Genomic DNA, 144,179 nt, shown 5'->3' with positions numbered 1-144,179 from the left:
CGATGCCAACTGGATGTCTACACGGACAAGTACGGAGTACTGTGGGCAAATTTAATGGACTTCATGAGCTTGTACTTACAAAATACAAGGGGCTTTTGATTTGTTTATGTGATGACGTTCCCGCAAAATGAGAGTTTGCAACAAAGAGATTTGCGTGACGTCGACAAGCCGAGGCATGGCTGCTGTAGATTTTGTGATGTGCTTATTATTAGCGCTGGAGGCATGTTGCCCGAGCATGATAAAGTATCAAAAGCAAACGTAAATTTTATCTGTCAACATTTTTGGGATATCCATGTAAAGACTGCGAAGGAACCCTGTTACATCCGTGCTCTTCCTTGATATGGCCGTGTTAGCCCCGTATCGTTTCCGCTGTGGTCCGCGTTCGTTCCTTGTCTGTCCGTGTAGGCACCGTACTTGTCCTTGTAGCCTCCGTACTTGTCCGTGTAGACATCCAGTTGGCATCGTATTCACGCCGGCATTGAGAGGAAAATCGATATTTTGCATGCCGGAACACCACGGATGACGATCCGTGGTCATCCGTGAAGCAATCCGTGAAAGTGTAAAAGGGGCTTTAGGGAAACCACCCTGTCGGACAACTACAACCAGGGAGGTGCCCTGCTATACGGAAGCAACACGGAGTAGACGGTGCCAACAAGGAAGAGTTCGTATTGATTTTCGTCCGTGATGTCCGGGATGAAAAATAAGCAAGCTTATTTTTTTTTCCTCGGACATGCCGGATGATCAAGGATAATGCCGGATGACTGCCCGGAGTCAACACGGTCATGCCGGAAACAGTACGGATGATCACGAATCGATGATCCGTGGTCATCCGTGATGCGATCCGTGAAAGTGTAAAAGGGGCTTAAGGGTCCATTGTCGTAGGGAGTACCAGACCCAGATGGTGCTTCAATCCGGGGTGCAGTTGTCGAAGGGGTACTTTGCTGGGGGGGGGGGGGGGGGGGGGGGGGTGGGGGGATGTCCGGATTTCCTTCAGAATAGCATAACATAACATCAGCAAAGTATGTCCTTTTAATTACTTTTGTCTTAGTTGTCACTGTTAGCATATCAAAGCATCGGCAAGCATTTTATTGGCTTATAATTCATATCATTATTAATCACTGCTTCCGGGTTACTAATTTCAGGACATACTCATCGGCATAACACCACGATATTATTAGTTCTTCATGAAAACAGACCTCCAAATTACTTCAGCTTAAGTTTATTAGTAATAGTTGGTGATATAATCTCGAAAGCCAAAATTGCATGAGTCATCAGGAATTATTACACAGATTGAGATTGGACATGCCAGTAATTAATGGAAAAATAATCAGAAACATGAGATACTTTTACGCCAAATGTGATGTTGGAAAAAAAAAAATGCACAGTAAATATTGTCAATTAGACTTGCCGAATCATTAAAAATTCGAGTAGGCTTCACGAAAAAAAAAAAGAGAGCGGGACAATCTAACAGAGTAAGATTGAAATTACCCAAAGAAAGGTTTCCTTTTTTTTCTTTTATAAAATAATTATGCATAACAATTCAATAAATTCAAAGTGATGGTTGTTCTTTTTTCACCACTTCTTCCGGTAGGGACCTATTATTTCGAGAAAAAAAAAATCAACAACTTGTGATATAACAATGATATCACCAAAAAAAGGTCACAATTAACTATCTCGGTGACATTAAGCCCAACTCCGTTTGTACCATCTTCCATTTTCTTCTACCTATCATTCAATCACACACACACACACAAACATGATAGAGATTACTTTTTTCCTTTTCCTACCTTGAGTTGGACATAACCGGGATTTTAGGGGCTATTTTTTATCCAGTGAAACCTGGTTCATTTCTTTCTAGGTGCAGGGAATATAATTGCATGTCTCCTTTGTTTTGTGCCAAGGAAGGAGGATAATTTTCGTCACTCAAATCACAGACAAAATGACAATTAAAAGGATAATACGGATCGGTGATTATCCTAAAAAGAAAAAAAAAATGTTAGACACATCTTTGAAAATTTGTCGGAATTCCGATTGATGGGATTTCACCATTGCCAAACCTGCGCAATTACGGATAAGTCAGGATTACACTAACCGCACTATAGAATGACGCGGAAGGTTGCTTTGAAATTACTTGCCAACCATGGTCATTACGTTAGAGTGCCCAACACCCCTTCAATTTCAGATGCATTATGCAATCATTCATCTTAGCCTATCAGCTGGTCAAACGTATCATTCCTTAGCTGTGAACTGTGGATTTCCTTGTGTCTTCCAGTAAGATCGACCTAGTAAAAGTTAACTTTCTTTTTTTATGCATTTTCCCCTCAGGGAACTTCTTAAAGATAAACTCTATCGAAATTGCGCAACAAGGAATTGACGCATGACATCCTCATCCTTTCAACCTTTTCCCTTGTTATTTCAGACCTTATTTAGGACTTTCTTCAGCTTTCGTGATAAGCTCCAATAGGTGCAAGTATAATCAATCATAATTATATCCTTGTCAGAGTCGCATGGTGGGTAACTTAATTCTGAAACACACAAACAGTTTGCAACGTATTTTTTTTTTTGGGGGGGGGGGGATGGATGTCGGAGAAAGCGCGTACGAGGTTCTAGTTCTCTCAGCGTGCTCAGTCGCGCACGGATTGCTACAATTTGCTGAGTTGGTGTCACTTTACATGAGTATTTTGTAATTGTTTCCTTGGCGATTGGACGTGAATAAAGAAGCTCTCTGCTTTTTCAAGAAGCACCTGACACAGACAGATTATACTATATTCAACCGAATTAGCACACACTTGATGACACTCCATGACAGGCCTACTGATTTATTGCAAGCGATTTTACCTACAACTCTGTATTTTACCTTTATTATTTTGACGTTCATTACTTTTCCACTGATACCAAACTTCAGTTTGTCTTCTTGCCTTTTCAAGGAACGGGACCGCCGATCACCGTGGGAAGATAATGGAGACCACGCGGTATGGTAGCCGGCTTCTTCTGATTCTGATGCTGCTCACTTGTCTGCTGTTATCGGTACCTGCGCAGCGGAGCATCTGTGACATATGTACATGTCATTCGGGTTTGCACAGTGTGTCGTGCGAAAGTGTATTCAATGTCCCCGAATGTCCGTCTTGTCTTGGAGGTAATTACACTCCTCGCACATTTGCCGATATTGAAATACACGAAGTTTCTCTCGACTTCTATAAAGAGCTTGAATCGACACAATTTCTCGATCTCAGTCAAAATTCTCTGAGAAATGTTCCGACGGATATGTTCATTGCCATGAGGGAGCTCCATACGTTATCGCTTGCCCGGAACCTGTTTACAGAGATTACTTTTTTCAGCAACAATACCTCGCTTAAGACACTTGAATTGTCGAGAAACGCTATATCGGATGTTGGAAAACACCTGAGACAAGATATTCCAAGCCTTGAGTATGTTTACCTTTCTTATAATCGGATCAAACACTTTACGGCAGATCAGTTTCCAATCAGTCTTCGTTCAATAGACTTGAGTACGAATTTGATTGAAAAGATTGACAAATCGTCTTTCAAAGATCTGTTTCAACTGCAATCAATCGCACTTGGTAAAAACAAACTTCAAGGCATAATTTCTGGAACGTTTTCACTACCATTCTTGAGCATTGTGCGTTTACAAGATAATCGTGTATCCTGGGTCGCATCTGATGCCTTCCCAAGCAGCATGACATATCTATCACTTGTGGGAAATAGATTAACTGAACTCTACTCTGTCCATGGGTTTCCTCACTTGCAATCATTATATGTACCAAGCGTTCGATTCTTCTCTCATGTCTTTGGAAGGCTGAATTATCTGTCTGTTGAAGGAACAAACAAAGAATTCAAAATTGCGTCCACTCTGGAAAACGTCGACACTCTGCTCAATTTTGTTGTTGTGCGTAGTGCAGAAAAACATATTACGTTCACCACCCATTTCTTACTAAAGTTTTTTCTCTGTGTTCTCATCCCAGGTAGAAAGCCTGCACAATGTAACAAGCCTACCATCACTGACACTCATTAGGGTAGCGGACAGCAAACTTACCTTTGTACCTTCTGTTGCTGGACTAAAAATGCTCAGAATCATTGATCTGATAGGCAACAAAATCACATCAGTTCAAGCAACGACTTTTGACAACCTCCCCAGTCTCGAGTATATCGGCCTGGAGGAAAACAGAATATCATCTGTCAGTGGGCAATTTCAGACGCAAAATTTGCAAATTATCAATTTTCATGACAACGTGATATCTTCCACCGACACAGAAATACATTTTCCTCATAGGTTGGAGTTTCTTCATCTTTCCCGAAATAAGTTATGGCGTTGGTTCCCACATGCAATCGATACACTACACCTTCGGGGACTATATCTTTCAGAAAATGAACTGACATTTGTCGATTGGGATAGCTTTGGTGCAGTGTATAGTCTTGAGACGCTGTTTTTGAGATACAACCACATTTCAGCAGTATATGGATTTCCAATATCACCTAATCTGGCGTATATAGACCTTAGCAGCAACCCACTTACCTTTATTGACCCTTCGGCGGTTTTGACTACCCCCAACTTAATTGAACTGATTCTTAAGAACACAAGTATTTCAGTATTTGAAATTGGCCTTCCTGTTTTGATGATATTGGATCTGAGTGAGACCAAGCTCCCAAATATCCCTCAAAATCTTGCTCAACTTTATCCAAAACTTCTTTATTTTGATTTATGCGGAGCAGCGAACTTAAGTGTTGATCTAGCTGCTCTAGAAGCACTATCATTAGACTACATCTGTGTTGGGAGCAGCGAAGGGAACCTAATTTCGCCTAAAACCTTTCATTTCCTCGAACAGGCAGGAATTGTACATTTGTTTCTAAAATCATCCGTGGAGCTCACCTGCAGGGATTTCGCTGTCCTAGCCGCAACACCAAGGGAATCAGTCGGCATCACTAAAGGGACTATAGGAGAATTTAACGAGACTCACTGCGTAATACGTCTGTTAAACCGTCTTTCATTGAGAAAAGTTACAGTCGCCGACAGCTTTTTAATTCAACTTCTAGTAAGCGGTAGTGAAATCATCACCTTTGAAAAACTTACTTTGAAGTCAAAACTTTCATTTCCAGACATGAGTCATGATTTACACGCACCTAGCCTCAAAAGACTAGAGTACACATTGAGCAAATTAAAGAATATCCCATCGATCTTTGCACCGATCGCTTATTCTCTTAAACTTGGGGGAAATTTGGTGAAGGCCTTCGACTGCGACCGACTCTTGTACTTATACCCTCGACTTAATTATCTTGACTTATCCTACAATCGTGTTACTTTTCTGTCTAAGTGTTCCAGGATAGACATAATACACCCACTTCAATCCTTAATACTAAAAGGGAATGAAATCGAATTATTAGGAGATAAGGATGGAAATACAGGTACACATCTCAGCATATTTCCGCACCTTACCTATTTGGACTTAACAAGCAACAATTTACGGTATTTGAATGAGGATATCGTTCCTAGGAGTCGTTGGAACATGCCTTTATTTGATCTCACTCTGAATGCAGAAGATAACCCACTCATTTGTGATTGTAACCATCGATGGCTCCTCAGCCTTAATGACCCTTTGACTTTTCAAAATGGTGTCTGTGCTGCCCCAGCGATAAACGAAGGGCGCCGTGTGTCAGACCTTGTTCAAGAATCTTTTCCTTGTCCACCACTTGTTACGGCTTCGCGGGTGTGCGCCTATACCAATGGCAGTTTCATTGTGTCTGTTACGTGTCCGGTGATATCACAACCAGAACCTAACATCACGTGGTTCTCTTCAAGCCCCCTCCATAGTGATGCATTTTCTACTCACTATACAATGAACCCAGTGAGAAAGATCCCATAGAAATCGATTTATATGATCTGGACGGTCAAGAAATTTTCCTGTCATGTAGGGTAGATAGCATCTACCAATCCATTGTAATAGACATCGCTTTATCCGTAAAAATTTCATCTCAACCCAAAGGAACACATACTTTCCGGAACGAGTCCCTAACTTGCAGAGCATGGCAACGGCTAAATGATGTTACAATGCCCAATGATCTTACCAGTCCCCCCTCAATCATCCAAGTGAGTGGCGCAGGAAGGTCTGGATCTAATCAACCTTATTTCGTTGCAGCTGTGTTATTGTCGACCTTTTTCTTTCCTGTAATAACTGCCAACTTTCGCTGGTGTCATAAAAGATACACTATGTAGAGTTTTAGCCGTTTAGAATACAGGAGAGTTGAGCCAAAAGGAGATATGAGCCACAGGAAGAGTTCAGCCTCCCTTCAAACGTGAACTTAAAGTTCAATGGTGCCAAGCGTTTTGTGCCCTCTGTTGGTAGTGCTTATCAATCATTATTCTCACTGAATCGTAGCACAAGCCAACAGAGGTGGTGGATCACAACAAAGACACAGATCACAAAATGACATCTAATGACAGTAAACGGTGTGTGTTTGTTTGTTTTTCCCTCTTTTTTAGTTTGAGGTATCACCCTTTATGATTCTAACATTAAAGCAATTGGTTAGTCAGTGATTCATGTGTTTTCAGTGTAGTCTTCAATTTGGTAAATTTAATGGATGTTTCATTTGGTGAAGTTCATACTTGTACAAGATTTATTAAAGTGGTCCGCATCTTGAGGAGAGTTGAGTCATGCAATCAGAGGATAGTTTAGCAATGGATCACTCTTCTTTGACTGCATAGTACAGTTCTCTTTAAATTGAGGTAATCATACTTGTAATTGTATATTTGTGACCAGCCACAACAGAAATTTACTGACGACAGGGGTGAGATAATAGAGTTTAATTTCGGATCATCAAAATCGGTCAAAACCATCGAATTTATGGTTTTCAGATAACATTGTAGTCTAATGTTTCGCCTATCATCATTCCGCAATACTACGATCGAAAAGAAAAACACAAACATGACCTAACCACATGTATTCCGTGTGTTTATTTTGAAATAAAAAAACACATATAAACAGAAAGGAGAATAATTCAAGGAGCCTAATTGTATTGAAATTCCCATTAAACATCGATAGCTTGACGAGTCAGAGGTAAATATAATACACATAATTTCACATTATATATGATGCAAAAAGGGTACCCACATGTTTGGGAAAATGAATACTTTTCTGCTGCAACGGCATCAGACCAGAAGAACTGATTTATTCTTACAACTGAAGACCTGAATATAAAAACGACCCAAGTCCAATTTTTGGTCAAATTCAGTTTGACATGGGAAACTGTAGCTTATGCATGGGTTCATATTGTGTATAAATGATAAATCCTAATTACCCCCGGAAGTGCCTGAAAGGAATGATTTAAATCTTACATGAATGTAGGAATGAAGGACCTTGGTCATTCTTACAATAACGCGCTCTCTCATCCTTTTCTCATCTCCTATTAAAGGCAGAATATCATGTATATGATTCAAAGCACGACCCAAGTCCATCACACAAAATGGCCTCTCCACGATTAATGTAAATGTAAATTGTAATAATAATATAATATGTTCTAATTTATATATACAATGTTGCCTTCCCATCACAGTTAAATAGAATAGTATTGGACAAATAAAAAAAAAATACTCGAAATGATCTTCCATGGACTTGGGTCGTTCTTATGTTGAGATACTCAATTTTCATGATTTATGTTAAAGGGATAGTACAGTATTGGTGGAGATGAGAATTGGGCTTTTAGATTTTTGCGAGATACCAAGAAAACACTTATGATATAGCACAGAGCATACCATTTTAAAAGGAATTCAAAGTTTATTTGATGAAAATCGGGTTTGGAATAACTGAAACATCCAAAACAAAGTAAAACAAAGCGATCGTTACAAAGTGTGGGTCCCACACTTTATAAAAATCGCTCTTTTTCAGATATCTCAGCCATTTCAAAGCCAATTTTTATCAAATAAACGTTGAATTCCTCATAGAATTACATGCTCTTTCATATTTCATAAGAGTTTCTCATTATCTCATATAAAAATGTTAGAAATCTGAAATTAGGTCTCGACCAGAACTGTACGATCCCTTTAATTACCTCACTTTGCGTTCCTGTAGTTTTTGTTCAAGATTCATGCACATCAATTAGACATAACGTTAAAAGCACAGGCATTATATAAAAATGAAAAGAAATATGTATTTGTTAAATGACCAAAATATCACTAGCCTTAATTCTTTAAATATGCCTCTAAAATGATGGTGTTTTGTTACTGTTTACTTTATTCAATTATGCAAGGGATCATTATCAATATAAGATACGTTAAGATGATAAGTAAACGGAACGGATCCACAATGTTAGATAAAATCAAATATACCTTCATCGTAATAGAGTGATTCTTATAACTGCGTTTTTTTTAGTATCATGAAATGTTCGACACTTCTTTCAGTCCATTGTAGCCCAAACATGGTTGACCGAGGAAATGTGATCATACCTTACTCGAAGCTGCTTTTACGTTATCCTGAATTGAAATTAGGAGAAGGGGACAAACCGTCGAATTATGCTGACGGAGCAGTATATTGCTTTGCAAATAAATTGATTAAAGAAATAATTCACATTGTTAATAAATGCTTTAAAAATACATTTAAACAAAAATTTTCCCCCTACTGTCCGTATGGAAATATTTTTTTCCATTCACTTTGTACAATAAATGTCAATGGAAAAACTATTTTCCAAAATGGAGGCACTTGTCTTGTTAGTTGGTTTCTGTTCTTAGCAAGGGACAGCTCAATTGATTATTTCTTTGAATTAAGAAATGATTCTGGATTGTCTTATGAGGAAATTGGTAACCAGTATTTATATAATGTGAAAAATATTCTTCTTGGCAAAAAAGGAAAGTTCTTAGATTATATTTTGTATGTATGATTCTTAGACATATTTATGTGAGACAATGGAAATTTTCCACCTGGTTTACATTCAGATAAAAGCGGGCCTTATTAACGATTTTATTAGTCAGCAAAAAATATCAAGTACCGAGTAAACGGTATTTATTATGTCGCACTTGTGGGGTCTTCTAGCTGACGTTCTGTGTATTATTCCTGACTACCTGCAAACCTGCTAAGCATTGTATTGTGCAATGCACAGCCATCGTCACAAACTTAATTAGAGCAAACCTTACTCTTCTTACTCCAATGGCTCGCTGGTATTGGATAGGCAAGCTTCCAACAGGCTTGTTTATACTTGAAATTAAAGGAGAATGAAACCCTAGATATGGATTGTGTGAATGGAGTAAAGTTAGTGGAATTTATAACAGTCAGTTGACATTGGAAGAGACAAAAAGATGAGACATTCCGTTCAAAAATAATAGAATGTTTGAAATGTTGGTGATCAGACCCCTGGATCGGAAGACTACTATGGATCATGGTATTATTTTGCACTATAGAAAATATCAACCTATTCTTTTTTTATAACATCATGAAAGGGTTCTATAGGCCCTACTTGTCTCTTTCGGCAAGCAGGTAAAAACAGCAACAATTATCCTTGACATGTATATATCAGTAACACATTTGGTGAATGTGCACTTTTCATATGAAATGATATCTAGTGGAATTTTCTCAATATTTTCCTTATCATTGAGGTTTACAAAATCATGTGATGTTATGATCTGTAGTAGTCTTCTGATCCAGCAAATTCCAGCTGTCTCTTTACAAAATTGAAAAATAACATCATAACGTTTGATTTTCGATTTTCCTGAAACTTTCACTTATTTGTTCAACTAATATTTCTGTACTCACTCGACCCACATGTATATAATTACCTTTTAACAGATGATGAGAAACACTTAGATGGAAATTACATGTTAACTAAAATCCGTGTTTTATATTCCAAGTTGAATAAAGATGAAATATGCACATACACTTTATAGAGCATGCAAACAGCAGCAATATCCACTTTTACTGCAGTGTCCCATTCGCGCGTGCATATAAATGCATGGCACCCGCTGCGGCTGCAATTGTATCATAGATTCAGCGTATTTGTGCGCAACTGGAACATCGCAATTATTAGCAGGTATTTTGTCAAGTGATAACGCTCTATAAGCGCGAAGATGGCTGTATACAGGAGCCAGCTATTATACGCATAACTGCGTGAAAGTGGCTGACACTAAGAAATGCATTCAATAACCTAAAAAGAATGTGTCCTTCAGGATACAAAGTCCTAACTCCGAAATCTTATATTTCATGCGGAACTTTACTCTTCCATAATTATTTTAATTATGGCATAAACTGTATACAGTGTACTGTTAAAAATCATTTTAAAAAAGAGGAATCTCAGAAGACGTGAGAACCAGTAGACGAGACTTCTCGTTGACTTCTCATGGACTGTAAGATTCATAAGATCTAATTGTAATAAGATTTCACAACCTGAAAGCCTAGATATTACAAAAGGGTGGTTGCGATGGAGGTGGCAGATCCTCGCTGCCAATGGGAATGGTTGGGATGTGGCCTTGTTTTTTTTTTTTTTTTTTTTGTTTCGGTTTTTTTTTTTCGACCAAAGGTAGGGTCAGCCGATTAAGCTCCTGAACCCATTATATGTATACATGATTCTTCTGTAGCAACACGCCAGTTTTCCATAATGTACAAACATGATAAACGGTCTTAATTTCGTATGGTTTTACCAATCATGCTTCTCATGAAGCCATGCACTGAAAGCCTCTTAGATTTTCATTGGTGAGATATCGAATGTTTTATATCTGTTGTTTTTTTTCTCATTCTTTTATTTTGGGCTAAGAGTATCAGAAGATAATGGTTTCCTTTTATACCTGGCATATTCGTAATCTAAATTACCATGTACCTAATCATCACCCTTCTTTTGTTCTTTGCAAAAGCGAAGTAGGGAGTAATACACACAGACCCCCCCCCCCCTAAAAAAACAGAATAAGTTCCCAAATAAATAATAGACAAGACGGATGAATTCAACTCCTGTCCGTCTGCACTTTCCATCTGCACTTTGTTGCGCAATTGCGTGAAAAGACCTTCACCTTTCACTTTTTTATATCCCTTACTTTGGGATTTATGCTTTTATAGTCAGTCTTTGTTCATTTATATATTTCTTCTTTTGTTCCTATTTCAATATCATCAATTGTTTTGTTTTAAGGACTTATTTCATCTTCCATTTTCTTCTACTTATCATACTTATTACACACAGACATGATAGAGGTTAGGTTTTTTTTTCTGTCTGAAACAAAATGTTAAGCTGGGATTTTCGTGAGGGTTTTACATCCAAAGACACCTTGAAAATTTCTCAGGTACAGGTAATACCTTTGCATGTCTCCTTTGTTTTGTGCCGAGGGAAGAGAATAAATTATCTTCAGCCAGATCACAGACAAAACTATCAATAAAAAGGACAGTTCTGAATATCCTCAAATGATGTTCAACGTAAGAAGTATCTATGAACATTTGTCGGAATTGCGATTGACGAGATTTCACCATTGCCAAACCTGCGAAACACGAATTAGTCAGGACTACGTATAATCACGCTAGATCGTACTCTGATGACGGGGCGGGCTCCTTTGAAATTACCAGCAAAAAACAAGGCCATCACGTTACAGTGTACCCAAAAGGCCGTCAATCAGCGTGTGAAATGTATCCTTCCTTGGCTGTCAACAATGTATTTCCCTTCACTGGGAACGGAAGCCTTCTGGAACTTTGGAAGTGAGCACTCACGTTAGTTTGATTGCTTAACAAACTCAATAGATAATGTCTTCATATATACGTCTTGAACTCAAGTGGATTTTCTTTATTGTTTAGGTTTGTGCATTAATACATTCTCTTAAATGAACTTCATATGGGAAAACTTATTTTCAAATTGCGTTTCGAGAAGTTGATGTACGATATCCTTTAAACTGTTTTTTTTTTCTTTAATTCTAAATATAGACCTTAATGTAGGACTTTATTCAGTTGTCCTGATAAGCCCAAGTACAGTGTAGGTGCCAGGCTATCAGTCATAATGAATCCTAGCCAGGATTGGTCTGAAATTTAGCTCTGACTCGAACAGACGAAGCGACACTTTATTCATTTGATCAATTTATTAATTCATCAATTTATTCATTTCAAGTATATATCTATCTTATTTTTAATTCGTATTTATCTATATGATTATATAAATGAATGAATAAATAGATAAATAAATAAATGAAGAGGTTGTTTGCAAAGACCGGCAAGTCCATATTTGCCAAATGGAGATATTTGCGATTAAAAGTCAAGAAAACTAAAAAGAATAATAAGAAAGTTTTGCCTCTTTTGACAATAACTTCAAAAATGTGCCTTTATATGTAGTGACCAAGATATCATTTAAATGGTATCATCTTGTATTCTATGACAGAGACAGTACTTCAAAATCTTCAAAAATGGACTTATCGGTTTTTGCGAACAAACTCTTCATATATCTATTCATGTATTTATTTATTGAGAATAGTGAACATTTTGAATAACGAATTGTAACTAGGCAAATGACAATCAAATTTACTATGAATTTGACTCTGACCCATTCATGAGGAGGGGGGAATGAACTAGACAAGAACGAAAAGATATTCGAAAAAGCGTTCGAAGTGTACAGACGAACAAAGAATGCAGCGTGGTTTTTTTAATCTTCCTCGCTCTTCAAAATCACTTGTGTGTGTGTGTGTGTGTGTGGGTATCATAATTATCATGTGTGTTTGTCTTTGATGGATATCATTACTTTTATTCTTCAATCTTCATGATATATTATACGAACTAATCACTAATTTTAAGTATGTTCTTCTGTTCGACACTTTCTCTTCTATGCTGGCTGTACCACCGCCTACCATCTGCGCACCTCAAAAAGAGTGAGACTTCAATGGGAGAAAATTATCACACAGTTAACCTTACTGAATAAGCACACATTCAGAATCAAAAGCTCTTTTCACATATCTGATAAAAGAAATCTTTATTCAAATGAACAACAATACAATGTTATCGAATGATTATTGGCCTTAATATGAGATTCCATCGAATATGAATATCTTCTATTTTTCTTAATTTTTTTCTTTCACCATCTGGCAAAAGAAGTCATTCTGTATCTTTAAATAGTGCAAACGTACAATATCGAATCTTGCACAAATTTGTGATAATGTTGTCATACGTATTTTTTTTTTCAATTTCCCCAAATTCGTAACTTCGTAGATTGTGAAATTTCACATTCGTTTGCTTCAGTTTTTGCCTGAACGTTTCAATAATTTTGAAGTCATACATAATAACTTTCTCTACTCTCCCAACCCAGAGATATGAACGCCAATACTTTGGTTTTCTTCTTGTAATAATAATATGGTAACATTCAATGATGCAGAACATTGCAAAAGCATGAACTTAAACATTTTGATCCAATAACACCATTCAATCTAGGTAATTCGAACTGATAAGTATTTGAACATTCTACGAGTACGTAACTATTGATATAATGCAGGTACCACTCACGACTAAACGCTATAAAAGATTCTTAAACTGAGACGAACCAAGAATGTGTCTCCATAGCTATAGATTGCACAGCAATGCTTAAACTTTGGGAACTATTCTGTGGCTTGTTGCGGCTGCCTGACGACATGCGATTTTCGGCATTCAACTCTTCTCCCAACAACCGGCCGGCATTCGTCACGTCTCGAGGCAATCCAGTCTCTCTTTGGACAGGGGAAAAATAGACAGAGAAAGGCAAGAAAAAGATCAGTACACTGTACTTACTGATGCCACATCTGCTTATCCAACAATCGAAATCTACACCTCGAATTTTGACATTGCTGACCATTCAAGCTGAATAAACGAGGAGCATGTCTTATAGTTGTTCGCAAAAATTGTTGGGTATAAGACTGCACTTACCGATAAGTTCAACTAAACGTTTCCTGTTTGGATTTGGGATCTCTCAAGTAATGTCACAAGTCAAATCGTTCTGAAATATTTACAAGCTCATAAAGTACATCAATTGCTTCAATGTTTCAAAATTTTCAAAACATTTACATTTGAACGAAAGTGATTTCAATTCATGGGGTATACAATACAATCATTTTTCTTTTTCCCTCATACACACACACACACACACTCTCTCTCTCTCTCTCTCTCTCTCTCTCTCTTTGTTGGGAGGCTCTCTTTTGATATAGATAATGCAATTTTTTAAGATGAGGGGAGTCGCAAATGCCAATAAACTTGGTTTTGCAGAGGGATGCAACTTCATACATTGACTGACTTTGATTTTATCCTCATCAATGGACGGATGCAAATTTAAAAGAATAGTGTTGAGGTCAGGGTAACGCTGATTATCAGTGCTGTCTGGAATTCAACATCTTAATTGAGAATCGTTATGATAACAATTTTCAAATGAAGAATAGTATACAAAGTGGGATGTTCTTATGTATATCATTTTACACGAGCGTTCTTCTTTTTTCTGTCTATTGTAGTATTCAGTGAAATTTAATTTCTCCTTACAACACTCCTTAGAGTGTAATTTTCTAGTGAGACAAGTATTTACACCGTAACTATACCTTTTTAAATTCTATACCACTATACATGCGGCAACAAAATTCAATAACATCCAATATTCAAGATTGACGTGTTGTTACGTTTTACTGGTTTGTGACATGTACCCGATAAAGCCACTGAAAAATAAAATAACTTTATCATTTAGTATAGCGTAAAGCAAAAGTGTTTCATTCCTTGACTGTAAATAGATGGTGTCTCTACATGCTCTACGAGAAAACAACTCTTGTTGTAAGGTTAAAATATATCTTAGTGAAGCTGATTTACACTCTTACGAAACAAAAAATATACATGTATATGTGTATCTTTAGTCGGAAGTCACCACCTCCGCCCCTACCCAAGAAAAGAAAAAATAAAAACAGCTATCAGCTTTATACGTCCAACACAACACTTCACAGAGACTCCTCTTTCTGCAGTTGTTTACAATTATAATGAAACCCTTCTAGGTAATAGTTATATTTTTTTTCTACATTGAGAGCAGGTTACGATGCTTTGTTGAATGTGGGCTTTTTAATTATCGTCTAAACACTGCTTACTCGGTAACTTAAGCGCACACAACACCGGCGTCTTCGTGATGTCCACAGTTGTGATCGCCGACGTCATTTTGGGGGCAGTCGACCAGACTTTCCTCATCGCCACTGCATGAGACGTCGTCGAGGAAGATAGGACCTGAACCCCGGCCGAAGTAGGCGCAACACTGCCAGTCCACTGCCTGCTCGAACCCGAGAGACCTGCAGGCCACGGTGGCATCTTGGCTGCCCCAGAAATCGTCGCAGACCGTCCCCCATGTACCGTTGCGGAAGACCTCGACTCGACCTTCTGAGCTAGAGGATCCTCCTCGGAGGCGGATATCTGACGGGGGAACACCGATCGATGACAATTATGCATCAGCTGCGAAATCTATGGATGCCAGGCATGCCTATTAACTTGCAAGCATCACGGCTACTCAATTCCTACACGTAAAAAGTCGGAAGTCCTGTGAGACTTATCATTTGTGCACACGCTTCACAATTAGAGAAAAAAAATGCATCATTGGTAGAATTTTAAGCTTCAGTAAGGAATAGTGTTCTTAAAGTGAATATGCACTTCATTACGCAAGGCTTCTGCAAAGAAAAGAGCACAATAGGGAAAAAGGAACGTCAGTTTATAACGTCACAGCGGCACAGCACATTCCACAAACAGTCATTGGTTATAAAGAGATCATATTTTTCAAATTTACTTACATTATTAAAAATGGGGTAACATTACATTAATAACCTTGCCTTCTGAAAAAGAAGTAAGTCGAATACTCTTTAATTCTGGCATAAAATGTACTTCTCAAGTCAACAGCTGGTACACATTACGCTTTTGAACCACTTTGCGTGCGATTCAGTTCTCTCTATCACTTTTGCGGTACGGCACGGTACTCTAAAGTAGGAACCCGGGGCAAAGTGGACCAAAAAAAATTTCGCCCGGCCAAAACGGGAATTCAAGCAGAGTAAAGCAAGATTTGTGTGTGTGTGTGTGTGTGTGTGTGTGTGTGTGTGTGTGTGTGTTTAATGCTGCCTTAGGACTATTCTAATCAGATGACAGTAAAATTTCTTTTCATATTATCAGTTTTCTCAATTACTGTGAACTTGAAAAAAATGAAATTTCTGGATCATTGACCCAAAGAAGGAAGAATACGAAACGTGACAAAGTGATCACTTCTCCTAGAGGTTGTCTTGTATGTAAACATAAAAACAAAACTAAACTAAAAAAAATACCTCCTGCTAAAGTGCTATAGATTTGAATGTCCTACTTACACAGTTTTCAAAAATGTTTGATTTTTAAAATTGTTTTATAATTAAAGAGTAGGGACAATCTATTACCTGTATAAATGACTTTTTACAAGTGTGGTAAATTTCCACCAGAGAATTTCAAGAGTTTTCTAAAACTGTAATGGAAAATACAATCGTGAAAAATTTTGAGGAATAATCATTGTATGCGATTTTTGTGAACTGTTAAGTCACGTGACCAGCCTCAAAATAGTATGCCTACATTTGGGAAACGGGCACTTTTTGGCACGTTACTGCACGGTACGGTACAATTTTGGAAAGTTTTAATTATTCTCCTACGGTAAGATACGACACGCTTTAGGAGAGCGCTGGAACTCACCCTATAAGGTCATGAGTGTCATGTTCGCTGCATGCCCGATTCAGTCTGCGCGGCATGTCAGCTTACTTAATAATTTTGATGAATCAAACAAACAAACAAACAAACCAAAAACTTCATACCCTAGGAATATTTCCGATAAATCCTGAGCAGATCAAACCCTTTCTAGTTTTGAACTCAGGTAAGGATGATCCAAGCTTCTGCAGCAATGAGAACATTCATGGTGCGCGCTTATACGCTATACTGATAGGTAGCCACAACAAACAGAAGCTACTCTTTGTGTTACGACGAGAGTGTGCTACGCGCATTTTGCTCATACCAACTTTTGCTACGGTAAGTACGCTAGCCTTGTGGACCACTTGGTGTTCGAGCGCTCCTCGGGCTTTGTTTACCTCCCCCCCACCCCCCCCCCCCCCCCCCCATCGAAAAAAAATGACTACATACATAAAGTAAAAAATAATTAAATAAATGAAAATTAATATGTATAAATGTAGTAGAAATTAGCAAAATGAACAAAAATACTCAAACATTTTAACAAAAAAAAAAATCAATAGGGCATGTGTGGCCAAATTAAGAAGTGTGCAACATTCATGGAGGGCATTTTGTTGGTTCACTGATCATTGTTCGTTTCATCTTCTTTTTTAATATTTAACTTTAAAATGTGTCTTTCCGAAAATAGATGTTCAATGACAGAGGTAAGAATACAGGACCAAAAGTAGGAGTGCAGTTGTCTTTTTATACTCCAAAATTCAGCTTTTACCTGGTTTTATGCATTGAACTCCAACGTCTTCACCATGTACGCAGTTGTGTTCACCGTATCCATTGTGCTGGCATTGTGCCAAGTTACTCTCGGTGCCTGAGCAGACGACGTTGTCAAGCAGAATTGGGTCCGATCCCTCGCCATACTCGGCACAGCAAGAATAATCTAGGGCGCCATCGAAACCCAGCATCTGACACACTACGTTGGAGTCTTCAATGCCCCACAAGTCGTCACAGACAGTCCCCCATTGTCCGTTGGCGTAAACTTCAACTCGACCTTCGGTGTTGTCCTCTCCTCCCACAAGTCGTACCTCAATATCACTTACTGTGCGTTCCATGAAAAAAATAATAATTGCCTGATCGAAAACCGTATTCGTTGCGTATCACATTACATATTATTTTCTCACTATACTTATTTGCCTGGAAGTGAAAACTGAGTTTGAAAAAAAAAAATATCGTTCACCATGAAAACATTTAATACGTGGCCAACCATTCGTATGCTTTACAGACAATTGTGTTTGGTTTTTGTTTTGTTGTTGTTGTTGTTTTGGTGACATCCACACCTGGTTCATGTCGCACACATTAATATTTGTCTGTGTTCTGTTTGTTTTGTTCTGTTTCTCTATCATTTCGTATCAAGTCAGGGGGGAATGGGTAGTTCAAAGCTCCCTGCAAAGAATTGTGCAACTGTCATAAAGTGACTCGCCAAAGTCCCCATTGTAGTAAACGTCCACCCTTCCTTGGGAGTCGTTGTCGCCATTTCTATTTACAAGTCGGACTTGAACCCCGGGAGGAGCAGTGGGTCCTGAAAGAAAATATCCGTCTGTATCGCCTTGTGATGCCCAAACGATGGTGGTGATAATAGTGAATACTGTTCCTGTGTTTTCTCTTTTGAGTCTTGATAGAGAGAACTAGCATTTCACTGATGGTATGAACCCAACATTTACGTCTTTATAGTGTCCACAGTTATCTTATCCATATTTTAGTAACAGTGAAAGACTGAGAGGAAAACTGATTTTATCACAAAAATCATAACCTCAATTTTGCACTAAATACATGTTTAGCTATCACGAAACTGCTAAGACCTTGAGCATTATATTGTTACTTTCTTGAATACCATTATCAACGCTATCAGGATAGGATTTACCTGGTCCTATGCATTCCACACCAACATCTTCACCATGGTAGCAGTTGTGTTCTCCGTATCCACCGTGTTGACAATCAGCCAAGCTGTTCTCACTGCCTGTGCACTGGACGTCATCCAGCAGTATCGGGTCAGATCCCTGGCCGTACGCGGCGCAGCAAGAATAACCTGAAGCGCCCTCAAAGCCCAGCATCCGACACACCACGTCGGCGTCGTCTTGGCCAAAGAGGTCGTCACAGACAGTCCCCCATTCGCCATCGTGGTAAACTTCCACTCTACCTTGGGTGTTGTCGTCGCCATCTACAAGTCGGACTTGAAGCCCGGAAGCTGTGGGTTCTAAAAGGAAAATATTCGCTTGATCGCCTTGATGAGCTAAGATTGGTGATGCTTAGTGAATAATGTGACTGTGTTTCCACTTGTGAGTCGACGGTATGATCTCAACATTTACGTCTTCATAGTGTTCACAGTTATTTCATCCATATTCTATGTTTAGTTACAGTGAAAGAGTGATAGGAAAACTGACTCATCACAGAAATCATAACCTCAGTTAAATTGCACAACAACGCATATTTAGCTCTCACGAAACTGCAAAGACCTCGAGTATTTAATTATTGTTATTATCTTTAATAATATCTTCAAGGTTATTAGTGTAGTCGTTACCTGGTCCTATGCATTCCACACCAACATCTTCACTATGTCCGCAGTTGTGTTGTCCATATCCATTGTGTTGACAATCGGCCAAATTACTCTCCGTGCCTGTGCAGTGGACGTCATCCAGCAGGATCGGGTCAGCTCCCTGGCCGTACGCGGCGCAGCAAGAATAACCTGAAGCGCCCTCAAAGCCCAGCATCCGACACACCACGTCGGCATCCGTTTGGTCAAAGTAGTCGTCACAGACAGTACCCCATTCCCCATTGTGGTAAACTTCCACTCTCCCTTGGGAGTCGTCGTCGCCACCTACAAGTCGGACTTGAACCCCGGAAGCTGTGGGTTCTGAAAGGAAAATATTCGCCTTGATCGCCTTGATACGCTAAGGATGCAGCGGCTGGTGCTAATAGTGAATATTGTGACTGTGTTTCCACATATAAGGACTAGTCTAGATAAGAACTAGCATTTGCCTGATGGTATGAAGTCAACACTTACGTTTTCATAGTGTCCACAGTTATTTTATCCATATTTTAGTTACAGTGGAAGAGTGAGAGGAAAACTGACCTATCACAAAAATCATAACCTCAGTTTTACACTACAACGCATATTTAGCACTTACGAAACTGCAAAGACTTTGACTATTATATTGTCATTTTCTTTCATAATATCATCAGGGTTATTAGGGTAGTCCTTACCTGGTTCTATGCATTCCACACCAACATCTTCACTATGTCCGCAGTTGTGTTGTCCATATCCATTGTGTTGACAATCGGCCAAATTACTCTCCATGCCGGTGCACTGGACGTCATCCAGCAGGATCGGGTCAGCTCCCTGGCCGTACCCGGCGCAGCAAGAATAACCTGAAGCGCCCTCAAAGCCCAGCATCCGACACACCACGTCGGCATCCGTTTGGTCAAAGTAGTCGTCACAGACAGTACCCCATTCGCCATTGTGGTAAACCTCCACTCTCCCTTGAGAGTCGTCGTCGCCATCTACAAGTCGGACTTGAACCCCGGAAGCTGTGGGTTCTGGAAAAAAAAAAGATATTCGCCTTGATGCGTTAAGGATGCTGGTGCTAATAGTGAATACTGTGCCTGTGTTTCCACTTTTGAGTCTAGATAAAGACTAGCATTTTCCTGACGGTATGATCTCAACATTTACGTCTTCATAGTGTCCACAGTTATTATATCCATGTGTTAGTAGCAGTGAAAGAGTGAGAGGAAAACTGATTTTATCACAAACATCATAACCTCAGTTTTACACAATGGATATTCAGCTCTCACGAAAGTGCAAAGACCTTGACTATTATATTGTGATTATCATTATAGATATGGGACCGTGAATCACAAGACGAACAAAAAGTCGCACCTCTTGATTATACACGAGGACTCAAAAAAGGTGAAACGAGTCAACTGAGTCAATCTTGAGTTTTTCATATTTTCTGAAAGAGCTATCCTTCTTCTACATTATTCTTTAGTTTGGGGTCATAACCCGAATGGGAAAGTGTGTTTCAGCAGTTTTTTTCTACAACCCTTTTTTCAGGGGAGAATGGAAAGATCAGGTATGTCTTAGAGTCCCCTTTTCATTTCTTGAAATCCTTTACACTCTTAATTCACTTTCAAGTCCAATAACATTTGCAGGGATAAAGCTACTGCTTCGGTTGGCATTAATCATGGCCAGAATGTGTTAATAGAGCATGCTGAATTTCAGCTTAATCTAATAATCCCTTTATTGTAGTTGCCCAAGTGATTTACATCCTGTGTTTTGTCATTTTCATTGCACAACAAGCACGGCTTAGAATTAATGTATCAGAAGTTTTATCGAAATCTAGGCAGCTCTGATCAATAGTCAGCATTTCTAGTCAAAAGTACGCGCTCTACAGCCCCTTTTACACTTTCACGGATTGCTTCACGGATGACAACGGATCGTCATCCGTGGTGTTCCGGTATGCAAAATATCGATTTTCCTCTCAATGCCGGTGTGAATACGATGCCAACTGGATGTCTACACGGACAAGTACGGAGGCTACAATGACAAGTACGGTGCCTACACGGACAGACAAGGAACGAACGCGGACCACAGCGGAAACGATACGGGGCTAACACGGCCATATCAAGGAAGAGCACGGATGTAACTGGGTTCCTTTGCGGTCTTTACACGGATATCCCAAAAATGTTGACAGATAACATTTACGTTTGCTTTTGATACTTTACCATGCTCGGGCAACATGCCTCCAGCGCTAATAACAAGCACATCAGAAAATCTACAGCAGCCAAGCCTCGGCTTGTCGACGTCGGGCAAATCTCTTTGTTGCAAACTCTCATTTTGCGGGAACATCATCACAGAAACAAATCAAAACAAAGCAAAACAACACAAAACAAATCAAAATACACACACATACACAAAAAAAAGGTCAAGGAAATGTATGTGGGTCACTGAAGGTTTTCGTGCGACCATTATACGAACAGAGTATGAGGGGTTGCTGGCTGTACTGATGGGGGAAGATGTGAGCAAATTTAATGGACTTCATGAGCTTGTATTTACAAAATACACGAATTTTTCATCCCGGATGGAGCCAATGCTAATACGGACGTCCCGATGTCTTCACGGATTGTCCCGGAATTAGTACGGAGGCAACACGGAATAGCCGGTGCCTGCAAGGAAGGAATACGGAAGCAACACGGAGTAGACGGTGCCAACAAGGAAGAGTTCGTATTGATTTTCGTCCGTGATGTCCGGGATGAAAAATTAAGCAAGCTTATTTTTTTTCCACGGACATGCCGGATGATCAAGGATAATGCCGGATGACTCCACGGAGTCATTACGGTCATGCCGGAAACAGTACGAATAATCCCGGATCGATGATCCGTGGACATCCGTGATGCGATCCGTGAAAGTGTAAAAGGGGCTTAAGGTTCATGACAAAAAATACATTGCTGGTTCGTGGATCTTAGAAGCAAGTGGGCAATGAGGAAAACGTGTTTTGACTTTCAAAGTGAATAGCCGCTACAGCTTACAGATTAGAGAAACATGATCGTTACGCTGTTTAGAATTCACGGTTTATTTATTTAGTAACTAATTTATATAAAAGAGAATCGTGTTTGACAATGTAGTCCCCATTACCTGGTGCTCTGCAATTAACGCCAACGTCTTCGCTATGTCCGCAGTTGTGCTGTCCGTATTCCCTGTGTGGACAATCTGCCAAGTTGTTCTCCGTGCCAGTGCATTCGACGTCGTCCAACAGAATCGGGTCAACTCCCTGGCCGTACTCGGCGCAGCATGAATAAGTTTCAGCGCCCTCAAAGCCCAGCATTCGACACACCACGTTGGCGTCTTCAATGCCAAAATAGTCGTCACAGACAGTCCCCCATTCCCCATTGTGGTACACTTCAACTCGACCTTCGGAGGGGTCTGGGCCATCCACAAGTCGGACTGTGTTCTCACAAGCCGTTGGCTCTGAAATGAAAGCATTCTTTTTGATTAGGTGTTGCTTATTTTCCCAATAAACTTTACGGCTAAACGTACTTTCAGTTGTAAAGGTTTCAGTTGTAACATTCGTTTTATTCATGGCGGATTGAGCTAGATGCTACTCTACTTCCTTTTCCCATAGACTTCCCACCATTATACCTTCAACGCTAGTTTGCATTTTTTTTTTTTTAGTTGTCTTCTTGGTGAATTATCCTTGTTGTTCTCTATTGTTGAACGTTTTTCTTTGATATTGCCATAAGACAGAGGAAAGCTGATCCTTGTGTGATAATGATTTGGGAGAAAGGAAAGGATTAACAATCTTTGTAAATGTTAAGGAATTGACAAGTTAAGCATAACCACAGAGTAAGCGATGCATTATTAAGTATTATTCACGCTGTAAAAATAAAAATTTCCCTGTGTGTGTAATCACGGCGTTATTTTTGTTTGTTTGTTTGTTTGTTTAATTGCCAAACGTATTCATTAACTGATAAATGTCCTTTGGCTAACCTACTATCATGAAGAGCAGATTAATATTGACCAAATGATTAATGTGAAAACAAAAATCCGTGACCTATTTGTTCATGAGTATTTTCTTTGAAATGGATCTTTCAGCGGTGTTCGAACTTACGTTCAGTACAGTAATGACTAATAGGACGTCATTTTGCAGAATGGCCTTTATTGTATTTCTAAAGAAGGGGGCAAGCATATCGATGCAATTATTTGAACGAGTAGCTATGAACTAAAACTTCAGCCCCCTGACGGCTTTTTTCAATTCAATTCAATTCAATCACAGTTTATTTCCAGTCAACGAAAATCAAAAACATAATACAAAGTATACTTGTCAGGAAATAATATTGTTCAAACGTTTGCAAAAGATTCATGTGGAATATACGAGATAAATTTCAGAACAACATATATATACAATAATTAGGAGGAATAATGTATAGATATTTCATGGGAGAGCGGAAAATAAATTCTATTATGGAAAATAGTGATCCACTAAAAAGCAAAGCTTGTCGGACGTGGATCGCTAGATAAATAATGAGTAAATGATATACTATTCAAGTATTTAGTATAAGTTATCTAAGCCATTTATAACAATATACATGTAGTTATTTTGAGATACAGAGGTCGGGAAAAAAATAGAATACCAATGCTAATGCCCGGACACTGTTCACTGAACCACGTGTACCGGGAAAACATGACAAGGACAACACATTCGTACACACATTCAATTACCCACACGCATATACACTGTAAGACGCGAGACAGGCTTTTATCAACAGGCGGCCTCAAATGTCAGTTAGAAACAATATATCACGGATTATTCATACAATATCAGGTTTGCATTTTCCTGCACATTCGGCTCGTTTCGTTTGCTCTGAATAGAGTACAGTCCATGTGCGACTGATCAAGTTGACGAATTCATAATTATTACCATGCATCTGGTCCTTACAACCAAGAGGCAACCTGTGGGAAGGTTTAAAAAAGCAATCCGATCCAATGCGTAAGGTAACATATTATACCACGCCAAATTTGGAGCCACGGGAGCATGTGCGTAGAGTGTTTACGCCACTTAATGTGAAGCAGTAACCGTGCTGGGACGTCTCGAACAGTATGCATTGGGCTAAAAACGGTTTTTATTCGATATGATCTGAAGCATGTTACGGATAGACCCTACAGGTTCCTGGTTCCATTACGGTCATGGCACCGCTTTTGGAGCACATCGAGAAGATGTTTTTAAAGGCCAAGATTTACCTGTCGGTATGCACTCCACCCCAACGTCTTCACCGTGACCGCAGTTGTGATCTCCGTATCCGTTGTGTGAGCACTCTGCCAAGTCACTCTCTGTTCCTGTGCATTCGACGTTGTCCAGCCAAATTGGGTCAGATCCCTGGCCGTAGGGGGCGCAACACCTTGCACTGATAGCGCCCTCAAAACCCAACATTCGACACACCACGTCGGCATCTGCTTGTTCAAAGAAATCGTCACAGACAGTCCCCCATTCGCCATTGTGGTAAACTTCCACTCTCCCTTGGGAGTCGTCGTCGCCACCTACAAGTCGGACTTGAAGCCCGGGAGCTGTGGGCTCTGAAATGAAAAATACAATTATGTCTTGATCAATTTCTGTTTTCTTTGGCAGTTTGTTCAACCTTCGCCGATGAGCATGCAAGCCAATCTGAAATGATGTAGTATGAAACATTTGCTGTTGTATGAAAGGTATATTGCCCGTTTTATTCCATTGGATAGGCATTTTTCTTATTCGGAACAGATAACATCATAGCCTTGAATACGAAATTGTATTGCACCATTAAAAATCAGCACAGATTTTTTTGGTTTTTTTTTTGGTTCTTTTTTCGGTCCATTTCTGCTGGACAATTAGCAATGATCTAAATTAGCTTTTTAGTCAATTTAGACCCTTAGAATGTAATGAAATTTTTCTGTGATACATTAAAAAACGGTGCATAACAGCCATCTTCTTTTTTCTAAAATGGCCTCATTTGGTCATTGGCGTCACGTTCAGGTTCAAGTTTAAGTTTGTGAAACATTTATTTTCCATCTTTTTTATGTAGGAAATCACATGTATGAAATTATTGTACAGGAAGGCAGAACCTCAAAAAAGCAGAGCTTGTGGTGAGCTGCCTTACAAAATACATTACATCACAAACACAAACACAAAAACAACAAAAACATAATAATAGTTCCCATGGCAATATTGAAATGAGATATTCCTCAAAGGGAGATATTGTAGTCTAACAGAGAGGCAACAGTGAGTATGAAAATATGTGACGAGCTACAGGCTATGGCAAATGTTACATATCTTTATACCTGAATTATCCGTTGCATATTTTATAACTGCCAATAATATGAAACCTCTGCACAGATGTAAACAAGACAATGAATGAAATGCACTGGTTCCATCTGGATCGTGAATAGACATGGCAATATTGAAATGAGATATTCCTCAAAGAGAGATACGTTGTATTGCAGTCTAACAGAGAGGCAACAGTAAAGTATGAAAATATGTGACAAGCTACAGCCTATAGCAAAAGTTGCATATATCAGAGTTAAACGTTGAATATTTATAACTTCAAGTAATGTGAAACATCTGCACAGATGTAACAACAATGAATAAAATACACTCTTACTTACTGGATCATAAATAAACCGCTTTACTATTTAAATCTTATGCATATCATTTTAACAAAAGTTGTTCCTAGCAACCTGAAAGCTCACACGAGGCCTGTTCAGTACAACAACTGGTGTGTACACAGTGGATTCCAAGCATTGAAATGCCATGATAGTGCACGGGTTACTAAAATAACTCGACACCAAGCACTGCCAGGCCCCCAGAGAACAAACTTGACCGCAACAACAAGAAGACCGTCATTCCAAAAAGAATGACGGACGTTGAGTACCGCTTTTGGAGCACATCGGGAAGATGTAGGTACCTACTTAAAGGTCAAGATTTACCTGTCGGTATGCACTCGACCCCAACGTCTTCACCGTGACCGCAGTTGTGATCTCCGTATCCGTTGTGTGAGCACTCTGCCAAGTCACTCTCTGTTCCTGTGCATTCGACGTTATCTAGCCAAATTGGGTCAGATCCCGCGCCATAGGGTGCGCAACACCTTGCGCTGATAGCGCCCTCAAAGCCCAACATTCGACACACCACGTCGGCGTCCTCTTGTTCAAATAGGTCGTCACAGACAGTTCCCCATTCCCCATTGTGGTAAACTTCCACCCTCCCTTGGGAGTCGTCTTCGCCATCTACAAGTCGGACTTGAAGCCCGGGAGCTGTTGGCTCTGAAATGGAGATATTTGCCTTGATCAAGTTTTGTTTTCTTGGCCTTTTTTTTTTCTTCCGCCAATTACTGTAATGATATAATGTGCAACATTTCCTGTTCTCTTAATGATATACTATTGTCCGTTTTGTTTCCTTGGATAAATAATTTCCATATTCATTCGCTTCAGGATATCGCTCGAACTTATCCCCTCTTCCAAACTTTCACATAGTGCGCTACACCTTCAAACGACCTATCTTCCAGTGAGAGAAATGAGTTTTCTTTACTGTTTCTGCTCAATCGCCTGTTGTTTCCTAACTCTTCTCTTTCCAACATTTTTTTATCAAAGGAGCTGTGTTATAGATTTGTATAGCATTTACTTGTCCTTATGTATTCCACACCAACCTAGCACTTACTTAACAGACACGGAAAGATTCACTTAAAGCCTATAAGCCCAATTAAAACCACCAAGACCAACAGAAAGCATCGGAACCGTTTAAAAGAAATTGTAATGCACCATTAACAATCAGCACAGAATCGGGTTTTTTTTTTCCTACTTGACAATTAGAAACCACCCGAATTAACTGTAAAGTCAATTAGAAAGTAATGAGCTTTTTTTCTGTGAAATATTCAAAAGACGGAGAATGATATCCACCTTCCTTTATAAGTGTCCTTATTGGCCAGTAGTGTCACGTTGAAACATAACTAATTTGGGTCAAGCTGCTGTTGAAAAGCATTAGACGATCCTTAAAGACCCATTAAAATTTGGTCACAAGTTGTGGGGTAGCCTGATCGAAACGTTCGGATCCATTAATTCACTTTGAAATACGTTTAATGGTATCTAATGGTAAAGGTGACAACATCCCTATTGTGAAACAACAACAACAACATAAATCACCAAAGGACTTTAAATGTTCCAGTAGAATACAGACTATTGTTGTTGGTCAATCGTATTGTCAGCCAGAATTTTCGTACACCTTCATTAGGTAGAATGGTTTCTTTAAGACAAATCCTTGAAACAACGATCTTAGAAATTTACGAAAAGAAAGCAGCGGAACACAGTCCAAACAAAATTAAAATACTGTAAAAATGTTAATTAAAAATGGTATTTGGTATATGAGGAAACTTACCTCTCGGTATGCACTCCACCCCAACGTCTTCACCGTGACCGCAGTTGTGATCTCCGTATGCGTTGTGTGAGCACTCTGCCAAGTCACTCTCTGTTCCTGTGCATTCGACGTTGTCCAGCCAAATTGGGTCAGATCCCTCGCCGTAGGGGGCGCAACACCTTGCACTGATGGCACCCTCAAAGCCCAACATCCGACAAACCACGTCGGCGTCCTCTTGTTCAAATAGGTCGTCACAGACAGTCCCCCATTCTCCATTGTGGTAAACTTCCACCCTCCCTTGGGAGTCGTCTTCGCCACCTACAAGTCGGACTTGAACCCCGGCAGATGTGGGCTCTGAAATGAAAAATATATGCCTTGATCAATTCCTGTTAGTTTGTTTCTTTCTTTCTTTCTTTTTCTTTTATTCTATTCTTCCGCTAATGAGTATTCAAGATACAGGGTTATTATATATTTTACATTATTACCAGAATTAGGAATCTGAGCTGTGGTTCTACGAAATTGTGTTTCCTTCGTTTTACGAGCGGCATTGCGCAACAGCAGGGAGAAATAGGGTGAATTTGTCATATTCCCCTCTTTGGTAAATGCCTATGGGATTAGTGTGTTAAAAACGAGGAGAATATGACATCCGGGCACTAAGCTCCCAGTGAGGAAATTTGTTGTTGATGACAGTTTTTTGCTTTTTCTTCTTTTTTTTTTGCGGAGTGGTTTCACTCTACCTTGGGTGTCATCGTCGCCACCTACAAGTCGGACTTGAACCCCGGCAGCTGTTGGTTCTGTAAGGAAAATATTCGCCATGACCAAGCTCTGTTTTCTTTGCCTTTTTTTCGCCAATGAGCCCTAAAGCTACATGTCGGGACAAGGAAAATTTACAATTTCTTTCCTGTTCTCTCTCTGGCATGTTGTCGTTTTTTTGTTTAGTTGGCTGAACGATTTTGTTTTTCTGTTAGTTGAGAGATCCCTCTAACGCATCCTCTCTTTTCACACTTTCAAATGGTTTTATTTAATAAATCAACTTCTCGTGTATTAAAGGAATCATTAACCACTTGCTGATGAATAAAAAACCAGCTTTAGTGTTTCAAAATAGTTCTGAAATGTGTGGTATATAGACAGCCAATGTGAATATTAGTATGATTAATATTATGTATTATTAGATTTATCAAATGTGAACAAAAGTTATAATAAAATTGTCTGTAGAATAAACCGTCTACAGTAGTAATATGGTTTATTGAGAAAATTGTGATATCTCCTTTATATTTCAAGTTTTATTGCAATATTCTTACATGGCAGATGATTTGTGATAAAACTGACCTTTTTATATGCGTCAAATGTAAGAATCAGCACATGATATTACATGATATTATGCTAAACCCAAGAAATGTTGAGCTTATGTCTGATTTAGCGCACTAATTTACCCCGGAGGTACCTGTGAACGGTCGGGTTTAGAAACTCTAGTGTTATATCCTATCATGCAAATTGAACGTAACAAGAGCGTGCACTCCACACCACTTGTGAGGCACAAGAACAACAGTTGTATCAATTTATTGATGGGCAATTAGAGGGGTTTATGTACATGTGAACGGTTGACAAAAAAAACAAAAACAACGTCATCATGATCAGACCCGAGAAATACGACTAACATGATTGCACAGCGCGTCAGTAGCAATGTGTAAAAGAAGTTTACGTTGGAGCCTTTCTGTACACAGACTGTAAAAGTTACAAAACAACGATTGATTTTTTTTTTCTAATAGTAAGGAGAGACAACCGTGAAACTAGTTTAAGCTTACGGATTTACTGTCGGAGGTATTGAATCTCTTGGGGAATTTTTAACGAATGTAACAATATATCACGTGATCTTTTTGCGAGAAGTGACGAAATTGTGTAAACAACCATCTCTATAGACAAACTCAATTCCAAATATTGGATACGGACAGTATGCTTTATTTGCCAAACACAAAAGTATGTATACTTTCACTGTTATGCGCATAGTCATCTGTCATCTGTTTTAGCAAGAAAACATATTATGTTTTTCACATGCCTACAAAACTGTCGATTTTTGCTCTTAGATAAACATGTGCATAGCAAATATGTAAAATACAGGAGTGTACGATTTTACTAGTCTTGTGGTTAAGGATATAAATGTGATATATTAGCAAAAAAAAAAAAAGTTCACCGGAAGTATTAAAACCTCTGAGCATCCTTGATCGCGGTTGCTACGTCCTTTTTTATAATCGATAGTCGACAATCGGACCAAAGTTCTATCCACTGGCCTTTCCACTGAGCTTGTTAGAACAATAAATCATCACGTACTCTTTACAGTCCATACCTACCTACCTGCGGAAAAAAAAATGGGGAGGGTACTTCAGGTGCTGCAGGCATACAGGTTTCAAAGTAGATCCTTTCCATATGATATATTGCAAGGAAATTCCAAATGGTAAAGGCTGAATTTTGAGCCCTTCGGAAAACCATATAATGACTTTCAATGAGCGGGTTCTGAGCTTGTAGGTGAAACATTAACTTAATTCGATGAGGTTAATGTCGTGATATTACAGGTAAACAGCTGTAAACCTTGCTTTTCTATCCCGGTGGGTCTGGTTCCACGTTCTCACTTTGTTACGTCTTTTCACCGTCATAACCCCATCGTGTTTTTTAAAGTAACGAAGCACTAAGAAATCATTTTCTTCTACATCAGTTCATCCACCATTTCTGTTGATATGCGTCTTTCGAAAAAAAAAAATACATCTAGTAGAGTATGTGAAGTGATTATTTCAGTGTGTTAAGATTTGTATAATTAAAGCATGAATTTACCTATGGGCATACACTCCACACCAACGTCCTCGGAATGTCCGCAGTTGTGCACGCCGATTCCGCTGTGTTGACATGTTCCCAAGTCATAATCATAGGGTGTGCATTGGACGTCATCCAGCAGAATCGGGCCAGATCCCTCGCCGTACTCAGCACAGCAAGAATAGCCTAGGGCGCCCTCAAAGCCCAGCATCCGACACACCACGTTGGAGTCGTCGATGTCCCACAAGTCGTCACATACAGTTCCCCACTGACCCTCGTAGTACACTTCCACTCGACCTCGGGTGTCATCTGGTCCTCCAGCAAGTCGCAGTTCAAAACTGTCAATGTGGGGCGCTAAAATCCAGTTGTTGTTTTTTTCCAAGATTAAACAAAAAACCGTTTTTCAATGAATTTCATGGATTACAATATTTAAATCATGTAGGAATAGTGTATAATGTTTTATAATATGAGTCGTCTCATTGATAGGTCTAATGCAGTGCACTCCTTTTATAACGAACACGGTTACAACGAAAATCCAGTTTATACAATGAAATAAAAATTGAGACTGCAACATTATCCGTTCTGTAGTTTTATTGTTTATTTGTTCGAAATTTCGATATAACAAAATAAAGGTGCCAGTCCCGGGGACTTCATTATAACGGGAGTTCACTGTAAGCGTATTACCCTTTTTGTTTGCTCGGATGAACAATTTTGTCTACTATCTAAATGATGCTCACATAATGCCAGCGAAAATGATGAAGTAAGGCTTAAGAGCTTGGAAAGCTTTATGTGCAAATTGAACGTGAGCATCAATTCGCAATATGATCGTGATTTATAATCAATGACGAAAACAGTAATCAAGTATAATTCTTTGAATGACTAAAATGTGATTTGGTTTTCTTAAAGCAAGCAAAACGAGAGTACATTTTTTTAAAACTCCGTATACTAACATCAAATGCTATAGTCCTTACCCCTTTCTATAGTCATGGGAAATAATCAAGGTAATACCAATTTACAATAAGGAAACAAACCAAACCCCGATATCATTGTAGGCCACCTTCTCTGCGCAGCTGTCTTGCATCTCAAAAGCACTTGAGGGCAAAGTTTTGTTGCAATTACCACATCATCTTAAAGTTAACACTGAATTAACCCCCGTTCAATCTGGATTCCGAGCAAGCCACTGTGAGTTCCCTTGTAAAGCTAATAGAGGGGTAGAATTTGGTTGTGGATAAAGATACATACAGTACACTCTGGTAACTCTCGTCGACCTACGGAAAGCGTTGACAGTGTCGATCACAAGGTAATGTTCAACAACATAATCCAATGTATAGTATCGGCATACATGGAGCAACACCTAAATGGTTTGAGAGCTGTCTCACTGGGAAAAGGAGAGTGACTCCAAAGGTCAACAACGTCTGGTGAACTGTCTTTGTACCCCGTATATGGATAGTTACCCCTGGACAACTACCTTCCGGATGATTTCCACTAGGATTTTTACCCCCGGGCTATCCCCCATGGCAATTACCCCCCGATAACAACCCTCCTAGGCTAATTACCCGTCAGGATTGGCCTATTCCAGGTTTCTCTGGATGAACTACAAGTCTAGGGAACTGAATGAAATTAAGTTTGAATATTAATAGGAAAACTAAAGCGGTATAAAATACTTTCATGTGAATAAGTTTTAAAAAGGTAACTTTACATGTTTAGCTATTGGGACACTAAGTCCGTCTTAGACTTGCCTTGGAGAATACTGCAGTTCACTCCAGCATCCTCGGAATGCCCGCAGTTATTTAAGCCATAGCCGACGTGGCTGCATTGAGCAATGTTGGATTCTACCCCGAGACACATCAAGTCGTCCAGGACGATATCGCCGCTCCCTGCGCCGTACCTTGCCGACCCTTGCGCAATTGCTGGTCCGCGGTATCCGAGCATCTGGCAAATGACTTGCGCATCCTCTTCGCCAAAGTAATCGTCGCAGACTGTTCCCCATTCGCCGTTGTACAGAACTTCTACCCTACCTTCGGAAGCGTCGATGCCATCCCTAAGGCGCACTTGCACAGGGTCGTCTGGAAAATGGTTACAGGCATATTTCCAGTACACAACTAATGACCTTTATAGATTCCATAATAGTATGGGTAATTACGAGCCAACTATCACATATTATAAACATCACGGACGATTCCTTTTGCGCTTCTTCTGAAGGAACTTGTCGACCTAATTTTCCTTCTAAATCAAAGTTGTTGTTTTTTCTTAAGAAGAAAAATCATAACATAGTTGCATTTGAAAGCTCCGAAAATATTTTCACTGGAAAAATTATTGCAAGTGAGGAATGACATCCTTTAAGCGTATCATAGCAGTATTTTTTTTATTCACTGATGATAAAACCCACAAACAGCAACCAAGACTAAAACTTCATAAAAAGTAGGATGAAACCATCGTATTTCATGAGTTTCATGGTTCACAGCTGTAAAAGTGAAAAATAATTGCCAAAATCAAATCAAATCTTGGAGAAATATAATAAACACTCAGGTATATTGGTTTTTTGGTTAAAATTGCACTGAATGTGATAGCAGCACATTATTTGTATGTATAGGTATCCATGTTGATGTACATACCGGTTTCAAAATTTTGAATACATTCTTTTTGTGATTATTTCTCTTTAAATGCCTTCTCACCTCAAAAGTTGATGCCCTCTGTTTTTTTCAAAGTATACTCGTCAAAAACCCTTTACATCAATCACAATCAACACATATCACCTTCACCTCGTGAATATGAGGTCTGTTTTTTGTAACTTACAATGGTACATCATTAATATTGACGTGCCATAACAAAGCGTATTATGCTAAAGAGTTACATACCTCTAGAGCCAAAGGAAGTTCCAAGGTACTGACACACCTCCTCTGGGGTCGAGAAGCCAGTGTAGGTAGGCATGTCTGCAATGATATCGTCGTACGTAAAACCCTGACTCAAGAGGGCCGTAAGATTCAGAGAACCTATCAGAATTTCCGTACATCTCGTCTGATCGGTGAGGACCCCAAAGACATTGGCAACGATGTCTTCGGCCAGAGAAGTGATGAGGTCTTCGGTGGTTGCGGACTGAACTGCTACACAGAAATCCTGTCTACTGCTGTACCCTGCAGCAATTGCTGCAAGTCTCGGCACCTCTTCAAAGATGGTAACAGCCGTTTGCTGAGTGTACCCACCCTGCATGAGGGCAATCAAATATTCATCATATTGGGCACACAGTGCACTCTCTACAGGCAAGAGGATTTTTACGAGTTCAACGGCAAACTCGGTGACAACATCCTCCCAGCTCCTTCCTTCACTGAGCAGTCCACCAACAGCCGGACACACCGAATTGACGTCGTATATGTTGTCAACGCCATAGAGATTTGCTACCAGTTGCTGGATATCACCCAATAGGTCAAAGTTGAAAGGGCCAGGAGCAGGGGTCATATAACCTATTATATCAGTGTAATTCCAGGGAGCTGGAGTGGAATCGAGATAAGAGGGCAGTTGTATCGTGAAAGGTTCCGCCGAATCCATTGTACTATCCGGGTATTGCGGGAAGTACTCGCTGCCGTAGTCCGGACTTTCCGGCGCCATGGTGAGATTCCAGATCACACGGCAGATTTCTTCTCCGTCTAGCGGGGTGTTCTCTCGCACCGACGTCAGTATTGGGTCGCATATCAAATGTCCTAAGGCAACTGCACCTGGATCCCCCATAAGCCGAGGAGCTATTTTCATGCACAGCTGGGCAGCTCCATCTACCTGGGTCGTGGCTGTCCACGCGGCACCGGCGGCGTCTATGACGTTTGCAACGGTCAGGAACGGTATGAACTCACCCGGGAGTCGAAATAACTCATTGAAACGGATCAATTGGTATGGCCTGATACAGAGGTATTCCTCTAACCAGTCAACCTCCAAGCCGGACGGGAGAGGACAGGGTCGCAATGGCTCTATTCAAAAAGGTGAAGGAAGCAAAATGTAATTCGCAGGTCATCGTGGCTGGCTTGACATTTGATACAATTTTCGGATTCGTAGCACTCACATCAACATAACGATTAATGACTGTTAAAAGAGTTCAGCTTAATCATCCTCAAGGTAACATTGGTAAAAATCTATTCTCAGTAACTATGTTCGCTCATATCAAACAGACAGAATCTTTTTCTTTAATCGCTGATTAAGGTAAGCTTTCCGAATGGACAAACGCACACACACACACGCACATACATACACGCACACTCATTAATAGTAATAGTGATGGAGGTTTTCTAATTTAGGTCCATAATAAGTGCGTCAGGACATGTGGTCTCAAGGACCTCTTGGTTCAGCGTTATAGGCTTATACCTTCTGCTCGCTTCAGTTACTGTATGTATGTATGTGTGTTTGTTTGTTTGTTTGTTTGTTTGTTTTTATTTCTGCATTCAATCAAATACAATTTGAATACAAACTTCAAAAAGTACAAAGACAAAGAATAACAAGTGCAGTGAAATAAATCGATAACAGTACATACATAGATACACATAGGTGATTGCATTGAGCAATGTAGATACACAGAAACATAAAATAAGATATACAGTATTTTTCAGTAAACAACAGAGATCATTGGATGCAGGAGACCACTATCGTATAAAGCGATTAAGCTTGAAATGAATGGAGACCTCATAAAATGACTATCCAACGACACAACTCTCTTGGAGGAAGGTGATCAGGTGAGTGCAGTGCTATTGCAGGTGAGAGTGCAAGATGCAGTTGAAGGAAGAAAATAGAGATTAAAACAAAAAGATGACAATCGTTTACCATAAATATTTGTTAGCTTAATTGGTTTAGAGAATATGATTGTATCAAATATCGTTTTAGTGAAGCTTTCAAAGAATAAATACTTGAACAGGACTTTATATCATCCGGGAGATTATTCCAAATGTCCGGACCCGAATGTCCTATAGATTTATGTGTCACTAATAATTTGGGATTCAAAAGGTGGAAATTTCTACATATACGAGTAGGGTACGAATGGAGAAGAAGTATTAAACCTAAACATGTTTTTAAACGATGATGGAAGTTGATCATGTATATATTTAAACATAATTATTGCTACTTGAATAATATTCAAATTCAAAACCTTCAATGTTTTAAGCTCATGAAATAAAGAATCAGTATGAGCATGTCATAGCAGGTCTGGCATATTTTTGAGAAGATCGAACCTATTGTTCTAAAAAAACAAAACAAAAAAGATTACTACGACACGTGGTATTCCTCGAACTACTACTGTTAAAGGGGACTGGAACTAAAATACATATGGGAAATGCAACGATATTATAGTTTGAGCCAAGTCTGAAGAAAATCGGCTCTGAAGTGAAGGGGCTATTCAAGCGCTTAATCTTACCAAGCCATGCTTGCTGTTCAATAAATGAGGCAAATGGGGAAAAAAGATGTCAAACACCACAAAGATGAATAAATGAAGAGATTATAAGTCTAAGCAGAACTTAAGTATGCTCTGTATACACATTCTTGTCGGGACTACTGTTGAGTTACAAGGCAATACCACTATCCCTTCTAAAGTTATTAGAGTTGAAAGTGAAGAGTGAGTAATAATATGCCGATTTTGGGGGGATGACAAAGGGCCCTAATACAAAAAAAAAAAAAGAGACAAAAAATATTACAATAGTTGCAAAAAACAAATTTTCCCATTCTTTTTATGATCCCAACCTTTGACATAATTTAGAGGAAGAATAGATGTTTCAGAAAACATGAAAACCTCAAGATTATTTGATTTAACCCGTTTCACCTATTTAACATCCTCACGTAAAAGCAGGGCGTGGGACTTCTGTTGATATTCTGATGCACGGCCACAATTGTTACAAAAATGTAGTCAGAACAGAAAAGCGACATTTTCCTTTTCTTTTCTCTTTTATTTTCTTTCTGCAAATGCAATATTTCTGTTCCATTCTTCCTGCTATCACAAAAGCTCAATAAGTTCACCACAAACCGAACCGATTTTGTTTTCACTACCATTATCTTTTTTGGGCACCACATACTATCTGATCTACTGTAAAATACGAACTTTTCACACGCTTGAAACTCTCGGAGGCAAGATTCGCGAGAATAAAATGAACGCAAAAATTTTGGTCTTCAAGAGGCGCTGCAATGCTAGTGGCAGTTCACGAAATTTTCATGCCGCGAAAAAAAGGCCGCCGGCTTCAATTAGGAAAAATTGAATGCCGTGGTTTTGGCTTTACAGTATGCGGAGGTACTGAAATCTAAGCAAGAGAATAATCACACACAGGGCTAGTATTAATGATATTTTATATCGTCAGCAAAGAAGAAAGGGCGCTATCTCGTTCTAAGATTTGAGAGTAGATAAAAACGTAAACATCAATTTTCATGAAAAAAAATTATTTAAGCAAATGTGGGTAGATTTATAAGCATAGTTCCAAATATTTGAAATAAAGTACCCCTTTGCTGTTTTAATTTTCAACATTTTACTGAAAATAACAATAATTTAAAATTGACACCTTAATGTAGAGGAAATCAGGCTCTATAACATGAGACCAATATTCAATACCCTTCAAATTTGTGACAAAGCCCTTCTGATTCTTTGTTGACGATTTGATAAAGAGTAAATTTTCTACTCATGCTTTGTAGATTTTTTTTTTCTCCCTGCAGAAGTACTCAGAACATGATAACGTGCTATCATATGAAGGAATTACCTGGTTGATCGATATAATCGTCACTTCTCTTTTCTGTTCTTATGGAGGAATAAACCTATTATGGGGGGAAAACTTCACGCTAAGACACTGAAATATCGCCCTCGTAATAAAATGACAAGATTTGAATTGTACCAACATACCTGTTCCCTTTAAACTCTGAATACAAACATCGGCACACATTTTTGCAATAATAGATTTCTCATGTAGGCCTATAATCCTCTGAACTATGAACTTTTTCCGTTTTGATGGTGTGTTTGAATATACGGCGGAATGACGCCAAGTTAACAGGAAAAAGTTTCTTGTCTTCCATCCGAGTTTATGTCTTCGACATTTTATCGTACATTTCCAAAGTTTCATTATCTTTGTTCCACATGATTACATAGTACAACCGGGGTTCTTGCATGTTGACAAAGGTAGATATGTTATCATTGAAGAACCTTTGGTGTAAAAGTAGCATTAACAGGAGCCAAATGCGAAATAACAAGGTAGTTATTCATTTTTGTAAACAAATAATTGTTTAATTTGGTCAAGTATCGTAATGTGAATCGTATGCCAACTGTATGCTGAGATCAACCATTTCCCCCTTCGCAATCATATACTGGACTGATAGAAAAGAAATTCGAATGTTATCATTAATGCAAGCTGCAAAGATAAATTCCCCTTGCTATATGTAACATGATAATGATACATTAAAAAGAATCGTTTACTATGTTTATATATAGTTCATTAGATGTCTATAACCCAATACAATAATTATGATAATAACTTCTTTCATTCAATTTGATAGATTTTAAGTTTAATTTCGTCCCGGGAAAACTTGAATATGCCTATCCTATTTTCAAATTTGTCTTTTGTCGATCATTTCGAACAAAGTCTATTTAACTTAGTTATTTGTCACACTTTCTCGTCATTTCCAAATAAAATTCGTCCGTCACAATCGCTGCACACATTACAGCGAAGCAGTTTTTTCTTTTAGCGATCATATTTGTCATTATTTTTCATTTAGAATCGTTTTAATTTTTTCTGTTGTGATTTCTTGGATATTGTGATAACATACACACACGTGTACCCCTCCCCACAAACAAACACACACACACACACACACACACACACACACACATAAACGAAAACAGGGTCCACGATTTCCAGGCACATATACGATTAAAGAGAAGTTTACATGACATTGTGTAGATTTTCAGCCCGTTTTAAAGAAAGAATTGAAAGAAATTACTTTTTGTGATTTTCATTGTTGAGTAAAGTTTGTTTCGTTCATAATCTGCAGTAACCTAAAATCAGGAATCAGTAAAATCAGTAAAAAAAAAAATAACCTCTAAACATAACCTAGTATTTTCCAGTTTGTTGATTATCGTGGGGTTTTTTTTTCGAACTTTCAAATGTATATAATTATGCTGATGATAAAGTTCCTAATTTAGATTGTTTTACGTTTTGTCGGAAGAAAAATTAGAAGAATGAAAATAGATGAATTGAATTAACCTGAATATATATAATATCATATATATATATATATATATATAAGTTTTCCATGATGAATTAAACTTCTTTCATACATGAATAAGATGCATTAACATAAAATCAGGAAATAAAAGAGCTAAAGTCCAAATGTTCTAACGACACGATTAACGATCGTCTTTACCATCGTGTCTACTATTTTTTAATCCTTCATTCTCATTTCGTGCAGGCATTGTGCCAAGTAAGACGGAGAATAATTGTACCAACAATGCTATCTGACTAATTTGGTTTTAAAGGCACAATTTGCTATTTGCAGATGAAACAAAAAACGAGCATTAATGCTTCAAAATAGTTCTTAAATGTGAGTTAGGGAGAGAGACATCCAATGTAAAAATTAGAACCAGTATAATCGATGTTAAGTATTGTAAAATATAAAAAATTTGAACAATAGTTATTATAGAAAATATTTCCATACTTAAACCGGCTACAGTTATGGTTTAATGGGAATAATAGTGATATCTCCTTATATTTTGGGCTTTATTGCAAAAATTTCATATGTAGGATGGTTTGTGATACAACTGACCTGCACATATGCATCAAACGTGACATCTTCAACATTTTTTACATCACTGCTCCCAAAGGTAAAAAAGGATCTTTAAACTTCAGGAAATTGCACGTACAAGGACGAATTTGGTTCTCATATTCACTATGACGATGGGCAGCCGCCGCGGGGATGAATTGCAATGACAATTGAGAATTGAGTATCTGAATATAAGAACGACCAAAGTCCATGGAACATCATTTCGAGTAAACTTAAAAAAACTTCATATCTTTTTTATTTGTCCAATGATATTCTATTTAACTGTGATGGGAAGGCAACATTGTATTATACAAATTAGAACATATACAATTATGACAATTAACTTTTACATTAATTGTGGAGAGGCCATTTTGTGTGATGGACTTGGGTCGTTCTTTGATTCATATACATGATATTCTGCTATAGAGATGAGAGAAGGATGAGAGAGGGCGCTGTTCATATAAGATTTAACTCATTCATTTAAGGCACGTCCAGGAGTAATTAGGATTTATCATTTATACACAAGATGAGTCCATGCATAAGCTACAATTTCCCATGTCAGACTAAATTTTGCCAAAACTTGGACTTGGGTCGTTCTTATATTCAGGTCTTCAATTTTGAATGCGGTGTCTTTGATAATGGTTGACGAAAAACGAATTACGATGACAAATGACTAGATTATTGTTAGGATTTTCGTTCGTAAATAAAAAAAAAAAAAGTAACATTTGATTTTGAAAGTGCGAAAATGGACGGGAAAACCGCACAGTGGCCTCATAGAAACATATTACATAACTTGTATGAAGTGTATACTGTAGAGCCATATTATAGGGAATTCAATATAACTTTTTGGAACAATAACTTATTGGAACAACTGAAATTAAAAAACAAGCGAAATTCAGCTGTACTAGATATTCGTAAAGAAATTAAAATCAGAACTTCACTCATGTTTGACATCAATCGTGTCTGAGATGTTTCTTTTTTTTTTCAACTATACACCGCTTGTCCATTTTGATAGTAGACCTACTGGTGTTTCAAAATTTTTGTTTTTATTTTGTTTCAATGCCCTGCAAAGTTTTACGTATCTAATAGTTCGCTTGATATATTTTCAAAGAAATACACTGATATCACCTACATTTTGAAATCCCTTCATTGGACACGTCACAGATCGTAATATCTTTAAGACTTTGGTATTGACGATTATCTAAAATGTCATAAAATTATAATATCTATACTCAGCTCGTATATAACATTCCTTGATATATATGTCTAAGCTCATCTAATCTTGCTTTCTTGTAAAACCAAATATCTTGGAGCACACGAGATTTTGCCCATCCCGATCCCACCTTATTGGATAAGTTACCTTCCGTCTTTAAATATATATATATCCTTCATTAGAACAATGTGAAAGCGGACTAAATCCCACTTGTGTAATGCCTGCTTTTGAATAGTTATGCCACTCTTCTTTTTGTACATTCATTACATCTTATATTTACTCTTCTGTAAGGCAATTCGTCAATTTGTTGCGATAAAATCAGCTCGAAGAAAGAAAGGAAATCACTTTTCACCTTCAAATGAAAAATTCAGTAAATTACAAAAGACTATTAAAACCGATAACGAAAATGACACATATGCCAGTAGCAGACAGCTGCACTGCTTTCCTAAGCACCTGTAGTTGGACATAAATACCTTGAAAAGCAATTCGATATTGTATATGAAAAAAAACCTGCCCATATTAGACAAATCGACAACTTGTTCAGCTTTGAATCATGTTCTCCTTTCTTTTTTGATGATGGAAATAAGCAAACTCTTGAATCGAACTGAATTTATTATATCACGGTGATTACAGATATTCACACTCACCATCAGGAAAGGGTGTGAACACAGGGGGTGACATTGCCGCTGCGCTGCCCGCCAGGAAGGCGAGGAGAACGAAGCTGATCATGGTGCAGTCGTTCTCGGAGATCGTTGTCAGAAGGCAGAGCGATACGTTATAAAAATATAGCACGAGCAAAAGAGGGGTCGTGTGCTCCACACGGTGGTCTCCGGGAAGAATGAAGACTGAGGCTGGGGCTCCTAACTATTAATGAAAATTTAGAATTAAAACTTACTCTACCTCCAAATGGCAGGGCCATTGTAATAGAATCTTTCTGAGCTCATTGACGCAAAGACACTGTCAAGGGCTTCTGAGTGTTTTGTTTGTTTGTTGTTGTTGTTGTTGTTGTTGTTGTTGTTGTTGTTGTTGTTTGTGCTAAAAGTTCAACCGGTTTGAAGTGCAGAGTTTCTTTTGTGGATATGACGTCTATAAGCTGAAGCATTGGATGTTCTTCAAAGATGAAAAAGTTTGTAACACCAGTAGTGGATGGGGGAAAAGAGATACCCTCATAGATATCACTTTGGTGCTTCACGTTGATACGAAAAGGGGAGGAGGAAATACTTGATACAAATTAGGAAATAGTGATTCGTTGTTGGCTGTGGTATCATATAGCTACCAGCAACGATTAGATGATGGGACTTATCTCATGGATATCTTTTTGGATCATTGAATTCAAAAGGATTGGGCTGATTTCGATTTTTCGTATCAGATTTCAACAAGTGGGAGTGGAGACCGCGATTTGAGTGTGTTTAACACCGGAACATAGGAAGGCAAAAAGTGCATTGGTGAAAGATGATACGAATGGATTGTCCTGTAGAAAATAGTCTTCGTTAACCAGTCCCTGATCTTATCCGAGATCATATTTTCCTCCTATATAGTGGCCAGTTTATAACGGGGGGGGGGGGGAGGTTGCTTTTTCTTCCATCTTTCAATCTGAACTCATATTGAAAAAGTTTCGTGATATGTTGACCTATTTTTTATTCTGTCATAGCCTTGTATTACTTCCGAAACAGTGAGGCATCAGATACGTCTGTTCATTAAAAGAAAAGAAAATGATAATAATTATAATGATGATGATGATGATGAAAATGATGATGATGATGATGATGATGATGATGACAATAATAAAACTAACAATAACAAAAATTATAATAACAATTATACACACAATATATAAATACATAACATATATTGTATCAATGCTATCGTTTGACCCTTCCCACACAAAATATGCCACGAATAGTTTTGTTAACTTAATAATAGAAGGGTACTAGTAGTGCAGATCCTTATACATTATGTGTTTATTAACTTTGATTTCATGTGCAACGTATATCAAAGACTCCGTATGTGACAGTGACAAGCAACCTCCCTTGAGTGACACAAGAGAAGCGACAGATGGCTTTTGCTTTTTATAACAATCGTTAAGTATCTAAAAGATATACATTTTCTCCATCTCTCCCTCTTTCCCTTTCTCTCTCTCTCTCTCTCTTTCTCTCTCCTTACTGTTATTAAATATAAGAATTAATTTAGTATTAATATTTTGTACTTGATATTTGATTAAAGATTATGAAGCATAGTCTTTTGAGTGGGTACCTCCATTTTTCTTTTCGCAGAGTGTATATAGAGTGTATGCATATTTCTTGTACTGATCATGCAGACATGAACATGTTGTTAATCCTGTCTGGTTATGTAGGCCTATATTTTCAGCGACTCTCATGTCAAATTCATAATATTGTTTCTTGTACATTCTGTTGAAAAAAAGAAGTGAAAATAAAGTTTGAATTTGAATTTGAATTTGAATTGATACTAGCATAATTAAGTAAAATAATGGGAAAAGAGGCACCACGAAGTGTATATTGTCATAGAGCTTTGAGCTATTCCTTTTTGCAACACAATAAAGGGACTTAGTGACGATACACAAATGCAGCCCTGTGTGATAATATGGGTCCGTGTGGAGCAGTTTTTGTACTTTTTCGATATCGTTTACGAGGCATGTCAACACTTTTTTCGCATTTCATATTAATTTCATTGCCTAGTATTGTTCATTATATTTCTTGTGCCCGGACGAATGACACGAAGAAGACACGAGACTCAAAGAGAGGTGTGCCCGGAAAGCGACATGAATGGTAGCGAGGATCTGTACGTATAGCACGCGCCTCCTGTGCGTTCGCGTCGTGCTTCAGGGCACACCTTCCTTTATGTGCGTTTGCGTTTTTCTTCTGGACACACGACAATAACATCAACTGAGAATGTGTAAGTTTTGATCGTGGCATTTGAATCGTGAAATACGTGTTGCATACTTCCAAGTTGGGGTAGACCTTAAAGAGACTATAACGTTGACGAAAGGTTAGCACTTTGTTTATTGTAGTGTATTTTGTTTGTTATATCTTTATTATGAAACTCTTAAACGATAAGTTCAGTTTTAAGGCTTCTTTGATTTCAAAAGTGAAACACACTCACTGATGTCTAAATTCTTAAGTCCAAGAAAAAGAAAGAAAGACTCTAGGCTATGGCAAGGTTCGTGTGTATTCTTATATCTGTAGATTTGGGTTTGCGGATCTAATTTTATGTTAGGGCTCCACTGCAATGCTTACATGAAAGTGAATACTGAATATGGTTCAAAGTGTTGATAAGCTTGAAATAAAAAAGCCAGAATTTTTGTCATATCGCTCCGATAATATGAAATTTAGTAATCAGCATTTTTTTTTAAATCTAAGTTGTGTCAAAGTTGCATTGGCTACCAATAGATAAAAAAAGCACATATTTGATATTTTTATGCTTTTCCAGTTTTTTTTAATTATCCTAATCAGTAGGTAATTTTGTCAATTAACATAATCAAGATATAATGATTACTACACACGTTCTTATAGTCACAGCCGTTTCAAAGAAGAAAAAATAAGAACCGTCGTCATAGTTGACTGTACTTTTAAATCACATAATGAAAATAAATCAATAACAGCTCTTTCCCATAATATATAAGTCAGTTAGGAGTTGTGCAACATGTGTAGATATGGTCTTCCTTTTTTTCTCATTTGGTTAAGCACTTTGCAAAGCGACAAAATGTATTAGTTTGCCCGGCTTGATAATCTGTGACATTCACCTGTCATCATCAGATTAAAAAAAAGAAAGATAAATATGACTGAAAATAATGAACTTGCGTATACAGACGACACAAATAGTCCATGAACCTACACCTGGGCCAAGCATCCAATATTACTCCTCCTTTTTTCTAACTGAACGCATGACAATCTCAATTTCCAAATATCACTTTTGCTGTCAGATGTTTGGGCTGTGGTGCACCTACCGTTTATAAGGATTATTTATACTAGAAAAATGATTACACTACAGAAGCTTATATCTGCTGATTTAAAAACCAACATGCCCTGAAGTTACAAATAGCCTTTTCTGCTCATGCCCGAAGTGGAACGCCGAACTATAGTTTTGCCAATTTACTCCATGAGCAGAAAGACTTTAAGCCCATACGTTCATACCTTGTTTATCAGCGTTCACTGCCCAAACTATTCCTTTATCCTTCCCACAATCTATTTCAAGAATCATCTCAGAACTTTTCATTTTCATGTGCCCGATGAGATAACAGCTTCACTATCTATAGCCCGTTTATCAGACGTTAGTGGTCCCTTAAACGTTCATTTTTACTATCACTGTTGATTTCTTTCTGCATGATCGTTTGCCCTGTTTCATTATGAAAACGGTTTCAAAAGAAGACGACTATTGCGGAATCAAGGTCGAAATAAGGTGAACATACTATTATTATTGTATATAATGATTAATAACAACAATGATGAAGAGTACAACCGTGTATAATGTGGTCTTGTTTATTCAGGGTAGCCTATTCAATTTGCCACTGCTCTACCATTAGTTTTACCCTAGCCTTGCTGGGTACCTCTTCACACCCTTCCTGCATGGGTCAAGAGGGACGTGGTAGGTAAAAAGAGATCTTGTCCAGGGACGTGACTTATACCAGCAAATGTGACGTAGTACCGAATACAATCCTCACTCACGCCCCCATTCGTGCAAAAATCCACAAACCACTTTACAGCACTCACGAGTCCCCGAAGAGCAACGTCAGCAAGTACTATACTCAATAATCATTTTCACCACGCCCACAATGCCCCATACACATACGCTCAAATGCACACCCATCCACAAACACACACACACACACACACACACAAACACACACACACACACAAACAAACAAACAAACAAACAAACAAGGAGAGAGAGAGACACAGGTAGTCAAAAGACTCAACTATAGACGAAAGCATACACAAATTTTCAATCTTAAGCTTTCAATCAAAGCTTAAGTCACAAATACATTCAAAGGTTTGTTACTTACAGTATATATCAAATTTTGAACCAAATTTTGATCAAAGCTTAAAGTGGGTCTGCATTGGTAAGAAACATGTCTAGCGCCATCATAAGGCTAATTTTTTCTCTGTGGTGCCCAGCATTTCTCCCATAATGCCTAGCGGCGTGCATCAAAATTAACCCGTTCCATACTGAATTCTGATATTCCCATAGACTTAACACACAGATCACCAGGTTCCCGTAGGGAATGGCCTAGCAGCGGCTCGCTTCGCTCCCGCATTATCTTGCGCAGTCCAGTGCATACATTCACGTACCACAGATATCTAGATATCGATACCATATAGGTTGTCACTAATGGTGTTTTATCACTTCGCGATGCGCGATAGATCTGCATGTATGTTCGGCGCTTTCAAACACTTCGACACTCAGATCGTTTATTCTGATCGTTGTGTCGAAGTTCAATCTGCGATTATAATGTATGTCGCGGATATGACTTGGTAAATGCTGGATCCAGTGGGAGGAAATGCGAGCTGTTTATCGGCAAGAAATGAACAAGATAAACGGACCTTTAGCGTGACTGTGACTGTGAACGGACGTGTTGCTCTGTCGCTGCGATATTTTGCAGCTTTTTACAACTTTTTAACCTTCTTAACTTTCAATAAAAGTGGATTTTTTTTAGAGATTTGAGTGCAGTTTCTACCCGCCCTTGCCTGAATCCAGTTTTGAGCATTTTTTTACCGTATACTGAGTGTCTTTTTTAAGTCAGTTTGTCGTCGTGTCCATCCAGCCTACTGTACGAGTTCAAGATGGCCAAACACGGAGCCCGCGAAACTGTGAAACCCCGCACAGTACTCTCAGCAATTATGTGCGTGTCTGTACTGATAGCAACCAGCCACCTCTACACTCGCCACAACGCTTGCGGAACCCCAAGCCCACTGTTAAGCCTTAGTATTCAAGAATTATCAGGTGGGATCGTTTTGAATTTGTCTTCATTTGCTTATTCTCGTGATGTACAGTTCTTCGAGTACGACTGTGAATCCTGTGACTGTGCTTCTGATTATGAATTTGAGGTGTTTTCCTGTGCTGAACCGAACATGTGTAGCATAAGTGCCCACGAAACAACCAAGCACAAGATTCTTGCCAGTTCGAACCCCATCATAAATCCATTATTATTAGAACACCTGGATTACGTCAGTAAACAAGCCTCACTTTTGTTGGCAATTGACACTGAATACAGCAAAGAAATGAAATTCTCACGGCAATTTTTATGCAGACCTACATCCATCCTTTCTTCAAATTATCTGGTAGTTTGTGTACATGCCAACTTGCTGAATTATAATGACAAGTCAGTGGTATGTTTGTATCATTTATCGTTGGTGATACAAGCTGGTGCTATGTTATCATTAGCCGGAGACATCCACCCTAATCCTGGCCCCCGCTGTAAATATCCATGTGGTGTATGCAACAAAGCCGTAAAATATGGCCAGGACGGTATTTGCTGTGATCACTGCAACACTTGGATACACCGTGAATGTGTTCCTATGAACAAAGAAATGTATCAAATCATTGCTGACCACTCACATCTATCATGGACCTGTATCCAGTGTGGTCTCCCTAACTTCAGTTCCAGTTTATTTTTACAATCCAACTCCACCAGTTTTACCGATAATAATCACTTCTCAGTATTGCCCGACCTCGATGCAGGGAATGATCAAACAGTATTTTTTTCAGATCTGGATAGTAGTCGCTCTCCTAACAAATTTTCAGAACCAGTAGCAACATCCTCCCCCCGCCCTACATCGACACGGGGCAAAACCAGAACCAGAGGAGTGCCTAGCTGTAGAAACAAAGGGGATAAGATTAAGATTAAGAGTAAGGACAACATACGACTTATGATGACAAATTGCAGTAGCCTCATTGGAAAGAAAGAGGCATTCGCAGAAAGTGTGAAGGATTCAAACCCCCATGTTATCCTAGTCACAGAATCCTGGCTGAAACCTGATATCATTAGTAATGAATGCATCCCAGACAATTACACGGCCTACAGGAAAGACAGGGAAGAGAGACCAGGCGGTGGTGTTTTTATAGCTGTCAGGAATGACCTCATTGCAACCCCAATGGAGTCTCTCGATGTTGATGCTGAATTATTGTGGATCTCTATCCAAATGACTAATGCAAGACCAGTTTATTTATGTGTGTTCTATCGTCCACCAAACCAGGGTTCTACCCCTATAAAGAAACTAAGAGACTCCCTCGCCAAGATTAATTGGAAGAAAAACCCAGTAGTGTGGATTGGGGGAGACTTTAATGTCCCAGACATTGATTGGAACGTCCCATGTCGCAAACCGGGTCCTGAGTGCAATTACCCTGCAGAACTAACGAATGAACTACTCAGTTTGTTAGATGATTTCTCTCTCGTTCAGTTAGCACATGAACCGAATCACAATCATCAAACTAAATCATTGAGTGTTCAAAACATTTTAAACCTTCTGTGTGTTTCAAATCCAAGCTGCTTCCAGCCTTTGAAGACAGAGCCTGGAATATCAGATCATTTTAAGATAATTGCTGATGCAAGCACAAGACCATGTACACAGAGGTCCGAACGCAGAAGGATCTTTCACTGGCACAAAGCAAATGTGGAAGGCCTTAAAGAGGACCTCACCCAGTTTCGAACCAAACTTGAGGGTAACTACAACCAGTCATCTGTAAACGAGAATTGGGAGGGATTCAAATCTACACTTTTGGACTCTGTGCATAGAAACGTACCCTCATCAATCAAATCATCCAGATTTAATCTTCCATGGTTGTCAAGACCCCTGCAACGATTAATTAGGAAAAAGAATAGAGCTTTCTACACTGCTAAATCTACCAACTGTGAACGACAGTGGAAGCGATACAAGTCGCTAAGGAAGGAAGTCCAACGTAATCTAAGAAAAGCAGAGCAGGAATATCTCTCGACAACCATTTTTGAATCTTTACAGACTAATGTCAAGAAGTTTTGGTCATTTGTGAAACACCGTAGACGGGAATCATGTGGCATCCCAGCCCTAGTTAGCAACGGATCCCTGGTTAGTAGTGCAGTTGATAAAGCAGAGGTACTTAGCAGGCAGTACCGATCTGTCTTCACCAAAGAAGACACATCCTCCATTCCTTCTCTAGGACAGAGTCCTTACCCAGCCTTGCCAGATTTAGAAATAAGCACTAATGGAATAACAAAACTTTTGAAGGATCTCAAGGTTAACAAATCTCCTGGTCCTGATGGAATCAGCCCCTATGTGCTGCAGATGTGCGCAGAGGAGATTTCTCCAATCCTCCAAATCATTTTCACACAGAGTATTGAAACCGGGAAACTCCCTAAAGATTGGAAAAAAGCCAACATTTCAGCAATTTTCAAAAAAGGCTGTAAAACAGATGCTGCAAACTATAGACCAATCTCCCTCACCTCGGCTGTCTGCAAAATACTTGAGCATATCATCTACCGACATGTCATGAATCATCTCGAAGAGTTTAATATTCTAAGTGACAACCAGCACGGCTTCAGAGCACGAAGATCATGCGAAACCCAACTATTGTCCACAATACACCACATATTAGATGGAACCGACAGCACAAAACAAGTGGATGCAATAATATTAGATTTTGCTAAAGCCTTCGATAAGGTGCCTCATCAACGACTGCTCCATAAATTAAAGTTTTATGGAGTAAGAGGCCCCCTCCTCTCCTGGATAACAGCTTTCCTTACTGACAGAGAGCAGTCTGTTGTCATCCAAGGCAAGTCTTCTAAACCCATCCATGTAGACTCTGGAGTCCCTCAGGGCACAGTATTGGGACCTCTCTTGTTTTTATGTTACATTAACGATCTGCCAAATGGTCTGACGTCCAGAGTTTGCCTCTTCGCAGATGACTGCCTCCTACTACGCCCCATTAAAGATACGAAGGATTGTATTGCACTTCAAAATGACCTTCACTCCCTAAAAACCTGGGAAAGAAAATGGCAGATGAATTTCAAGCCAGAGAAGTGTAATGTCATGCGATTCTCAAGGAAACGATCACCCGTCCTCCATCGCTATACACTCTCGGGCCACACCCTTAGAGAAACAAATCAGCATAAATACCTAGGAGTCACCCTCTCATCAGATATGAAGTGGAACAGTCACATAGATAATATCTCGGCAAAGGCCAACAGTGTTAATGGGTTCATCCAAAGAAATCTCAACAATGCCCCAACCCATGTAAAAACCCAAGCCTACAAGAGCTTAGTTCGACCTCATGTGGAATACTGCAGTTCTGTATGGTCCCCCCACACAAAGAAAAACATCGATAAGATCGAGGCCGTTCAACGTCGAGCAGCTCGCACAATCACAGGAGACTTCAGTAATCACAGTTCTGTTTCTATTATGTTAAGGAACCTCAAACTACCCCTTCTCCAGCACAGAAGACAACTCAACAGCCTCGTCATGTTCCACAAAATCATTCACGACCATGTCGACCTAGACATCAATACCTTCTTGAGTTTCCAGAACTCTGTCATAAGCAAACGGATAAAAACTAGGAGCTGTAAACCTAAACAACTGGTGATTCCACGATCGAATTCTCAACCCCACCTATCCTCATATTTCCCCCAAATGGCAAGAGAGTGGAACAAATTGCCTGAAGAACTTACATCAATAACAAGCACAAATGCTTTCAAAACAGCTCTACAAAAGCATTTGCATTTGGACTAAACAACGCTCCAGTCACAGTCACGTTCTGAGTGATGCTCAACCTGAGCTTTTCAGAGTAACAGATCCAGATCCAGATCCAGTTGCCCTTGACGGCCCATCAAGCCATTCAACACAGGATGACTTTGCTGGTCATCTGCTAGCTGCTGGATGTCCACCACTGGGCATCTTGCCATCAGCACTGGTGTCGAGCTTACAGTGAAGCTGTGTGCCAGGATTGCGGGATCAACCCGTCGTGAAAGTTTCCACGTCCACTCAGACTGAGTCAGAAGCCTCTGATAAGCCAAGGTGGATGAAACTCAACTTGTATGATATACAATTGTACCTACTTTTTATTCAGTTGCAAATGACATTCACTGAACGCTGAATTTATAACCTTCCAAATCCATGTAACGACTAACGTTACCGTTACTCGAATTACCGCTGCGTTGCCGTTGATCTTCATAACATCGCGATGAACGATGACAAAATTTAAAACAACCTTATTCACATTTTTTCAGTGATTATTACAATAAATACTGACGTCCAACTTACGACAAGAAGTGTCTATGATGACTTAATGACTAGACCTAGACCTAGGCCTGATTAAGTCAATTAGTGAACGTGTACGGTGTAGCGTTAGACCCATAACGGGCCATATTTAATTATCAGTATCACTATCAATCAGTATGGACGTTTTCATTTTAGCGTTTAAGGTTATTGTTCCTCACTAACCCAGCCTCAACAAATTGTCGAATGACATTTCTAGGAAGGGAAATCATGATCAATTCACGATATGTTATCTGTTTCCCAATTGCAATCTCGAGATATTAGCTTGGTGTCATTTCTCACATGTGTGATAATAATATTCAGGGCAGGGGGACAGCACATAGATATAGGAACCGCATGTACATTTTGTTCTGGTACTACTAGGCCTAGTGGTAGTACTATTACTACTAACGTTTAGATCTATAACTCTTACCGTCTAACTGTTAGTAGTAGCAAAGATTTATGTGTGAGAGATATTCGTAAATGCATCTGGAGCTTTCATCACTCATTGTGTTGGACTTCATGAAAACTCAATAAAGAGCATGAAATTTGAAGGAATATTTTACTGCACATCATGTAGATATCTCTATCAGCTGGCCCGACGAAGAAACCGACGGCCACATTACACTAATTCACCGCCTAGCGATGTTTTTCTGCTCGCTGCGCTGGTATGGTGTATAGCGAGTAGGTCATTTGGCTGAGTGAATGGATTGTCGCGGATCTCTCTCGCGTCAAGTAACCCGTTCCCTCGCGATCGGCCGAAAGATCGAGGCCGCGCCGGGCATGCCGCGCCGGGCGGGCCGGGCTGGGCTCTCGGTACCCCACCGTATTATGCACTGCTTGTGTGTGTTCTCTCGGCTCTGCGCACAGCTGCTGTGAGATCTTGCGCTGACCGGCATGCAGGCGGCGATCAGCCACAAACGATGTAACCACAGAACTAGAGTTCTGACTAGAGTTCTATGGATGTAACCCGGCCACCGGAAGTTTTGATAGATGGCGCTCTTTACAAAAAGTTCTGGCATCGAAATAATGGCCAGTGCAGACCGGCTTTAATCAAAGTTTGTGTATGTAAACCAATGTCGTTCTCTTCAACAAAGAGGGAAGACGTTTATAGGGCCTATTTGGATTGTCTTATCGGATTCCTCTTATTTTCAACTTGAATATCTTACTTTTAAGTTTGCTTGTTGCTAATGATTTCAAAGTTTCCAGGTGAAGTCAAGAGTACTACAAATACATGTTTATACATGTTTTTATGTTGTGTATAAAATTATATTTCATGTATATCAACGTGCATTTGTCTCTGCGTAGTTGTGTTGTTTGTGTGTGTTCTTGTATTTAAATAATTTAATGAATGTTATCCCTAGATTTGTGCAGGGTTAATAAAATTCATTGGAATTATTATGAACACTGACACACACACACACACACGAACACATCATATACATAATATGTATAAAAGTCACAAGACCTTACCCGGCATCACAAAACAAATAAAAAGTCACCAGAAGTGGATTTTTGGTTAAGGGCAGATTCTGAAAGAGCAGACTTTAACCCTAAAAAGACTGGGCTATTTGGTAGCTCGAAAGACTGGGGGGCCTAAAGCCCCCCCCCCCCCCCTTAAGATCTCGTCCGTGGATTGCGCGATCGCCGCGGATATTTGCACAATGGTAGTGTGCGATGTAATCTAAAAGATCGTATATCTAAATTTTCCAAAATAGTCTTCTTTTATTTTATTTTGATTAATTATGCTAATCTATGCGAGAAATCAGACTCTTTGATCTAAATCAGTAAATAAAGCTCCAAAAGTGCTCATTTTTGGTCTGATTATTGCTTGTGGCATTCTTGACAAATGTACTTGAAAAAAATTCGGTATCAAAATTAATTTCTTATGTATTTTATTGTTTTATGAATTTCTTATGTATTTCTTTGTTTTTCTACCTTTTGTTTTTGTTGTTCTTTTAACAAAATTTGTGGCAGACACTTTTTGAAGCACAATACTCCTAAAACAAATTAATTTTAGCCATTGAGAGTAAAAATAAGCATATTTATATGAACCATGTGAAAAAACTCAATTTGCATTGACTTTGTACACAAAATCACATTTTTGAGCCATTTCCAGCGGCCTCACGTGCATGTACAAAAAGTTATGTAACTTCAGAACCGCAGTACCCCCGGGCGTTACAAATTTGGTGTCCAAATGTGCGGGAAACTCGAAAGAAAAAAGTCATAGAGCATCGCGGCGAGAACATTGCGTGTTGCAGAGTAATCGCGCGAAATTTTGAGGGGGGAGCCTTTTAGCCCCCCCCCCCCCCCAGTCTTTTTAGGGTTAAGCTTTGAAATGATGTATAGCTCAATTGAAATGGAATCTCCTAACTTATTTAGATATTGAAAAGAAAGCACACAGACTTGAAAAGTGTGAACCGAGAATTCAAGCGCGTAATCTTTACCAAACCGTGCTAGCTGTGCGATGAATGGGACAAAAACAGAATGTAAACCACTGGGGCAACAGCAATGAAGGAAATATCTGGTCACGTTGAAATTGAGCATGCTCTATTAACATATTCTGTCCATGATTACTGCCGACTTTCAAAGCAGTAGCCTTATTCCTCCAAATGTTATCAGACTTGAAAGTGAAGAGTGTGGAAAGGGTTATCAAGAAATGAAAAAGGGCCTCAGAGGCGGCGTTTATCAACTTTCCCCTGTTTAAACGGCTTTCGAAAGCCCTTTCCATAGGCCTTTCGAGAGCCCTTTCCAAAGCCCTGACTGCCTGTACTATTAATGTGCCGCTTGTTTTCTAAGAAGGGACGGAGAAAAGCAATTACCATTATAAAGACATATCTTCCTTTGAGAGTGACGAGTCATGATGCAATGCCACATGAATCAATTGTCTTCCTATCTGTGAGGCAGCTCCAGTTTAGCACATACTTCAAATATTTCCAAGTGGCGGCATGAGACTTTGGCGTACATGCGTTTATCAACTTTCCCCTGTTTAAACGGCTTTCGATAGCCCTTTCCAAAGACCTTTAGAAACGGCTTTCAAAATAGTTGCGTTTATCAACTCTCTTCGCGAACACGATTTTTTAACAGGCCTGTCACTGCACAGCTGCATTGCGCTATTCGACCCGAGGAGAAGTACAAGTACTGAAGTACAAGACTACAAAGCCGTTTCAAAACAGCTTTGCGTTTATCAACTTCCAAAAGGCTTTTACGAACAGGTTTCTGAAAACCTGTTTAGGAACCCTGTTTGGATAGCCACAAATTTTGGGCTTTCGAAAAGGCTTTCCTAAAGGGCTTTCAAAACAGCTTTGCGTTTATCAACTCGTAAAAATTCCTTGAAAGCTGTTTGGATAACCTGTTTCTGCCGAGAAATGGAGTTGATAAACGCACCCAAAGACATACCTGATCTCACTACTTTTCAAAGAAAGAGTTGCATAAAAGCTGCTGAAAGATACATTTTCCCATTTATTTTATGATCCCAAACTTAAGAGTAATGTAGAAGAAGTGTAGTTATTTCAAAAAAAAATATGAAAAACTCAATATTAACTTGGCTGACCCGTTTCACCCTTTTTGAGTCCTCGGTTAAAATCAAAGGGTGCAACTTTTTGTTCGTTTTGTGATGCACGGTCACATATATACACACATTAAACTGCACTAGAACTGAAAAAAAAAATGAGCAGCTAATACAAACCCAAACCCTTCAATACCAGGTTCTCCCTCGCAACAGACAATAGCTGACGAAAAATCTAACCAATGAAAACCAGACAGCTTATTTTGTTCCAAGCGTATAATCTATAATTATTTCACCAGCACCATTAACAAGTGTAACCATCTAATTTTCTAACATTGACTGTAATTACTTACACCGTATATATCGTAGGTAAAATCGCAAACATAATCCCATTTGATTGGAAATTGTATCCTAAATGGACTGGGAACCTATATCATGCTGTTTGTTTTTGAGAATGTCAATAGTTATAAAAGAGATTATAATAATCAGGTACTTGATATCATACGAGAATGACATTGTATTGTTGTAATCATGTTTTGATATTGTTGATGAATAAAAACAAAGGGCATTGTGCCATATATATACCAGGCCCATGGTCCTATTTTTGACACATGGCAGGTGATGACACACTTACAAATACTTACAGTGAATAAGTAACAATATAGCTATATTCGTAACAGATTTGTGAGGTTGACAACGGTTACAAAAAAAAAAAATTAATTAATCACCGTACATTTCCCAACGAAGTACACATTCACTATGTTACATTTTTGATTGCTAAGTCACCTGTACTATTTCTATATTTTCCTGGATTCGTATAACGTCATTTTGAGTGTTTAAGTGTCAATAAGCAATGTCTCACTTCGTAATTTTTTCCAGGATGCTCCGTCATATTTTCTTACCGATCAAATGAAATTCGAATAAATCATTATATCCGCGATACATGCATTTCCAAGTGTTTGTATGTCAATCCAGTTTTTTTTTTTATTCATGCACTTTTTGGATAGGCTATGTGCCAAATGTCAGTCCAGTGAATAATTACATTTATCCAGTTAATGTCATAATTCAACATAATACTTCATATTATACTAAGTGCATTTTATACTTATATATTCCATTTCTAAGTGATTAACGTCCCCTACCCCCCACCCCCAGATCTGTTCTTTCTTTGCATAGAATATAATCCCGTTTAATTTGAAATTGTATCCCAAATGAAGTGGCAAGCTAAGTCATGCTGTTTGTCTCTGAGTATGATACTGTAAAACATGATATATTCGCGGCATGAAATTTTCGCGAATTGGAGCCGACAGCCTTTTTCGTGGTATGAAATTTTCGGGAATTGCTACTGGCATTCAATGCATGTAGTGTAGACAAAAGCTTTTGCGTGCATTTTAATTTCGCGAATTTTGGGGCTCGCGAAATTCGCGAAATTAAAATGCACGCGAAAATTTCTCGTTTTACAGTAATAGTTATCAAAGACATAATGATATTCATGAACTTGATCTATACGAGGATGATACGTATTATAATAAGTATATAACAAGTATCATGATATCACAATAAGAAAAAGAACTGCAATATGACCATATTAACATGATAATTCTTGGAGAGCGCCACCAGTGTTATGTAAGTCCACTTTTCCCGAAGGTCCTGCCATTCTTGGCAGTCCAAGATTTTCAGAACCCAGTCTCTGTTTTGGCGTGAATCTTTAGTGAGAAGAGTCTAAATGGATTTAAACTTTACAACATTTAAAAGTTTGGCTATTAAAAGCAGCAAGCTTGCTTTAACTGTATTGCATTAATCGATTTCTTCAATTATATGTGGCTGACGTGCCTGAGTTTCATGATGAACAAAAATCAGTTGTTAATAAATTAATGCCATATTTCAATTTACTTGTGCTCTGAATTGTTTGTTTTCTGATAACAATCGGAAAAGCAAAGGGAAAGCAACCTTGAAACATATTTAAAGAAAAGTAAATAACCTACTATTAGAGATGCTAGATGGAATCCGAGCAGACTTAGATTTGAATCAATTCAAATTCAAATTCAAAAGAATTCATTCTGAATTTTCTGCATATAACATACATTACAAATATGGTGAGAGACAGTCACTTCTCTTTTCAACACAGTAAGGCATAATTATACTCTAGTAGTGTGTACATCCGAACATAATTAAAATTTACGCATACAATGAGCTGTGAACAGATTTAAGAAAAGAAGATTAAACACGTCAGTCGCAAACTACTCAGGGTAATGAGAACAGAGAAAGAAAGCTTAATACATTTTTCATCAATACTAATTAGTAATTAGTGTACTTTCTAGGCAAAGAGGTGTAAACGGGAAAATCTGTATTGTAAGGTAAGAGCTGCAGACAACTCCAGCGATTGCCGAAGATTTCAGGTATGGTCAGCAATGTCGTTCTATTCACACTCGGCCAGGTTCTATTCGTCCCCGGTGCACGCCACGTTGTGCGAGTGAATATCGCCGCGGAACACCTCCATGCACTCTGCCCTCTTACTGTTCCAGCCGCCTACTCGAGACGTTGACTTGAGATAGCAAAACGATGTATGTCGAAAATTCATGAAAATTGGCATAGCCACATATCTTAGTTTGATCAAGTGTAATCGAACTATGGAACAAATCCTGAAATAGGAACGCAGTCTGTTTTTTGAGATGTGGCGCTCCCTTCCAGTGGGAATAGCAATAGTATTGTTGTGAAACAACGTACAATAATAGTCCAAGAGCATTAGGACAACATTTGCTTAAACCTGGATATACATGTTAACAAGCTGACTTTGTCAGGATAGGTCCCGAAAATTGTCCAAAATAACATACTCAAAGTCCTCATACATCCTCATTGAGGTCTTTCCGCAACCAAAGATGGCGTCCAAAATGGCCGGGATTACCTGAAATTCTTTTAACTTTTCAACCAGACTACAAAAATCTCGGGTTTTATTCTTCATACTGTTGATGAAATACTAGGTTCTTGTGTTTATCAAAAGTGTAGGCAGAATAAGTACTAGTATATTCAAGGCAATGAGCTGGTGGAGGGTGTCGGAGGGGAAACCACTTTCCACTGGAGGAAGTTCTTGCATTCTTATGATCGTCATTAATCGGCCTACTGGCGCTCCCTATATAGGTGTTATGTTGAGAAAATTGTACATCCTCAAAGAGTAGATAAGTCGTAGTCTCAGTATCCCCAAACCCTTCGACACGAGGGAGCGTTTACTCTTTAACTGAATGAAAATAATAACATCATTTACACATATTTTATGGAAAATGAAGGACAATTTAATCAAAGAGGTACTTACTTCATATCGGGGAAGTGAGCGACGGAAGGGTTGGGAAGGGCAAAGCACAATCCAGCATGAGGGAACTTTAACATTTTGTAACTGGAAGATCCGATGCACACTTTTCAATGACAAATATTTTTGGTCTTCAAATTGAGTCAAATCCCTGGTCACGGGGTGGGGGGGGGGGGGGGCAACACCATGTTTTAACAGCACACTCCAAGCCTAACATCCGACACACCACGTTGGCGTTCTAGGCCCCCCCCCCCAAAAAAAAAAGTCACAACAAACAGTCCCCCATTCCACATTGTGGTATACTTCCACCCTCCATTGGGAATCATCTTCACCATCTACAAGTCGGACTTTAATCCCGAGAGCTGTGGGCTCTGAAATGAAAATATTTGCCTCGATCGAATCCTGCTTTTTCCGGTACTTTGTTTAACCTCCACCAACGAGCATTTAAGCTACATGGTAATAAATGAAGTGAAGTAACTTTTAAACTTAGAAAGCATCGAAGAATTCCTAAAAACGAGCCTAGTGTTATCTAATTGTAGAGATGACAGTAGGCCTATTGTAAGAACCACCACAGGATCTTGAATGCTAAAGTAGAATGTGACTGTTTTTGTTGGGCCATTAAAATATCAGGCAAAATTTTAGTATAAGGGTATAATGATTTTTTTTTTTTTTTTTTTTTTAGGGGGGTGAATCCTTGATATAACAATGCTAGAAATACGCCATAAGATAATGGTCTTCTGATCGTCTATTCCTTTGCAGATGGCATGGTTTTATTTTGGTCAAGTAAAGACTGCAACTGGGGATCGAAATTGCATTATACACCATTAAAAGGACCACTGGAGATCGTGTGGTCTCTTTTAAATGGTTGATCTTGGACTTTAGGGGATCAATAGCAATCATAAATAATGGGCATTCTGATGATCAAAGAGACATTTTTGACACATTCATTTGAAAGCTATTAGACCAATAAAAATCATCATGCCCAACAAAAAGCATAGGAAATGTTTCCACATAAAAGCATTATGATGTAAAAGTTATTCGAAGTTTTGCAGCCAAACTGGGTGAGATTCCTCGCCATAGGGGGCGCTACACCTTGCCTTAACAGCGCCCCCAATGCTCAACATTCGACACACCACTTCGGCGTCGTCTCGTTCAAAGGTTCGCCGGGAGTTAATAGGCCTACAATCTCAGAGCATAGGCCTCCCTGATCGCGGTTGGTTGCTACGTCCTTTTTCAAATAATCGATTATCGATAATCAACATATCGGGTCACAAGACTTACCCTATCCACCAATCTTTCGCGAGAGAGTGAATAGAATGCAGTTTGTTAGTAAATACTATTTTAGGACAGTTAGATCGATCGTTACTTAACGTTCTACCCACTTACTAATAAATGGGGAGGGTGCCTCTGGTATAAATCTAAATTATTTTACACTCTTGATTTAAAAAACAAACAAAAAACAACAACTTCCAAACGACTCAGCATCCTGGCAAATAGCATCAGCCAGACAAGTTTCTTGGTAGTTCTAATAGATGTTATATTATGCAAGCAAATTCCAAATGGAGGAGGATATTTGAGCCCCAGTGAGAACAGTGTTTTGGCTTTCAATGAGCAGATTCTGAGTATGTCGGTAAAACATTAACTTCATTCGATTGGCTTGATCAGTTAAATGAACAGCGTCTATCATCTTGCCATTTTTTTCTTGTTGATCTGGTTCCACGTTCTCATAATAATACGTCTTTTCACCATTCTAACCCCACTGTTTTTAATATAACGTTGTACAGAGAAACCCTTTACTTTTTTTTCAATATTCATCTACCATTTCTGTTGATATTCGTCTTTCCAAAAGATTAAATGCGTCCAGCGGAGTGTTAGAAAATCATTACAATGTATTAATCCTTGTTTCTAGCATGAATTTATCTGGCGGGATGCACTCCACACCAACGTCCTCATGGTGGCCGCAGTTGTGCACGCCGATTCGGTTGTGTGGATATGCTCCCAAGTTCTGATTATATTCATAATGAAAGGGTCTGCATCGGACGTCGTCCAGCAGAATCGGGTCAGATCCCTCGCCGTACTCAGCGCAGCAAGAATAACCTAGGGCGCCCTCAAAGCCCAGCATCCGACACACCACGTTTGAGTCGTCTATGTCCCACGAGTCGTCACATACTGTTCCCCACTGACCCTCGTAGTACACTTCAACTCGACCTCGGGTGTCATCTGGTCCTCCGGCAAGTCGCACTTCAAACCTGGGAACTGGGGACTCTGAAATGCATGTGATTTGCCGATTAAAAAAAAATGTTTTTTTTTTCCCTGTAAATAGGCACAACCAATTAAGAAGATAGATTATTCCATTCCCATGATATTGTAGGTCAATTTATCTGCTGCCTATAGTATCAGAAAAGTACTTGAGCGCATAGTTTTGTTGCAAATATCACCCCATCTGTTAACAATGGTTTATCAGCACCAGTCAAATCTGTATTGAGGAAAAGTAATTCCACTGTGACTACTTTCGTGAACGTAAGAGATGAATTGTGTTGTTGTTTTTCAATTCAACTCAGCTCTTGGCCGTGGATGAAAACGAATACACGGGGAACATTCTCGTCGACCTAGGGAGAGCATTTGACACTATCAAATGCTCACCCAATTATCTAGTATTGGCAACGATTGGCATAAATATGGTAACTTTGAAGTCGTTTGAGAACTGTCTAACTATAGGTGAGGGGTAATTATTAATGTCAACAAGGCTTTTGTGCTGAAATGTATTTGAACCCATGACGCGCCCCGGGGCTCTCTTCATGGCCCTTTGATTACTTGTGTTTTTATTAATAGCCTGCCTCGCATTTTTCAGTCAAATCGGGTTCTGCTTTATGCGGACGATACAGTTTAACACTTACGACTCCAATTATATGTTAACAGTCTACAGTCCATTTTCAAAAGAGAGATAGAATTTTTGATCTATGAGCATCACATAACATATCATTAGTTTCTTATACAAAAACTGTCAGTATGCATTTTGGCACGATACTTACAATCGTTTGTATGCTGTTATAGACTAAATGTAACTTGATAAAAGTTACCAAAATTCAATGGGTGGATTATGTTGAAACAACAAAATGGATTCGAATTTATATCGAACATGAGTTGAAATTTGATATATTCATATAAATAAATCATAGTAAAAAATATAGGAAAAGCAATAATAAATTGTATGGGTGTACGTCACGAGTTCAATATCCAAGAATCATGCAGCCCAGGAGTCATACAACGCATGAGTCACACAGTCCACTCGTCGTACCGCGTCCCCCGAGAAGTATAGGCTATGAGTTCGACACTAAGCAAACAAAATTACCACGAGACCAACACAATTCATAGTCCTTGTTGCAAAGTTTAATTCGTGGGCTGCTTTTATCTTAGCGTCAAACTCATGGGCTGTATGACGCAAGGACCTTTTTTCATTGTCGAATTGGCGGGATGTGTGAATCGTGGGTGTCGGTCTCATGAACCCAAGTAATCGGTAATCTTGGAGGATTAAGGCATGTTGGAAATGCATCGAGTTTTTTTTTTTTTAAGGTAATTTGATTTACAAATCTGTTATTCTGCCACAGTTTAATTAAGGGAAAGTTACTTGGTATTCACGTACACAAGGTTCTCTGTCAGCCGTTCTAAGACTCCCAAATAAAGTTGACCGTAAATTATGAAAGTTAGTTAATTTTCTTATATTTTTACTTCGCATATTCATGGAATTTTGGCCTGGGAATTTCTTGAATGCCCTTACGAAAGACACACACGTATAATAATATATTAACGTGCCAAATTTTTGCAAACATCATCATTCATGTGTTTAATTTCATTGTGTTTATCGAAGATTTTGAATTATTCATTCCGTTCTAACCAGGATCTGAATCTACATAAACGTTTTTCTAATGATTGAAAAAGGGATTTCATTGTCAATGGGGATTATCAATACATAATCAATAACAGAATGAAATTTATGATCCTTCAAATAATATTACCTGATTGTCTATATAGCGCATTGCAGTAAAAAGAAATCAAAGATGTACAATAGTAGTAACCAATATTTGTCTTTTTTGGTTTATTCTTATTTCTTTGCCTTGTCTTCAATTGTTGTAAACTTTATCACTTTAGCTGTATTATAGAATCCTTTCATTGAGTTTTTTTTTTCTTTCACGTTTTTATATGTAGTGAATTAGCCTACTTTGTACGACAAATGTGGGGCTCCATGGAAGAAACGTTGAATTTTGTAAGTAAGGTGGAACAGCCAGTCTTCCGTTTCTTCTGGCTGTGTATATTTTTCTTCTGTTTTATATTGTATAAATGGCCTATTTTCATTTGAATAACGAAATTAAAACATTGGTAGCTATACATGTCCAACCATGCGAAACTACATCCGTCTTATACTTGCCTTGGAGAATACTGCAGTTCACTCCAACATCCTCGTAGTGCCCGCAGTTATTTACGCCATAGCTGAGGTGGCTGCATTGAGCAATGTTGGATTCTACCCCGAGACACATCACATCGTCCAGGACGATATCGCCGCTCCCTGCGCCGTACCTTGCCGACCCTTGCGCGATCGCTGGTCCGCGGTATCCGAGCATCTGGCAAATGACTTGCGCATCCTCGTCGCCAAAATAATCGTCGCAGACCGTCCCCCATTTGCCATTGTAGAAGATCTCAACCCTGCCTTCGGACTCATCAACACCATTTACAAGACGCACTTGCAACGGGTCAGCTGAAAAAACAGTAACAGACATATTTCCAGCTGTCCAGTACACTTGAAAATGAACTTTCCAACTTACAACGTGGAAAATTACGCGATAAAACTTACTATATTTCGGACGATTCCTCTGATTTATTTTTCTCAAGTTTCAAGTTTGTATAACATTTATTTTCCATCTTTTTTTCATGTAGGAATCACATGTATGAAATTATTGTACAGGAAGGCAGAACCTCAGAACATTTTTTTTTTCTCAAGGAAAAAAAAATGTCCCCTATTTTCCTTCTAAATAAAAAGTTGTCCTGCGGCTTAGAAAAAAAAAGAATAATTAATGAAATATAACAGGGTTGACATATTTCAAAACAAAGTGTCATAATATGTTCTAGTCATGTTTAATTTGTAAGCTCTAGATATAACTCTACAGGGAAACTTATTACTATGCATAATAGATGTACTGTACATAATGTATGAATCTTAAGGCTTATAAATGCAATTATGTTGTTACTCATGATCTCATGTGTTTTGTTAATGTACGTTTTTGAACCTATCATATATAAATATGTTCTGTTAATGCATTGTATATTCCCTGTTTTATTTTAAATCTAAATAAAGATGAATTTGGATCGAATAGGAACAGAATAATATACCCTTTAAGTCTAATCATGGCAGTTCTAAAGTTCTAATATACTTGTGATAATACTCTAAAAAAACGACTGAAACTGAATACACTCTGTACGCAGAAGGATAAAAGCATTGTATCCCAAGAATTTCATGGTTCAGTGCAAAAGTAACCAGTTTAATATTTTCCTTCTATGATACACTCCAAAATCAAATAGAATCTTCCAAGAAAATATAATTTACTCAGTTGTTGGCTGTTTGGTAACAAAGGTACTGAATGCGATTGCAGCACGTTACTTTTATATAGGTATACATTTAGATTTCCAAATATCCATGGAAGATAAAAACTTTCAGACCATTTTTCTTTTATAATTGTCTATCAAATTTGCTCCCTACCTCAATAGCAAAGGTATTATTTCAAAATGTACTTAACAAAACAAAACCTTTACAGCTACCACTGTCAAATAACATTCTATTTCGTAATGCAGTGAGAAGGCGGGTTTTTTTTTTGTAACGTATACATTGCACCATAGATTGAAGTACCATACATGAACGTGTGACCGTGCATCGCAAAACCATCAAACAGTCGCACCCCTTGATTTTACGTGAGGACTCCAAAACAAGGGGGTCAAATGGGTCAACCGAGACAATCTTGAGTTCCCAGTTTTTCATATTTTCTGAAAGAGATATCCTCATTCAATGTTACATTTTTATTTGGGATCACAACATGCCGTCAATCTCTCGTTTGAGGCGAGACCCCAGCCGAATTTTTCCAAAGTGGGGTGCGTTTATCTGTCGTTTGAGAGTTGGGAGTCGAAGTACTTGTCCATTACAAATAAACTTTCTGCTCAGCGTGACAAACCTGGAGGCCAAGCCAGGGTTTGATGACTCCAGCAGCTGTCGTATTACGTAAGAGCATGATAAGGATATCTGCCTGTGGCAGACCATTCAAAGTGAACTCAATTTTCTCTATCCTTTTTAAAGTTTTCAATTTTATATTCTATTGAGAAATTCTATGGTCATCCATTTTACATTTCGAACGAAAAAAATTGACCCGTAAATAACGAAAATACAGGAATAAGAAGGAGAGCATTGCCAGTTTGCCGGTGCTATTTGGCAGTGAGTTACAACGGGGAGGTGAGACTACTCCCTGGTTAATATCAGCCTGCTGACTGGATCGTTGAGAAAGCAGCTGTCGTATTACATAAGAGCATGATAAGGATATCTGCCTGTGACAGACCATTCAAAGTGAACTCAATTTTCTCTATCCTTTCTAAAGTTTTCAATTTTATATCCTATTGAGAAATTCTATGGTCATCCATTTTACATTTCGAACGAAAAAAATCGACCCGTAAATAACGAAAATACAGGAATAAGAAGGAGAGAATTGCCAGTTTGCCGGTGCTGACAATGTGCTATTTGGCAGTGAGTTACAACGGGGAGGTGAGACTACCTCCCTGGTTACAAGCCTGCTGACTGGATCATTGAGAAAGCAGCTGTCGTATTACGTAAGAGCATGATAAGGATATCTGCCTGTGGCAGACCATTCAAAGTGAACTCAATTTTCTCTATCCTTTTTAAAGTTTTCAATTTTATATTCTATTGAGAAATTCTATGGTCATCCATTTTACATTTCGAACGAAAAAAATTGACCCGTAAATAACGAAAATACAGGAATAAGAAGGAGAGCATTGCCAGTTTGCCGGTGCCATTTGGCAGTGAGTTACAACGGGGAGGTGAGACTACTCCCTGGTTAATATCAGCCTGCTGACTGGATCGTTGAGAAAGCAGCTGTCGTATTACATAAGAGCATGATAAGGATATCTGCCTGTGGCAGACCATTCAAAGTGAACTCAATTTTCTCTATCCTATCTAAAGTTTTCAATTTTATATTCTATTGAGAAATTCTATGGTCATCCATTTTACATTTCGAACGAAAAAAATCGACCCGTAAATAACGAAAATACAGGAATAAGAAGGAGAGCATTGCCAGTTTGCCGGTGCTGACAATGTGCTATTTGGCAGTGAGTTACAACGGGGAGGTGAGACTACCTCCCTGGTTACAATCAGCCTGCTGACTGGATCATTGAGAAAGAGAGAGAGAGGGAGAGAGAGAGAGAGAGAGAGAGAGAGAGGGAGCGAGGGGGAGAGAGGGAGGGAGAGGGGGGAGAGATGGGGGAGGGAGAAGGGGAGAGCAAAATGGAATGACAATAGTTCCGGTCACTACAGTACAGGCATGCTCTGTCTGCATACGCTGAATGTCTACACTCACACACACACACGTATACACACACACGCACCATGGAGCTACATGGCCCATGCCAAACCAAAACAATCTCCTCCTCTCGCGGTGCCCCTCCCCCCCCTCCTGTGGCGCTGTGGCGATGACTGATGTTTAGATTAGGCCAGGGTCAAGAAACAGGTGTTTTATATCTTTGACTTTAAGTCATTGATTGCCAAGATATGCACTGGCATTATTTACTGGGGTGTAGCCTCTTCAAACGAGAGATTTGCGTCATGACATGAAAAGGAAAGTGTGATTTCAGCAGTTTTTCTACAATCCTTTTGGGGGGAGAGTAGAATGATCAGGTATGGCTGCATAGAGGCCCCTTTTCATTTCTTGAAAGCCTTTGCACACTCTTCACTTTAAGACTAATAACTTTTGAAAGGGCAATTCTACTTCTTTGAAAGTTGGCATTTAACAGGGACAGAATGTGTTAACAGAGCACGCTCAATTTCAGCTTAATGTAATAATCCCTTAATTGTTCTCGCTCTAGTGGTTTACATCACGTGCTTTTAAATTTGTCCCTTTCATCACACAACTAATACGGCTTGGTAAAAAGCGCTTGAATAGACCCTGTACTTCAGAGACTCTTTTCTCAGTTCACACTTTTCCAGAGTGTTTGCTTCACTCTTAAAGGGGATGGCTAGTAACTGATCAGTGGGAATCAGTGGGAATACGGGAGGATAATTGTTCCATTCCTTGTGGGATTCTTTTAAGAGTACATTATAAATCAATTGTTGTGTGAACAATCATTTGCTTCAGAATGGTTTCATATTCAAGTAATGTGCAGTATGATGTTTCCAGGTTATCATGCCTGTACAGTGACGGGGCCTTAAACTGCACATTACTCGAATATGGGACCACTCTGAAGCAAATATTTTTCCAACAACAATAGATATACAATGTATAATGTACTCTTGAATGAATCCCACAAGGGATGGAACAATCATCCCCCAGCATTTTCGCTGATTCCCACTGATCAGTTACTAGCCATCCCCTTTAAAACATCCGGGTCAGAACTGACCCGGGAAAGAGCCGTTGGTGTCACACCCCGTTCCGGGTCAGACACGGAAGGGGGTCAGATATGACCCCATTCAGGGTCATGAATTGGGTCAGGGTGACCCCATTCCGGGTCTTCATGACCAAATTCCAAGTCATTTTTTTTTTTTTTTTTTTTTTACCCGGAACGGGGTGTGACCCCAACGGACCCCTTCAGGGTAAGTTCTGACCCGTTTTTTTTTTTTCTTCTTCTTTTTTAGAGTGTTTCTTTCCGGTATTTAGATAGGTTGGGAGAGTCTATTTGAATGGAGTTCTACATAATTTTAAAGCTTAGATTCTGCTCTTTTGGAATCTACCCTTCACTAAACATCCATGATAGGAAACTTTTTGTTGGTTTTGTTATGTAGGGTCACATGACGCTGGTCTGCAATACATCTACATACCTCTGGAGCCAAATGAAGTTCCGATATACTGGCACAACTCCTCCGGGCTCGAGAAGCCAGTGTAGCTAGGCATGTCTGCAATGATGTCGTCGTACGATAGAACTTTACTCAAGAGGGCCGTGAGATTCAGAGATCCCATTAGAATTTCCGTACATCTTGTCTGATCGGTGAGGACCCCAAAGACATAACCGACGATGTCTTCGGCCAGAGAAGTGACGAGGTCTTCGGTGGTTGCGGACTGAACTGCTACACAGAGATCCTGTCTGCTGCTGTACCCTGCAGCAATTGCTGCAAGTCTCGGCACTTCTTCAAAGAGCGTGACAGCCATTTGCTGAGTGTACCCACCCTGCATGAGGGCGACCAAATATTCATCATACTGGGCACACACTGCACTCTCTACAGGCAAAAGGATTTTTACGAGTTCCACAGCAAACTCGGTGACAACATCCTCCCAGCTCCTCCCTTCACTGAGCAGTCCACCAACAGCCGGACATACCGAATTTACGGCATATATGTTGTCAACGCCATAAAGATTTGCTACTAGTAGTTGGATCTCACCCAATAGGTCAAAGTTGAGAGGGTCAGGATGAGGGGTCACATAATCTATTACATTAGTGTAATTCCAGGGAGCTGGAGTGGTATAGGGGTAAGAGGGCAGCTGCGTCGTATAAGGTTCTTCCACATTTCTTGTACCATGAGTGTACTGTGGATATTGAGAGTAGTAATTGGGAATATCCCCCTCAATGATGAGACCCCAAAACACACGGCAGACTTCTTCTCCGTCTAGCGGGGTGTTCTCTCGTACGGACGTCAGTATTGGGTCGCATATCAGTAGTGCTTTGGCAGCTCTTCTGGGAATCTCAGTGAACCTAGGAGCTATCTTCGTGCAGAGCTGGGCAGCTCCCTCTACCTGAGTCGTGGCTGTCCACGCGGCACCGGCGGCGTCTATGACGTTTGCAAGGGTCAGGAACGGTTTGAACTCACCCGGGAGTCGAAATAACTCATCGAACGGAATAAAATGGTATGATTTGAGACAGAAGAAAGCGGCTCGCCAGTCAACCTCCAAGCCGGACGGGAGAGGACAGGGTCGTAGTGGCCCTATTCAAAAAGGTGAAGGAAGCAAAATGGAATTCGCACGTCGTCGTGAGTGGCTTGACATTAGGTACAAGTTTCGGATTCGTAACACTCATCTCAACAGGAAGATTAAGACTATTAAAAAGGGTTTGACTCAATCATCATTAAGGTCAACATTGCGAAAAAGACCTTTTCTCTATAAGTATGCTTGCTGATAGCAACATACAATTTCATTCTTTTCCTAATCGCTGATCAAGGTAAGCTTTCCAGATGAACAAACACACCAACATACACACACACACACACATACATACACTAATAGCACTAGTGATAAAGATATAATCTGGGTCAATAGTATGTAAGGTCAATGTGGTCTCAGGGTGATCTGTTCTCAGTGTAGGCCTATATCCTATGCTCGTTTCAGTTAAGGTCATGGCAAGTGCGTATGGTGACGCTCGAACCTTTTGTTCTACAAATGAAATACAATATATTAATAAGTGGTATTCATTGAACTATTTCCTTAAAGGAAAATGAAACTAAAATACATAAATGAAATTCAAGCAATATTGCAGTTTGAGCAAAGTTTGAGGAAAATCGGACGATCCGTTGAAAAGTCATGAATCATTAAAGTTCCAGTGCTGCCATTGCTGCGAAGACTGATACAGTTCGTAGCGTGTTCGTGACAGATACAGCGACTTCATTCATCAGTAGGTCATACTAGATGCAAATTCAGATTTGATATCGTATGATAACATTCACTTCGTATTTGTTACATGGTCTGCAGGACTGCCCTCCATACAGTCAAACTGCTCAGATACTTTTATAATTTTTCAGATAAAATTTATAACAGCCCCTTTTTAGAGACATTATTCCCTTAAAACCAGACGCGCTCCTATCACCTCTGCATTTAAAGAAAGAAAAACGAATAGAAACGAAACGTGTCATGAATATGCTGAGCAAACCCTTGGTCATCATTCGTCTAACAAATGATCGACTACATGTCCATAGGATGGAGAAGATGTGTTCCCATTCAAACAGATTGCTCTTTTGCTAAATGCTTTTATTATGTTATGATAGTCTGAGTCTTTTTTGTCAGCTTTATCATGATTTTAATTATTTCATTTCTAAATCAACTGTTGAGAGTTAGAGGGTGTAATTACTTCAAGATCTATAAAGCACAGTTTTCAAAATACACGGACACATCAATACCACATGCCAATTATTCATTCATGTCATTAACGTAGTAGTGGTACCAAAATAATCAACATTCAAATCAACAATCAACTGATTTACCAAATAATTAATCAATCAATCAATCAACCCATCAATACATCAACTGATATATCAGTTAGTCAGTCATTGAGTCGTTCAATCAATCAGTCAATCAACCCAATAATCAATTAATCACTTTTCAGTCATTGAAATAATCATTTTGCTGATTGAATGAATAAATTAACAAAATAAATCAGTTTTTCAAACATTGATCAGCCTTTAAGCCACGGGGGGGGGGGTGATATTCCCTATGTCGATCTGCCACTTTAAACATGCATACAATTGTGACTGACTGACTGATTGATTGATTGATTGATTGATTGATTGATTAAATGAATGATTGATTGATTGATTGATTGATTGATTGATTGATTGATTAATTAATTAATTAATTGCTTATTTGGATTGATTGATTGATTGTATTGATTGAATGATCTGAGGATGCATTAATTTTGTACTTTTCTTCTTAAATGAGTGACTGACATGTGGGTCGATATGATTTGTGACAACTGTGCTTAAAAGATCTTGATGTTGTTAATCAACCTTCCATAACACAATGGTGTCATTCAAAACGTGACAGAAAATCGCCAGAAAAACTATCATAATATAGTAAAAACTGTGAGCAAAAGAGCAATTTGTTTGAATGAGAACACTTATTTGGACTGCTGGCTGAATTTTCCATCTTCTTTCAATTTGGCGCAAGTCATTTTTCACACTCTGGACAAAGAGCGTCAGTGTTCAGCCAAGCGTGAACAAACATTTGTTTTGTTGATTGCACTTCATAGAAGAGACTGTTGAGCATCTATAAATATGAAAAAAAATTCCAAATATTTTGAATTGTAATTTTGACAATTTATTTTAAAAGTGTAACCCTTTTTTGATACGCCCTGAAGTTTTTTCCCCTGCGAATCAATACTCAGGACATGATGATTATGGTGACATTCTGTGAAGTGATGACATAGCTAATCTTTATGGTCATCGCGTAATATCACTTTTCTTTTCTTATGGACGAATTGACCTACATGAAAAAAAAAAATTAATGCAAAGGCTACGGTCATAACCCAGGGCAGCGACCGGCCGATTCGAAGCTTGCTCTGTCGCTGCTGAAATTTAGACATCCCCCGACGATTTTCTGAGACGTCGAGCTGGTTGTAAAACCTCAGCGTTGTCCGAGCAATGCCCTGTCGATTTCCCGCCGGCCACCGGTTGAAATTTGGTAAAAATTTAGCGTAATATAGTGTGAGCATGCACTGAATATGCCCCACCAGCAACTGAAAAATCTCCCACAGGCCACTGGCCGATTTTATGAAATTGCCCAACGACCGGCCGATGATCGGCGGGACATCTACAGGCGCCCTGTTGGTGTACCGCATGCGGCCCACTGGTTTCGGCCGAAAATTTTTAACCAGCTTCCTGGGTGAATATATATGTAACTGGGCTTACAACAACAACTCTTCTGCTTTCCATCTGACAGGGCAAAGAGGTCTACGCTACTCATTCTATACCTCAATGACCACGACACCAAGGTTCACAAGCCCAGAACTTTTTTGTGAATATCACTGAATAAATTTGTGATATCAGAAATTCGGATTCTTGATATAGAAAAATAGGTCTCACGTGAAAAACCAATGGTAATTCGTGGTATCCCAAATAGCATATTAGAATTTGTGATATCACGAAACAAATTTGTGATATGACTAATTTGCATTTGTGACATCAAGCAGTCGTATTTGTGGTATCACAAATTCCATTTTGTGCTATCACAGATTGAATTATTGGTATCACAGATTCAAATATGTGATGCAAGTGATTCACAGGGAATTCGAGCGTTAGTTTTGTGTTGAAAGTCAACTGTGAATTCGAGCGTTTGTTTCGCGCAGAAATACACAGTGAATTAAAAAAATTGAAAATAAAAATGTTTAAATCCAGCTATATTTCACAGCCGACATGATTATCATAACAATATTAAAAGAATAGCGGCATCTTATGGAGATAACTTACATAAAATGAACATTGTGCAGTCATGTGAAAATCAAATATAATTTCTTATTGGAACAAATGAAATACAAAAACAAGCGAATACTATTCAAAAATCAAACGTGTTTGACATCGTCTTGTTTCACATGTTTCGACCTATCCTCTTGTCTTATGATTGTACTGATATTTCAAAACGATCTATTTTGTTTCGATGCCTTGCAAAGTTTTACATAATGTATAGTTTTCTTGATATAATACACACGAGAAATAAACTCACATCCCCATGATCACTTCCATTATGAAATTCCTACATTGGTCACACGTCAGAGGTTCTAATAAGATCTTAGATTTATTTCTCAATAAATACTTTTTTAGATATCGTATGATATCAACTCATTTTGTCAACTGTTTATATACACCCTTAACCCTAAAAAGCCCAAGTGGGAGAAGGGGGGTGGGGCACATTGTGCCCCCTACCAGATTTTTGTTTGCCACTCCTTCGCCCTTAATCCGATTTCAACCAAATTTGGTGACTTTTCATAAAATCTTATTGCAAACATTTTGATTTACAATTTAGCTATATGTAATGTGGCTGGTTGCCATGGCAACCATAAACTGACCACATGTCAGTCAGATTTTGCATTTTTTTTTTCTGTTCCCGTTTCATGTAACAGCATTACAGAGTATGAAATGGATATTTCTTGGCTGAAATTTGTTGAAGTAGCAAAATTTGAAGTAATTATGGTCCCGAATAGTTGTTCTTATTGTTTCCCTTGTTTTTATGTGACAAAGGCATAAAGCAATAGATATAATAGAGATAATATTTTCTAAGATTACCCTTATATTTTGAGTTATTTTGATCCTTCACCCAAGTTATGCCTCTAATATCATTAGTTTATCATATTATCAATTTGCAATCTCAAAATTCCAGTATTATGCAAATATGAAATTTCATAACTATACATGTACCCATCCCAAACATTTTATCTCAGGTCTCATAATGTATCACTATGTTGATATGAATAGCGCCCCCATGTGGTGACCTTTAGAAATTTCAACCATGACCAATAATAAAATTCCACTTGCTTATCATATGTGGCAAATATGAAAATGATTGGTATATAATAAGACATGCATAATGGGGATAAAGAAATTATACAGAAAAATCATGTTTTTAGCATATTTCCTTTGTATTTCTTTATATTTTGGTGAATAGCGCCCTCCATGGGTGACCTTGTGAAAATTAAAATGTATGGTCATGTAGAGTATGAGTTACTCTACCCACGTGCCAAATATGACGATGAATATATCAAATAATAAAAAAGTTATGTAGGGGGGCACAATGTGCCACCCCCGGGCCTGCGAGGGGTCAAAATAGCTTGGGCTTAATAGGGTTAATAGATCCCTATAGTCGAGTAGACGGTATCATAATCATGTACATGACCTGGAAAAGCTGTTAATGGGAAAATCCAAGCGAAACGTAAGTTACTCTGATAAGAAAAGGGAAAATATGACGAATTCGATAGTATCATTTTGATCAAATTCGAATAAAAATAAGCAAGTTGTGACGTTTTGAAGTTTCCCTTTGTAATCCGGAAACAGTTGTTGAAAGATCAATATGAATAGCATGAAAATGGCAAAGTCAGCATATCGTCCCCTCATAACGTGTCATATCATTTTGTACATAAATTTTGAAATTCCCAGTTTTCCACTCAAACGCAATTATGCCCTATAGGTTCAAATCCTGGAACTGACTATTTTCTGAAGTTATTCAATCAGGAATACTGTAACGTCATGTTTCAGGATGCAATGACGGAAACACTGAATTTTTGTCATTTTTATGTACACGATCAATAGAAAATTGTAAGGTTTTGACATGGTTAGCTCAATCTTTTGCATATTCATATCCACTGTACAAGTACTATCTTGCACAAACTAGCAAAACTTGATAATGTCATAACTTCCTTATTTTTCATCCGATTTCAATCAATTTTTTTCTAATGAACTTGTTAGATGTTACTCTTTTTAATCAGATTAACATCTGTTTGGACTGGATATCATCTTTAAAGAAAAACGTGTTTGTTGTTGTTGCTGATTCGTGTTCTTGGAGGGTATTGAAGTAAATTTAGCTTTGTTGCCACCGTGGCAACCTTGGGCAACTTTTTATTAGCTTAATTAGCATATGTATATGGGTGAGAATTTTGAACGATGTACAATTGCCAATTTTCGTACCTTATGACATTCTTTCCCTTAGAACACGCCAGGATGATCTAAGAAACCAGATTTTTTCATGTCATCTCAAAGATTGGTAAATTCCCTTTCAGGAAATATATGGTTTGGTTGACTTTTGCCTGATATTTTTCATTTCACAAGGACTTAAAGCGTAAAAACACGGTAAAAACGCTATTTTCACAATAATTTTTGTTTTTCAAACTAATGATGTGCATTCTTAATGGTACGTGGCATCTAATATCTGACCATGTTCTGGATCTGACATATCATGGGTATGTACCACAAAATTATAAGAACTTTATGAGCACGTAAAAAATTACAGAGAACAATCAAAATATCAAAGTCCTAAACAGACGAACGTCCGTGATGCTTTTATTTCTATCGCTGCTGCAAATTCTACTTTGTTGTCCCAACTGTAACGTATACGAAAATTTGGTGTTCCACCTAATGAACATATCCTGCAAAAATTGTACGTCTGCTGGCTGTACATGGGACGTAATATTCTTTTATGCAAAATTATACTCAGTTTTCGTCACGGACGTGCTTCCGCTATTTTCTAATAAAGATCGTAGCCCATGAAACTTTATTGGCGATATTGTTCTGAGTCGTAATCAACTAAGATCTAGCAACACGATAATATGTTTGTTTTGAGTTTCTGTCCATCCTTTGTCAAATAGGAACCGAAATTGTATTTTTAGACGAACCTCCAAGAAAAAAAGAACGTCCGTGATGATTAAAACGTTTTCGAGTGGGACACCATCTTGCTTTGATGGCGAAGGTGCATTTTACCTTTGGCTCTCTAGCCGAGGAGCTGCATGCCATTTTTGGAGCGGACTGAGGTTCGTCCGCAGTTTTTGGACCATGCAATTCACCAAAAACCAAGCAAATAATTGATATTTTCTGTGAAAATTCACCTCCTGATCCCCCTCTGAGCAATACATATGTTGTAAGGATGTCAAATTTCTTATAATTTGCATTGACAATACCTTTTCAAATTTTTGAAAGAGTTAGGAAGGCTAGGTACTCTCTTCCGATTAGTTATCCGTCCTGGAACATGACCCTAGTAGTAGAACGAACGTCCGTGATAATTCCAGAGAACGTCCGTGACGTATGCAATCCCTCCGATAGGGATAACTTGTCCCGAAAGTGTCCTGTATTCTTTAAAACTTTTGGCTCGAATAGCGACAAATAAAGTTTTACAAAGTAAACAATGAGTTTAGAGCAGTAGTTTCAGAATTTTTAAGGCGTTATGTGATCATGATGAACAAACAATTGAAAATTTACTCACAATTTTACGCTTGTTTTCCCTCTAATTATACAAAAACAGCTAAACACTTAAAACAAAGTTATAGGAAAATGGAATTTTGCGTAATCTGTCATTTCTGTGCGTTTAAATTTCTTTCTAATGAGGTTTTGGAGACAATTTGTACTATTACAGGTTCTGAAAGTTTCGCTCACGGACGTTCTGTCCGAGAAAGGAAATTTCTGACAATTACAAATATATCACTGCACATAAGATTAATGTTAGTTGAAAATATTACCAAATCACCGAGCCGCCCATACCCGAAAGTGAATAGCGTTCAGCACTCAATTTACCTGTAATAACAACGGAAAATGTTTTTTTCACGGATGTTCGTTGGTTGAATAAGTCAATGGATTACATAGTAGGAGAAAGAAGATCAGTGCCACTTTTTAGTCACAGGTGCTCTAAGTGTTTATCTTTTGAGTATGGTAGCTGCCGTCTCAAACAGAACACATCCAGTTTTGGTCTCCATAACGGACGTTCGCTGTAATTGTCATGATATTAAATGCCTTAATTCATTCTTATTTTTCTCTTCATGACGATTTTCTCTCATTCCCTCAATAGCCTGAACATGCTGCGACCAAACAGAAAACAAAAACAAAACAAAACAAACCAAAACAAATCCGAAAAGTGCTATGCAATCACATCCAGGATAATGACGGAAGAAGTCTGTAATGAGCATGTGTTGAATAAGAAACGGAAAAGTTTCAAAAGGACCTGGAAGCAGTTGAATGAAAATGACTGAGAAACAGAGAAGGGATCGAGCTCCAACACACAGAGAAAAGAATTGCCAGTGCACTCCCGTTATACCAAATTCCTCTGGAGAAGTTTTTGTTTGTTTGTTTATGTTTTTTATTCATCGAAATGCCGTCACAAGCGAACAAAAATCATGCAGTATACAAGTATTGTCTGATGAAAACACACAAATCCTCCGCTTATCATCACATGGTGTTGTTTTATACTCATCAATGAAAAGCAATATTCATTTGTAATTTTTTCCAAGATATTTTTTTTTCATTTTACATTTAAGAGACAGAGAGATCGTCAATATGTTTGTGTTTTTGTGCTTACTTTGAAAACACATGTTTAAAAAAGTAATGATTAAGAATAGGTTTATGGTTGCACTTTGATACGTTCGCTCTTCCAAAGATTCGTTACTCCGATGTCCAAAGGTTTGTTATTCCAAAATGAAAAAAAAATTGTAGTTAATTCAGGAGGTTTGTTATTAGAAATGTTCTTCGAAAAATAGATATTAAGGATCATTATTTTTAGGTCCGTTCTTCTAAAAGTGGAATGGGCCTGATATTCGTTTAGGTGAAAACGGTTATTATGAGGTTTTGAAATTGGAGGATTTTAGTTGTTAACCTGTTTCTCCACCTTTGGATAAGCGAACATAATTTTTCATGTTCCAATTAATAAGCCCTTCGATTAACCTTCGGAGATTCCTATCATTTACCGATTAAAAAAAGCGTCATAATTATACGAACTCTATCAATTTTTGTATTGACAAACTGTATGAATAACGAGCCTCCGAAATGACGCGCTACAAAAGGTTTGTTATAACAAACCATATTGTATGATATCGAAGTCACAAACATCCATCCAAGTTATATGGACTTATTGTGTCATGTTATGACGAAACTTCGCAGTATCGAACCTATTATCATTTCTGACTAATATAATAACACAAATTCTCCTCGGTAACAGTGTGTAACACAAGGAGCAAACACAGAGGGATTTCTTCCTAACTTATTCGTTTGCCCTCCCCAGCTAAACTTCGTATTTTTATAACGGAGCACATTTCTTCTGTTTTTCTATATTAATCCTTTGTCATAATTTTAGCTGTGACCATGTTCGTTATATAAAAAGCAAATTTTGCATTGTAGACTTTAAATAACAAGTTTAGGACCTGAATATTTACTTCATGATAACGAAATTTTGATAAATATATTCGTTCTCAAGGATGGACTACGTCACTGAGATTACACGTACGTTTGTACGTTCATTTACGACAGATGGAAAAATTGTTTTCTTTGATTCCTCAGTATGAGAAGATAAACAAGCTTATATAATTGAGAATTGGTAATATCTATTCAGGATTTTGCAGAGGAGTTTGTTCTCGATATGAAATTGCTGTTTGTTGTGAGTAGAATGCGTTTCCAACTCAAGAGAGCTGCTTTGTTCAATATCTTGTTTGTTCCGAACGTCCGTGGGCTACATGCGAACCTCCGTGATGAAAACTATGCTATGTTTGTTGGGTTATAGAGACTGCCCAGATAAAATACATCTTAAAAAGGTATATTATTATTTGGGAGTGAGGATTAAAGTATGGGATAGTGAAATAAGAGGTGAAAATATTGAGTTTCTGTAAAATGCGCGTAAAGTTAAGAAAGTGTTTAGCGGAAGAGCAATATTTCCACAGAAATGACGAATTTAGTTAAATCATCAGTTGTCTACCATTACGTACAGGTTAAGAGTACAAGCTTAATATTCTGCAATCACGTACACATGTCCCTTAAGATATTTCGTTAGGATTTTGAACTGAATCAGATCTTTGGAAACTATGTTAAATGGTATTCAAATGTATGTGCAGTACTTTTCTTCACGGACGTTCGCTGCTCTGGACATAGTAAACTTCAGCGGTGAATAAAAACTTGTTCCTCTGGGAAAATCCTAGTATAATTGGGTTCATATTAAAGCTTGAGTTATACTCTTTCAGGTAAGATGAATGATTTGGAGACTTTCCTACTTTTTAAATTTTGCCTTGTTTTGGCTCAATTGTACATCGTTCAAAATTCTGACCCATATATATATATATATATATATATATGTATATATATATATATATATATATATATGTGTGTGTGTGTGTGTGTGTGTGTGTGTGTGCGTGTGTGACCCTGCACCACAAAACAAGCAAAATTTCGCCAGACATGAATTATTAGTTAAGACCATATTCTGAACGAGCAGACTTTAAGCTTTAAAATGATGTATAACTCAATTCAAATTGACTATCCTAACCTATCTAAATATTGGAAAGAAAGCACAAACTCAGGAAAATTGTGAAGTGAGAAAAGAGGCTCTGAAGAACAGTGTCTATTCAAGCGCCTAATCTTTACCAAACCGTGCTGGCTGTGCGATGAATGGGAAGGAAACCACCCGAGTAACAACAATGAAAGGATTATTAGATTAAACTGAATTAAGCATGCCTCATTAACACATTCTGTCCGTAATTATTGCCAACTTTCAAAGCAGTAGCACTATCCTTTCAAAAGTTATTAGAGTTGAAAGTGAAGAGTGTGTACAAGGTTTTTCAGAAATGAAAAAAGAACTCTAAAGACACACCTAATCACACTATTCTACCAAAAATGTTCGAGATTGACTGCTAAAAAAAACACACTTTCCCGCCCGTTTTATGACCCCAAATTTTGGCATAATGTCAAAGAAGACTTGCTCTTTCAGAAAATATGAAAAAGTCAAGATCTGCTAGGTTGATCAATTTCACTTGTTTTCAGTCCTCACGCAAAATCGTGTGCGACTTTTTGTACGTTTTGTGATGCACGGTCACACACACACACACACACACACACACACACACACACATATATATATGTGACCGTGCACCTCAAAACGAACATAAAGTCGCACACACTGATTTTGCGTGAGGACTGAAAATAAGTGAAATGGGTCAACCTAGCCGAACTTGACTTTTTCATATTCTCTGAAAGAGCGGGTCTTCTTTTACATTATGCTAAAATTTGGTATCATAAAACGGGCAGGAAAGTGTGTTTTTTAGCAGTTTATCTCGAACAGTTTTGGTAGAATAGTGTGATTAGGTGTGTGTTTAGAATCCCTTTTTCATTTCTGAAAAACCTTGTCTACACTCTTCACTTTCAACTCTAATAACTTTTGAAAGGATAGTGCTACTGCTTTGAAAGTTGGCATTAATTACGGACAGAATATGTTAATGAGGCATGCTTAATTTCATTTTAATATCATAATCTCTTCATTGTTGTTACTCTGGTGGTCTACTTCCTGTTTTTTGTCCCATTCATCGCACAGCCAGCACGGTTTGGTAAAGATTAAGCGCTTGAATAGACACTGTACTTCAGAGCCTCTTTTCTCAGTTCACACTTTTCCTGAGTTTGTGCTTTCTTTCCAATATTTAGATAGGTTAGGAAAGTCCATTTGATTTGAGTTATACATCATTTTAAAGCTTAAAGTCTGTTCTTTCAGAATATGGTCTTAACTAAAAATTCATGTCTGGCGACTTTTTGTTTGTTTTGAGGTGCAGGGTCACACATATATATATATATATATATATATATATATATATATATATATATAAGTCCAAATTCGCAACATCTTGGGGCACGGGGAATAATTCCTATCGCGATGGAATCTAATGGAAAAAATATACCTTTAGTCAAAGAAAAAAAATCTCCTGTATTAGATCAAAGTTAAAGCTGTCCAACCTGATTAGTCACGTTTTCTTTTTTGAACTCCATTTTATCTTCTCCTCTATTTACAGGGCAATTTGTCAATCAGTCGAGGTTAAATCAACTAGATTAAAAATGATAATGATAATAATTCGAATTCAATAGATATTTGATAAAGACTACTAACTCCCACCTGTCGCCTACAACAACAACAAAAAAACACGTTAGTACTATTACATAGGATTATTTGTATAAAGAAAATGACGAAAAATGACATATACGCGAATAACTGCAGAGTCACGACAACTGCACTGCTTTCCTAAAAACCCGTAGTTGAAAGATAGCTCGATTATTGTCACGGTTATTACAGATATCTACACTCACCAAGGATCGGTGAAATGGCCGCGGCGCTGCCCGCCAGAAAGGCGAAGAAAACAAAGCGGATCATGGCACAGTCGTAATCAAGGTAACTGTCAGAAGGCAGAGGGCTAGACTTGGGCTTTGCAAATAGGACGATGTGTTCGAACAATATAGGGGGAGTAACAGAGGTCGTGTGCTCCACACGGTGGTTTCAGTGAAGAATGAAGGCTGATGCTGTGGCTCGTAACAATAAAATAAAAATATACCCTAACCTTCAAAAGAAAAGTTCATCATTTAACCTTCAAAAGGAAAGCTCATTATTTAAAATCGAATCTGTACTAACTGACGCCAGGAAAATGTCAAGTGTGTCAGTCTCTTTGTTTCCTTGTTTGTTTGTTTGTTTGTTTGGGTTTTCGTGCTGAAAGTTTAACAGGCTTCGTATTTCAAGAGATGTGATATCGATATCAATATCGAGATATCGAAATAGTCGTGACGTATATTGGCTGCTTGACAGGGGATTTGTTTTTCCTGGTGAGGAAAAGGTAAAGACGGGTTGTAACACCAGTTGTGTTTGAAACAAAATATGATGCCCTCATAAATGTCACTATGATGCTTCACATTTATACAAAAGGAAGGGGATTAATCATTTTATACAAATAAGGAAGCAATGGTTCGTTGTTGGCAGTGGTATCATAATTCTACCAGCAAGGATTCTCTGATGGGACTAGTCTCATGAATATCCTATTTTGTTCATTGAATTCCAAAGGATTTGGCAGATTTCGATTTTTCGTATTAGATTTCAACAAGTGGAAGTGGATCTTGATTTGAGTATGTTTGAGTGTCATTTAAAAAAGACATGTTTGACATCTGGAAATAAGAAAGTGACAAGTGTAAGTTTTAATATAAGATGATACAAATGGGTTGTCCTTCATGGAGAATGGCCTTCGTTTAACAGTCCCTGATCGCATGAAAGATCTCCTTTTTTTTCCAATGTCGAGTGTGATTTGTAATTCTTTATTCATGTAAGCGTTGTTTATAAAAATCACCTTGTTTTCAGTTATATGGAAATAAGATGACTTAAATTGAAATGTTAATCACTAGTACAAGGTGTGAGTGTGTGTTTAGTGTTGGTTTTTTTTGTTTTGTTTTTACCTTTCCCATTTTGAGTAAATTTCATTAGACATTTACCCATTGTCTTAACAGTAAAGCATTAAATGATACACTTTTCTTCAAATATACCTGTATATGAAGAGTTTTATCACAAAACGAGCTAACTCCATTCATGTTAAGTTGAGGTATTTGTGATTAAAGCTACTAAAAACAGAGAAAAAATAAGAAAACACATGACGGTTTTAATCATCACCTCCAGAATATTCATTGTTATGTCACAAGTGAGGTATTACAGGTATAAGCTCTATAGTTTTGCTCTATCTGATGACAATGGCACCCAACCTTCATTGACTGACTCAAAACAAGCTACAGATGGCTTTTGCTGATATCAATTGTTAAAAGTCTAAAAGATATATCATTTGGCTCTTGAAAAATATTATCTGGCCCTTTGTCTTCTTTCTTTTCTTTTTTGTTCTCGCTGTGGAAGCTTACATTGAATCAAATAAAAGAATAGGAATGAAGACCCCACGAATGTTTTAAACAGTTCAAAGTGTCAATTGTCCTAGAGCATGAATTGTTTTATGAGTTTTCCTGTTCAATTTCACAATAATTTTAACATTCAAGTTCCTATTCCGAGCGTTCAATTTTAGGCATTCCACGCTAGGATCATTATGTTCATTACTCCATATGGTTTGTTCTGCTCAAAACCTCAATTCCATTTTGTCTATACAGACCATAAAGTTTAGGAAGACCTGAGGTCGAAGCTTATATCAACAGCCAGTATCGTGCGACATCTACTGTCTTCTTTGTCTCATTCTATCATTATATCATTCTTCACAAGATGACAGAAGCGTTCGATAAAGATATCAGCATCATCCCCACTATGTATGATTATATATATATATATATATATATATATATATATATATATATATATATAGTAGTGTGTGTGTGTGTGTGTGTGTGTGTGTGTGTGTGTGTGTGTGTGTGTGTAGTTGGTAGGGACAACTTTTAGCAAAGAAAATGGGTTTCCATCGGGATTTGAGCCCGTGACCTCCGGATTGCTTGAAAGCTACAGAAAGCCCTAGTCCTATGTTTGTCCCATAACCCTTGATTCTGTGTTCTCAATATTCGATGTGAGCAACATCAGAAGCTCGAGTGTGTGTATGTGCACCACACACACACACACATTAACCTGACACAAACCCGAAGGATATCAAATCAGCTCTGCGATAAATGCAAGGAGCACCGAACAAGGTCAGAGCAGGCGGTAGAGCATCGATCTAGTAATCCGTATTTCACGGGTTCGAATCCCGATTAAAACCCATTTTCTTTGCTCAAAATCTTCGCTATTTATCATTCATTCCTGGTCAGTTTACCTTTATTTTCACAAATATGATATAGCGAAAGACTCAACCAGGAGTAAATATACACACTAAAACTTTCAATCAAACCTGAAGTCAGACACAAATTCCTGGGTTTGTAAAATGGATAGCAATTTTGCACAAATTATGTATCAAAGACATTCTCGTCGATAGAGGGATAAGATATTTTGATACTTGGAATGTCTCTTCCACTCTCTTGTCTTGAACATCTCATTTTTCTAAATTTGTTTTTAATCGATAATTTCAGAATTTGCAAGTGTATATGGTACTACAATATGTTATGCGGGCCTATATATTCATGTACTGTCTATATTAATGTGCGTTTCTCTCGGCACGTGTGTTTTCTTTCTGTGTGTTCGTGTCTTCAAGTAAAATTGAATGAATGTTATCCCTTAATCTAAGCGGGTTAATTGAATTCATTGGCACAACAGTGCAACTTTATTTACTGCTAAACAAGACAGTATGCATTGTATATACGTTACACACCAACACACACATGCACACACACATACATATATTACCCTTGAACACAGACACACACATAATATATGGTTGATATAATATAAATAAAAGTGTGTGTGTGTGAGTGTGTGTGATATATGTATTAGATACACATACATACAACCACGTGTATGATATACATAATATATACTATACAGTGCGTATAAAAAAAAAAAGGTAATCAAACTTTCTATTGGAGGGCTACTATTTTATGATTGAGTACCTGAATATAAGAACGACCCAAGTCCAAATTTGGCTATCGCGTTTGAAAGCCATTTACGTAGTCATGCAAATAGAGATAATCATTCAAGTGACTGTTTTATATTCAAATTTGAATTAATAACACCCCAATAACCGAAAACACTTAAGGGAGTAGGGAATTTTTTATTAATTTCCATTTTTCCTAACTTTTCTCTCATGGACTTGGGTCGTTCTTATATTCATATACTCAATTGTCAGCTATGGAGAGCTAAATGTTGGTTGTCTGGAAAGAGGAACTCTTCTTCTTTCCATTGATACCTAATTACGTTGACAAATGTCAGCACATGAGCTTTAAAGACAACAATGACAAATTGCACTTTTTTCAAGTTTGCGTGTTATTGTGAAAGAACAATGCATGTCTCACTGCATGGGTGAGATGTGTCAATGAAAGTGCTCAAATCATCAGGCCAGCCTGCACGACTGCAGATTTGTGTTTAGGGTTTCTTCTAACCTTTTATGATTCATAACCTTCAACATAGCTATGTTGTCGATAACTTAGTCCTTCTCATAAAGACTAAACCATTATCCATTTTCTTTCTTCATACTCAAGACATGGTTTGTCACTGGGAGCTATGTGTCAAACATGAACAGAGAAAAATGGACCGTGTGGGTTGGCCTCTGAGCGACCAAGTTATTGGACAGATGACCATGTTACAGGTTATGGACTTTAGAATGTTAGTAAAAAACCTAAACACAAACCCTAAACACAAACCTGCATTCATAGACGATGGTATATATATATATATATATATATATATATATATATATATATATAATATACCATGGGTGTGTGTGTGTGTGTGTGTGTGTGTGTGTGTGTGTGTGTGTGTGTGTGTGTGTGTGTGACTGTTTATGTGCTTATATGGGACAGACGACACTGGAACTTGAAAAAAAAATTATGAGCAGCCAATATAGCCCAAAACGCTTTAACAGCAGGACATTCCTCGCAACAGTAGAAATTAAGATAAAAAAAAAAAACAGACAGCGGATCTTGTTCGACGCGAATATATTTTACCATCACCATCAAGTTACCACAAGTTGAGCATTGCTTATATTCATTTCTAACATACAGTGTAATTCCTTACACATACATTGTAGGTAAAATTGCAAACATAACACCGATTATTTTTGAAATCGTATCCCAATCGACTGGGCACTTAAACCATGTTGTTTGTTTGTTTGTTTGTTTGTTTGTTTGTTTGTTTGTTTGTTTGTTTGTTTTTGAAAAGATGGAGAAAATTATAATCAGGTTCTTGTTATACGTGAATGATATTTATATAAGTTTAGCAATATTCACAGTAAAAAGAAGAATTGCAATATGAGCAATATATTAACATAATATTTCTTGAACAGCCCCAACAGTGTCAGGCACATCCACTCTTCCCGAAGGGCATGTCATTATTGGGGCCTACCTGCACCCCAATATTTTTAGAATCTCTGTTTTAGGGGTAATCTTTCATAAGAAGATTCTTAATCGTTTTCCACTGACACACCACAGAGGTACAATCAAAACAGGTCAGTAAACTTTACTACATGCTGAGTATTCTTGGATTCATAATGTTTTCATACTTAACAGTTATTGATGTATTTTTGTGCTACTGATTTGACTTCTTAACGTTGGTTTATTATAAGTCCTTTCATACGAAATATATAGCTTTAAACTGTTTGGCTAAAACAACAAACTTTCTTCAACGGTATCACCTTATTCGTGATGAGTATTCCTCAATTAGTATGTACTCACATTCCACATTTTGACCTCACTTGTTGACTTGTTAAGTCCTCTCCTACAAATAGCTTTAAACTGTTTGGCTTTAAGCACTAACTTCCTTCGACTGTATCCCTTTAATCATTTTCATCTTTTACACAGATTCATACTGCATGTTAAAAGCAGACAACTCCGGCGTCCTCGTAGTGATTGCAGTTATGGTCACCAATGTCGTTCTGTTCGCACTCGGCCAGGCTATATTCGTCCCCGGTGCACTCCACGTTGTCCAAGTGAATATCGCCGCTGCCTTCGCCGAACCGAGCACAGCATGGCCACCCCTCGGCCCCCTGGAAACCCAGGGACCTGCAGGCTACATCCGCGTCGCTCTGCCGCCACAGGTCATCACACACCGTTCCCCAGGAGCCGTTGCGGAACACCTCCACTCTGCCCTCCAAACTGTTCGAGCCGCCGACGAGACGGATGTCGCTGTCGCTCGCTGAATGAAGAGTCAAAGGAAAATTCCTCAAAGGTTTTAAGATTACAAGATTCAAATTTATTTTTTTATTTCCATCAAATAAACAAAGAAATCTTATACAATGCATATGCACAAGATATTTGTAATAATCGCAGAATGTGATTTAACAAAGTACATTTTGAAAATGAGTAGCAGATAAAGACATCTTATACAATACATAATATGCAAAAAAACATTTGTAATAATTGAAGAGTTTGTTCGTAAAAACCGATAAGTCCATGTTTGCCAAATGGAGATATTTGCGATTAAAGGTCAAGAAAAATAAAGAGAATAATAAGAAAATGTTTGCTTTTTTTCACGATAACTTCAAAAAATTATATACATAAAACGTATAATACAAGTTAACTAAAGAAGGGGGTGGAAATGGAGGGTCCCACTAAGAAGCAAAGCTTGTTCGATATGAGACCCTCAGAAAATATACAAGACAGCAATATCAAACAAAATGAAACGAACCAATGTCAAATGACATGAAATCAAGATTATACTAGGTTATATCAGGTAGCTCTGTTTTTGTTCTTTGGGGTGAATAGAACACCTCTCGAATCATCACACATTATTTCAACTTACCTTCATCCAATTTTATATAAAACAGTGTACAATTTTCATTGAATGATTATGTTGCACAACGTGTCTCTCAGTTATTGAGAGAACAATTCTTACAAATAATTAGATAACAATAAATCATTTAAAAGAAAACAAAGAAAAGTGTTAGATGAAGTGTGTGCGCGCACAGGTGTGTATGAGACTTTTGCTTTATATAATGACGTGATTGAAATTGTTCTCATAAATAGTCATTCTATCTAAAGATAAATTAATTAAACACTATCGTCATTTCATGTTTTGAGATTAGAAGATTTTATATTCTTTTTTTTCACGGTTTGAAATCTTATCCAGATCTCAACAATAGACGTAATTTGTTTTGCTTGGTTTCTTTGTCGGCTTTCTAACCGCCTACTCGGGTAAAAGCTCTATGTGTGGTCCGTGATTTAAACATCGATGGTGGTGCTATAGTGTTGAAATCACAGTGCTGCACTTTTTGAATTACGTGATGTGAACGGACCATAGTCAACTAGAAAATTACTCGGAGAGCTTAGACCTCCACCGAGCAGCTCATTTCTATGTGATTTCCACACTGTGTTACAGTTCTACACTCCCATTACGTAATATAAATTGATTATAGTGTACAAAAAGAGTGACGGCAATGACATGTAATCTCACTGTATTTCCCAATGATAAAGAATCCTTCAAGAGATTCGAAAAAGTCCTGCATCCACATGGCAATCCGGATCACTGTCAAGATTCAATCATGTATTTTTCTGTCATTATCACCGTTTCTTGAAAATTTTAGCCAAATCCGTTCGGAACTACCTGAGTTATTTTTCAAACAACAAACAAATCCACAAACCAGCTCCTGCAAAACACATAAACTCCATATTCGAGGTAATTATAATGGTTCAGGACATAACTTGTTCCCGCGACAATTGCTCCCATGAAATATATGCACGCCAAGCCAGACATCTATCCACAAAATAAACATTGCCCTAGGCAAATTCCTAATCCTCACAGCGCAAATTAAACTTAAAATTCCATCACAACCATAACCATATCCCCAAGTCCTTGGAGAACATAAGACCGGAGAAGTTGTCACCAATAATAGGGAGCTTTAGATTTTCGCGACGGGGATGTTCAAAGAGAGAAAAAAAAATTGTTCTGAGCATGCGCAAAATTGCTCACCCCAAGCGATGTAATTATAGCTCGCTTTGTGTGAATTTTCACTACGCTTTCTGGGCTATTTTTTACGTCTGCTCAATTCGCAACGCAGAGAGCTACTTCATGCACTGATCCTACGAGGGTGTCATTCTAATGTTTATACGTTGCGTCCTCGCGTAGTCCAATGCAGCTACTTTGCAACATGACGCAGAGAGACTGGGGAGAGAGAAGAACGGCGAACGCAATCGTCGTCTCAAACGTCCGCGTCGCATATCTAAAGCTCCCCAATGATAACGGGATGAGTGTAATCTTGACCACAGTGTTAACATGGAGCAGGCGTACTTTCTTCGATGCATCGCACCGAAGCGTCCTCTCCATGCAAGCAGTTATTTTCGCCGAAACCGTTGTGTCGACACTCCGCCAAGCTGTTTTCCGAGCCGGAGCATTCGACGTTGTCGAGAAGAATGGGACCGGATCCCTCACCGAAGGCGGCGCAGCACATGGCCTCCGAGGCGCCTTCGAATCCCAGCATCCGACACACCACTTCCGCGTCGATGAGGTCCCAGTCGTCGTCGCAGACGGTTCCCCACTCTCCGTTGTAACGCACCTCGACTCGGCCTTCGGTGTTACATGAACTACCGACAAGTCTCACTTCGAGTACGTCGAGAGGATCTACAAAGCAATTTTAGAACGATTTTGAAGCAAATTTGAATATATATTATTTGTGTGTTCTTCAAATAAACTGTTGGTCTTGACAGCATGGTGCATTTCTTGAGTTACGGTTCTATCTGTTTATATTGTACCAAAACGTGGACTAGAAATTCCTTAACATAACATATAACATACACGCACACACACATACACACACACACACACATGCCTATATATAATTATATATATATATATATATATATATATATATATATATATATAAAATTATATATACATGATAAATATGTAATGGTCAATATACATTATAACAACATTGCATTATTACCTGTATACGTAGCTCTCAACATCTTATTCTGTTGCCGTTGCCAATCATACAAATCAAATATTAAGTTTCGAGGAACTGTATTTCAGCAACTGGCGTGCCTCTATGAAACGAGCAAAGGAAACATCTCTCAATGCCCAGTTACAAATTTATTAGTCATGAAAATGGAGGATTTCCCTCTTCATATTGAAATGCTCGACCTCGTAGGACAAACAATGTCCATTGAAAAGGTAACGGAAATGATTATTCTCATCGATTGCACGTGAGAGGGATTCTGTTATAAAATCATAATTCAAAGACAAACTATACTGGAGCAGAGTCCTCTAATTGGGTAACTAGATTATGACGTACTTGGCGCTGTTCGTGTACACTGTACACTGGCGTCTTCACCGTGTCCACAGTTATGATCTCCATATCCATTGTGTTGGCACTCTGCCAAGTTCACCTCCTCGCCTGTGCATTCAACGTTATCAAGTAGAATTGAGCCGGATCCCTCGCCGTAGGCGGCGCAACACGGTGGCGTCAGGGCGCCCTCAAAGCCCAACATGCGACACACCACTTCGGCGTCTTGACGATCCCAATCATCATCACAGACGGTCCCCCAAACTCCGTCATGAAGAACCTCGACTCGGCCTTCGGCGTCGTTATCGCCACCGACAAGCCGCACTTCAAGTTCATCGCAGGTAGAAGCTACAGCCAAAATGATTGAGACTTATCAATTTCAAACATTTGCCGTTTTAAAAGTTGCTCTCACTTCAAATACAACTATGCATGCACTTCTTATGAAAAGGGAAACAATCATAAATGATAAAGGTGCAAGTACATTTAACTTTTTTTTTAATTTCTTCTTCTCTTCCTTTTCTTCCGTTTCTGGGCTTGTCACAATTCCGACGTATTTGTAAGTTGTACTTTAAGACGATTATTTCCATCTTACGCCGTGCTTTGCTTGCGTAAAATTAGCAGATACAGGTTGGGCGTGTGAAGGCTGAAGACATATTTTTCGGGTCCAGAAGTTCGAAGTGGCAGGAGTGAGGACTATACGAGAGTATTACGAGGGATATCAATTCTACACTTTTTTATGATTCTGACAAACTGATTGCATTGGCACATCATCGTTTACATTCTACAGTTTCATTACAACATAGTTTTTGACGGAACAAAAGTTATACATGGGGGAATAGTTTGGTCAGAAAGACGTGCACTCATGTTGATAAAGGTATAATCACTTCATACCATTAATGAAAACATTATACACATACGCACATTTACATATTATACATCAAACGCTATCACACGCATACATAAGATATGGATATACACGATGATCATTATATATTTTTGTATAATCTATGTATAATGCACGGTTGTAAGCCTATGCATGTGTTTTATTTTGTACATTCACATTTGCATAATACATTAGCACTATGAAGAGAAAGGTAAGACATACGGGTACTTGGCTGAATGCATTCCACACCAACGTCTTCACTGTGTCCACAGTTATGATTGCCGAAGTCATTGTGTTGGCATTCTGCCAAGTTACTCTCCGCGCCTGCACATTCGACGTTGTCCAGCCAAATTGGGTCAGATCCCTCGCCGTAGGGGGCGCAACACCTTGCCCTGATAGCGCCCTCAAAGCCCAACATTCGACACACCACGTCGGCGTCCTCTTGCTCAAAGAGGTCGTCACAGACAGTCCCCCATTCCCCATTGTATAACACCTCGACTCGGCCTTCGTAGTCGCTGCCACTGCCGACGAGTCGTACTTCAAGTTCTTCAAAGCGGGGAGCTGTAACAAACAATAGCAAAACAAAAAACAAAAAAAAATCAGTTTTGTCACTATTAGGTAAGAATCTTTGGCAAACCATGGGGGGGGGACGGAGAAGGGGGCAGAAAACCAAATCAAACAAGATAAAAACAAAACATAATGATAACGCGGACAAATAACAATGTTTATTGTGTTATTGTGTTCACACAAGAATTCCGAATTCCATGTTTTGTAAGCTGAAATACAAAACTTTTCGGCTCGCTCGCTGCGCTCGCTCGCCAAAAATTAACAAAAAAAAAGAACAAAACGTGATGATGACGCAGAAATATACAAATGTCGACTCATTACTCGCACATACAAATTTAGAGTATTTTTCAAGTCCTCAGTTTGTTGGTATGAATCGTTATCTATAAGGCCGTCACTATATCTTGATTAGAATTGTAAGATTTGATAAGCAAAAAAGACAAGAATTCCATGTTTTGTAAGCTGAAATACAAAAATTTTCGGCTCGCTCGCTGCGCTCGCTCGCCAAAATTTATCAAAAAAAGAAGAAGATAAAAAGAAAACGTGATGATGACGCGGAAATAAACAAATTTCGACTTACTCGCGCATACTAATTTAGAGTATTTTTTCAAGTCCTTAGTTTGTTGTATACAGTAAATCGTTATCTCTAAAGCCGTCACTATATCTTGATTAGAATTGTAAGATTTAATAAGCAAAAAACAACAAGAATTCCATGTTTTGTAAGCTGAAATACACAAGTTTTCGGCTCGCTCGCTGCGCTCGCTCGCCAAGATTTATCAAAAAAAAAGATAAGAACAAAACGTAATGATGACGCAGAAATATACAAATTTCGGCTGACTCGCGCATATATACTAATTTAGAGTATTTTTTCAAGTCCTTAGTTTGTTGGTATAAATCGTTATCTATAAGTCCGTCACTATATCTAGATTAGAATTGTAAGATTTAATAAGAAAAAATGACATGTATTCCATGTTTTGTAAGCTGAAATACAAAGATTTTCGGCTCGCTCGCTGTGCTCGCTCGCCTAAATTTATCAAAAAAAAAAAGAAGAAGATAAGAACAAAACGTAATGATGAATTGTGGCTGCGATATGATTATTTTGAATAACGTGTTCAGACAAATTGAGCTCATAAAGTCTTGAGCACAAACACTGGTTGTTGCTTTTGTGATTTCTTCGCTTGGTCACACTTTCGTCATAATTCATTCGTGTAAATGCGGGTATTCTACTCTAATACGAGATTTGACCTAATATCTCTACAACAACTACGCAAACATCCAATTTGCCTAGGAAGCCGTTGAGGCTCCACAAGACGGTTCCACGTTGAATGCAGACTTTTGCGACGTAAGTTAACCAAACTTGATTTTGTATCCACGCAAGTGACAACAAAGAAGTTAAAAAGATTCTCAGTAATTCTCCTATTTGATAAGGCCTACTGTCTCTACTGACATCTTTTTTTTTCTTTTCAATTCAATCATTCTTGTTCCCTAGTTCTTTTATAATGTCACATTCGAAGACACTCATCATATAACATTCTTGAAGCACTCATGAGTACCAAATAAAACATCACTTGGATGTAAAAAACATTCGAAGACACATCTTATAAGCATGAATTATGGAATAACAATTGTGAAGTCATAAATTCACACTCTATCGAGTTTCTTAGAATCAGCACTTTAGATGTATACGATTATTTCGATCATGTGATCTGGTGTTGTTGTCATGTCGTCATGCTACGATGAGCGTAAAACGACAAAGACATACGTGTAGTCGACTGGACGCATTGCACACTGGCGTCTTCACCGTGTCCACAGTTATGTTCTCCATATCCATTGTGTTGGCACTCTGCCAAGTTCACCTCCTCGCCGGTGCATTCAACGTTATCCAATACAATTGAACCGGATCCCTCGCCGTAGGCGGCGCAACACGGTGGCGTCAGGGCGCCCTCAAAGCCCAACATGCGACACACCACTTCGGCGTCTTGACGATCCCAATCATCATCACAGACGGTCCCCCAAACTCCGTCATGAAGAACCTCGACTCGGCCTTCGGCGCCTTTATCGCCACCCACGAGTCGAACCTCAAGAAGCTCCTGCCCAGGTGGCGCTGTAAAAGGTAAAAGGTCAGAAGCATAATTTATTCTCATGCACAAGCTCTGGACAATCTAAAATGCAGGCACATTGCAAATAGCAGCACAGTACTAACCTCCTGTGCTACATCTCACACCCACATCCTCATCGTGGTTACAGTTGTGGATTTCAAAACCGTTGTGCCCGCACTGGCCGATGTTAAACTCCACTCCCAGGCAGTCCACGTTGTCGAGAACGATGTCGCCAGTGCCACTGCCGTAACTCGCCCGCGCTTGGGCAGTCGCCGGACCGCGATATCCCAGCATATGGCACACCACTTTCGCGTCGTCGTCACCGAAATCGTCGTCGCAGACAGTCCCCCACTCTCCGGCATACAGTACTTCCACCCGACCCTCCTCGACTGTCGTTCCACCTCGAAGTCGCACTTGAAGAGAATCGACGTCGTCTGATTCGATTGATGAAAGGTCAAAGAAAAAGAATGATGAAATGACACATTACAAAACAATTTTTTGTAAGGATTATTTAAAGGAAAGAAAATATCTTCTTCCTTTTATTAGAGAGGGTGTTCATTTTACAATGGGGATAATATTGAAACAGATTTTTGGAAACATTGCTGTGACACAAAAGAGGGTGATTCCTCTAATTTATTTCAAGTTATACGACCTATAACAACCATACATTCTTTATCACTAAGATAGGGAACTATGCATGGCCGGCGCTGCGTTTTTAAAAGTGGGACATAGTTTTTGTTGGTCTTTTCTTTTCTAATGCCAAGAGGGATCCAAGTGGTTATACCCTCATATGTATTGGTATATGCAGAAGAAGTGGGGGGAGGGTGAGCCCCCCTCCCCATCCCCCCCCCCCCCCCCCAGACACACACACACACTTTTTCGCCCGCCCAGATAATTATGTTCCAATTCACTCTGTGCGCATCCAATACAATATTACTTAAACTCACTCATATCTTAGACAAGCATTTCACAATAATGACATACATACACTGAGTGTCTTATTATACCTATCATACACTAACCTCTTACACTGAATGACGTTGCCGTGTATTGGCACAAATCGCCAGGAGTGTGAAAACCAGTAGACGCTTGGAACTCTACCAAGAATTCTTCGTACGTGTAGTGGGTCCAATTCTTCACCAAGGCCTGCATTGATTCAGTCAACACAACGGAGCACCTTTCCTCATCTGTAAGGATGTCGAACAGGCTGTCGGTAATGTCGCTTGCCAAGAAATCGATGTCGACGGTGTCCTGCGCCAGCTCCAAGGCAAGACAGAGCTCTTGTGTCCCGGTAAAACCTGTCGCGATAGCCGCAAGTCTGGCCGTTTCGTTAACGAAGTATTCCAAATCCCATGACGGTAGTCCACCAAAGTTTTCGAGGAAAATAGCGAAGCCATCGAAATTTTCGCATATTTCGAGGCCGAGGGGAATCAGTTCTTTGACAATTGATTTGCTGTAGTCCTTGACCAGCCCCAGGAGGGTAGGACTAGACTCGACCTCTTTCCCGAGAACACTACAGAATGTAGAGCGAGTATCGTAAGAATAGAAGACGTGATCGACATTTTGAAGAAGCGAGAGAAAGTCGAAGTAACGGAAATCGTCGAAACCGCCGGCATTAGGCGCCGAGGATGACTCCCACCGTTCCCATGGGTAGGTGGGCATTCCCGCCTCCTCGTATGCGCGGGAAGAGGAAGAGTCTGTGTATCCTTCAGTGAACACTGGTGGCGTACTGGGATTCGAAAAAGTATCAATGGTTTCCACGATGTTGAGACAGACGTCTTCAACATCCAATACCGTGCCTTCTCTGGCAGCGGACAGGATCGGGTTGCACACGGCTTCAAGAGGAAAAGCGCCGTTTTGCTCGACGGGGAAGCGCGAGGCGATCTTCACGCAGAGCTGTGCGAGCCCCTCCGCTTTGGTGCCGGCCGTCAAGGCGGCGCCGACGGCGTCGATAACGTTAGCTACGGTGAGGAAAGGGGAGAATTCGTACAACGGTTCGAGGTCGTCGGGGATGTCCGAGTAGGGGAGAATACAGTCGTACGCGGCCTGCCAATCCACTTCGAATCCATCAGGAGGCGGGCATGGGCCCATACCTTGGAGGGTGTCAAAGTCATGATAGCAGAGAAATGATTATAATTCATAACTTTTAAGGAGTGACGATGACAAAAAAAAAATCATTATTATGTTTTTGTTTTACTGATGGAGCAACAGGGTTAAAATAATGATGAAAAAAGAAAAGAAGAGATGAAAACACTCAAAATCCTTTCAAATCACAGTTTCAACCAATACTTGACAAATCGGCAATGTGTTTTAATTAACAATTATCGGGCCAATAAAGTGTTCTGCTATTAACAATAACAGAATACCAAAACTTACTGAATTGGATGCCAGCATTCCCTGAGGGTTTTTTGTATGCCATTATTTTCCGTCATCATATTCTACCTTGCTAATTTGGAAGAGGAGATATTATATGTATCCACCAGCTGTCAACGGATAGAAATCAGGTGAAACAGTCTATACGTGGCAGAGTTTGTCCTTTAAACGTCGATGTCGATATTTTGCCAATATATCGGCGTGATGTATGTATCAAAGTGGTGGCGAGATAATAGGTGTTTTTTTTTTTTTTTTTTTTTTTTGGGGGGGGGGGGTTCATGTGTAAATTATTGCATCATAATATGATTTTCTTTTCTCAAAATTTGATTTTTGTGAGTAGTGGATTAGATTTTGAGAACAAAATGGTTAACATCATTCAAAGATGTTAACCATTTTGTTTGTATAGCATAAAGCCGTGGTGCTCGATCACGTGACGAGGTCTTTGTTAGAAATGCCCTCTTTCTTTTTTCAAGCTGGGACAATTCTCTTGAGATGAAGTATGAAGTACGTCGTGACGGACGTTGTCTGAATTGCGACTATTTTTACAAACATAATGTTTTATTGATGTCATTCTGAACTTTACACAATAAGTGAAAAGAGCGTTATATAATACTCATCAAATGCTATACATTAAATCCAGTTATTATATTTTATTTCAAAGATGCAACAATTTACATGATATTCTTAAATGATGAGTGAACATCCAATAACAATCTATTGAAAAAAAAATGCAATTTCATTATTCAACTTATCTAAGAATTTTTAATGTCTTTAATAAGCACCCAAACTCGAAAAATAAAAATAAAGGCCTTTCGTGGGAACACACTCACACATTAATTCCATTTTAAGCAATCATAAAAATTAAACAATACTGCACTTACCAAGAAAATAAAAAGAAAGAAAAGTTGTAAGATAATCAAAGTTATCACTTTGAGTAAAGTAACAGACATTACCGAGTTACAGTGTGAGTGTGTGTAACAAAATATTGATTCTGGCTTTTAACCACGCACCATGCATTCAACGGGCAGTCTAATGCGCAATATCATTGGTATGATCATTCAACGCACAGTTCACAAAATGTTCAAGTTTATAGCTCCTGTTCAAACTCCCAGGCCAAAAAAACAAAAAACAAAAAACAAAACAAAGGCAAACAAAACAAAAAACAAAACAAAAACAACCTGGGTATATCTGAGGGGAAGAATCCGGGCAAACAAACAAAAAAACATTGAAAAAAAAAAATCCATACAATGAAATTAAAGGACAAGTTCACCTTCATAGACATGTGGGTTGAGTGAATGCAGCAATATTAGTAGAACACATCAGTGAGAGTTTGAGAAAAATCGGACAATCCGTTAAAAAGTTATGAATTTTTGAAGTTTCTGCTCAGTCACGGCTGGATGAAAAGACTACTATAGCTTGTGATGTCACATGAGTACAACGATATAAAGAAAGAATAAAGAAAATTCAACATATTTCCATTTTTCTCGCATAACAAAAGAACACTCGACTTCTCTCTTTCAGGAGGCAGGGGGAATATTATCCCTAACATACTATGTCAGTAGCAAGTCGAAGAAATGTGCACTTTATTCAAAAAGTAAAGTTTTGTGAAATTCTCTTCTTATTTTCCCTATATAGCTGTACGCATGTGACATCATACACTGTAGTAGTCTTCTCTTCCAGCAGTGACTGCGCAGATACTTAAAATATTCGTAACTTTTGAACGGATTGTCCAATTTTCCTCAAACTTTCACTGATGTGTTTTACTAATATGGCTGCATTCTCTCAATCCTTATGTATAATTTATGAAGGTGGACTTGTCCTTTAATATCTGATGGGTTATATTATGGCATACTGTAGACAGATGTAGTAGGCAAGTGTTGCAGTAGTACAACGTACGATGAAAGAGAGAATCAATGGGAGATCTAAAGTGAGTGTACAATATTGGTGGAGGTGAGAATTCGGCTTTTAACGTTTTGCGAGATATTGAGAAACCACTCTATGAGATGTCAAAGAGCATACAATAGTAAGCGAAATTGAAAGTTTATTTGACGAAAATCGGTTGTGAAATGAATGAGATATCCAAAAACAAGGTGAAACAAAGAGATCATAATAATAGTCGTGGCCTGTCGCATTTTGTTATTATCGCTTTTTGATATCTCAGCCATTTGAAAACCAATTTTCATCAAATAAACGTTGAATCCTTTTTGAAATTACATGCTCGTTCATATTTCATAAGAAGTTTCTCATTATCTCACACCAAAAAAAAAAAAGAAGTTATAAACCTGAATCCTCATCTCAACCAGTACTGTACAGTCCCTTTAGATTAAGGGCAGACACCTGACAGACGTCGGACCTATGTGCATGCTGATTGTAAGGCAAGAATGATTAGGGAGGGGCACAAATCATTACAACAAAATGAAACAGAAAGAATGAAAGGCCTAAACAGAAGGATGAGTTTTTTTTTGACAACACCCAAGGATATACCAAGGTCACCTACCTGTAGCTGTAGCACTGATGATCACAGAGGCCAAAATGAAGACCTCGACAATTTTGGCTAACATGGCTACCAGGTTGAGAGAAGATTATCAGCTCTTGACCGCGTGTATCACACCCAAGAATATCTTACTATGTAGATAGCTGATGATAGATGGAAGGTTAATCAAAATCGCGTCTTTCACTACGGTGATTGCGACAGTAACTGATCAGAAATCGAGAAAACTTGTCCTTCATAATTATTAAACTTAAAAATGAATCTTTTTTTTTTTCTCTCTCTCTCTCTTTCGTTTATGTCAAGGTAAATTCTTGTGACGAACTCTCATTGTTTTGATTTGTGAGCCCGATTTCACTTTCTACCGCACTTCAAACTGTGGTTTTGCACGCAGCTAAACTAAAGCCGTTTTTTTATCCTCTTTAATTGATTTTGTTAATTGAATTAAAAACAAAACACAGTAAAATCAATTACTACCAGCATTGTTGCTTGCTCCCCGCTCACTCTGTCAAGAGCGCTTGATGGAAGCGTGGGCTGTATGAGGGGTGTTCAAGTAGGCGTGGACGCCGAGTGCAACGTATCATTGGATATTTTAGACGAGTTGTCCAGGTAGGCCTATATAGCCTTTGTAGAGATCAAATACCCGGTACGTCAAGTTGAGGTGAAATCCATGAATAAGAATACCTGGGATGATTTTAAGGCCAAGGTGAGGAGTCCTAAACACTAACCTTGCCAGTGATAGTGATAAACTTGCACTCTAAACTGTAGTACTTTATTTTCATATCGTTTTTCTTGTTGCTTATATTGTTTTGAGGGCAAAGAATCGGTTGCTAAAGTATCTATCGAGCACTTTGAAGGTTATTCAGAACGTGATCATAATGGCTAATGCACGATATTTTCTGCCAGCTATTTGTTTCATTAAATTGGGGGAATTATAATATTCTAGTACCGCCCTGCCCTTTACAACAGTCAAAACTTCCACCATATTTGAACACAGCGGACCAGAATCTACTGAAGATCAAAGGGTTCTCTTTTGGGCGCTCAATAGAATGATATTTCGCAGCTCTTCTGCTAAACATTTCCATTGTTTCAAGTTTGATGATTGAAATGTATTGTGACATTATACAGAACATGCAGCAAAGGTCAGTACCTGTGTAAATGTATCTCAGCCCACTTAAAGGGATTGTACAGTTCCGGTTGAGACCTAACTCCAGATTTCTGACATTTTTTGGTGAGATAATGAGAAACCTCTTATGAAATATGAAAGAAAATGTAATTCTATGAGGAATTCAACGTTTATTTGATGAAAATTGGTTTTGAAATGGCTGAGATATCCCAAAAAGAGCAATTCTAATAAAGTGTGGGACCCACACTTTATTACGATCGCTTTGTTTTACTTTGTTTTTGAATGTTTCAGTCATTCCTAACCTGATTTTCATCAAATAAACTTTGAATTCCACTTAAAATGGTATGCTCTGTACTATAAGATCATAAGTGTTTTCTTGGTATCTCGCAAAAAGTTAAAAGCCCAATTCTCACCTCCACCAATACTGTACTATCCCTTTAAAGATCTGCTGCAACAGCCACGTGGCAATTTCACAGACAGACAGACAGCCAGACAGACAGACACACACACACACACACACACACACACACACACACACACTCATGCAAATACATTTGTAAATCAATTCTTGACCCCCCCCCCCCCCCCCCCCCTTCACAGCAGTTCTACAGCCCCTACAAACTGCATGACTTTGTGTAGGAAAGTAACATTCTCATCTTACATTACTTCTGAATGCAGATGTATACGAAATCAATGTCTTTTTCTTTCCCTCTCTGTCTGTCTGTTTGTCTGTCTGTCTGTCTCTTTCTCTCTTGCTTCCTTACCACATCACTTCTCCCCATTTGCCTTTGATTCTTTCTGTTCTTTTTTAGACTTAAGATGACATTACCCATGGACACAGCACATTCTCTTTTGCTAAAATCACATGATCTAAGTATGAATACAGTACTCTCCGCGTAATCGGGTATCGCTTAAACGGGTATCCGTTTAATTGGGTACATTGTAGTAATGTCAGAGTCAGTTCCAATGCACATTAAAATTACCTGATAATCGGGTTGCCTCTCCGCATAAATGGGTAAATAATTTTCTTCTTACCTAATTTCTACCCATATTTTATCGCAGATGTAACACTGCAAGAAATCATTCATGTCAAATTTTCCTCAGCTAATCACATTCTCTGCTCAATTTGGAAAGAAGACCGATCATTTGGGGAGTAAACATGAAAACACAAGTACACGTACTGAATTGCCACACGAAAACAAACATTACACGTCATGTAGTTGGCACACACAATTGCATAGACAGACAGGAGTTGAACACACGTGCGCTCCTCCCTTGCTCCGCAATAACATTCACAATACGAGAAGCTTGCAACGAGAATCAGGCCATGCACCAGCTCCATGATTTTGCTTTTTCCCTGTCACTTCTCGAAAAATAACCCGATGTTCTACGTGACTAGTGCACGCAAAGAGACGTGTTCATTTTGGAAAACGCCTACGTACTAGAGAGGAGTCTATAGTCAAATGAAAAAGTTTTCTGAAGACATATTTGTCCATAAAAAGAGTGTAAAGAGAATTAATCATTGCTCATGACTGAGCAAGTGTAAAGTATGTATAATGTGCCGTGCACGCACGCTTGTTAAGCATACAGCTGTACAATGTACTATACATATAAATACACATTGTGTGTGTCAATTGTGAATGAGACCTGTTCTGCTGTTAATCAGGTACTCCGCTTAATAGGGTAAGAAACACGAGCCTACCCGATTATGCGGAGAGTACTGTACACAACCAAATCTATGCTTATTTGTACAATTTTTTTTTTCCACTAGACGTCCAAACATCCCATAGTAGGTCTATGAAATATCATAATGAAAGTGATGGTCACACAATGACAAAATACACGAGGAGAACAGTTGTACATGTAGGAGTTTTCCCAATAAAAATGTGTATTTCCTCACAACACTGTGCAACTATTTCATATCACTTACAGTGACACTCAATTTGCATGATACCGTGGTGTGGACACCATCTAGACATTGTACTGTACAGATCCATGAAACACAACCTTCAATAAGAAACCACTGTACTTGCATTTAATACACAAAAAGAAACAGATGTATTTAACCCTTTGCATGTCCAGGCACTAAGAATAACTTGCCCAGTGGTGCATTCTGATCAGCATTCAGTCATCTATCCAAACTTGACGTAGATGTACACTAGCAAGTCAACTCATGTGTAATAATGTGCTTAAGTCACCAGAAGATCAAGGTGACACAATGAATAGGGGTGAGGTGCACTGGGTAATCTCTATACATTTACAATTGACATAAAGTGTCAATATTAGCACAGTAACGATAAAAGACACAGAAATATGCCCAAAGTCAAAAAAACAGACAACAAACTAGGATTTTCTTCTTCTTTTTTTTTTGCATGTGTTTGCTATCAATATTTTGCATCATGTATAAACAAAGTACACAGTGTAATTAAAGTGAACCTCCCTCTCATAATAACAGACTTTGATATCACATATCCATAGTATAACAACGAACAAACCTCACACAAGTATAAAGGAACTGTTGTATAGGCACTGCACTTCTTATTAATCTCTACGAGTCTCCATTACGCTGTGAAGAAATTAATGATGCATTCCAACAAAAACACCTACAGATTTGTCTCTTAACTCTATTAATGGTCTATGCCAATATGAACACCTGGAATGGTACAGCCAAGTCCATGAATCATCAACAGTCACAAAAACAGTGAAAGTACAGAAATAATGTGAAACACTGATGAATCCATTGGAGCAAGTATCAAACATGATTGCAACATCTATCACAATCCTTGCATCCTAAAATACACTGTAAACTGTATACTGTAAAACGAGAAATGTTCGCGTGCATTTTAATTTCGCGAATTTCACGAGCGTGAAGATTCGCGAAATTAAAATGCACGCGAAAGTTCTTTTGTATACTATATGCACTGAATGCCAGTGGCAGTTCGCGAAAATTTCATGCCACAAAAAAGGCCGTCGGCTCCAATTCGCGAAAAATTCATGCCCCGAATATATCATGTTTTACAGTAATTCTTTTTCTCTCTCCCTCTCCCTCCCTCGTTTTGTTGTTGTTGTATTTTTTTTTTTTTTTGGGGGGGGGGGGGGCTTCTGTTTTGTTTTGCTTTTTTTTTCTTGAGGAAAGGTGATGCTAGAGTTGTTTCTGTTCGACAGTGTGTGTACAAATTTCTGGATCAGTACCAACATTTGTTTTGTTTTGCTTTGTTCTGTTTTGGGGAATTGGCTGGTGCAATACAAAAGAGAAAGCTCAAAAAAGCTTCAGCTGCAGCATCAGTGAGTAACTGCTCCTTTAATAGTTTGCTCACAACTTTCTTCAAACTCCCACAAAAGTCAGGCAAACCTGCCCAGAGTAAGTTTACCTGCATCAATTCATATCACCCCCATCAACTTACAGATTCATGGCTAAAAATTGATAATTCACGGTCAAAATTAAAAGGCAATGCTGTCATACAATTGTACATACAGTGAGAAATAAGTTATACTTGCACACCCAACGAGTATCAGAATACACAAGCAGAGAGGAAACAGTACTTCATATCAGACTGACCTGATTTTACATTCAAACGACACGGCTCGGAGCCGACAAATCACTGCCTATCAGATTTCACTGTCTACATATGTTCAGGCAACGAGGTACGGTTTCATATAGACATGGACATTTGGTCTTCTGAGTAATGTGTCGGCTTGGTGACAGAATAATTTTTTTTTTAAAATCAATTTGTGTCCAAATCATCTTTCAAAGTCATCTTGGAAACACTGCTTTTGACATTGCCCAAGTGGTACAGACTTGATACTCATGCATATAAGAGCAGATGGTAACACATGGTTGCATAACTGCATGAGAAGAAAGTAGCACTACAACCTTGTACGTATCAATGAACTTTATGCATACATTATGTACATGAGAGCAAAATAATATGGGGCAATGTGTATCTGGTATAGCAGTAAATCAAAGACATACATCATTAACGTAATAAACCTGAGCTTGCAGCTTGTAGGACTATGCAGCTGTACTGAAACATGCATTTTCTTGTTAATTTGTGACATGTGAAATTATTTCCACCCGAAGAAACCATTGCCAGAATGAAATTGCAACTCCCCCCGTTTTAATCACAAATGGAAATAAACCATTGATGCCATTTTTTGTAGCCAAAGCAGTTGAATCAGGGTCAAATTTTCTTGAGGTTCATACAGTACATGTTGGTCATATCTTAGAATAAAATCCTGAATTCAGTTCAGTTTAGTTCAATTCTTAGCATTTTCTTTTCTTTTGCGGGCATATGAATAATTTATGTTAAAACACATGTCCTTGATAGCCTTACTTCTAGGCTGCTGTCTAGACACATACTCTGTTTCATGATGACCCAGTGTAATCCCACTACAATGACTGGGAGCACCATAAGGCAAGCTTCTGAAAGCAATTTCCTAGTCTGCCAACATTCACCCATCCAAATCAGCAAGATTCCAAGGAGCAATAGCAGAGATGACTTTGTGTTACATTCATCTCACTGGGCAAAAATTCCCCATTCACAAAAATCTTTTTTTTTTTATATTCTCTGATTTCAGACATAAAGAGATAATTGCAGATTTCATGAAGGTTCTTGCACATTCACAGGTTTACTTTTTTCACTATTATCTCTTAGTGAAACTTTTTTTTTTAAATCAACTTGCGATAGAAAACCAGTTGCCAGCAGAGGCATGATCATCTGTCGGCTAGGGTTTGATAAAGAGAAGAAGAAACAATATGCATCTCATGGTTACACTCTCCTCCATATTTCTACCTTTCAGCTACAAGTAAGCTAAAACAGATATGCAAAATCTTCTGCTTGAAAAGTCAGCTTTGGGTTCTGAATTGTTCATTTTTTTTTTGGAGTATGTTGGAGATTTTTTTTTTTTTGGGGGGGGGGGGGTGGGGGTGGGGGCTTGGCCTCAAATACAAATTCATTGTAAAACCTGATGCAAACTAATGATTACACTGGATTCTGGAAAGATAGCAGAAAGTAAGAACACTTCTGATGGAGTTGAAATTAAACACATGCCAAGCAGACATGAAATTTGTCAAAAGAGACAGATTCCTTGCTGAGCAATATCAAGCAAAACACAAAACAAAAACAAGAAAAAATGGATAGGCAACATAAGCACAGAAATCATTAACACAGAAATGATTACCATCATCACTACACATCAGTGTCACAATAAAACTTTCCAACAAGTTTATGAATTTTTTACACAGCATGGAATGATAAGAGCCTGATAAATTCCACCTTCAAAACAAACTTTGCACAAAAATTCTATAATTCAAAATCAATCTTTAAATTCAAAAAGATTTGAAAAAATCTGGCATTGACAACTTCCAAATGCATTTTTTTTTCTTCTTTGTTTTGTCTTTTCTCGCCTCTTGCATACTCACATAATCTAATATCAATATCTGCAAATGGTGTTTCCTTGGATACGGATACACAACAGAAATTACCCACTATAATTCTTTCCTGGATTAATACTGCTGAACAATCACATGTTAAGAAAGTCATCTTTTAATGATCGAGTGCATATCTCCAGCACACATATTATAGTCATCCTGAAATACAAAGATACTGTTGCACCAGTCAATATGACTATATACATTGTACTTGCAAGGCATATGATGAACAATGTGGTAGGGAGTACATTCGAGATATGAGGTTTCAACTGGGGGGGGGGGGGGGGGGGGGGGGGGAGAGATGATTTTGCCTTCATCAGCTGTTGAGGAAATCATCCAGCTCATCGAGGAGGTTGTCATCATCATCATCCTGCGCCGCCACGGCAACTGCAGGCTGGTCGTCGAGGTCGTCGTCGTCATGTTCTTCCAAAAATCTATCGAGATCCTCGTCGGTCACACTCGCTAACCTCCTCGGGGACGGCTTGGTATCACTAGGCCTCCTGAATCACAAACAGATTATGTTGTCATTAGTGAAGAGGTCAATACAAGAAATACTTTGTACAATGAGTATGTGGTGCATCATAACATTACCCGTACAAAAGTCAGAGATAAAAGAAAGAGAATGTGCGTAAAGCTGACTTGAGCATAACCTACACAGTTTCCTAACTTTAGTTGATTTTTTTGTACATTTTCCTTACAATGAAATATTAAAGCCAATTACATATTTGATTTAAAGCTTAGAATCTAGTGATTAAAATAAAAATCACGAATACTAGTATATCCTATGCATGTCCTTTTTAAATCAAATAAGACCCCTCCCCATACTAAAAAGTAAAACTTCTACATGCAATTGCACCCGGCTAATGATACAAAAATATTTTGGTGTTGTCTGATGTTCACGGACATTACTGATTGTGTTCAATGACATTTATTGATTACCTCCAGCCTTTGTTTACCTCCACCTACTTGAAATCTTACTTCCTTGGGGTCCACAAGATGTATATAAGGGTTGTAGTAGAAAGTTTTCTGATTAAATGAATGCATTCTCATCTGTATCATGAATCAACCTGAAGTCGCATACAAGGAAAGCCTCCAAGGAAGAGTTACATGTAAGTGTGTGGTATCACACCCTGAGGATAGAACACTACATTGTAAGCCTACACAATCCTACCAGAAAGTTTAGGAGAAACAAATTAAAGGGAAAAGAAGAAAACGGTGGCTCACCGATAGACGAACGCTGTGGTCGTATCAGCCTCCTTCTGGACAGTTTTCTCCCCAACCTGGTCGAGGACATCTCTGTCTACAATATCCACCTTGGTGCTGTCCTCCTTCACCTCATCTTCCTGGAAGCCAGCCTGGTCGAGGGCTGGTGTGGGGTTGGTGTCGTTGCTAGGCGTGGCCACCTGGATGTTCTCAGTAGTGACTGCGTCACCAGGCACCACCTGTGGAGAACTCGGTGGCAGATTCCTCTCCAGCTGCGCCTATTGCGTTTTTGGGTTGATAGTTTGTGAGAGGGAACAAGAAAATGATAAAGAGGAGGCAAGGTATGCTCCAAAAACCCTCACTCCTAAATCACTACTTTCATTTCTACTGAAAGTCTTGCCTATACTAACTGACAAGACATAATGGGTATTCCTTCTTTCTTTCTTTTTTCATTAAGTAAAAAAAAAAAAAAAAAACTAGAAATGTCGCTACAGCGACTGGTTATACCCCCGCCAAACAACATTTCATAAGCTTTGGTCAAAACATTTCATAAGCTTTGGTCAAAAAACTGAGGAAATAGTTAAATCCGCAAGATCTTTCCTTGATCTTCTGCCATTAATATGCCGTTACCATGGCAACGTACTTTCGGGTACTGTCGAAAAATGCGTCTTGCACATCTACAACCAAAGGCACACATCTGTACCAAGTTTCATGGAAATTGGGCAAAAACTGAGGAAGTAGTTTGCAACACAAAATTTTCCATCATTTTGGCTCATAATATGTGAGCTGTTACCATGGCAACATACTTTTTGTCACTGTCAAGAAATGTGTCATGCTGACCTATATCCTAAGACAAACATTCAATATGAATTCCATGAGAATTGGAAGAACACTGATGAAGCAGTTTTGCCATGAAGCATTTTGCCCTATATTTTACCAATAACATGCCGTTACCATGGCAACGCACTTTTTGCCACTGCGGAAATATGTGTCTTGCACATTAACATATTCAGATGAACATCTGTACCTAATTTCATAAAAATTGATCAAAAACTGTGGGAGGAGTTCGCGACGCAAGATTTGTACCCATTTTTGCCCATAATATGCCGTTACCATGGCAACGTACTTTTGGGTACTGTCAAAAAATACGTCTTGCACATCTACAACCCAAGGCACACATCTGTGCCAAGTTTTATCGGAATCGGTTGAAAACTGAGGAAGTAGTTCGCGACGCAAGATTTGCAACGGACCGACCGCCCGACCGCTGATTCCTACAATGTATATACCCCCTTCAAACTTCGTTTGGCGGGGGTATTAAAAAAAAATCAATTCCGGGCTGCTCACATTCACACATCAACATATGATAGGTACTTGGGTGTTTATACATGCATCTAAATCAGAAAAAAAAAAATAGTCTTGAGTCAGGGATATTTTTTTCTTCTTTTACCTACTTTTCTCTTTCAAAATAATATCAAGATGTGAAGAGATATTGAAGTTTTCAGCCAGCCTCCTGCAGGCGTAGGGAGAGGTGATAGTCCAGCAATTCATGATCATAATCAAACAACACCTTCATCCCAAAACTACTCTACCAGATTCTTTTTCAGAAAGGCACACAAAATTTGATTGGTTTCAAAGTCCTAAGCATTGCTACCAACACACAATCTATCAAAAACAAAATTACACAGAATTCCTTTCACAGTCGATTTGTGTAGGTGTTGTACTGTTGCCATGGGAACATCCATCTGATGTTGCAGTGGTTACATAGTACTCCACGACTCTTGGATCTCTACTAACATACATGTAAGCCATTGAATGTTGGTACCATTCTCTATCCTTTCTTACCTTCTCTTCCACAGCTGCCTCACTGGGTGTGTTTCCCTGAGATGTGTTTGAGGCCTGTCTACCTCTCCTGGCCCTCACTGGCTTCTTGGCTAATTTCACAGCTGTTAACACAACCACGATATCAAAACAAAACCAGAATGACTGTCAAGTTGAAATGACTTTGGGCTTCACTAATTAGAGATCTAATCCTAATTATCTTACATTCTCTCTCCTCAATGCTCATCTTCACTATCTTGAAATGGATCAAACTTTTATTTCAAGAGTGACTGAATAAACTTCATCACGTGCCAGTATCGCATTAGTTCCTAACTGTGTAGCAAGTGGATGCAGACTGAAGAGAAAAATTTACCAAAGACCATACACACTACAAACCATATATTGACATGCAGTAATTTTGTTGGTTTCTTTGAAAAGGTGCCGTCAAAAATTAAATTGAGCGATTTTGAACTTGAAAGTCATTTTGTGAGAAAGCTTTACATTTTATGATACCCAAAGTTGTTTGATGTCTCTTCACCCACAAACTACTCTTGGCCCCCCCCCCCCCCAATAAAAATAATGAATAAATAAAAGGCACTGATGCCAGTGGCAACACAAGAAAGAGTCAGACTTACTGGGTCGTGTTATCTTGCGCGGTGAACCCAGCCCGGCTTGTGAAGCTTCCCTCTCATCTCCATCCTCCTTCCTCTCATCTGAAACGCTGGAGGAGGAATCTGGGATGCTGGCCTCCGGGCCAGGCATTGCCATGGTTACCTCCTGCTCTATTGGTCTAACAACCACCTGCTGGTCCTCCACGGATCCACTGTCGGTGGTCTTCCCGTCTCTCAGCTGCTTTTCCCTCCGAATCTCGTCCAGGGTCTTGATCTTGATCTCCGCTTTGCTCAAGGCGGGGTCCGCCGCCCTTTGAGTTGCTGTGGTGATGGAATCGCCAGACGGGGTGAGGTTCCATAATCTGGCCCGCCTCTCGCGTCGCAGTTCATCTAGACTCTTCTTCCCATCCCCTTCGCCAGCTACAGTGAACGCAAAGTGAGAGGAAGATCCAGCTATTCATAAATCCACCAAAAACTGACGTGTTCCTCAACAATTTTGCAACCTCTTTCGAAGGTCACGCAGGGGCTAATTCTGATCAGTATACAAAATCATTGTAACAAACATAATTTGTTATTTTCACATTTTAGAGGGGGGTTAAGCTTTGGGGATGATATACTTTGAGTTAATTACTTGAAGAAAGTACAGTACCCTCCTTTTTCTGGACTTTGGTTTATACATATGCAGCATGCTAAAAAAAAAAAGAAGGTACTCTGTACATGGGGTGCAGACTTCATCATGTGCGCTGATTTCATGAAGCTGTGGAAGGTGCTAATATTGTCTGATCTTTTCACTGCGAAATATGAAATAATTCCAATAAATCGTCAATTCTCCTGACCTTTAACTACTGGCTTGTCAGACTTGTTGTCCATCCTGCTCCAAATCAAGGCTCGCCTCTGACGTTTCCTCTCCTCCTCGTTGTCGGGGGCAACTGCATCATCCTGCGAGGATGGCTTGGATGCCCCTTCCTCTGCAGAAGGAGTCACCTTGGCGGTGCTGGTCACCTGACTCAGACGCTGTTTCTCCGCCCTGATTTCAGCCAGGCTCTTGATCTACAACAGATAATTTGCATATTAAGCAGCAAAAATCAAAACAGAATTACAAATATTTACATGGTCTACAGCAAATGAGTAGAATATAAAGAATGTTACCATTTTATTCAATCTCACCAGACTTAGGCCCCGTTGCAAGAAAGTTGCAATCAATTGCAAATAATTGCTAATTTTGAAACAACCATTCTGATTGGCTCAGGGTCTGCCCTATTAAGAAGACATGCATGCAACAATGATTTTGATTGGCCAGTGACAATCAGTTGCAAGTTGCGTTTAAACGCAAAGTTTCTAGCAACGGGGCCTTAGACAGATAACATTGAATTCGGTGACTGGTAAAAGTAGAAGTTGTACAATAACTGCCAAAAAAGGGGTGTTTTCCTCTCAAATAAAAAAGAACCTACCAATGTATACTAGAAATCTTAATATCAATGCAAAAAAATAAATAAATAAATATTTGGTTGACAATAATTGGAAAATAGTAAACATGAAACAATCAGTTGAATTTTACATGACTGCTATTTGTAACTGTACACAAACATTAGTATGTAGTAATGAGATATTTCAATGACATGCGCACACTGATTGACATGTTGTAACATTCCATAGGCATATCTGATATGAGCAATGATTATGTTATCAAACTGATGCGGTCACAGAAAACTGGGAGGGGTCAATTCCCCTTGCATTCTATTCCAGGTCCACAGTAAATTCAGGCAACTGTAAACTCAATACGCTTCACCAAGTCGGAGATTCATACCTGGATGGACGAAGCATCGCCCGCAGCGTCCACTTTCTTGGTCCGAATGACGGACAAGAGGGACTCGGTCCCCTTGTTGGCACTCTCCACTGACTTGGAAAGATTCAGTCGACGAACTTTGGTGGCAGGCTGCTCCGCGTCCACCTAAAATTGAAACGTTGCAAAGTTCAAACAATAAACAACAGGAAAATATATTATTCTTTCTTACGTCTAAAATCTTCAACGTAATGTGAAAATCTTGAGGTTGTAATTTGAATATCTTGGGGCTTTACTGTTCATTGTCAAGAGCTCTTAGAGAGCCATTTATGGTGACTTTTTTTTTTTTGGAGGGGGGAGGGTTCAATATTTAGACACATGCTATTCTTGGACCTAATGCCATAATACATTCGTTGAAATTACATAGGGCTTCAAGTTGAAGACTTATAAAGCTACATTGTAGAGGCTGGAAGAGTTTCAGTTCATGGTTGTGTCCATCTGCCCAAACTTGGTGAATTTTGCGCCTACGTAAATGTTGATTTTACAAAGTTACAAAGCAAAATGACTCAAATTATGAAGATAAAAGAAGACTGCACAAAGGATGAAGCAGGTGTTGTATCAGGTCGGCCTGCAGGAAAACATTCTGGTTCTTTGCAAAACAACTGAACTATAACGGCACAAAAACACTGCAATCATAACGAGAGTACACTGATCTATTTCTTTGTGGCGCTACATTGTAGAGAATAGGATACATGTCCTCCATGGTAAGAATACACGTACATATGTCCTTCACGTAAAGGACACCAGCTTTTGTTAATACTAAATAAGCATACCTTATCTGTGGTATTGATTCTCCGAATCATGGGCTGAGATTCTGGCTTCATCGTCACTAGAGATAAAAGTCAAGGCAATTGGAGTTGACGAGTTGGAGTGAACAAAAAAGACAACACAAAACAAAAAAAAAAAATAAAAACAGAAACAGCCAAAACAGTTTCAAAATATTAAAACACTACTGGCATTCCATTCAAGAGTGCCAGAAGTAACAACTATACCACCGACACATATTGTCCATGTCTTGGTTAAGGTGAGAAACTCCTCATCAAATAATGATGAGATTACAATATCTTCATGCTCAATTGTGTCTTGTTTACTCTGCATAATCAGGTACAACATATCACCAAACAAATTCACTCGCCCACTACCCCACAAAGTCATGACAGTCACTTCTCTTGTATTACCCTCTTCACATGCTATACATATTTGTAGGCCATATCTTGTCATGGGTGAGCAGACCTCCTTCAAGCATTCTTTGTAGCTACAGAATCACAAAATCTTTTTCTCTGTCCATGACTATGTGTTATATACTTGAAGAGAAAGATTATATTTTTTATTTCCTCTACCTCTTGAAGCAGCTGCTGGAGGCTTGTAGAGGGCAATCTCCCTCTTTTTCCTCACTCTCCTCCCCAGGGCAGACTGCACTCTTTTCTCAGGCGAGTCGGCGGCATCTTTGTCACCTTGCGTTTCCTCGCCCTGTGGTGAGACTGGTGCACTCAACCTTGCCTTTTTCTCCTGCCTGATCTCAGCCAGGGTCTTTATCCTGCATCGTGAAAGTCCGCATCAAAAAATGGAGTCTTGCTTTAGGCGTAACAATGGGTATATTGTACAAACTTTATTTAAAACTTCTGTCATTTTCTGCAACAGAGACTTAACCAGCAGTGGCAGAAGCAAATTCTGCAAAGAGTCTCTCATACATCCTGCTTGATCTAATACACTTTATCTCCGAAAATCCACTTACTGTTCAGGGAAAAATTTTCTAGACATCTCCTTGCACTCATTCCTAATGTCACTACTTGTACATTTAGCTAAAGTCGCAAAAAATTACTGTACATTATACAAGTCATTGTGATCCCAACTGAAAACAAATAAAATAAAATAATCGGGAAATACCGGTAGCCATGCACACTTTTCCTGGAGATGCATTCACATTCTAATGTCAGATGAAACATTCATTCCTAATATTAATGCCTGCTTTACTTGTTGGTTTATAATTCCAAGGTATACATCAAACACTACACTGCCCATATTCAGTGTTATCGATATGTCAATCAATAATTGTAACTGACTTCTCATGTGTTTTGCCTGTTCCTTCAAGTGCATACATGTACCTCCAGATGAGCAGGACAGCAAACTATCACAACAATGATCCTCATCACGCTATCACTGACAAGCTCAGTTTCCTTTCATTTTTCAAAGACCACTGTTGTGGGAGGGTTAAGGTTTAGAATACTGTAAAACGAAGAATGTTCGCGTGCATTTTAATTTCGCGAATTTCGCGAGCGCCAAGATTCGTGAAATTAAAATGCACGCGAAAAATCTTGTCTACACTATATGCATTGAATGCCCAGTGGCATTTCACGAAAATTTCATGCCGCAAAAAAAGCCGTCGGCTACAATTCGCGAAAAATTCATGCCGCGAATATATCATGTTTTACAATATTTCATACCTGATTTCCTTTGGTTTGCTCTCCTTCTGGCTCTCATCTTCCTCATCCTCCTCCTCTTCCTCCTCTCCCTGGGAAGAGCTCTCAGCTCTCGTCTCTCCCGTCCTGCTCTCGCCGTCCGACTCTGACCCCGCCTTCCCTAGGCGGCTAAGAAGCTTCTCTCTCCTGATTTCCGCCAAGCTCTTCACCTTCACACCTCCGCCTGAGCTGTTCTCGGCATCTCCTTTGTCTGCATTCAGAACTTTCACCTGGCGCGTGACCAGACGTCGCCTCTGCCCACCGGTGGCGCCCTCCGCCACATTTGACGCCTCAGTATCGGATTCGCCTGCCTTGACGGGCTTGCCAAGTCGCGCTAGCATTCTCCCTTTAGCAGTGGTCTCTTTGTCCTCCTTTTTATCTTCCTTTGGTCCTTGAGGTTGTCCCGCCCTGATTGGGATGCCCAACCTGGAAGCCAGGCTTCCTCCCTTGGAGCCAAAACCACGCCCTGGTAGTGATTCCCCTCCTTTACCGATGCCAGCACCTTCCACTTTCACTCCCAGCCGCCCTGCAAGACCCACCTTCTGCTTGGTGGGGGAATTGTCGGCCACTGCCCTTCTTACACTGTTTTCATCCTTCTTAGCTTTGATGGTCACTCCTAGCCTGGAAGAGATTGTCCTCAGTTTGCTGCCACTGTCCTCGGAAAGAACAGCACTGTCATCGCTAGCACCCTTCTTTGCAATGACGCGTTTCGTCACCTGCAGCTTCCCCTGGCCGGGCTTGGCACCCGCGGCCACTCTTCCTCCGAGCAGCCCTGTTACCGTGGAGTCCGGCTCCACCGGCCTCCCGCCTCCTCCGACCAGAATGCGCCGCACAATCGTGCTTGGCTGGACTGCCTCCTCCAGCGATCCGTCACCAAATGGTTCCTCTTCCAGCTCTGGAACCTGCATGCCAATGACCATACACAGGAAGACAATATATGCAGAGACATTTAACCTGGGCCATGGCGGACTTTTCCCACATAGACATCACTGATATGGTTACAGCTCATTATTCCGAAGGTTCATTGTTCCGAAGGCTCTTTATTCCTAAGATTCGTTATTCCAAATGTTCATTGTTCCGAATTTCATTTTCGGATTAACCGATCTTCAGATAACGAATCTTCGAAATAACGCCACAAATTTTCGGATGAACGAACCCTTTTTCATTTTCGGATTAACGAACCTCTAGGTATAGGGAATTTGCGTGTTTCGGATTAACGACCCTTCGGAGCAACGAACCTTTCGAATAACGAACAGCACCCATTGATATGTCTTCCACACACACACACACACTTCACTGCGCTTTTTCCTCTCAAACATACAGTATGGACTCAAGTCCACTAAATTACGTCCAGTGAAGACAGGTCACATGTATCAACGGATTCCTTTTCCAGTTTGTCAAAGCACGCAAGTTTAGAAACCAAGTATGATATTGAAGGCAAAGAGTACATGTCTGATTGCTGCATTCTTAAAATAACTATACAATTCTAGGGGCAGTGATTTTCCGTTTCAAAAAATTGCCTTTTCCGTTTCAGAAAATCATGAATTCCGTTTCAACATGGTGAAAAAACGGAAATTCCGTTTTCCCATATGAATTGTACATACAAAAAATGCAAATTCCGTTTACATGTATTTGCATGCAAAAATGAACAAAAATTAAATGATTGCTATTTGAAGTTTGTGTACCTGTGTAATCGTGTATACATTCATACATGTTATGCATAGTGTATACCTGATGATTTCCAACCTCTGTACATACCACACACCCATGAAGACAAATGAAATGAAACATCAGTATGACAATTTATTTATTTCGACTGTCAAAACATGCACAGGGCTGTCACTTAACTTTTTTCCTTGGTTGTCAGCCGGGCAACCTATAGAGTTTTTTAGGTTGCCAAATGGCGGTTTAACAAATAGGTTGCCACAGTGATAATGTTCGAAGAGTATTGCATAATGTGTAAATCTGCAAGGTTAATTATGGCGATGATAAAGAGGGCTGTTTACACTGCTGTTTACATGACTGTTTACACTGCTGTCTACAAATTAGAAAAAAAATATACAAAGTAAAATAAGTCTCTGAGTCTCAGCTAGTGACTTTATGCTAGTCAAGTGTTTTTATTCCTTTGATTAGAAGCTGCAAACAGAATACATGATAATAAGTTTAATAAGCAGTGTTGATAAAAACTTCAGCACTAAAAGAACGATCAATCTACCTGAATCTTTCTTCAGTCAATACATTGTAATCCAGTTAATCATGCCGTGGGACAGTACATATTTGTGTATCACTATCAAAGCCTGGCCTGCAGTGTCAACAACTATCATTATGAATGTCCTCTTTCTTGACTTGCTAGTCAAGTGACTTACAGTGTACTACTGTCTAGTCAAGTCTTTATATTCCTTCAGAAGGTCTAAACAGACGAAAAATTTCAGCACTAAAGGAACAATCAATTTATCTTTCTTCAGTCAATAATCCAGACAAGAAACTAGCACTCATTTCGCTCTGATCTTTCCCCATTCTGGCCTCGGTCCTGAAACGACATGTTCAAATACAAAAATAAAACAACAGTAGATATTGATTGAAACTCAACATCCATTCATGCCAGCCAGGCCAGGCTGCCATAAACTTCAAAGCACATTCCGACAGCTGGCTGGTTGGCAGAAGAATTTGCGCGCGCGTGTCAATTTCTTGACTGGAGAGAGGGCCTGGGAACAGCCCCTTTCCCTGTTCATCTCCAACACCCCAGACAGTTCATGACCTCCAAGAATGCGCCAGTACGCGCGGTTTCTTCTGTTGATTGGTCTCTCTCTCTCCACCCCACCCATGCCAGTCTGGCATGGCACCTTGGCATCGTGGAATTTTTCTTTTTTCTGCGTGAACTTGGAGTTCGATCACTCTTCTCTCCTGAATCATGCATTGTGCGCTGTGCTCTACACACGACATAGCAGGCAGGCATAGCAAGTCACCACTCCACTTACCTGCTGACAGCTTACCGCGAGCAGAAAACAGTTAGACAGTTAGACAGTTTCTTCTGTTGCCGCTACTTTTACTGCCATAATACTGGCTTTATCATCACACATTATTCGGCGAGACACACGTTGTGTTTTGGAATATAAATGGACTTTCTTCTATGGTTATGATTGTTGGTGTTGGATCAAACTGAGTAAGTGTTCAACAGTTATTGAAATCATGACATTGCTAATAGCTAGATCTAACGCCGTTAGACATCGCTAGAACTTGCAACTAACACAACTTGGCTTAGAAACTCAGTTTCCGCAGTCTGTGAATATCGTGGACATGTAATAATGATTAATTCACAGCTTCTGTTGTATTTATTTTTACTACTATGTGTTTTATTTTGTTAAAAAGTGATTTTCCGTGATTTTCCGTGTGGAATATTTTTTCCGTTTCAAAAGGCCGTTTCCGCGTTTTCCGTCCGTTTTCCGCGATCGCGGAAAATCACTGTCCCTATAATTCAAATAATACCTCCAGCGACACTTTGTGGCTGAGGCATAAAAACCAGGGGAAGACTGACAGAAAGAGTTGGAACAAAAGATAGAGACTAGCAGAGGAGGAGTTATGAGATAATGACAAAAAATAAAAGAACTCTGACCTTTAGTTTCTTCTTTGCACCTGCATCTGGCTCTAGGCTACTTCCCAGCCTCTTCTTCTGTTCTTTTCTGATTTGACTCAGACTCTTGATGCCAAAATCATCCCTGGGCTTTGAGGCGAGGCCAGCAGGTGAGGTGGTTCCATTGTCCTCCTCTATCTCCATTTTCTGAGGGTCTGCGGGATGGAATACAATTATGAGGGAAACCTTAATTGATTTCTACTTGTCATATCACTCAAGACATTACAAGAGACCGATGTTGCAGGCACTGCTCAATACAAGAGAAGAAAGAAATAACCCCCTGCAGGATGGAATACAGTTATGAGGGAAACCTTGATTTCTACTTGTCATATCACTCAAGACATTAGAAGAGACCAATGTTGCTGGCACTGCTCAACACAAGAGAAGAAAGAAGTAACTCCTACTTGATGCAATTGTTGGATACAGGTTCACAGACGATTTGAAGAGAGCCACAATCCTTATGATGGCACAAAGTGATGTATGACGAGATTGCATACCTGTACAACACTAATTGTGATCCAACCTGTCTTGCATTTCTATAGATGCATTTAATTTTTCACTTGGACTCAAATACAGGGACATGAAGAACATTTCACAAGAATAAGTCATAATTTATAATATTAAGTTCACTCAATTTCTCTAGGTTTGACTTCATAGTGTAACAACTTACCAACATAATCAAGAATCGGCGAAGTACTGTATAAAATCTGATCTATGTATGTGTTGGGAACTCATACAGAGGTCTGAGCAATCAAGCCTTTCTCAAATTACACAGCATCACTTGATCTGTTGGCACTGGATTGGGGCTCTGTGAGAAAAATACATCAACAGAGAACTGCCTGTTTCCACATTCTCAGCCAAGGAGTTAAAATAATTTGACAGCATGTACCCCCCCCCCAACAAAAACACACTTTTACCACCAAAGTTATTATAAATGCCATCTCCTCCTACCAAATAACACCAATTCTCAACCTTCCACAACAGCCAATACCATTATCATTTCTTCATAAAGCAGCACCACTCTTCAATAGATCATCATTCTCCGATTCCAAAAAATGACTCAAGCTAAAGGTGAAAAAGGGGTCAAGTGATGGGGCAGATTCAGTGGAATCACAAGACTCAAAAAAGGTCACACAGCTTCTCACCTTTTCTGCTCGAGCTAACCGAGATGATTCTGCGGCTAAAGAGCGGTGCTCCTCCTCTTCTCCGGTTCTCCGCGACGTCCATCTTTTCCACGTCATCCTCCGTGACGTGGCCCCTCTCCATGTTCTTCTCGCGGCGGATCTCAGCAAGAGTTTTCACTTTGACTGTCAGAGGCTTGTCTGCAAAGTAGTACATCGGGAGAGAAATGCCAAGATGAATGAGGAAAGAACTTAAAGCTTTAGGAACCTGGCACTCAAGTTACTAAAATGCAAACCGTCTCTTGTCATTTGATATCACAAACATATTATTCAAGATGCACATCGGTTTCAACCAAGGGAATAGCTTACAAGTCTTTGAGTCTACACTGTGACATCCTCACAGTACCACATATACTAACAATTATCATTCTATGAATAATTGTATTTTTAATGATTTGCTCAATTGAGGTAAAGTTTCACATTCTATTAATCATTGTGTTTTGAATGATTTGCTCAATGTGGTAAAGTTTCACCACATATATTTCCCTGACTTCATAACCACTGTAGTTAAAAACATGTTAACATACAAAGCACATTTCATCTGTGTCGCTGCAACCAGCAGACACCAAACCAGAATAGTAACAAAAAACCCTGAGCACTTAAATCCTCTTGTTGCTCACTACTTGGAATAGTTTCATTTATGCACATTACAAGACTCAAATGAACACAGTTTCTCATTCTGTAAAACCAACAGTCTGAAAAACATGACAACCGAAAGGAATTCTACTCATCACTCTCAGTATCAAGTTTCAGCAAGAATCTTGAAAAGATTTTAACGTTCTACTTGAGGATAATTTCTTTTTCCAGAATTTTACTATGTAAAGAACATTGACCGATACCATATTTGAAGAGCGCTACATAAAATATCATTTGTGACCCTGCACCTCAAAACAAACAAAAAGTCGCCAGACATGAATTTTTAGTTAAGACCATATTCTGAAAGACCAGACATTAAGCTTTAAAATGATGTATAACTCAAATCAATTGGACTCTCCTAACCTATCTAAATATTGGAAAGAAAGCACAAACTCAGGAAAAGTGTGAACTGAGAAAAGAGGCTCTGAAGTACAGTGTCTATTCAAGCGCTGGCTGTGCGATGAATGGGACAAAAAACAGGAAGTAAACCACCAGAGTAACAACAATAAAGGGATCATCAGATTAAACTGAATTTAAGCATGCCTCTTTAACACATTCTGTCTATAATTAATGCCAACTTTCAAAGCAGTAGCACTATCCTTTCAAAAGTTATTAGAGTTGAAAGTGAAGAGTGTGGACAAGGTTTTTAAGAAATGAAAAAGGGATTCTAAAGACACACCTAATCATACTATTCTACCAAAAATGTTCGAGATAAGCTGCTAAAAACACACTTTCCTGCCCGTTTTATGATACCAAATTTTAGCATGATATAAAAGAAGACCCGCTCTTTCAGAAAATATGAAAAAGTCAAGTTCGGCTAGGTTGACCCATTTCACTTATTTTCAGTCTTCACGCAAAATCAGTGTGTGCGACTTTATGTTCGTTTTGAGGTGCACGGTCACATTTATAGTCAGTGCGTATCATCACCATTTGTGCTATCTGGCCCTGCTCCTCCGCCGAGTCGCGAGGTCACCTTGAGCGGGGAGACGATGTCTCGGACAGGGTGCTTGTTTGAGGGACGCAGGGGTGATACCAACAGCTTCCTGGACGGGCTGCCATCAACACTAAGGGTACCTAAGCTCTCATCATCTGTCGCAACAATCACAGTCATAAACACAAGGGATGTACAATGTTTAACCACACTTTACATCAGTCAATTCTGATGGTGACTGCTAATGATTGACTATTTGATCTACTGAGATGACAAATGCGGAATTGTACATGTTGAAGAAAAATAGTTATTTTCAGGAGACAAAGCCTCAATTTCATATCCCAAAAGACTATATCACACAAGAGAGAATACATGTAGATTCTTTGCAAAATAAAACTTCCCAAGCAAATTATACTTCTGTGTGTCATAATAATAAGAAGCTATGATAAATTTTCTACATTGCTACTTTTCTCGCATGACACTCAGCAAACTCTGGATGAGATTTGCATACTTGTTATACAAATGTAAATCTCACTCTACTATACTCCTTTAACACTGACTACATGAAGTCTTCAAGCTTCGTATTGTTGAAGTTTACAACTTCATCATGAAATGCTTGAAGATTACAATGGAGATTACCAACCTAATTGGTGTTCAACAATGCAACAATTGCAACAGTGTATTTGATCTCAACTTGCAAGTACACTTTTAATTCTCTCAAAAAAACAGAAATAATCATATCACTTGTGAATGTCCATATCACAACTTCATGTTTAGTGGCAGTTGTTTGTAAAATCTATGATCCCTGTGAGATCCATAATGTTGATGACATGAAGAAGATATATATGATTATGCAAGGACAAGAAGATAGAACTGTAAAGGATAACAGTTTCAGGTACAAAATCTGACACCACAAGGTACAAGTAGTGCAGGGAAAGAGGATCACATGGACACACCTTCACTATCCATAGGGGTGAAGACCACTGGCTTCACGGCTGGCATGTCAATGGCTTCTTTGTCTTCAGCCATGGAGGGGTTGCCGGGCGTGGCACCGGGTATGGCCTGCTTGACGGAGGAGGAGAGGGGCCTGCTGGTGGCTGGTGGGAGTGGCTTGGTGACTAGGAGCAGAATAAGAGCCAATCAGCGTTATCAACTGCTTTAGTCACCGGAGATCCACATAATGAGATGGAGTACCTGACATCTTCATTTGTATTACAGTTCCAAACCCCATCTGTGCATACTTATTCAGCAAACAATCTTCGGCTTTGGATCACCCTTTCTTTACACACGAGAAAATATTGCTTGACTTACAAGAGCCTCAGCCACAGTGTCAATCACACACACACAAAAATAAAAACAACAATTACTGTGCCTATTTTCTTTTTTTTTTATCTTGCTTCATTTTTTTCTTTAATACACAAACTATTCTGGGGCATTAGGTCTTATTTTATTTGTTCTTATGTTGAAATTACTAGTAGTCAAGCAGAGTACAATGTACATCAGGAATGTATAAATTAATTCAAAGAAGTATTCCTGACACTTGACAGCTTTGTGACTGTAACTGTCACACTTTTAGGAAGCTCAACTACTTTCTAGTGACTCAAAGGGTGTGTCATACTCCTTTTAACCCAGTACAGAATGGGTTAAGAGGGTAAAACTGCAAATGTCTGACAGCTGGTCTCACCGGGGCCAGTAATGGTGGGGAGTTTGTTGATGAGAGACATCGATGAGGCAGGCAGTCTCTCGGAGGAAGAGGATTTCCTGATGTGCTTAAAGGGACAGTGAGGCTTCTGGCATCCCAACGGCTGGCTCTCCCAGTAGCATAGGATCTCTGACCGATTTTTCTGCCGGGAAAAAAAGAAGAAGCAATCTGACGTTAGGGATGTTACTAATAATGTAATTATAATAATGTAATTAAATAATTGTAATTAACAGAGGTCCTTTTCAAGTGAATATTGTCATCTCGTCATATTTTTTTTTTTCAAAAAGAAAGCATACAGGTACTTGTACTGTACATGTACATCATGCCTTGCAGAGAAACTGAAAATCAACCATTAACCCTATATCTGCGATTCCGCAATGTGCAAAGATTTTTCCGCGCCATTTCATGACTTTTTTCCTTGAAGTCTCCCGCATATTTTTAGACCAAATTTGCGACGTCCTGGTACACTGTTTTGAAGTTACACAATGTTTTGCAAGTGCATGTCGACCCAAAAACAGTTAAAATTTGTGATATTGTGCGCAAATCCAAAACAAATTGTGTTTTCTTGTTAAATTGATATAAATGAGATTATTTCAACTTTTAATTATTGGATTTAATCAAATCTAATGTAGATAAGCTTGAAATAGTGTCTGCAACAAATTTTGGTTAAAAAATAGTAGAAATCAAAAGATCGAAAAAACAATAAAATACATAAGAAATTCACAAAATAATATAAGTACTCCAATGTACAGTTGTACAATTTGAAAGCAGCCCTACTTTATAAACTCACTCTTGCAGTGCTTTGTTTGGTGACTGGCAAGCATGTTGGAGTGTGTTCTTTGCAGACTGACACAGATGTCTGGAATCTACATGTAATTGTCACTGATTAGAGATTCTTAAGTACATGTACCTAAGCTTGCCAATCTACAACTAGGTAAAGTTTGGATGGAGTGTTAAATGCTGAGCAAATGTAAAAAGCTGAACATGTTACCTGTAAGCTACACTACATGTATGTATGTATTTGCACATAAAGGACTAAGAAGAGGAAGACAGCAAGTGCATGCATAAAAATCACAGGATTTCAAGTGCACGTATCATGAACAACGTAATAATGTTGTTGTTGAATGGTTCTTGTTTTGTATGAGCCTGCGTGTTATTTTGATTTTGTAGTTTTACATTCGTATATTTATGTAATACTGTGTAAGTATATATTGTTCATTTTTGTAAAATCATTTGTAATTCAGCTTCTGGCTGCGATCAATGATTTGTTGAATAAAGATACCATTAATAAAAAAATAAAAAAACTCAAACTTTTCCAGTACTTTAGCACCGTATGACTAAAACTTCTGGATATGAAGTGTATTGTTGTGTATAACAGGCAAAATGTCTTTGCATGTAGAGATAACATCTAAAATTAGTTACACATACAATTTAATTGTACAAATGTGTATGTATGGAGGTGGTTTGAGTGGAAAAAAAAAAACAAACAAACAAACAAACAAGAATAACATACATAGGGACTGGATATTTTCCCCCTGCGCCTACTCACAGTGATTTCCATGTGCCGAAATGCACAGTTGGGTCTAAGGCACTGACCGTTCTGCCAGTTGATACAGACCACCTCATTTCCCAGCGCTGGTTCGGAGTGGCGGTACGGGCAGCTGGGTCCCTGGAATAACACAAATTCACAGGAATCAGGTATTAAAAAAACAAAGAAACATTGAAAAAACAACACAAACAAGCTACATGTATACAAAATGTTTTAATACTGGTGTGGTTATTAGGCAACAATCACTACAGGCATACACAATTCTTGTACTGTAGGTTAAACCTTGTCGATAATTCTTCACATTTGGTGTACAAATTGTACCTCTGGCTTTACCAGATTGATAGTAATCATTGTAATGGCAGGGCCCCCGAAAGGAGCTTCAACAACTCCACAGACGTTGAATACTCGTGTTAAATTACGAACAAGGATGAACATTTCTACATGTACTGTACATACATGTGATTATTAAACTCTTCATTGATTGTAAAATACATGTACACTGTACTTCTTTGTAAATACAATCAGAGTGTCAGAATGCATGCAGGAAAAAAAAAATGAAAAAATCTGAAACTCATGAAAAAAACAATTAAAGTGGATTTGATACGATGTACGTTGTAACTGTGAACTTTTCAATGCATCTGAATTGCCAAAAACATCTGAAAAGTGGGTTTTAGGCAGACTAAGAGTACAAAAATTTGTACAGAATACCGCACATATCAACAGACCTGGCCCTGTATGAACCCTCAGAAGAAGAAGAAGAATAAATCATTCTAACTCTTTGATTTGTGAATACAAACTGAAATAAGGAAAAGCTGACCCAAGGACAAACTTTCAAGAGCATGGAAGCCACACCATGGACATGCACATACTTGTAGCCACCCAAGTTTGGAAACTGACCTTTGTGCAGGTGGAGTAGAAGAAGAAGTAGCAATCGTCTCCTGTAGCCGACATGGTTGTGGACGATACTCTGCAGAAGCTGATAATCCTTGATCGTTCAAAAGCACAGAAGATTTGAGGTGAGAAATTCCCACACGTGGTCGCTAATGTTTGTTTCACAGAGCATGTGCAGGTGCTTCAACAGACAGAGCTGCTATATCTTGATTGTCTGTTACGCTAAGATGATGATGTTACCAGGAATGCATCCATCTCCTGCCTATACATCTGAAGTATCATCATCGCTTGTCCACCTGATTTTAAGTTCTTGCTCACTTCAAAACAAGTCCAACAAAAGATCCTTAGCTTAATATTTCCTTTTGTTTGGTTCTATCAGATTTTTTTTTTTTTAACACTGATAGAACAGAAAGTGATACCTTATTTGTTTATTTGGTTGTTAGAGTTCTTGTCTGTCCACAACATTTTTTGATGCAGATTCTGACAGAACCATGAGTTCATACTGATGTCTTCATATTCTAGATTGAATTGCAGATCTTCTTGGTTTCAAAAGTACATAGAAAAAAAGACAAAAATTATAGAGAAGATGGTACAGTTGAGTGTGTGACATGGAGATGAAGACTTAGCAAATCCTCTTTGCTTTCAGCTGTCAGTTCCTATCAAAATTTATATTTGAACTTTGTTGGTAGATGGATACTCTTCAACAACGATGGAAGCTGTGTTCAGATGCACCAACTGATGTACAAGACTCGCTCAGAAGCTGTTCCGACGTTCAAAAGCAGCTACATATGTAACTTGGAAACACTTTGTCCAACCTAGAACACCATAGCTCCTCGGAAAGATGACAATTTCTCGTTATTTGTAGCGATGGAGATGACTGGTAGAAGCTCAGAGATGGGGCCTTGTCTGTTGTCCTCCTCATAAAGCTGATACCAGTACTACAACGCGGGTACACGGTTGGGTGCGGTCACACATCAAAACAGGCGAGTTCCAATCCCTCTGAGCTGATTTGGCTGAAAGAGCTGACAAATACCATTCACAAATTATAAACAATATGAATGCTTAAAATGTTTTCATCAAGAGAGCATGGTGAAATATGGTACATGAAAGTTTCTTTAAACTGTTATCACATGATAAGACTTGACAATCTTTCAATCAATTTATCTTTTATTCTTTTTTATTTATTTATTTTTTATTCATTTATTTTTTTTTTTTTTTTTTTTGGGGGGGGGGCTCTACAGTTTTAGAGAATGGAAGAAAGAAACTATTTTTTAGTCTAAAGCATGTTAATACAACTTAGTCCATTTGTAAAGATACAGAATTGCAGTTAATACCTGATCTAGCAACCTGAAGAATATTTAATTTTACAATGTCATGTAGATCCCCCCCCCAAAAAAAAAAATGAAATCACATTTTCCCTCATGAAAGTACATGTCCTTGAAGTATATGGATTTAATACCACCACATGATCATCTTTTGGACCATTATTAAGTAAGGTGGCTGAAACTCTCATAATACATGTATCACTTCACATTTACAAGTGTACTTCCAGAGGCTCATTTTTGTTTGTTTGTTTTTGTAAAGCTTACAGATATGTCTTGACCCGATAAAATCATGCAAGTTTCAGCAGATGGGTACATGTACGTGATCCGCACACTCACCTTTTCCTCGACGTCCAAGTTGATGCCCAATCAACTCTCTGCCTGGAGTGGTAGAAGAATGAGGCAAAATCAAACATCAGATGAGTCCAAGAAATCAGGAACCTTGGGTTGAGTTGCCCTTCGTCACAGACCTCTGAACCTCTGAACGATGACACCCAAAGGTTCGAATGAAGACTGCTTCCATGAAAAGATCCTTACATTCCTTGTTACAGACAATTTTAGGCTCTGGTTGAAAAATGCTGTAAAGAGTCTAAATCCGCTGAGCCAAGCAAAGTTTCATCTAAAAGTAGCCAAGCAATAGTTTACAATTCCATGACTTCCACGATGCCAGTAATGAAGACACAACGCCATGATCCATTCACATTAATACGTGGCACGCGAGATTAAAATGTCCTTGCTTCGTACTCGTCTTTCCGCGATTATCAAAGCACGTCGCTAGATATTCCGTGATCGGGTTAGTACCCAGTTTTGTTGGGTTCACCGCGGTGAGTAGAAAGGGTTAATTTTGCGCATGTTGTGCCGAAAATCTATCGCTAAATGGACATGCATGGTTTAAGTTATTAAACATTTAGAAAACTAAGAGAGGCTCTCAGAGATTGAACTGCTTCCTACTAGGTAGGTGTGAGTGGTCATTGTTAATAGTGGCTACTATTAACGGTTTAGGAACTTTTGTAGGATACGAAACAATATCCATCCACGTTGTACCTATTCTGACGAAGATCATATCAAACCCAGCAAAGGCTCATTTACCTGCTACTTTGTTGTTGTTTTCTATGTGGGGGGGGGGGGGGGGGGGGGGGGGGCTTTAATAACATAAGATAGATTCATGTTTTTTTGTTTAAGAGGTGTTAAAAATGTTGCCCATATCTACTAGTTCCTCGCTTGTGGCCAGATCAATTGTTTTACCCCTTGTTTTTATCCCAAATGGCTTACAGCCAGCTAACAATGTACAGTAATTTGGATCTCGACCTATATTGCACAAATACATTGTCGATACATCTTAAAGACAGCATACTTTATGGAATTACGCTCCCTTGTTCACTCAGTGCTACCGCGAAAACATAACGGCAGAATAAAGTTACCCTCCCTTGCTCCCCCATTCTACCACGAAAATGTGACGCATGAATGATATTGCAGATTATCGCATAAGATACAAATGTAGTCTCATCCGCAAAGTTGTATGTGCGCAAAATTGTCCATCTCCATGGCATCTTGCTTCATTCTAACAGTCACGATTTAGAAGATATGTTGACCATCCGCGAAAAAGAACTGTAACAAGAACATCTGGAACTCTGAGTGAAGTAATACACTCTGGAACATCTCACGTCACACATGGATGAACGTCGCAAAAACACACAGTCTACGTCACAGAAGCACAGAGTCAAAGGTATGAAGAATCTGACAATTACCCAGTAGACAAATTCCATTTCATGTGAATGAAGGGCTTCGTCATAGTTACAAATTGTAGCACAAAGAACTGGATGTTTAGCACAAATTATAGTCCCCATCTCACTTTAGAAAGCCCTTTTCAGTGTGACTGAGTAGGGGATTTGCACTGCACATTGAAAGTTTCACTGCACACAGACACAAGTATTTCTCATGCAGATTTGCAAAAGAGCACTGCAGTTTCCCAGCCCTGCATAGCGATGGCTCCATTCATTACCCACAGACTTGCAGCATACGTGCTGTTGAGTCAATCGTGAATTCTGCAGCAATAAGACCGCATCCTGTGCACGACTCTTTGTGCAATATGGCTAGCATAAATCCTGCTGCTGTTTTCCATTCTTCTCCGACTCGTTTGAGACTGCGCTTGGCCACACACTTTTAAATACACACACGTTGATGGCAATAATGGCGTGAAATACATTTAGGTTTGTCTGTTACCTCTCCATGCAGATTGACACAGCCAATGTTTGATTCATCCATTTCACAAAATTTAAGACAAATGCAGATTTCTCCCTCTGTTACTGCTTATGTAGGTGCTTCATACAATTAGAGGATCCGTTTCATTATGAGTTCGTATCACACGCTTTTGTATTGGCCACATTATCATTTCTGAACAAAAACGCTGAGTGCACACGCGATCCGCTTTGACCTTCGCTACGTCAATCCCGACTGTCCTTGCAAAATCAAACTCGCGTGATGAAAATGTCCGCTACCTTTTCAACTATCTTGGAGCTGCAAATATTGCTTTTGTTTTTACAAGGAATTTTTCGCGAGGGAACTTGGTATGTCTGCCTATCTATGATGCAATTAATCTTCCAAAGAATGAGCCTCTTTTTTTCTCTCTCTTTTTTTTCTCTCAACACTCACACCTACCTGCCTACTACTACGTGTAGCTTGATCCTGGTATGCTTGGGAAAAAAATCATTTCTTTTTTTATGAGCAACCACAAAAAAAAGAAAAATTTTAAAACAAAATGAAAAGATTTACAATATAAAATGCTAAATGTTATGATAGATATATCTTAAGCAGTACAAAATGTACTAACTGTAAATCAACAAATGTTTGTGCATTAAACTGAGTCATGAAATGACATGTTTGGTAAAATTGTGAACTGTTTGCACTTAGGCCTAATTATTTTTCTCAGCACTATTATGAGAGTACAGTGTACAACCACATACATGTAAAGCTCTCATAATTTATACTGCTCAACCTTCTCTCTTCTTCTTCTTCTTCTTCTTCTTCTTCTTCTTTCAAACTGCCTTTCATTTGCTGTTACTTCTGTATTTCTCTTTTCCAACATATCAGAATGTGTAGTTTCCACTTAGAATTTATTGAGCAACTGTCAATCTGAATATGGCAAAATGATTATCCAAATTCAGAAATTGGCCTTGGCCTTTGAGCCTTCCCACATCAAGACTACAAAATCATAGTATATAGAGTTGCATTATCCCAGTTTGCCATTACAAGGACTCTGAATGAGTGTTATGTCAAATTCTTCTTGAAATACTTTTGAAAAGAAACAAATTCACGTCTTTAATATTGATCTGTTGAATTACACAGACGGACGGACGGACACACACACAAAGAAAGAAAGAGGAATCCAATAATAGAAACATTACGTCAAAAAGGTACTAACATTTAAAAGAACAAGAGACCCGCGGGTCTAGCGCTCACCTGAGTATCGCAAGTTCACCTTTCACGCAGTCACTAATCTAAATTATTCACAGCTCCACCAAAATTTGACGAGGCATTCTCAAGTGGAAGATGAAAATGTACAATAAGGGCCCAATTTTTTCAAGATTCCTTAATTTGAGGGAATTGGGGCCCCCTGGGGCCCTCTGGGTGGGGCATGGTGCCCAGTTTGATAAATTGAGATCCTGACCACCTAGGGATGCTACCTGCCAAGTTTGACAAAAATCCATCATGAGGTTTTCAGGAAGAAGATGAAAATGTACAATTCAGGCCCCCATTTGGACCCTTCCAACCACCCCCCCCCCCTACCCCCAAGAGGGGCACCCCTGGATCTCCTACGAACAAACTTGAAACTACAGTCATTAATGTACTCACTCATAGTATTATCTCAGCTCTATAACTTCTGATTCTAGAGAAGATTTTTAAAGATTCCTTCATTTGGGGGGTTTGGGCCCCCTGGGGGCCCCCTGGGCGGGGCATGGTGCCCATTTTAACAAATTGAGATCCTAACCCCCTAGGGATGCTACCTGCCAAGTTTGGTGAAAATGGGTCATGGGGTTCTCAAGAAGAAGATAAAAATGTACAATTTAGGCCCCATTAGGACCCCTCCTCACCCCCCCCCCCCCCCCCCCCCCCCCCCCCCCCCCCCGGGTCCCAAGGGGGGCACCCCTGATTCTGCAATGAACAAACTTGAAACTACAGTCATCAATGTGCTAACTCATAGTATTAACCTAGCTGTATCACTTCTGGTTCTAGAGAAGAAGATTTTTACAGATTCCTTAATTTTGGGGGGTTTGGGCCCCCTGGGGGCCCCCTGGGTGGGTCATGGTGCCCATTTTAACAAATGGAGTTCCTAACCCCCTAGGGATGCTACCTGCCAAGTTTGGTGAAAATGGGTCATGGAGTTCTCAAGAAGAAGATGAAAATGTACAATTTAGGCCCCATTAGAACCCTTCCCCACCCCCCTCCCCTGGGTCCCAAGGGGGGCACCCCTGATTCTGCCATGAACAAACTTGAAACTACAGTCATCAATGTACTAACTCATAGTATTAACTTAGCTCTATCACTTCTGGTTCTAGAGAAGAAGATTTTTACAGATTCCTTAATTTTGGGGGGTTTGGGCCCCCCTGGGGGCCCCCTGGGTGGGGCATGGTGCCCATTTTAACAAATTGAGTTCCTAACCCCCTAGGGATGCTACCTGCCAAGTTTGATAAAAATCGGTCATGGGGTTTTCAAGAAGAAGATGAAAATGTAAAAAGTTTACGCACGACGCACGACGGACGACGGACGACGGACGACGGACGACGGACGACGGACGACGGACGACGCACGACGCACGACGGACGCCGGACGAAGGGCGATCGCAATAGCTCACTTGAGCCTTTGGCTCAGGTGAGCTAAAAAGTTTGTAAGCAAACCGGGAATGCTCAATTTGCAACCAATTTTTGTCTATACTCATAGCAAACAGTCAGTACAAAAGGGTGGTCCACATTTGGGGACTCAAACAAAAGAAACAGGACAAATTACGCAAGAAAAAGAAAAAGAATTCTTTTTGGCTTCACACAGTACCAGTACTAGAAAGGTTTACTTTCCCTGACATTAATACTTCACTGTCCTTTCAGCTGTCTTAATTTTTTTTCTCTCTCTCTTGTTGTAGATAAATAACATTTGGTATTAGAAGTTGATGTATTTTTTCTTCTTAAATGGAATTGGCACTATCATTGAAAAACAAAACAAAACATAATGTCCAAAATGCAAATGCTTGGGCAACACATCATGACTTGTTTTTCAAAAGCAAAATTCATTTTCCTTTCAGATGACTTGATTTTGAGTCAAGCCACCTGTGGGAGAAAAATATACAGTGTAATTTGAAAGAGGGACAGCTCGACTGATGAAATACACTGCCCTCGGTTCTGCCCTTTCTTCGTCTAAACATTCACTCAGGTTGGCGATAGCAGCCAATTCCGCCAGATTGTGGTCAGCCTTTCTCGAAGCCGAGTGCATCTCTGACGAAATGCACAGACGTGCTCCAACTCCTTACCCGTCTACTCACAACACAGGAGATCATGTCGGTTACTCTCTCCTGCTGTGGACCTCTGGTGTGGGATGACTGAAGACCTGTCAACGATTATTCCTCGCTTCCTATTTGAAGAAAAATAAACAACACAAATGTATATTAGTATAGAACTTCTACTGCACATTTTATACTACTCCAGCAAATGCACATCTACATGAATGCCTATCCTCTTGCACTACACTGTACAGGTTGTAGGGAGTCACTATGGTCATACACCTGTACATGTTTTATTGTACATTCATGAACACAGGTTGTATATTTTGTATATTTTATACAAATATCATTATCAATTTTTTATACACATACTACCATAGTCCATGCTCCTTTGAAACACTGATCAATATTTAGTTATTATTACAGTTGGACCATGGCCATGCTCACAAAAGATTGAACGTTATGGTAACGCTAAAAGGTAGTGACAATAGAGGTGGGCTATAGAGGGTCAATTTTAGGTCACATTTTCAGAACATGCTCATCACACCTTAGTTTGATGACTTTGTGCCTACTGACACCATTTTTGAAAAAAAGAACGAAAAAAATGCGAAATCCAGGGTGCCCCGGCCGAAATCGTTAAAAATCCAAGATGGCCGCCGTTTTGGCTTAAAAAAGACATTTTTGGCTCTAACTCGGCTATTTTTTGCTCTATTGAGATGGTTTTGGTGTCTAACCCCATGTTTTAGGGGTCAAGGAAATGGATTATAGTGTTAATTTTAGTGTAAAACCTCATCTTCCACATGATACTAACCTGTTTCCCATATTTAGGGTTAAATTTTCTTTGTCCTTTACCCCTACCCCACCCGCCATTTTTTCACTTTTTTTCTGTATTTTTTTCAAGTCATCTTATCTACCATACTCTTAATAATAAGTTCTAGCTATCAATCAGGTTTTTCTCCCAACGATACAACAAGAAATACACAAAAATTCGGTATACATGTATGTGTCATGCAGATACCGGTATGTGGCTGGTGCATTCAGGATGCATGGTAACTGTGCAACCAGTGCTAATACTGTTTCTGCATTAAAGTGCCCATTGACATTTGGTCTTTAGACCTTTAACAATAGTCAAAGTGTACAATTCTACTGTAGGTAGTACAATTTTGTAAAATGACTTGAATAAGCCTTCTATGATATGCCAATATTGTCCAGCACAAAGGTAATGTTTCGGCTGGATGATGCATCCCATGAGCCCATATATTGTACATTATGGAAGAATCTGCATCAGCAGTACTGTCTGTACATCAGCTTGCTTTGGGCATCACTAGTGCTGATGCTGATTTGTCCCTTTCATTCTTTCCATGTGCTTGATTCCATGCTCTTGGTCTCAACACATACCATGGTGCCAGTTTCGTGCACCTTTGTACGTGTATGTAATCCAATATCGCAATGCAGAATCATTGATGCCCAGTTAACTATCAACAATTTCTTCAAGGTTGGAATGGGCAGTTGGTTGTATGATGCCATTGGTTGACTTTAGATTGAATGCATTCACCATGTCATCTTCGGTAAGCAGATCAGGGGCAGGGAGATTATCAGACTGTCCTCCAGTCGCTAGAAGAGTCAAGTTCATCTTTACTTCCATCTCAGAGATTTGGTATCAAGACCTTATACACTTGTTGATGCACAATAATCTCGATGGGATATGAGTATGCGGTATGACAGCTCTCCACGTAAAATAGCTTTGAGTTTGGTGAGATCTCTGGTATCTACAATGTAGGCATTCCTTGAGTTCGTCAACTTTGTTAATTAATGGGCCTCCCCACGTTTTAAGTTTCTGTAACATACAGCCTATGCACATACCGGTACTCTAACTGCTTGTTGTGCTTGGGTCACATTTTGGAAATGGAAAAGAGAACCTAGGGACTGGAAATAACAGATAAAGTCAACAGATATTAATTACCTCAGCTTTAGGCACTTTCAGTCACTGAGAGTGAGATGATGACTTTACCATTATGATGCTATGTGAAGAGTGTGTACATAACATTTGTTTGTCATAGAACTGGTTGGATAATCACCCAAATGGTATCAAATTTCCCATTAAACATGAGGACTCTTGCTTTTTAAAAGTACAGCAATATACCGTACAATGTACATGGTAGGGAAAAGCAGGCATGAGAAATAAGGGACCAAGTGGTGATGGTGAAACACCAAAACTAGGCTAAAAGATGAAAAAAATGACTGAGTTATGGTAAAAATGTGTTTACTAGGCAAGACGCCAGATACAATGTACATCAACCAGTCAAGTATGGTGCTGGACAATTGACATATGTGAAGGCTTATTCAAGTCATTTTACAAAATTGTACTACCTACTGTAGAATTGTACACTTCGACTTTCGTTAAAGGTCTAATGACCAAATGTCAATGGGCACTATAAAGCAGAAACAGTATTAGCACTGGTTGCACAGTTACCATGCATCCTGAATGCACCAGCCACATACCGGTATCTGCATGACACATACATGTATAACGAAAGTTATTTGTGTATTTCTTGTTGTATCGTTGGTAGAAAAACCAGATTGATAGCTAGAACTTATTATTGAGAGTATGGTAGATAAGATGACTTGAAAAAAATACAGAAAAAAAAGTGAAAAAATGGCGGGTGGGGTAGGGGTAAAGGACAAAGAAAATTTAACCTTGAATATGGGACAAAGGTTAGTATCATGTGGAAGATCTAGTTTTACGCTAAAATCATCATTATATTCCATTTCCTTGACCCCTAAAACATGGGGTTAGACACCAAAACCATCACAATTGACCAAAAAATAGCCGAGTTAGAGCCAAAAATGTCTTTTTTAAGCCGAAACGGCGGCCATCTTGGATTTTAACGATTTCAGCCGGGGCACCCTGGATTTCGCATTTTTTTCGTTCTTTTTTTCAGAAATGGTGTCAGTAGGCACAAAGTCATCAAACTAGGGTGTGATGAGCATGTTCTGAAAATGTCACCCTCTATAGCCCACCTCTAGTACTGACAAGTATTAAGGAACTGATGAAGTACGTACAGTATACACTCTTATGTACAGTACATTTAATTGTAGATCTACAAATACACACAAATGCACGCTATGTTTTAATAATGAGGTCCGATCCCTCTGGATCATTTTGGATTTACAGTGTATGAACATACAAACTCTGAACTGTACAGTGTATGCCAGGCCATAAAACTAGGGAAATCACGATTCACATGTTAACAAGAGGGCAATTGCTATTTACAACTAGAACAATTCCTCAATCCACTGCACACTGTCACATTGCCGAGATTGGCTTGTTCATTCAGTACAAAATAATGTTAGGAAAACTGCTAACACGTTAGACAAAACCTGATGGGGATGGAATTTGCAAAAATGCAACACAAGCCTACCAATGTCCAAACTAACACTAAACAGGTGCTCCGCACCGCGTCTCGTCTGGCCAGCCAGGCTACTAACATTACCTGTTACATTCCATTCACGCAAAGTTGCAGTTGGACACATGCATGTTTCTAGAGACCTCTGTATGCACATCAGTAATTTATTCTCCGAGTCTTGCTCTCTAGCACTGACAGCTACTTGTACTAGTCTAGTAATTATGTAGTTTGAAGCTTGAAGTGGTAATCCCTTTTGCAGCTCACTCAGGAAGCTATACCGGGATGATGTGCATGTGTGCAGTCAACGGCTGGCAGTGATTAGGAAAGTACATGTATAATTTACAATAAAAAGTGTGAAGTGCGAGTAAAAACATGACCGGGCATACAGGAGCCTGAATCCAGGGGGAGGCTGCATGCTTCTAATGATGGGGACAGCAGCTTCCCGGAAAGTAGCTGGGGAGGGTGTAGTAACAGCTACATAAGTTGTACATGTACGTAAGATAGTTTGTTCCAGATTCTGACGGTGCGTGGATAAAAAGAATACTTAAAGGCATCTACGTTTGCGTCCGGAATGGTGAGTTTTACGGAGTGGTCTTGTCTACCAATGAATAAGGCTGGGGTAATAGTTGGTGGGAGAGGAATGTCTACGAGGTTGTGGTATATTTTGAAGAACATACAGGTGTAGTTGCTTGTGCACAGAGTCTACGAGTATGGAGGAGGTCTCATCCCAGGTTTGACACGAGCTGCGATGAAGATGTGCTCTTCCTATCAGTCCGGGAAGCCCGCTCATGAGGACCGCTCCCACGTAAGAGGACTGCCCCCGCCTCATGAGGACCCCGGGTTCCTCATACTGACCCCGGGGGGAAGTCCTCACGAGGACCCCTATTCACTTCTTTTTCATCTCACATCTGACATATAAATTGTCGCAACTTTGCACGGTGATTTTTTGTTACACACACATGTCCACTATCCATGATGAAAAGAAGAAAAAATCCTGTCTGTTTTGTAGGTATGATGGGTTCACTTTCTTCGTCAATTCCGCCGTCCGCTAAACTTTGGGCGCTTTTTCTGGAATCCCGCGACAAGACGTCACATCACATCATGCATCCCCATTAGCACATACAGACAGCGCGCAAGTTCGCTCTGAAAATCTCTCAGCTTGCGCGCTGTCTGGATGTGCTGGATGCGTGATGTGATGTGACGTCGCACCGCGGGATGATTCCAGGAAAGCGCCAAAACTGGCAAAAATTAGCGGACGGCGCGGAATTGACAAAGGAAGTGAACTCGTCATACAGGCTGTACCTATGTACAAAGTGATTAGTTTGCTAACAAACTGGAGTACCCACCTACTCTATCAGTGTGGAGAGTAATTTGGAATATATGTACAAGATCAGGTTAGTACTGATTTCATTTTTCTCGTTACGAATTTGTGTGAAAAGATGTCAAACTTCAGCTTCACGAGGCTGATTCGCGCTCGGAGATGTCAGTCCGGGAAACCCGCTCATGAGGACCGCCCCCGCGTACGAGGATGGTCCCTCCTCATGAGGACCTCCCCCCGCCTCATGAGGCCCCCCGGGGAACGCCTCATGAGGCCCCCCATTCACTTCTTATTCATCTCACATCTGACGTATAAATTGTCGCAACTTTGCACGGTGATTTTTTGTTACACACACATGTCCACTATCCATGATGAAAAGAAGAAAAAATCCTGTCTGTTTTTTTTTTTTTTAAATCGAGTTTTAATCACCCGATGCAGAGCGCCCATCAAAACACGGGCGCCAGCGCGTTCGCACAATGCAAGACTGCCGCACCTAGCGGCCTCATCCGACTAAATATTTTCTATGCTTTTTTGTGCGGCTCTCACCTCTCCGCGCACGAATCAGCCTCGTGAAGCTGAAGTCTGACATCTTTTTACACAAATTCGTAACGAGAAAAATTAAATCAGTACTAACCTGATCTTGTCCATATATTCCAAATTACTATTCCACACTGATAGAGTAGGTGGGTAGATGACATACTCCAGTTTGTTAGCAAAATAATCACTTTGTAGGTATGACGAGTTCACTTTCTTCGTCAATTCCGCCCACGATTCCGCCGTTTGGGCGCTTTTTCTGGAATCATCCCGCGACGCGACGTACGTCGCATCACATCACGCATCCAGCACATACTAAGTACCAGACTGGTATGTGCTGGATGCGTGATGTGATGCGACGTACGTCGCGTCGCGGGATGATTCCAGAGAAAGCGCCCAAACGGTAAGCGGGCGGCGGAATCGAATTTGTGTAAAAAGATGTCAGACTTCAGCTTCACGAGGCTAATTCGTGCGCGGAGAGGTGAGAGCCGCAGAAAAAAGCATCGAAAATATTTAGTCGGATCAGGCCGCTAGGTGCGGCAGTCTTGCATTGTGCGAACGCGCTGGCGCCCGTGTTTTGATGGGCGCTCTGCATCGGGTGATTAAAACTCGATTTAAAAAAAAAAAAACAGACAGGATTTTTTCTTCTTTTCATCATGGATAGTGGACATGTGTGTGTAAAACAAAAAATCACCGTGCAAAGTTGCGACAATTTATACGTCAGATGTGAGATGAATAAGAAGTGAATGGGGGGCCTCATGAGGCGTTCCCCGGGGGGCCTCATGAGGCGGGGGGAGGTCCTCATGAGGAGGGACCATCCTCGTACGCGGGGGCGGTCCTCATGAGCGGGTTTCCCGGACTGATGTGGAGCCGCAGAAAAAAAGCACCGAAAATATTTAGACGGATCAGGCCGCTAGGTGCGGCAGTCTGGCACTGTGCGAACACGCCGGCGCCCGCGTTTTGATGGGCGCTCTGCATCGGTTGATTAAAACTCGATTTTTGAAGAAAAAAAACAGACAGAATTTTTTCTTCTTTTCATCATGGATAGTGGACATGTGTGTGTAACAAAAAATCACCGTGCAAAGTTGCGACAATTTATATCTACATCAGATGTGAGATGAAAAAGAAGTGAATAGGGGTCCTCGTGAGGACTTCCCCCCGGGGTCAGTATGAGGAACCCGGGGTCCTCATGAGGCGGGGGCAGTCCTCATACGCGGGAGCGGTCCTCATGAGCGGGTTTCCCGGACTGCTATAGTTATAGTCCAGTAAACAACAAGCAGCAGTCATTGGCATGCAATTGGTCAGTGTGTGGCGTGTACATTACTGATTAGATCTACACACGATTGGCGGTCATTTCTACATGATTACCCAAGTGGCGACTACACAGTATACAGTGTACGGTAATTGACATAAAACATTTGACCCCTCTTTTCGCCATGCACCATTTGTCCATGGTATAGTTCCATATACATATGTAACGTTACACAAATATGTAACAATGTTACATGTATGACACCGCATGTCAACTTTTTAATAAAGTTTAAATTTACTTCAGTAATTTACGGCCTACCTTTTTGTTACAGTATGGTAGGTGTCCAACCTACCGACCGGGTCCATAACGACCGGCCGCGCATTATAATGGCATTGCGCGTACAGAAAGAAAATGTACGCATGGGACTACGCGCAACGGTGTTCGATTCTTCACTGGGCTACGCTACCGAGTAAAATGAGACGAAAACAAATAAGTATTCCCTATAAATTAACGAAATTTAGCAAAATCGAATAAGATTTATCGTGTAACTACATATAACTAGGCCTACCTTTGCTGACTCGTTGTTAGATGTAGAGTATCCTTCCGTAATAAATTTGACGATTTTGACCGCAAAATTGTCACCGCCGCTTGTACGATCGTGCACACACGTTACACATATACATGACATAAACATTTTGTCGCCCGCTACGACCGTACGAGTTGATGCAGAAACGAGAAATGAATGTGAAACAACAAACCGACTCATCTAATTTATTTCAATTACGATGAAAAGTTTCCTAATGAAAATCAAGTCAAATTCATCAAACAGTCCTTCAAAAGTAATATCGAAGGATTCAAAATATATTCAAATATTATTGGGGAAAAAATGACGGCTAGAAAAAAACAGCGGCCTGTCGAAAAAACGCATTTAAGTGCCCTTTATACGTATTGTCAGGGTGGCCGGTTGAAATGAGCAGGGCAACTGAGTGCGGAAAAAATGACACCCCACGCGTTCGAAGCCGCCATCTAAGAGCGCGTACCTCAGATCGCATTTTCAGTGCGCGCTTGTGAATCCGGAGTATTTTCTCCACACGTGAGTAAAATTTCAGGCAAATTGTGAGATTTTTCACGTTTCTATTGATAGAAAAACGTTAGGTGTCCGGTATTATGAACACCCAACCATACACCAACGGGGCAAAACACGCAACACTTCCACGTTCCAGTCCCCTTGCCTTGCTACAGTAGCTCCGGATCCGGATCGTCAGCTCAGCTTTTGACGATTACTCAGTGTGTGAGACCTCTCTTTTCGCCATGCATCATGGTCCCAGTCTGTGGCACTGCCATCGCATCATCATTAATCAGTCGAGCTCTAGTCGTTCGTAGTTAATTTTTGTACAATGTCTGCAATGTTCGACAGACATCCGATAAATATTACGTCGAATCTACGTCAGTCTACGTCTGACCTCCGTTCAGTTGAACGCACCGTTAATGTACTTGTCCTGTAGAACACAGCGACCAAGTCGTGCCAAATCACCTCGCCCCAATCACTCGGACTCGATCTCCATCAGCCATAATCAACTCGTACAGCGTACTAGTACAATACATTCAGCAAAAAAGTACAATACATCAGCAAAAAAGGAAGTAAACACTTTTTCGAGTTCATGACTTTCATGGAAGATTTTGATGAATATCAATGTATTATGATTTTATACCATATTAAAGGTAATTTAATTGACTATCAACCTAGTAGGTCAATATAGAGCGAAACTTTAGGCATGAGTGAACACATTCGTTTTAGTCCTCCAAGGCACAAACGTAAAAATAGCAAAAAATCGACAGTTGGGCAACCTTTGTCATACATGCACGTTCTTTTTCTTTCTTTAGATATATTAATCAACTCAACCAAGCATCACGATGTATCGAGAGGTTTGACTGTAACGTATGTTTATATATTATAAAAATAAATGTCATGAATGAATGAATGAATATTAATCATAATTATCATGACTAATTTATGGTGGTCTTCAATACAGCATGAAAGTTCGCACTTATAACGCTCTCGTGGGGCCAGGAGTGGATCTTTGCAGGGGGGGGGGGGGGGTGACCCGATGACGATGGGTCATGACAAGCGACCTAAAAAAAGGGGGGTCTCCACATGCTTATTAAAATGCCGATTCCTCTCTCCCAAATATCACCAGACAAGCAAAAAAGAAAGCATAAAAAGTAATTGATAAGAAAAAGAAAAAAAAATCTTCACATTTCTTGCTTCCATAAATGCACTTCTCTCCTGACTAGCAAAACAAAACAAAACAAAACAAAAACAAAAAAGCCACTTTTCTCCGCAAATCCGTTGAAAAGCAAAACAAAACAAAACAAAAACAAAAAACAGCCAAGGGTGATTTAGACCCCCTTACACCCACACCCCTTTTAAAAAAATACATATACAAGGGCAAAAAAAAAAATAATAATAATTTAAAAAAAATACTAAAACCTTCAATAAGCGATCCTTTAGGATTTTTCCCCGGAAGTATCTTTAATCAGATGTAGTTTTCAAATCTCTCCCCAACAATCAAGAATCCCGAATAAGGTCCGCGCTTCTAACTCCCGAAAAATTCCGGAAAGGATATAAGGTATAGTGCAACTTCTTGATATTTGCCCCGATTCTCCCCGGAATGTGATATAATAGTCTGCATGTTTTGCTGCAAATCATGCCTGGCTTGCCTTCTTTTCACAGGGAATACATTTAGTACATCAATTTTTCCTATAGTACATTCAACATGAGACAATCTCGAAAGATATTCCTATCCATTCAATTAGTGCTGAAATTGTAATAAACACTCTTCACCTCGGCATTCCTCCTTTCATAGGGGATAATTTTAGAAGAGTATACTTACTTTGAGGTCTATACTAACCAAACGTTAAATATTCGACCTTAACTCAAAGAATTCCCTAACCCTATATAACCATAAACCTAACCCTAACCCTAACCCTAACCCTAACCCTAACCCTAACCCTATAACCCTACATATCCACCCTAACTAGATTTGCAAGCTCGCCCAGTATAAGAGCATGTGATGGTGGTGGTGGTAGTGGTGGGGGTGTGGGACCGTGCGAAGTTCCCTTCCAAAAGCTATTACATCACGTGCTATAGAGGGGGTCAAAATCATAACCTACTGGCATCCATTAAAGGATGGTCGTTGTTTTGGATGAGATGAGGATTCAGATGTTTACTTTTTGTGAGATGAAAACCTCTCATGAAATACCAAGAGCAAGAGGAATTCAAAGTTTGAAAATTGGTTTTGAAATGGCTGAGATATAAAAAAAAAAGAGAGAGGAAGTGCTTCAAAGTGGATTGAATAAATGCAGCAACGTATAGAACGCATCAGTGAACGTTTGTGGAAAATCGCTTAATCCGTTCAAAAGTTATGATTTTTTAAAATGAATTTTAGTGCCGGCGTTACGGCTGGATGAGAAGGCTATCGCTTGTGACATCACACTGGGTTATGGATAGTGATAATAATTATGAAGCGTTTTGTCTGACACATTTTAGTCGGACATTAGTTATAGATTTTGCTCTCGGCCAGTCAGTGATCCACGCAAGGATTTCAGTAGCTATAACAGTTTGTCAAAACAAAAAACAAAAAACAAAAAATAAATCCGACATATCGCTTCATGAAATAGCCCTAGAACAATGTTATGGAGAGAACTTCAAAATAGGCACCCAACTTCATTTTTCTACTAATTTTTGATTAAAGAGGATTTGACATATACCTCTTTAGAAAGCATGCAGACTGTGTTTTGGCAGTCTACCTGTATGCATTGGATGCCACGCCTATACGATCATCACTTAGGCCCTAAATATGATGTTTGCACATCCCATCCTCCCATCTCCTCCCCTCTTCCCCTACCCGGTATAATAAAATATGATTATAGGATTATGCTAGCTGCCTGGAGGTCCCCCGGGATCTTTTTTTTTTTTCCATGGAAATTTTCTTATTCATCAAATTTCTCCATCCTCAGCAAAGTGGACAATGCTTTTCACCTGAGATCTAGTAATAGCTCCTACAAGCTTGTTCCAAGCTTTTAATGGGGAAAGAAAAATCTAGCACCATAAGTTAATCCATAGGGGGGGGGGGGGGGGGGTAAAGTACCTTGACACCTTGACACCCCCCGGTCCCGCAGTCCTCCCCCTTCCCCCCCCCCCCCCCACACACACACACACACACAAACACTGAAAAACGTTCCGCGGCCCCTGCATTATTAGGCCTGTACGCGTTGTGGGATCAAGGTTAAAGCAAAAATCCTATATTCACTCTTTTGTCCAAGTACTTGGGCTGGGACGACACTTGTTGAAAGGGGGAATATTGCAATGCGAGATGGCAGCGACCGAATATAGTAGTGGTCGCGTTGGGAACTCGAGTACTCGTTGGTCTGATTCTGTCAGTAGAGGGCGTTATGTACGTTTTTCTGACCGACGACCTTTTTCCCGTCGGCTCCTACATTTGGCCAAGTATGTTTCGAGAACCCTACAGAAATCTGCTATAATCTCCTCAATCGCAAAGAATTGAACATAAATTATCATGTTATGTTAAGAATCATAGATCACTTAATGATTCAGTTCCATAATTTTAAGATTAATGTAGATATACAGGTAGGAACAGATCATTTTGTTGTCATTGTCCCCCATGTTTGTATCTTGCCGTCCGAGTCGTGTAGAAATACATACTAGATAGATGGTCTACACTGACTACAGGCAGTACTAGTAGTACGTGCTGCTGCTTTTCAGCTCAACGCAGAGAGGTATGCATGCTTCTTCAGGCGATTACTAGATGTCTAAATGAACATGGCTTGTAATACCTTTATCAATATTATTGTTTATCATTATCTCACCTACCTATTTCGGCAGTCCATTGTCCCTGTTTCGTACTGAATAATTAGTAACGAGTCGAGTAGGTGTGCTAGATGTAGGCTCTTCTCTTTCAATTAACGAACTAACTGTTTAACGCGAAGTAGCACTTAGACAGGTGGATCATTTTGGATGTTTTCAATTCGAAAAATTGATTGTAATTTTTGGGGGACATACTGCAGTATGTCACACAAAAATTACAATCAGATTTTCGCATTGATAACATCCAATATGATTTTTTTTTTCAATGCTACTTCAGTTTCTTAAGATATAACATCTTAGCTCTATTTTGCAGAAATCCCCATTCGATTTGGTTAAGCGGTCACAGAGAAATGCAGGGCTGCCAACTCTCACGCATTGAGCGTGAGACTCACGCAATTCAACCAATTTTGACTGTCTCACTCTGATAAACGAAATCTCACGCTAAACCCCCTAAATGGACTGTACATGACTACAAAAATAAATATATCTCTAAATTCTCTGATATTCCGAATATCGATATGCCCAAGCCCAAAATGTCGAGATTTTCCAGCGCGGGTGTAAAGCTTAACCAATAATAATCGTTTTCGGTTCGCGCGCAAAGACGAGCTATTGGATTACGATTGGCTTCTACCTATACCACGTGAGCGTAGCGTGTACTTTTGGCAAATTACAGTACATATTGTATGGCTATGACGTGTGCTTTACATCGCTTTACATACACTGACTGTGTACGTAGTACGTACGTACGTACGTACGGCCGCACAGCAGGCCGCCAGGTGCTAGCCAGCGAGGTCGCTCCGCTCCCTCGTAGTGTCTCACGCCAAACTCTCACTCAAGGTTGGCAGCCCTGGAAATGTGGATTGTAGTAAAGCATGTCATGAGTCTGATTCTTCCAAGTTTAGCACTTCGATGATTTTGTGTGTGAACAATACAGATAGACAGAACTTGGACAAAAGAGATTCCCAACATCCTCTACAAAATTCCTCATTTCTCTTTGACCACTGAAGCAAATCGAATGGGTTTTCTGTAAGATGTGGGCAATGAGTTATAGTTTCATTCCCTGAATTTGTATTTAGATTGATGAAATATTTTTAAAGATATCATTGCATAGGGCCCCGTTGTAATTGTTTTGGGGACATACGGTACAATGGTAGGCTCCTAGACCACTTTTTGCAAGTTGTGTGTGCACAGTGGACTGGTGGTATTTGTGATAAATTACACTAACGTTACATGACATGATGTATGTAACAAGGATGACAGCTATCAATACGTAGGGATACAGGGTCTCCATACATTGTAATTATGTATAAAAATTAGAATAGGCACGCTACGTGTAGTTCTATTAGTAGTGGCACTGGTACTCGTAAACTTGTGATCTAGAATGAGACAATATTAAACATTATCCCTGGACCACTAGCACCACAACCACTTAAAGCTTGATACATACGTGTAGGCCCCTACATGTCTCCTTTCAATCCAGTGGCAGTTTCACAAGGCCATGCTTGTGCATCTGTGGCATCATCCACAACTGGCACTGGATTATGAGATTCATGTGTTCCATGCATGCTAGACTGTTATGAAGTCTGAACATTATTAAAATTACCCATACCTACATTGGATAGACTGTAGAAACATTGATTCACATGCAGTAACTGTTTGAGTAAATGTTTGAAAAAAAAAATCAAAACAACTACAGTATTATAGTTTCCTTATTTCCTAGCAAAGCAAGTGAGAAAGTTTTGTTTGTTTGTTTGTTTGTTTGTTCCCCCCCCCCCCCCCACATTTGTGAAAAGTATCTACAGGGCTGTACACTAACCCATTTTGTCTACTGGTCCATTCCTGAAAAAAAGTCACTGGTCCGACAGGGATTTTTTACTGGTCAGGGACCGTCGGACCAGTGCCAGGGTGCAGCACTGGTATCTATGAATGTGTATCCATTGGTAGTTGCATGCATAAGTTACAACTACAGTGGAAACTCGATATAACGAGATGGTCGGGACCGAGTCGTTCTCGTTATAGCCGATATCTCGTTATATCAGTAGGCATAAAAGATAGCATAACATAAAGACATTAATTTGCACATGTGGGACTACCCATCATATTTCAATCAATACTGATAACTTGATATTGTGTGTTAGGGAATTACTCACCTTTACTGGTAAGAAGATGTTTTTCGCCAATGAAATCCAATATCAAGAATGTGTTTCTTATTGATTGTAGATGTTTGAATTTGTAAATTTATATAGCTTGCGATTGTGTCAAGATCGTCTGTGGATTGGTATGTGGTTATGGTATGGGTGTGTGTTGTGTGGAAAGCTTGAATATGATCTGCACAATGCTGTGTGTGTATGTGACACATTCTGTATGTACATTATGACTGCGTGTGTGTGAAGATGGGGATTTCCCTACGTAGAAAGCCAATCACAGCATCAGATTGCCTCACACCTGCTAAACGTCATGATGATGTCATGCATACATATGGCCGTCCCACCACATTTTCTGCATGTATCAGTGTGCGCGCACACACACTTACACGAAGGAGCTTCGAAGCTCCTTGCTTACACGTACAACATGCAGTGCTATAGCTGGAGTGCACTGAAGAAAATAATTATGTGTGTACAAGACAGTTTTTGGCGCAACGAGCTTTACAATCTCAAGCTTCACGGAAGGCATTTTGCTTTACCTCGCTATAACAGGTTTGATTGGCTATGTTTTTCTTTGTTTGGAAGTCACAAAATTTATCTTGTTATAGCAGTTATTTCGTTATAGCCGATCTCGCTATAAGAGTAGCATTTTACATAGACTTGTGTGGAAGGAAATTTGGGACCGGGAAAATTTCCTCGTAATAACCGGTATCTCGTTATAGCAGTGTTCGTTATACCGAGTTTCCCCTGTACAATGACTGTCCAAAATGTATTTCATTCCTCTACATTTTTCCGTGGTAGGATGTTGATGCCCAAGGCAAGCCGGGTCGCTATCTACGAGAACCTCTTCAAAGAGGGCGTGATCGTTGCGAAGAAGGACTTTCACGCGCCCAAACACCCTGAGCTGGAAAAAGTTCCAAATCTCCATGTCATCAAGGCTTGTCAGGTGTGTATAGCCATGTAGTATAGAGATGTACAGTGTACTCAAATATGCCATATATTTAGCGAGTCTAAATTTTCACGAATCGGGACTTCTCAACAATTTTGTGAGTGGTTAACTTCGTGACCGTGGAGTACTGTACGTACTGAACGGAGAAGTGTACATGTGTGCGTCACATTCATATCGGGATCAGAGTCATAATTTTTTCCCTGTAATTTTGCGAATAGCACTGATTAGCAAAATTTGCGAAAATTAAAATCTCATGAAGTACATGTACATGTATTTGGTCTTGGTTAGGAGGCCCTAAAACATTCATATGCTGTAGGAGATTCGTGAGGATAGAGTTAAGAAAAACAAAATTGAGTGTAATGTAAACATATTTAAATATACACTGTAGATGTGAATTGATTCTATTTTTCTCATTTGCTGGCATGATTTCATTTTTGCTTCTCATGATTTTGATAGAAGAGCCAAGTTTTTGATATTTTCATTCACATAATTAACAGAAGAAAATCCATATATGAAGAGTTTGTTCGCAAAAACCGATAAGTCCACATTTGCCAAATGGAGATATTTGCGAATAAAGGTCAAGAAAAATATAGAGAATGATGAGAAAATTTTTGCTTCTTTTGACCATAACTTCAAAAATGTACCTTTATATGTAGTGAGCAATATATCATTTAAAAGGTATTATTTTGTACTTTATGGCAGAGACCGTACTTCAAAATCTTCAAAAATGGACTTATCGGTTTTTGCGAACAAACTCTTCATATGTAGATATGAGTATTGTACATCCTTGGAGAAGATGTTCAACCAGTCGTGTCTCACTTTACCCAGCTATGTGAATTGGAACCTGGTAGTAATGAACAACAGCAACAACAACAACACCAAATGGCATGCCCCTCAGAATAACCGTCTAAAAATAGGGTCCTCTGAGTAAATGAAATTGTGTTATTGAAAGTAATCAATGGATTTCTCATGAACAGTCACTGAAATCTCGAGGCTACGTCAAGGAACAGTTTGCCTGGCGCCACTACTACTGGTACCTCACCAATGAGGGCATCCAGTACCTCCGGGATTTCCTCCACCTCCCTCCCGAGATCGTCCCCGCCACCCTGAAGCGGGCCCCGCGGCCCGAGACTGCCCGCCCCAAGCCCCGTTCCATGGACAGCCGCGGGCCCCCAGGTGCCCCATCGGACGGCCAGAGACAGGAGTACAGGCGTGGACCAGGTGAGGGGACGTAGGCTGTAGGTGCTCATGGACAACTTATCCGATGGGTCATTCCCATTTTGCAGACATGATGAAGATATTAACATTTCCAGGCTTTGAACTCTCTGTCTTCATGTGATCAAAACACCGCAGTGCCCCCAGTATCATAATTTATTTATTTATTTATTTATTTTTTATTTATTTATTTTTTTTTTTTCCAGCAGAATGAATTTTTTTGGGGGGCCTTCTATCTGCTGGCATATCCCTGTTGCTGTGCAGGTCTATAGCTTAGGTGGCTCACACCCTCTTGAGGAGACAGCCAAATCAGGTTGATAGAATATGTCCGATATCCAAATTTCGCACTGCTATATTTACCTTTACAAGGTGCGTACAGTCAACCTCGCCAACGTCAAATCCAAAAGGACTGTAGTGCCCCAAGTACTGCAATATTTTGCGCCTGCTCTTTGCTGGCATATCCTTGTTTGCTATGCTTGTTTACAACTTATAGGTAGCTTGCACACTCTTGAGGAGACAGCAATATCAGGTTGATAGAATGTACCAGATTTCCAACTTTTACACTACTAGATTAACAC

The 144,179-nt window shown here is 39.2% G+C and overlaps 6 protein-coding genes across 6 annotated transcripts in view; 1 reads left to right on the top strand and 5 right to left on the bottom strand.

Moving 5' to 3' along the window:
* Positions 1–12,466: 12,466 nt before the first annotated feature.
* Positions 12,467–30,712, bottom strand: LOC139737735 (scavenger receptor cysteine-rich domain-containing protein DMBT1-like). The gene is made up of 11 exons (XM_071648413.1): positions 30,376–30,712; positions 27,571–27,903; positions 26,130–26,462; positions 24,414–24,746; positions 22,311–22,643; positions 19,883–20,215; positions 19,200–19,532; positions 18,543–18,875; positions 17,397–17,720; positions 15,040–15,355; positions 12,467–13,653 (listed from the first exon to the last, which is right to left on the bottom strand). The coding sequence occupies exons 1-10, from the start codon at positions 30,563–30,565 to the stop codon at positions 15,048–15,050; spliced, it is 3,153 nt and encodes a 1,050-aa protein (XP_071504514.1). The 5' UTR covers positions 30,566–30,712; the 3' UTR covers positions 12,467–13,653; positions 15,040–15,047.
* Positions 30,713–32,061: 1,349 nt separating this feature from the next.
* On the bottom strand, positions 32,062–41,155 carry LOC139737744 (uncharacterized). The gene is made up of 3 exons (XM_071648420.1): positions 40,978–41,155; positions 33,213–34,313; positions 32,062–32,420 (listed from the first exon to the last, which is right to left on the bottom strand). Exons 1-3 carry the CDS (start codon positions 41,057–41,059, stop codon positions 32,062–32,064), a joined length of 1,542 nt encoding a protein of 513 aa, XP_071504521.1. The 5' UTR covers positions 41,060–41,155.
* Positions 41,156–59,265: 18,110 nt separating this feature from the next.
* LOC139737743 (uncharacterized) lies at positions 59,266–80,283 on the bottom strand. The gene is made up of 5 exons (XM_071648419.1): positions 80,275–80,283; positions 79,147–79,261; positions 66,466–67,563; positions 61,810–62,136; positions 59,266–59,648 (listed from the first exon to the last, which is right to left on the bottom strand). Exons 1-5 carry the CDS (start codon positions 80,281–80,283, stop codon positions 59,266–59,268), a joined length of 1,932 nt encoding a protein of 643 aa, XP_071504520.1.
* Positions 80,284–83,400: 3,117 nt separating this feature from the next.
* LOC139737741 (scavenger receptor cysteine-rich domain-containing protein DMBT1-like) lies at positions 83,401–96,145 on the bottom strand. Its single transcript, XM_071648418.1, has 8 exons — positions 96,082–96,145; positions 92,234–93,304; positions 91,316–91,645; positions 90,875–91,216; positions 88,771–89,109; positions 87,675–88,013; positions 86,672–87,001; positions 83,401–84,580 (listed from the first exon to the last, which is right to left on the bottom strand). The coding sequence occupies exons 1-8, from the start codon at positions 96,143–96,145 to the stop codon at positions 84,261–84,263; spliced, it is 3,135 nt and encodes a 1,044-aa protein (XP_071504519.1). The 3' UTR covers positions 83,401–84,260.
* Positions 96,146–102,945: 6,800 nt separating this feature from the next.
* LOC139737740 (uncharacterized) lies at positions 102,946–121,844 on the bottom strand. The gene is made up of 16 exons (XM_071648417.1): positions 121,091–121,844; positions 120,194–120,313; positions 118,627–118,786; positions 117,899–118,060; positions 116,939–117,100; positions 115,340–115,516; positions 114,177–114,349; positions 110,549–111,465; positions 109,445–109,641; positions 108,797–108,933; positions 108,069–108,212; positions 107,098–107,311; positions 106,286–106,681; positions 105,675–105,775; positions 103,854–104,110; positions 102,946–103,129 (listed from the first exon to the last, which is right to left on the bottom strand). Exons 1-16 carry the CDS (start codon positions 121,142–121,144, stop codon positions 102,946–102,948), a joined length of 3,555 nt encoding a protein of 1,184 aa, XP_071504518.1. The 5' UTR covers positions 121,145–121,844.
* Positions 121,845–138,903: 17,059 nt separating this feature from the next.
* Positions 138,904–144,179, top strand: part of LOC139737748 (small ribosomal subunit protein eS10-like) — a 7,534-nt gene continuing 2,258 nt past the window's right edge. The window contains exons 1-3 of the mRNA XM_071648424.1: positions 138,904–138,915; positions 142,239–142,383; positions 143,364–143,607. Of these exons, the coding sequence (XP_071504525.1) occupies positions 142,240–142,383; positions 143,364–143,607 (388 nt within the window). The 5' untranslated portion in view covers positions 138,904–138,915; position 142,239. The remainder of the gene's footprint in view (positions 138,916–142,238; positions 142,384–143,363; positions 143,608–144,179) is intronic.

This window comes from Diadema antillarum, unplaced genomic scaffold, assembly GCF_040938485.1.
Source record: "Diadema antillarum isolate AM-2024a unplaced genomic scaffold, OU_Dant_1.0 seq00000702_RagTag, whole genome shotgun sequence".
Lineage (NCBI taxonomy): Eukaryota > Metazoa > Echinodermata > Echinoidea > Diadematoida > Diadematidae > Diadema > Diadema antillarum.
Note: the sequence above shows the minus strand (reverse complement) of the source record. Positions and strands in the feature narration are given on the sequence as shown.

Excerpts from the sequence above, each read along its gene's own strand:
- LOC139737741 (XM_071648418.1), bottom strand. The coding sequence starts at position 96,145 with ATGTTAGCCAAAATTGTCGAGGTCTTCATTTTGGCCTCTGTGATCATC. Across the intron at positions 91,217-91,315 it reads TGTGAGATGTAGCACAGGAG|CGCCACCTGGGCAGGAGCTT; the intron begins GTTAGTACTGTG and ends TACCTTTTACAG. Across the intron at positions 84,581-86,671 it reads GGTGCGATGCATCGAAGAAA|CGAGCGACAGCGACATCCGT; the intron begins GTACGCCTGCTC and ends CTCTTCATTCAG.
- LOC139737735 (XM_071648413.1), bottom strand. The coding sequence starts at position 30,565 with ATGCTGGGCTTTGAGGGCGCCCTAGGCTATTCTTGCTGTGCTGAGTAC. Across the intron at positions 27,904-30,375 it reads TGTGGAGTGTATGCCCATAG|AGCCCACATCTGCCGGGGTT; the intron begins GTAAATTCATGC and ends TTTTCATTTCAG. Across the intron at positions 20,216-22,310 it reads CGTTAATTGCAGAGCACCAG|AACCCACAGCTTCCGGGGTT; the intron begins GTAATGGGGACT and ends TTTTTTTTCCAG.
- LOC139737743 (XM_071648419.1), bottom strand. Across the intron at positions 62,137-66,465 it reads AACTTCATTTGGCTCCAGAG|CTGACCCGTTGCAAGTGCGT; the intron begins GTATGTAGATGT and ends CTGTTTTTTCAG. Across the intron at positions 59,649-61,809 it reads GAACTGCAGTATTCTCCAAG|AGTCCCCAGTTCCCAGGTTT; the intron begins GCAAGTATAAGA and ends CATGCATTTCAG.
- LOC139737740 (XM_071648417.1), bottom strand. The coding sequence starts at position 121,144 with ATGTCGGCTACAGGAGACGATTGCTACTTCTTCTTCTACTCCACCTGC. Across the intron at positions 108,213-108,796 it reads ATTCTTACCATGGAGGACAT|GTGGACGCGGAGCAGCCTGC; the intron begins GTATCCTATTCT and ends TTTCAATTTTAG. Across the intron at positions 106,682-107,097 it reads TGACAAGCCAGTAGTTAAAG|CTGGCGAAGGGGATGGGAAG; the intron begins GTCAGGAGAATT and ends CGTTCACTGTAG.
- LOC139737744 (XM_071648420.1), bottom strand. The coding sequence starts at position 41,059 with ATGATCAGCTTCGTTCTCCTCGCCTTCCTGGCGGGCAGCGCAGCGGCA. Across the intron at positions 34,314-40,977 it reads GTTCACACCCTTTCCTGATG|AGCCATTGCGACCCTGTCCT; the intron begins GTGAGTGTGAAT and ends CTTTTTGAATAG. Across the intron at positions 32,421-33,212 it reads AACTTCCTTTGGCTCTAGAG|ACGACCCTGTGCAAGTGCGC; the intron begins GTATGTAACTCT and ends ACCATTTTCCAG.